The sequence below is a fragment of the Apteryx mantelli genome, chromosome 1 (genome assembly GCF_036417845.1).
Source record: "Apteryx mantelli isolate bAptMan1 chromosome 1, bAptMan1.hap1, whole genome shotgun sequence".
In the NCBI taxonomy this organism is placed as follows: domain Eukaryota; kingdom Metazoa; phylum Chordata; class Aves; order Apterygiformes; family Apterygidae; genus Apteryx; species Apteryx mantelli.
In genome coordinates this window covers 136,339,960-136,482,817 of record NC_089978.1, presented here as the reverse complement: position 1 = coordinate 136,482,817, position 142,858 = coordinate 136,339,960, and the positions used below count along the sequence as shown (strand labels likewise).

Genomic DNA, 142,858 nt, shown 5'->3' with positions numbered 1-142,858 from the left:
AAAATTTGAAGTGCTAAAATATTTCTAGTGCCTTTGGGGGTTTTAAGATTAAAAAAAATTTTTTTTTGAAATACTAAAAAAGATATTCCAGTGAAACTATCAACAGAAGTAGAATTGATATAGTTAATTATATTTTCCAAGTGTCAAGAAGTATTGGTTGGACTTTTGTTTCTAGATTATGTTAAGACAGTGTGTTGGGATACAAGAGGTTATAGTCCAAAGCTACGACTCAGGAAATTTGAACTGGACATAGGAGGAAAGTTTTTGCGATGATAGTGGTGCAGCATTGGAATACATGCCTAAAGAGGCTGTGGAATCTCAGTCCTTGGGAGGTTTGGGAGATTCAACTGGATAGGGCCATGAGAGACCTGATTTAGATATAAAGCTGGCCATGCTTTGAACAGAGCATTGGACTAGAAAGATGTTCCAGCCTAATTTTTTCTGAGGATGATGCATACAGTAATTTATTTTTAGAGGGGGGGAGAAGTTAGAAGAGGTGAAATGACAAAAATTTCTGTCTCCTACTTTTATTCCTCTAGGGTATATTTAGTAATAGCGTGGTATCTCTCCAACCAATAAAATAATACTTTTTGAAAATTCATATTGCTGACTGGCATGATTAGCTGATCTAAGTTAAATGGAAGCTTTATGAAATTCATCTAAACTTTTGTTGCAGTGCATCGTAAATGCTGTTTATTTTTAAATCCCTCTTAGCAGTAGGATGTTTTACCAGATAATTTGTAAAACTGCTAAACTGCCTTTTTTTTGGGGGGGGGGGCAAACAAAGGCCTTGGGTCATTTAGACACTTGCTGAGGTATATAAATTTGCATGTGAGTAATACTGCTGACTTTCTGAAATATAAATGTAGTTTAAGCACATGTATGTTTACATGACATATGGTCTTAGCTTCCAGTCATTTCTTCTTTGTAGGTAGCAATAATTGATGTCCCCATATCAAATTGTTAGATTATATAGCCTGGATATGCCACATAAGGTCTCTTTTTAATTTGCTCACAAGGAGTTTTAAAATGCATTTTTCTGTACATTCCCTATATATAGATTTTTATGCAATACTTACTTCCTGGAATTGCTTTGCAGCTGTAAGTTTAAAAGCTGTTGCTTTTGTTCCCGTGATTGTATTCTACTCAGAAGAAGAGGAAATTCATAGCTGGAAAAAAAAAAATCTGTAAAAAGCTTAAAAAACCCCTTTTCTAATACTACTGCAGTTTTAAATTCAGTGCAATTTTAAGCCCTTATGGCCTCAACACTAAAAGACACATTTAATATAGGTGTAACTTAGATGGAATCCCAGAGTTTAGAACTAACAGAGGAATCTGCAGAAATCCTACCTAACATCTGAGATTTTCAAGCATCTTGTGTTGAGCATCTTGGTATCTTTCTTAATAGGACTAGAGCATGATATTTGCAAGCCGGGATCCCTCATGTACCCCAACAACACTAAATTTGGCACTAAGTGTGGTGGCCATAGCCTCTCATTTGAAAATTGCTTGGTGGTAGAGAAAGTCGTGCTACCTCCTTTCAAAGTGCTGAGAGCCTTCATCTTTGCGTCTTATACAAAGAATGCCTACACCATCAGGATACAGGCAAATAGGGTAGGGAAGACACTCAAGTTTTTCTGTTAAATCTACAAATGTATAGACAGAAGAAATGTAAGACACTGAGCAAGAGAGGGAGCAAATACGAGGGGGTCTGACTCTATGGCCCAGGATGAAGATACTTGCTCAGTGTCAGTGGTGAAGGCCCTTTTTTTTTTTTTCCCAAGTACTTTTAGAAGAATGTCCTGATTAATAGGTTAGAGAGTCAAGCTCTCCCTTTGGTGGAACAAATCTTGCATTCTTTGCTGCATGCTTGCTAAATATCTCCATGCAGATAGGGTCTTTGAGTTAATAGCTAAACTACTTTGATGGGAGATTCCTTTTGCCTTCTTGTCAGAAGATGTTCTCCAAGCCATCTATTGCTAGTTGACATAAAAGAAAAGATGGCCATAGAAAGTATTCTGAATTAAGAACAGGGACATAGTCAGATATTAAAAATGCTACATGTTTCTTGGATTAACCAGATTACTTGGATGAGCAATCTCTATGTGGCTTTTCTTGTCACCTGCACTCTAGGGAGTTCTCTATAGTCCCTTCAAGAGCTTGGGGTCTTATATTTCAGAATTTTAAGGACCCTTTATCTCTCTGTCATCTACAAGATTTCAGATAACAGGACTGGCAGACTGATCCAGGTTCATCAAAAATGAAAACGTCAGTTCTTTGGAATATCCAGCAGCTTGCATATTTGTGACAGTTTGCTTGATCATACTTTAGGCTGTTTCAGATGTCAGTGAAGTCAGAACATTCACAATGCCAGTCCACTAGTGAGAATCTGGAAGTCTTCCTTATCCTTTCTATACTGGAAAGAACAGAAAAATGTTTACCTACACGGAACGTTAGAGCCTACTAATCCCCCAGTCATCAGTGCTTCCATCAGTATCATTATCTGATACATGGGGTATAGTCACAAGTAGATTCCAGACTTCACATAGGTGTTCAAGAATGAAAGCTATTATGGCTGCTGTGTGAATCTCTCCTTGGACTTGAAAAGAAACACTGTGGATCAGATCCAAGGCTATCTTAACAGCCTTAAACAAGAAATGGGAATCAAACCATTTATGTTTGAAAGCTAACCTGCTTTAAAAAATGAACATCATAAATCAAGTAAACTCACTGGCTATGCATCTCTGAAGAGAGCTTTTGTTTTCCACAGATGATCTCTGCAGGTGTATTTTCATCATCAGGTTAAGGTTCTCTAAAATCATGGTCTGTTGAAAGGCTTGATTCCATTCATTTCAGCAATACTACAGTCTGAGATTGGTTTAAGATGCTTGTTAAGGTGTATCCTGAAACAATTGATTCTGTCCCAAATATTCTGGAGATACTGATCTCTAAGGTGGACCTACTTGTGACCAAAGACAATGCAAATTGTCTTCCTTTTTTTTCTCAAGAGAACAGCCCAATACTGACAGCAAATACTTCTCTGATTCAGGGGTCTCCTTTGCTAATATACACTGTCTCTTACAATTCATGGTGCCCTGGGAAAGAGGAGACAAGTTGGTGCTGAGATAATGTTATTACTTTCAGCCCTACCCCAGTAACTCTATTTTTCTCATATTCTCAGTTCACAAAATCACCAGCTCAGTATTACTACCCCAAAACAATGTTATTTTGCACAATTTGGGGTTATTATTCCATTAGGACAGGTTTTTCTCTGCTCATGGTTGTGGAACATATCTGAAAGACATCTATTGATACAAATTGTTTTACTGAGACATGGCAAACGATACTGCAAAGCTTTTCTCTACAAGAACTTTAGTTGTTAAGTGAAAACATTTTTCAGAGATGAAAAGAAAGTATTTTGAGACAGTCTTCACTTTCAGTTCCTCTGGAGTGTTTGTCATTGTTAGAACAGATGAACCTATTTTAAAGTTGGAGAGATACATTTGACAGCAATGTCTGTCTGTCACTTACAGTATGATTACAGTTTTTCAGATCAAACAGATTTCTCACCTTCATTGTCTAGACAGGAAAACTTCTTCACTATGGGACTTCAATTCTTTCAGTACATATGGAACCACTGTTTGAACTGTTATCTTCCTCCTCTGTTTATCAATGAAGGTGACTCTTCAGTGGCTATTTCAGCTTTCAAAGACAAGCTGTACATCAAACTCTTCAGTCAAAATACTCCCTCCATTCAGAGCAATGAAACCTCATCCTCATCAAAAAAAATGGTGTTAAGACTTTCATTATGATCAAGACTTAGGCATATCTTTGTTTTTTAGGGACTTTTTTCCTAAGAGCCTAATCATCTGGAAATGAAGCAAAATGCTGTCCTCTGAATGTAAAGAGATATTCTAAACCCACAGAACTCAAATAGAATGAGATCCCTTATAAAGTCCCTTGATTATACTTTCTTTTGACATCACAAAAGATTTGGATCAGAGGCTAATGAAATGGTTTGCACATCCAAATGGAGCAGCACATGCTATAAACAAGCTAAATCCTCCGCAGCATGGCCCCCAAAGCAGAAGTTTAAAGAGCTACTACAAACTTTTGCCAACTGGTGTTAGGGAGGGCAATATTCAGGTGAAATCCCAACTCAATCCACCTGCAAGACCATGCTGCTAGCTCATTACTGTACATGGGATCTGCACTTATAGACAGCCATAAAAAGGGGTGTTGTTGACTTTCAAGACCTGTTGACTCTTACTGTTTTTCAGCAAGCAGAAATCATGTGAGTCATGCTCCTTCTCCACAGCCTGTTATTTTATCTTTGGCATTCTAGAGAATGAAGAAACTAGGTGGGGACAGATAGGGTCATTCTACTTTTTATCCCTTGGGAATAGAATACAAGAGCATGTTGGATATATATGTTACCCTTGATGCAGACTGCTGCAGAAATCTTTCCAAGCTGCTATGTGGGGAGATTCATGTGCATCTGCAGATGTTCAAGTAGTAGCTGAGCATTCAATCAGTTCCTCTTGCAAGGGTCAGTTTCCTGTTCCCGCTGTTTTCCAGGCTCAGTGCTCACCCATTTGACCAGGAGATCTGAAGTAGTGGCAGAGGAAAAAGTAGGAGGCAGTACAAAGAAGGCTAAGGGTGAAACAGAGTAGAGAATGAGAAAACTAGGATGAGAGATGAATCAAGGAAAAAGATATGCAAAGAGCTGAGTATATAGATTATACTGTAAGCAGGATTTTCCTATTCACTGCTCTAGGTACCTGGTCTTGGGAAGCTGTCTGTTGTGTGAAATGTACACATTTCTTTGAGTAGAAAACACTTTATTTTTTCCCATGCAAGTCTGTGAGACATTAAATTGACTCAAAGGGCTTAAAAGAACCTCAAGTTAGGGTTAACTTTTCAAAGAGCAAAATGACAGTTCTGTGATGCATTATTCTCCCAATTTGGGGTCTTTCCTTATGATACTTCCTGGGCTCTGCTTAGGCCTGGCATAGGTAGCTATGGCAGTGCTCATGGACTTGCAATCAGGCAAATATGTAAGAAATTCATGTCCAGCTGATCTGTTGCTTTCCTAGCTGCTGATAGGCTGTGTGTTGCATCCAGTGCAGTTCTGGGCATGGAGGTGTCTGCTTTCTATGATCCTAACTATGATCTGTCCTATTGCATACTGCAGTGAGCTGAGCCCTGACTAAATAATTCCCTATCCTGCTAAGGTAAAGTACCTTTAATGAAATATTGGAAAATGTGGCAAAAACCTTGTAAATACTTTATATAGCTAGTTGTTATGTCTTTGCCTCTTCACCCCTCACTCCTTGTCTTCTCCAGGTTTCTCCAAGGTTTCATCTTGTCCCAACTTTAAAAACCCATTTCTGGATTTTTCTCCTTCTGGAGATAATTTTACTTACCAGTACTGCTAAGCAGTCTTATTGTTAACTAGGATTTCCTGGTATTCGGCTTGAAATTTGCCACCATCCCTCAGCTTTACCTACTCTACCTATCCAGCTTTCCTCTAAACCATTTTTCTGCTGCCTTGACCTTAACAACTTTCATATAGTTTGTAGGTTGTGATCCTGTTTCCCTTTCTTGAAATCCATGCTCTTTATAGGAAGGTAAAATTTTGTCAAGGCAAATTAAAGCCGAGTGTGTTGTAAATAGGTCATATGCATAATCAGATATCCCCCACTCCTCCTCTCTGGCCTTTTGGAACTTCCAGTCCTGAGTTTCTTTACCAATGTTCCTTACTGTCCTGCCCCACCTAAATCCAGGAATTCTCAAGCAGATCTGCCAGAGCAGATCACATTGTTTACATAGGTTACATTGTGGAATAGACTTCTCACCCGAGATGCTGTTACTTAAATTATGTAAACCAAGACTGAATGTAGTTCTAGAGAGCAGAGAACAAACTCTCAGTGGTCCTGTAGGATGGAAAGGATGTGACTTCATAGCAGTTCTAATGCCCTAGGAATCTGAATGCCATGTCCGTATACACAAGTTGAAGCAAAGGAAATCATTTAAGTTAAACAGACATTCCAGGTATTTTACAACAAAGCCAAGAATGTCAGGAGATGCTACAGAGAGAGTAGTATGAACAATGTGTCAGTAAAGAGCCATCGTGTGAATTTTCAGAGCATCATTTTGTGCTTGTTCCAGAAGAACAGGTGGGGGTGGGTGACAGGGAAAAAAAGGTCTAGCACAGCTGTTTGCAACCTTTTTTTCCCTAAATCTTTAGCTTCCTGCAAGTTTTCCAATAAGGGTGCAGAACTTTATATTGCAAAAGTAAGTGCACTAAGAACAGGCCTGTGTTTTAGTGCCCTTTTGTAATCCCTTCAAGGGAATGGACTTGTCCACAATTCCGTCTTGTAGCCAAGAAGGCCAATGGTATCCTGGGGTGCATCAGGAAGAGTGTTGCCAGCAGGTCGAGGGAGGTGATCCTCCCCCTCTCCTCAGTCCTGGTGAGGCCACATCTGGAGTACTGGGTCCAGTTCTGGGCTCCCCAGTACAAGAGGGATGTGGCACTACTGGAGCAAGTCCAGTGAAGGGCTACAAAGATGATTAGGGGACTGGAGCATCTCTCTTATGAGGAAAGACTGAGAGAGCTGGGCCTGTTTAGCCTGGAAAAAAGAAGGTTGAGAGGAGATCTTATTAACATGTACAAGTGTCTGAAGGGAGGGTGTCAAGAGGATGGAGCCAGATTCTTTTCAGTGGTGCCGAGCGACAGGACGCGAGGCAATGGGCACAAACTGAAACACAGACACTTCCATCTGAACATGAGGAAAAACTTCTTCACTGTGAGGGTGACAGAGTACTGGAACAGGTTGCCCAGAGAGGTTGTGGAGTCTCCTTCTCTGGAGATATTCAAAACCCACCTGGATGTGATCCTGTGCAACGTGCTCTAGGTGACCCTGCTTGAGCAGGGGAGTTGGACTAGATGATCTCCAGAGGTCCCTTCCAACCTCAACCATTCTGTGATTCTGTGAATACACAGACCTCTAAGGGCTAGCAGAGAACAGGCTAAAATTCACTGGTCTGGAGCACAGAAAAACAATTCTGCCATTTTGGGATGCTGGTTTAGAAAGGAAGTTTCCAAGCTCTACTTGGGTACCAGGTTGATTCCACATGGCAATAAATCCTGTTTACTGTATAATTAGATCCTGAACTTTATGGCCATATGTCACAGAATGGAACACCTACAAACTTGTCTTGCAGGCTCAAGGTGTCTTTTCTTTAAGACTTTGATAGAGGAAACTTTTTTCTAACATGCTTCATGCCTGATCAGGCATCATTTGCACTCCCACAGCTCATGGAAACACCCAGCTGCATTCAACAGTTACAACTGTGTGGGTCCACTTCATCTGGATCACATGCAAAACTACAAGCAATCTGGCTGTGCCCCAAACTGATATTAATATCTTATGGAACTATGGTTTTAGCTAAACTTCTTCTTTATAATGTAGCTAAACATCCTCTCAAGAAGGGAAACCTTGGATTTCTAGATCCAAAAAGGAAAGGAAGGAAGAAGAAGCTGGGATGGGAGGAAAGGGATGGGAGGAAGCAGAGTATGGAACATGCGAAGCTGAATGCAGGGCCACCAGAAGAATTATTGCAGTCCTTTAGAACTGTGCTAACAGTAGCAGTACTGTTCACATTATGAATTGGACCTACTTAGCGCCTCAGTGTGTTTTGGAGCCAGAAGCCAGGGGGCTGCACTGGATCCATTATGTAGATGCAATGGATCTGTGCACTTGCAGTGAAATGTGCAGCTTATATGGAAACATAATACAGCAGGGCAATCACTTTTTCATGTGTTTGGCAGCCCTTGCATGAAAATGGTTATTCACTGCCCAGAGGATTAAGGCTGGCAGAACTGACCTGTTATAATCTAGAGCTCTTCAGGCAGCAGGTGTTGCCTGTGTATGCAGGCTGGCAACTTTTGCTTCTTCATCTGGGACGAGCTTTTCAGAAAGAGTGTGCACAGTATGTTACCTCATGAATTAGTATCAGAGCTTAAGCATTTCTCCATAGGCTTGTCTACAAGAAGAAGGAGGAACAGATGATGGTAGGTTAGTGTGTGTTTTCCAACACATGGGAAGGGGGAATAATTGCTTCAAAATGAATGTATTCACGTGATCAGGTGTTACTTCCTTCAAGTGAGTATGCCGATACAACAGCTGAGAGTGACTTTCAGGCATTTGTCTTGCAGTGAGGCTGAGAGCTTTTTTGAACTCTCCTCACAGTGCATAGGATACTTTCCCAAAATCACCCTCCCTATGAGCAAGGACAGGAAAAAGCAGTGCATGCTGGTATGGGCTGACCAAGACTTAGGAGCAGAGCATTATTTCTGAAAGTTTGATTCCTTATTTGGTTCATTATCTGTAGGTAAGTGTGTGTTGAAAGAAGAGCTTCCTGGAGACTAAGTTAAACAACATTCAGACTTCCAACTGTAAATAACTGGAAAACTGCGGAAGCAGCAGTTGTTTGTAGATATAGTATTGTGGAAATGTGCAAAGAGTCCTCAGAAGAAATCATAGATCTAGGCATAAGTGTATATTCAACATGCAAAACAAGACACTTAAACAGAACTTTAGTTGGAATCCTGGAACTTCCAGACTACCTACTGTCATGCAGATGAAGAAGAAACAAGAGAATTAACATGCATGCATTAATAAAACAGCACTTGACTTTTACTCCCTTAATCTCGGCCAACAAAAGATCCTTGTAAATTTAAATCCATAGATAAGCTTCAGAAAAATGTCACTCAGAGCAGTGGAGAACTGTTTCCATTGTTCTTTCTTAACTGCAAGTTCTTTTGCAGTCTCCCCTTTGAACTGCATCATTCCAGTAACTACTTTTCCTTTGGCTATAATAGTTGTTCATCCAGCTGAATTACATATTGCTTACTGTTTTCCTCCTCCATTATATTGCCCTCTTTGTTAAAGTGTTTAGCATCTGGAAAGATTTTACTCCCTTTCACAAGTATCTGCAAGACATACCAGTTACTAGCAAAAAAGCAAACTGTCTCCTAACTTCACCAGGCTCAAACTGATTTACTTGAAAAGTTGCAAATGTGAGTTTAGACCAGCATTGATTTTCCTGTGACAATCTGATTACCCTCAAATTAAAGTATATGGGAAAGACCCCAGCACATACTTCTGTGAGTCTTGTAACCGTGGGGTTATATTTCCTAGGTGAGGCACAGTACTTACAAAATCTCTCATCTTGCAAAATCTCTCATCTTGCATAAACTAGCTAGCAAACCTCATAGTGTGAATCTCTACTAGAACAGGTCCACTGGGAATGGTACTGACAGTACGGAGGCTGTTCGACAGAATTTGGGCTGGTGAATTTTAGACAGAGCTTGGTCCATTGAGAACATCTACAGATAAGATTCAGGAGTTTTTCCTACCTTAACTACATTACTTCTTTGGACAGATACTGGAAGAACTCCCCTGATGGATAGTTTTGTTTATGGAGTATGGGAGCATAACTGTCAATGCAGTGGAATGGTTTGTGGAATGGATCTTTGACAATCCCACTCTTAACCATGTTTATTTTCTCCTGTCTGGTGATTTGTGCCCTGATGAATTTTGTTTCAGTCTGCTATGCTCAGCACTCTTTGGGTAGTGAGTGAAAACCTGACAGCTCTTCTACAAAAAGCAACTCATACTTTTGTTTGGACTTATTTCAGCACAAAGAATATTGCCAGGCTTGGAAAAATGATTTCTTTTTAGATTTCTTTTTGTCTTACTTTTGATTTGGTTCAATCTTGTTTTCTGCAGATTATAAGGTTTTCCAAGCGTACTTGCTTGTATACATATTAGACAAACTGAGGCATGTGGTGCTTGTATATTGTGTGGACATTTGGTCCTGTCCAGATTGCAAGAAGAAAAGTAGCTTTTCCAGCCTTCCAGGGCTTTCCCTGGGCTCTGTTCCAGAGGTCTTCTCAGGTCATATCTGATTTCCTTCTTCCTCACTTCAGGAGATGCCCTGATTGGAGGACTGAATCCCATTGGTAGCTGGGCAAAGGAGTTGTGATGCTGACAGGTTATAAAACTGGTGCTGCAGAATCTGAGACAAAGTAGCCTAGTCTCCTCTCCTCTATCCTTCTCTAGGTCCTTGCAAAGAGGCTTTTTGGCAGCTGTGCCAAGTGCAGCACATGTGGCTTCACCCATGGACATGTGGCTGCTTCTTCTCAGCATGTTGATCCTGCTTCTTCAGTAAACCTCAGCAAGTGTTTCTGTCCTTTGAGTCACTGTGGAACTGGTTGCAGCCCTTTAGGAAAGGGGAGGAAGACAGCATGTGTGTGAGAGGGAGGAGTAGCTTATGAGGTGTCTGGGGGACCTAAAGCACTCTTAGTACTTTACCTTAGTGACTTCAGAGATAAAGAGATGGTATTGTGGAGGACATAGGACTAGGAGAAGGCATCATTGGGGACCAAGGGTTTGAGGGCACTAGACAGAGGCAGAGGGAATGCCACATGAAATAAAATCAGAAAGGAGGCAAACAGATGAATTTGAGTGACTGTGCATTGTCCTTGACAGGGAATGAGGAAGCTGGAGATGGGACAGGTGCCTGGCTGGTGTAGGGAGGTGGTTATACTGCGGTAAGGGAACGTGAAAGACCAATTCTGAGGTTTTCCCATGGAGAGTGGGACAAAAAGGGCTAAGGGAGGGAGAGTCTGGCCATCTTCTGTAATTTAGTATGGCTTTTAGAAGGGGTACAATAAGGGTTTTGGAAAACCAGTAGCAGTGTTGTGCTGAGAACTTCTTGATGAAACTGGTTAAAAAACTACATTTTTTCCAATTTCACCCTCTTTCCTGTTCTTTATACAATAGAAATAGAGGAGAAATATTCATTATCAAAGCCTCGTCCTCTTGTTCCACTTTGCACTGATTTTCCTCTTGAAGGGATAACTAGTAATTGTTACCAAGTTGCAGAAGGCCAAGGACCATAGAGAGAGTGGACAGGTGACATATTAGGAAGCTTCCTGTCTTAGCACATGGCTTCCCATGTGCCTCTTTCTGTCCTATTGCTCAGAGGCCCAGTGATGGTAAAAGATGGTAGCACAAGCAGAAAGATTATACAGATGTGATACATCTGTGAGAAATTTGCTTCTGCAGCATCATTATTGGATACCAGAGAAACAACTCTGATGTCACAGGAGCAACTAAAGGGACTGTTCCAATTGAACTTCAGAGGCAACAGCAAGGCCCCTTTCCTTTGAGAGATGAGGTATTTTGAGTCCCTGTTTCTCTTGTGGAAGGTTGGGTGTACCTCTGTAGGGAAGGTATGCAGGCACTTGTTGCTTCAGTCTCTGTAGTTCTCTGGGCTACTTTCTCTACTTTCCGAAATACTAAGGCTGGAGTCTCTGAACCTCACTGAGTTCCTTTGACATCTGAGAAGTGAAGGCAGGAAGATAAAGGAGAGGTAGTAAACCATGTGTTCCTACTGCCAGGCAGCCTGCATCAGGGAGTAGTGAAGGCCAGCTGCTCCCCAAGGGAGAGGAGCCGGAAGCTGAACCTGATAACATGGCTGGCAGGGTAGGGGCATTGCTGGCCCAGGCCCAGGCTCACAGTACCTGAGTGAGGCAAGCAAGGCAGACCAAGAGATGGTAGTCAGATTCAACCAGGAGTCCAGATCACTAGACAAGTTCATGGTGATGAGGCAGACTCCAGGTCAAGCCAGGTATGCAAGTCAGCAAATCAAAATTGGGTCCAGTGTTGGTGAACATGGTGAGTCATAACCCTGTGATCACCAAGTAAGTCTGTGCTGATGAGGGAGGACTGAGGTCAAACTGGACAACATGGGTTGGGGTTCAGATCAGGCCTGGTGAGGGCAACCAGGACCAGACACAGCCCAATGATAGCCAGGCAGGTCCATGGTGGTGGTGCAGGGCTGAAGCCAGGCTGGGCAGTCAGCCTGCAGGTTGAGTCTGGATCAGGCCTGGTGAGGGTAACTGGGATCAGACACAGCCCCGCAATGGCCGGGTAGGGCCATGGTGACAGGGCTGGGCAGAGACTGGGCCAGGCAGCAGCCTTCGGGACGAGGTCAAGATCAGTGCGGCCTGTGGCCAGGCAGGGCCATAGCTGTGGCAGAGCTGGAGACTGGCATTGCTATGGCGTCGCTGGGGCTGGGACTGACAGTCCGGAGCTCTGCTGAAATGGAGTCCTGGGCCATGGGCAGGGGTGGGGGTAAGCCCCAGAGGAGGCTGGGTAGGGCCAATAAGGCCTATTAGTGCCTCAGGGCCCTGACAGGCTGCTGCAATCACATTGGTATCAGTCTACCAGTTAATCAGAGAACTCAGTTCCCTTCTGAATTTCCTTCTCCTTTTTGAACACAGATGCTTATCTTTTTAAAATCTAGATGTTTTTAAACCTCTCTCCCAGTTTTCTTTTGTCTTCCTAGGACCTATGGGGTGGTGCTGCTGGCATGGCTGAGCTATCCTTCTACAGAGAAGGTCTGTGTGGGCCTAGGGGATTCAAAGGAGCCCCTGCTACTCACCCTTATATTGGAGACTGAAGGCAAGAACCACACACTACTAGATGGCTTTCTCTGGAACAGAAAACTGTTCCAGTGCTTCAACTTCCTGGTGAGGGTGTCAAAGTTGAAGCTAGAGCTACTTCAGTGGTGGGGGCAGACACGAGCTTACAGTATCAGGTCTTCATGGTCAGGGCTTTGTTCCTTGGGGGAGTTTTTAAAGTGTCCTTGCTACCCTGCTCAGCTTGTTCACATCTTTGCTGGCCTGAATGTCTAGTAGGGTGCACTTCAAATGTGTCCCAGAGAAGGATTTTCAGCCATCTCCACTGCAGTCATCTGTTCTGCCAAAAATGGCACATGAGCAGAAGAAAGCTGGTAAATTCTGCTTCCTTGTCAATTTCACTTCTCTGTTGCTGTGATGAGGGGACCAGAGGTGGAGTGCAAGAGGGTGCAGCTGGCAAATGGGAAAGCTGTGCACACAGAAATGTGCTGCTCCTGCAGTCTGATGTATCAGCCTTAGAGACAGATACTGAGGCAGGCAGGGACTGTCCACGAGATAAGGAGACTTCTCTCTGCTTAGCTACAGAACAGTGCATGTTCCTTAGCCAAATGGGTTTGCATAAGGAGAGTTGTACCAGCCTGCCTGCAGATGACTGCTTGAAATGCTTTGGTGCTGACTCTCAGCTCCCATTTGAAAGGTACTCTTCACAAACATACATGCCAGTAGACTGTTGTATTGCCTTTTGGAGGAATAGCAGCTCTGCAGAATAATTATGAGCAGTATCAGAAGCCCACTTACAGTTCTGCATAAAGCCTTGTAATCAATACTATAATGAGCAGAATTATAAGCTCTGACTTCCCTTCCAGAAGGTTGTGGATGAGAGCTGTGGGATCCTTGTTTTGATGGTGACAGTGTGTATGTATATACTCACTTACTTTGTATGTGATTTGATGATCAGACTCTATTACACAGAGTCGTTCATACTAAGGTTTAATATATTATTATTAACGGTTCTATTATTAATAGTTATATTAACAGCTATATTGCTCGTATGTTGTATATGGAGTAATTCATAGTAGTTCATAGTAAGGCTAATGAAGCACCCAACCTTTTTCTGAGGTGGTAGCCAAAATTCCCTTCTGTGCATAGGTTGTGTTGTCAGCGATTCAGCTATATGCCCATGGACCCTTCCTTCTTGTCCTATAAAGAATCTCTTAATCCAGGTGATGAGAAGTGTTGGATTACAGCAATGGAAAGTGAGTACCTGGCCAGTCACACCCAACTGATCTTAAACATGCATAAAGAAATGGAAACGATAGCAGAACACCCATCAAAACGAGAGTGGGTAACAGCAGTGCTTGGCAGTAGTTCAGAACACAGCTCTGTGCAGTATTCTTATTCAGATCTGAAATTTTACTGAGATCTTACGTCTCACAGTTGTTCATTCTCTGATCTCCCGATCAGTAACACATGCTGAAGGCTTAGGGACTCTGGCATTTGCTGACAGTGTGAAAGGCAACTGCTTGAGTATTGTGTTTATTACTAACGCTCAAGAATTCCCTATGTTTATGTTTTTCTGTTTTACTTCCCTCTTGGACAATGTGGCTCCAAGCATTACCAAGGACCTCACAGCACAGCATGAAGGATCTTCAAAATCAGGTGTTTCTTCATTTTGACATTTAGGGAAGCATCTGGAGGCTGGCAGTTCTTTTCTCATTCTGCCCAGAAAATGGTCAGATCCACTTGCTTCTAATTGTTATGACTTGCCAGAGTCCAAATTGGGGTTCTAATTTTGGTAATAAATAATATTCAACCTATTCCAGCATGGTATACAGATCTGGCTTCTACCATTATCTGCTTCTTGATGCTTCCAGTGTCCTTGTACTACAGATACCAGTATAAATTTGTATAAATCCTATAAACATCATGTGCAGTTCTAAGAACTTCTGTCTCTTCCATATCAACTATGAAACAACTTGTTTAGCAGTAAGTAGAGTTCTATGCCCCTTGTTTCCTCTGCAAACTAGCTACTAGTCAGATCACATGTGCTTAACTGGTATGCCCAATTCCCCCCTTGAGAACTGCTCCGGAGTTACCCTGGGGTATTTTCCTGTACTCCACAGATCCCTCCACTGCAAGAGGCAATAAGGAAGCTGTGATCATCCAGCTCTCTGTAGGCAAGGACACAATAGCTGAGAAGAAGGTCTTTGTCCAGAACATTGACAGCAGCACTTTTGTGCAAACTGATACCCATTTACATGCCAGGACCACAAGGTAAGCCTATAAAGGTAAGCTGTGAGGAGGGTTGAGAGAGTGTTCCTGATGGTGTGCAAATCCTCACTACATCAATATAGAGACTTGTGATTTGGATTGCCCAGCTGCTATAATAATTGCCTTGGCCCTGGATTTTAGTGAAGAAATCACGCTTGATTGCCAGTTCATACTTTACTGCTACTGAAGGCTTGTTTCTAAAAAATTGTACCAACCCACTCTACAGTTTCTCCGATGCAGACTTGTTAGGTTTATAAGCACTGATCTTAAGTGGGCTCCAGGAAACATCATCCTGGGTATCCACACAAATTCCATCAAGGAATGGTCAAGAACCTTAATGAACTCACTACCTTTGTTGCCCTAGATTTCAAATGCCATGATGCACTCTCACCTTTTTTAGAAATGCTGGGAACCTACCTGGCAACTGTCTGTCACCTATCAGAAGACCTTCATCTTATATTTGTTAGTTGTATTCAAGCTCCCTAAATCATTTTTGTCAAAGAATATTTTCCTTGTTACATCAAGTCTAGAAAACTCTTCTTTTCTATTTGTAGCTGGTGTATCTTTTTTTTTTTTTTAATACTGTCCAGTACTTCAATAATGTCTGGCCTATCCAAAATTACCTCTTCAGCAGTAAACACTCCAGCTACACTTAATGCGTGCAGTTTACTCTAATTATAATTATTGGAAAACTACACACCCACATTCTCTCCCCTGAAGGTGGCATGATTCTATTATTGAAATAAATATTTGATTAGCATCTTTTTTCAAGACCTTATGTCTTTTATTCATTTTGCAATAAGAACTGTTATCATTATTTGTTGAATCATTACCATGGCTTTGAAAGATAGATAACCTGAAGTAAAAGATATTTCAAATGGTTCCTTTCTGCTTGCACAAGAAGGACCTTTGGAAGATTTGAGCAAGGCCTGTTAGAGTTAACAGTGCCCAGTCAACTTAAAATTTCCTCTTATCAGGACTAATTTTGTGTACAGAACTGTGCCTAATTACAGTTTGTCCATATGTACCTGTGGACTTTTCTGCCTTGTTACGTACATGCAGGTATTTGCAAGCACATGCACATGTATGTGTACAGACCTATGGTAGCTAATCAATATCCGTACATGATTTTGTGAAGACGACTACACAAATAGTTATGGGCTGCATCTTTGGCAGTGTGTGCAAACCTTATTTTGATACCTTGTATTGGCCGTTATATATGATTTATTCAAAGTTTGATTTATTTGCAACAATCTTTTTCCAGCTAACTTTTTGAGAGGTTGCATGGGTTGTAACTGAGTTAGAGCCTGTTCAAAGGAAGTGGTTCTCCTTACGTGGTCCTGGGCAATACACCAGTCTTCATAGCGCTGGTTTAACACCTTTCTTGCAATGCTGCAATCCAATCTCTCAGCTCTTTCAAGTTCATTTTTTAAGGATCACATGCAACAGAGTGGGACATTTCAGCACCTCCCTTTCTCCCTCAGAGTCTCTCTTAGATTCATATTCTCCTTTCTTTACATTTTTTCCCAATTTGTATCCTCAGGAACATGTTATGCCCTCAGATCTTAGGAGAAATAAGGCACGATGCCTAAGGGAATGTCATGAAAAGACACCTCGATTTTGGGGTACGTTCTGGGTGAGGGTGGAAAGGGCTGACTCTGTGCTTGATGGTTATGCTCACATATATCTTATTTGCTTTCTTCCATTGCAGTACAGTTTTGAACTGTCACTCTGAACAGCAATTTTGTCCTGTTGAATGATAAGGTGAGGAATGTAAAGGAGAAAGGGTGGGGAGAATAATAATGAGGAATAACAGGAGACTTAAATTGGGTTTATATAAGATGGCATGTTAGGGATGCAGCTCTCTGCTTTTGATCTTGGGCAGGGCATTTTATTCTTTAGGAACCACAAATCCAGCATTCTTGAGTGGCTGCAGGAATTCATAATCAAACCTGAGTAAAGACTCAGATCTCTTCTGTAAACTTACCCCTGGATATAACCCAACTCAGAACCAATTCTAAACCAGAAGTGGATGGCTTGCAAGAACTGCCAGCCTCTGGCCTTATGCTACTGCACTCCAGCACACCTCCTTCCTTTTTGACCCTAAGAACCACTCCAGGGTATCAAGTGAGTTCCTAGGAAACAGTTTGAGATCTATTTGCATAAAATAACATGGAGTGCCTGCCAGCAAAATGGAAGAAAGCAGTTTGAACTAACCTTTCCAGACAGGCCCTGTGGATGTGAGGCTGGTGGAAGATAAAGGATGATGGTGGGGAATTTTGAGAAAATGGTTCTTAACTGGATGTTTTTCATCCTCCTGAGATAGCTGAATCAGCATGACTGTGAGGGTTTGACTGTTACAGTAACTGCATCTGGGTCTTTATGCCACACTGTATTACATAAAAGGGTTTCAAGGAGCTAATGAGAAACCTGTTTTTTTATTTCTAGTACCTGCTGGTGGAGCTGAGGGTGAGTAACTATGAGATGCCTTTATTTTCCATTATTCCTACTCCAGATTAGAAGATCAGACAGAGCTGTTTTGCATGTCCGCGGTGGGCAGTGGCTCACCTAGCCAGGATGGCAAGCTGTCTGCTGGAAACTAGGATCTTTTGAAGTGTAAAGCAGTAGTCTTCTGGAAGGTCACCCAGAGGTCTCATCCTTCTGCTGTCTTGGAGCAGAATGGGCCAGGGAAAAGAAACCATCTTCCATGCAGCAGACGAGCCTGCAGGGATACTGCTTCTCCAGTTCTCCTCCATCCTGCTGCCCAGAGGAATCACTGTGGTGGGGTTGCTAATGTCCCAAATCTTTTTTTCTGCAGAGAGGAACATTGGCCCTTGTGTTTGGAGAGGAATGAAGCAGAATTCAGTCCTCTCTGATCCTTGGGAAAGGCTAAGGCAGTGACACAGAACTGAATGCAGGTGCCCCATGTAATAGGCACTAGCAGCTTTCGTTCTTCTAGTCCCAGGTCTGAGAAAGGCTGGAAATGTGATGGAAGCCAGCTCTCCCCTCCAGTGGGAAGGCTGAAATCAGCCCTGGACACACTGATGCCTCTGGGACAGTTCTGCTGTAAGAGACAGGTACTGCAGCTTTGGTCAAGTATATGGCATTGTAGAGAACCAGCCTGTAAAGCACCCCCAGCCCTCCTCTCTCTAGGAGTGGGACAGAGGGAGTGAATGGGGAGTGAGGTAGGACTGGAAGGATGGTCACTGAATCTGTCTGTGGAAGCAGGGTCGTGATGGTAACCGGACTGGCCAGTGGCTTAATGTGAAACTGGAGCAAAGCATTGCCCAGCTGTCCTTCCAGCTAGCAGCTGAACTAGCCCTGAGAGTATATATCATCAGCATGGTCAGCAGGGATACCTACAGCACCTTCAGCGTGGCTGAAAACAGCATGGAAGGAAAATTGGTGTAGGTGCAGGACACAGAGGAAACTTGCTTCTTCGTGGCCATCTGACAGAAATCCCAGCATGAGAGAGTCTTTTCCTTGCTGGTGCAGATCCTGTGAGCTAATGCCAGACTCAGGAGATGTCTCCAGCCCTTACTGCATCCTTTTCCACACACAGACATATGTTGGTACTGGGGTGATAGTCACCAAATTACTGCTGTGTGTAACTTCACCTATCATGCCACTTTGTCCAGTGTTGCCTACATTTGAAGTAACTGTTACTGAGCCCAGGCAGGTCTTCATACTGGATCCAACTTTTTCACTGAGGATCTGTGGCAGGTATGTTTTGAATAAGCCTTGGCTATGCTTGGAGTGTCGTAGGAGCGGGAGAGTTTATCAGCAAATGTTTCTCTCTTTAAAGGGGAGGTGGTTTAGGTTGTGGTTTGAGGGAGTCTGAATTCCTGTGGAGGTTTTAGGAGGCTAGTAGAACATTCTTTGGTGCTCAGCTCCTTGTGAACACTGGTCTATTATGCAGCTTCCCAACAATGGTAAGTGCCTTCCTTATTTAGAGTGCATGGTAAAAAATGATGTGTTGTATTGCAGGGCAATTAGCTATGTGGGGACCCCAGGGCCGGGCTAACAGGGCAACTGTGGGACAGAAGTGAAGGGTGTTGGCAGAGCCATGAAAGTGAAATATCAACTTGCATGCATGGCACTCATACCACGGTCTTTTTAGTCTATTGCCTTATTTTCACGTGTCTTATTTTTGTTCTTCCTTCTCTACCAGCTATGTATATGGGAGACCTGTACAGGAGTCCGTGTGTCAGAAAACCAGTGCTTGGTACATAGATGTGATAGGGTTCACAGGCCAGGTGAGAAGGGGACAGGGAACACTTAATGAAGAGGTAGAAGAAGCTGAGAGAAATGAAACAGATGTCAGGGCAGGGCAGGACAAAATGCTGAGATACAGAAACTAACAGGAGTACTTGACACTTTCAGAAATGCCCTGGTATGCAGCACTATCCTGAGGCCTATGGGGGGAAAAATGGCTCCTTCTGAGAAGTGGACCCACTTCCTGCAGTACTTTAGAGACCACACGTCCTGGTCCTGACTGTGCTGTGTTCTAACTGGGCCACAGCCCAGCTGTCACTTTTCCTCCTGATTGCTGGGTATGAGCTCATCTCTCAGCTCAGATCTGCTTTCTGTACTAATAAGACTGGTTGTTTCTCCAGACACATCGCTCTTCAACCTCAACGACTATCAGTATCTCTGTAGCCTAGATGTGGTAGTCACACTGGTGGAAGCTGGCACAGGTAAGTGCTCAGGCCTATGCTGTACCGAATATGTATGTGAATGAAGAGTGTCTGGGGGGGAGATGTTCTGTTGGAGCTGTGAGTGGTTTTGCTGGATGAGGAGTTTTCTTTTGTAATGTCTTTTTCTTGCCACAGGGCAGTCCACTTTGATTTTTCTTCTTAGTGAGGGACGTTCACACATTGTCCTGATGCTCTCCCAACCTCCCACTGCACACACATACATACCTCTCAAGGCAGAGGTTACATATAAGAGGTCATGAGCACCTTCTTATTTCTGGCTAGATCAGATGACATAATGGGATCAGAACAAGGCATGCTCTTCTGTTGGTTCTCTGCCTCACTGTGTATCTTGTCTCTTTTTTGAAGGTGTGGAAGTAAATGCTACCCACATTGCCCTTATGTCTGAGCAAGCTGGTTCAATAAGCTTTGAAGATTCAGGCTATTACTATCATTCAGGGTACCCTTACAGTGGGAAGATAAGCATATTTGGCAGGACCTTTGGTATATTCTGAAGTCCAGAGTTCTTGTTAAATGCTGCTATGAAGGGACAAGGATGTGAGAGACTGCAATAGACTTGAAAAGTCTCCTTTGTCTCGTGGGAGATGCTTTCTGCCTGTTTGGAGCCTTGTCCCAGTTTTCATGTGGGCAGGAAGGACAAATTGCCCAGCTCTGAGTCTGGCTGTCTCCTCTCAGGCTCACCTTAAGAGTAGGTTTTCTTTGTGAAAGTTGTGCATGATCCTCCTATGCTTTTTCCTACAGATCAGAGCCAAAGGCCAAGATGGGATGATAATGAAGAAATAAACAATTACCTTACCCACAGAGACTGAGAACACACAGTCCAAACATATTCTCATCACCAATAGTACTGGCATAGCTATGTTCACTCTGGATACAGCTGTCTGGAACAGTAGTGAGGTTTCTCTGAAGGTGAGCTCTTGTCTTCTGTCACTGTTTAAAGTCAGGATGCCTTTTGCTATACCTCATAGGCTCCATTTTCTTTTTAGGAAGATCTGAAGACTATCCTACTTAGAATGGACCTAGTGCAGTTTTCTTCTCTGTGTACCCTGAAAGAGTTATGGGGAGGGAAGTCTGGCACAGTGTGGTTTCTGTGACTTGTATTTTCGTAGCCCCTGCAGTTAAAAAAATTGTTTGAGACAAATCTGTTTGTTTGTTTGTTTGTTTTTTCTCTTGGTGTGTCTTTACCACTGCATAGTGAGATCTGTGTTTTGTTGTGTGAGTGACCAAGGGTAAACTCAGACCCAAATCACAGATTTTTTTCTGGATTTCTTCAGTCCAGCTGAGTGATTTAGTTTCATCCATGTGCAGAGGCACTGCTGAAGTTTTATCAGATAAGAATTGCCTCTGCGTAGTTGAAAAGGCTGGTCTTGGACTCCAGACAAATCTATCGGTCTGTTTCTCAAGCTGTGAATATTTAGAAAGAAATGGCTTAGCTGAAGACTTCCACTTGTTGGTATTCGTCTAGCTGTTGATATCCATGCTTTATGAATCTTGTAACCCAGCCTGGTGAATTTTCATATTGGCATGCAGCAGAATGCAGAATGTAGGACTTCTCAGGTCTTGCTGGTCTCTAACAGGTGCCTCTGAAAATGGCTAATACCACTGGCTGTGGAAGAAATTGTAAAGAAAATATAAATAAATAAATAAAATATAAATAAATAAATAAAGGATATTGCAGATATTTATTTGTTGCTTATATATAATATTATAATATTATAACATAAAATTATAACATAATTATATAATTAATGTTAGATACTCAGTGAGGGGAGATCTAACATATTTTAGAAGTGTGTAATGTATGAACTTATATCTGGCCTAGTTACTTTGGGTTCCCTTTAGAGTTAATGGTAAAAGATAAGCAGCCGCTCAATATTGTGCATCTGACTAGTTCTAGAGGGTTGTCTTCAGGCATGAGTTATCTCACCCTAGCAGTGCTCTGTGTGTGTCTCTCTCCACTGGTTATAAAGGGAAACTAAAGGATTAACTCAGATAAGATTAAAGGTAGCGGTAGCTGAGATGAGTCTCACCCTTACTGTCAGACTTTTCTTTGGGAACATAGCCTACCTGATCTGCAATCTATATTGCACTAGGGTCCTGTAGAGCTCTGGAATCTTTTGGGTATAACTGATCTAGGTACACCTCAGCACAGGACTTCTGCTTAAACTGACAGGCAACCTCTGCAGCATCAGAGGTTCTGTATTGTGCATGAACCACTGATAACACTCTGCAAAGGGTTGAATGCATGCATATCACATCTGAAACTGTGACACTCTGTGCAAATAGTTGTTTCTGCCTTTATTTCCCTTTCAGGGGAAGCTTGTAAATGAGGAACCTGTGTATAAGTTGGGGGCAAACAGCCTGTTTTATTGGAATGGCTATTTACATCTGCAGCCATACTACAGCAGCACCAAAAGTTACCTCAAAGTCAGGGGACTGCATGGGGTGCTGGCCTGCGCCCAGGAGCAGGAAGTCTGGGTGGATTGCAGTACTGACCCTGTGGACCTGGGAAGGGATGAAGCAATCCTCTTCTCCTTTTTTGTGAGCACCCTGTGGGCATAGTGGGTGGAGTATGTGTGTGTGTGTTGAGTGAGGTAGTGGCGGCTGAAGTCAAGCTGTTGAGGGCAGTAGTAAATCTGGTCTTGATTGTAGCTTTCATGGTCTGTGCTTAACCCAGACAGCCCTGAAGACAATCATTAGATATAGTCAACTGTTCTCTGGTTTTGCAGCATCCCTCTACCCCTCTCCCACTATTGATTCTGCTTTTCTCCTACCCATAGTAACTTGTTGTGACCTTTGAACTAATTTTGTAAATATCCACAGGTGTTTTTCCCTGCTGCTTCAGTTCTTGTTGCCTGATTTCACTGAATCTTGTCCAGCACTAGTAGAGTGTGAAGGGATGTGGAAGAGTTTGAGAGGGGAGGTTTCAACTGAACACTTCTTGTGCTACTTTTCTAGGTGGTGGGGGATGGCAGGTTCATTGTGGATGGTCAAAACCACATTGATATCAAGAAGGACATTGGTAAGTCCTAAAATTCACTTCCAAAGTAAGGTAGGCTGGGCCCTTTGAATGCAGGGAACAACTCAAAATTAGAGGAGATAACTGAGGAAGGCATGTCTCAGTGGGTAGTGGAAAGACTCTGTCTTTAGGAGGGAACAGAGTTAGATCTCACTGATAGACACTCACTTACTCTTCCCTTTTCCCAGGTCTGAAGGGCTCTTTCTCCAGCCATCTCACCTGCTCCTCCCACTCTGCTCCCAACCCCTCACTGATGGTTTACACCATGTTCCTTGATAGAGGAGGTGAGGCTTACACTGAAGCAGGTTGGGGGGTAAGAGGTGCAGAAAGGAGAGGAAAGAATGGGACAGACATTTTATTACTGGCATAGCACAGAGAGCTCAGCTGAAGCACTGGAGGAACTACAGCCAGGCCATTACCTTTCCTCTGACTGTTTTTTCTTTCTAATGCATTCTTTTTTTTTCCATCTGTTTGCTCTCAGGCCACTGTCTTTTTCCCTGTTGGAATCTGCTGCTGTAGGTCACCCTGAGTTGCTCCCAACGGCAAGATCTGCCAGGGACAACAGTGAATTTCCACATGAAGGCAGCTCCGCACTCACTCTGTGCTGTGCATGCTGTGGATCAGCCCATGCTGCTCCCAAGGCCAGAAATGAACTCTCCAACAGCAGTGTGAGTGGCTGGGTGTGAGTGGTGGTGAGACAGCAGGATAGGGAGAAAAGATAGAAAAACTGCATGGAGCTGTAGAGGGAGCTGAGCTAATTAATGAACATCAGGTGTCTGGGCTGGGAAAAGAGACAGGGTTGGAACTGCAATGCCTCTGAGATGAACTGATGCAATTTGAAGTGCTGTAAATCATTCCTTAGAATATATTGAAATGAACAAATAAGAAGCCTTTTTTAAAACTATTTCATATTCTTTTGGGCTAGTAAGCAGTATACGTTGAATAAATATAGTTTACATTGCATTTTGTACTATTTTTGCTATTCAGACGTGTTACGGCTGTGCACATTTCATCAACCCTGTTAGGTTAATATTTTGTTTAGATTCTTCACTTTTATCACTTTGTCATGATGAGAAAATAACAAGGTAAGTGTCAGTTTTTGTTTCTCAATGCATTCCAGTACAGCTTAATGGAGGCTAGAATTCAGTTAATGCACAAATCCCTCAGCACTTACAATTTGTCATTAAATAAAGCTACCTTAGGTGTTTTGCATTACACAGAATCACAGAATGGTTGAGGTTGGAAGGGACCTCAGGAGATCATCTAGTCCAACCCCCCTGCTCAAGCAGGGTCACCTAGAGCATGTTGCATAGGATCGCATCCAGGCGGGTTTTGAAAATCTCCAGAGAAGGAGGCTCCACAGCCTCTCTGGGCAACCTGTTCCAGTGCTCTGTCACCCTCACAGTGAAGAAGTTTTTCCTCATGTTCAGATGGAAGTGTCTGTGTTTCAGTTTGTGCCCGTTGCCTCGCGTCCTGTCGCTGGGCACCACTGAAAAGAGTCTGGCTCCATCCTCTTGACACCCTCCCTTCAGATACTTGTACATGTTAATAAGATCTCCTCTCAGCCTTCTCTTCTCCAGGCTAAACAGGCCCAGCTCTCTCAGTCTTTCAAAAAAAAAAAAAAAAAGTAAAAGCTTGTCTAAACACGTTTGACATTTACATGGATTCAATTTAAACAAAGCAAGATTTATCTCTGAAAAAATAATTAACTGATTTATTTTCTTTTTCTGGTCACTGTGTTCCTCAGTGTTTCAGAAATCATTGAGCTTACCTCCTCACCACTAGTTCCTTTTTCTAGATGTGGAGGGGAAAAGCAGCTTTCCTGCTTTTGCAGTCCCCAAAGCATCTTTCAGTTTGAATAAGCTAGTCACTACTTTGAAGCAGTTAATAAACTGAGAAAAGAAGGAAATATTCTGCGGTGACATGAACAGACTGTTCTTGTCAGAAACTGGCTCTACACCTTTGTAAACTGTTTTCTGGAGTTTTGCTAATGACTTCTACTTGCTTAGTAGTTTGATCTTCAAAACACTGCAGGAAATATGTAGGGCTTTATTCATTTTTAATTTTAACTACTTGACTGTATTCTAAAAGATTATTTAGAATTCAGCATATGTCTGTTATAATTTTAAACAGACTTCTAAAAAGGCTTATTTTTAAACCAACCTGTTCCAAAACTAGCAAAAACTAAGACAGCTTGACTTCTTTGGGATTTGTATCTTACATGTCTACACCTTTCTACTTCATTGTAACCTCCCCTGTCCAAGTATCCTGTTTCCTTACCCTTATAATCTGTTTTCTCTGTCTCTGTACTTCTAGCTAGGGCAAGAAGCAGTGTGTATTCTGACTGGCTGAGAACAGTTTGCTCTCTATTAAACAATACTCATCTACTGACTGACTGGCCATGTAGCAGCCATACAGAGCAGATCACTGCTGATCTTGCACAGCATACTCCTCTTCAGTGGCAGATATGAAGTCTAGTCTCTCTTTTCTTTATAACTGCTGACTTCTTAATCAAATTTTATAGAATTAAAAGATACTTTGTATCTTAGAGACCTCAGTATTTTAGTCAGTAGTTTAAAAAATTTTTACTGGGGACAAGAGGCAAAAACTCTAGATTTCCACAGACTTTGATCCCTTTGGCAAATCTACTGAAATGTGATTAGAAGACACTAAAATTCTGCCCTTTAAAAACTGCTGATCTTGATTAAAGAATGACCCATTCAGGTTTTGAGGTGGCAGTAAATGATGGGGTGCTGGTGTTTGAAAGACTTTAGAATGTAAAGCTGAATTTGTAGAGTGATGGTTGAGAGGCAGTCTATCATGTCTTGCGTCTAGTGTGAGCCTTTTGTTCAGTTTTCTTGACCCTTGTGTGTGATTCTGCAGGTGCATGGTATGTTCTCCTCCCAAAATGGGGGTTATCCCTATGAAGTTGATGAGAACATTGACTGCTCTGTACCAGGAGTGATGTCACTTCCAATACCTATCATTGATCCTCTGCCCGTAGAATGCAGAAGATATCCTATCATGTGGTTTAATCAACCAGCTGACTTTAGCTTTCTCAAGGTAGGTTCCTGCAAGCTGTTCTTCAGCTGAGAAGTTGTGTAGCATGTGCAGTGAGGGAGAGCTGTCTGGAAGAGCTAGGGAAGCTGTTAGTGCTGGAGAGCTTGTTCTTCAGATAATCTCTATTAACATTGCCTAAGTCATTCCATATTCACTATGGATAAATCAAAATTGCACCCAGTTGGCTCATGCTTTGCTGCCAGCAATAAAAGCTGTCAGACACATTTTGTCCTAGACGTCTGGAGCAAATTAATCTCTAAAACAATTCCAGTGAACATAGCGGAGTAGCCCTTAGGATTGAATTTGAGCCTGCAAGTTTGCATACTGAGTCTTGAGTCCTGCAGTTGCAAGAAGAGCTGGGAATTGTTTTGTTTTTTTTTCTTCCAAATTAAAAAAAACCCCACAACTAACACTAATGAGTCATCAAGATCTTGAAGAGTTCAGCTCTCATTTTAGCACCAGAATTGGAACATAACCTTGTGCCTTGTGGCTTGCTCCATGCAGCTAATACAAGGTGCTGCTATGGGCTAGTCAATCAGACTGGTTCTTGGGCTGTCTGCCGCTCACACAGATGACAGCAAGTGGGACAGCCAGCCACACTGTGGAGTCATTGTTCTTGCTCTAGCTTCCGTGACCTGTAGGAAAAGACCTCAGGAAAGACTGGAGGAAGGAGGGAAGAAGAGCTGAAGGCTGACTAAGAAAATGGAGGGAACTGGAATAGCTGTAGTAATGTACAAAGCAGAGATATTATATGGAAATGTAGAATTCTTCCTCTCCTATGTTTTGTTTGTTTTGTTTTTTAAATCTCTGGTGCAATACAGAATATGGGACTGAAAATTCTGTCAAATGGCAAGATAAAGAAGCCAGTGGATTGCGTATTTAATGGTGAGGAGCTCCCTGTTTTCTTTAGGGGAGTTTTTGGAGAACTTTGGATGTTCTCATCTATAAAATTTCTTTCTACTCTATTAACTGTTGTAATCTGCCTAATGGCTATCTCTGACAAAGGGGATGGTCTGCCATGACCTCTTCTTTTCCTCTCCATGTCCTCTCAATGAGGAGCTGCCTAACACTGGATATTACTTGTGTTCAGTTCCAGGAGTACCCATAGCTTTCCTTCTCCTCAGAGAATCCACAGATAAAGCAAGTGAGTCACAAGTCTGTCAGTCTTTCCCTGAAATTGGATCTGGGACCTGTTCCCCACTGAGTGAGTCCAGCTTAAATTGTTATGGGTGTCTTTGGGGCTGCTTCTTTGGACCCACCACCACAGTCTATGAGAGGTTAATACTTCTGGAGGAAACATCTGCTTAACCTTGAGCATGGGGATTGTCTCCTTGGCCCTAGTTCTGAGTCCTGTGCAGCTCCAAATCTCTTCCCTTTCTGTGCCTTAGTTTCCTAGAGGGTTATGTTATTTGTTTGTCTTCTCTTGGGCATTGGAAATCTTACGACCTTGAAAAAGCACCTTTGGTATTCATAGACAGAAGTGCTACAGATAATCTAAGTATTAGTATTTATCCTCGGAGAATATTTTTTATGGGCACCCTCTTCGCTCTGTAGTAGGATTTGGTTTCTTTTCAGGGGCCCAGGAGAGAAGCAAGTTCAGTGGTGCCATCCCTGATCCCATAACAGAATGAAAAGCCAACATGTTCTGTGTCTCAGACAGTGATGGCTTTGGGATGTCCCCCACAGTAGGCTGATTGCCTTCAAAACTTTCTTTGTGGATCCAACCTTATCATGTTCTATGATTCACGGGGAGTCATATATACTGAAAGTCGCATCTTCAACTATTTGAAACAGTGCGTTTGGGTAAGGTATTTCATACCTAGCTCAGGTTTTCCTCTTTCTTCCTGTAAATCATTCCCCAGCCCACAGTAAATCTGGAGCTGGTTTAAAAAAAAATCCAATGATTTTTTACCCCTGCTTGTTTCCCACAGACTAGGAGCAAAGCCCAACAACAGCCAGCAAAGGCTTTGCTCCCCTTTCCATTTATCAAGACACTGCTTAGATCCATAATAGGGCTGAATGGGACATGCAGCTTGCTGCTAATCCAGCATCTGCTAAATTCCCTATTAAAGAATTCCCTATTAAAGAAACAGTACATTAAAATGTCATCCACTTTCTTCCTTGTCCCATAGTGATGTCTGTTCTTAAGTCATTTGTCTTGTGACTGCTCACTCTGTCTTTATATCTGGGGCAGATCCAGGTTATGCTGGCCAAATCCAAGGAGTCCTAGGTGGAATCATGTATGAACTTTGACTACACTTTCTGCTTGTGTGCTGTGGAGACCAAGACTTTTTATTGGGATGTTACAGCCATCAAACTAGGTGTGAACAGAGGAGACAGACAAAAGAAAGTCACCTGGGAATTGCTGTGCTCCTCAGGCTGTAGCTCAAGCTAATCCACTATCCTGCTTTGCTTTTAGACCGAGGTCAAGAGCTTGTATAGTCCAGTTTCCTTCTGCCATGCTAGATAGATTATTGGTCTCTCCGACCCTGTGGAAGTCCCGATTCTTGGCACTCCATTTCCGTAACCCAGTACTCCAGAACATGGCAAGCCTTTAACTCCAATTCTATATTTTGGCTAATGATGTTGAGCCATGCATGCAGGGAGAAGATGAAGATCACTTTTGAGCTTGGGCATCAGCATGCGTTCTCCTTACACTACTAGTTTGTCCTGCATAGAAGTCTCAGTTTCTTTGTGCTGGCTCCTGCTAGGATGGATAGATTGATGGAGACTTTTAAGGAATTGTTTTTTCTTCTCTCAATGCCAGGTAAAGTCGACTTCACTGTCACCACAGAGGCCCTCGATAGCAGAGACCTGTGCAGCAATAAGAAAGTGACTGTGCCAGACAAAGATCACCATGATACACTGATTAAGCATCTGCTTGTCTGAGTGAGTCTGTTATTCTAAGGAGCAGTAAGGGAGATGAGACACCACTATCAATATAGAGCCATCACCCCTACCAGCAGTCTGAACAAATGTCAGACCCAAATTTTGTAGTTCCTCAAACTTCATGGAGAAGGCAGACATGATAGACTGTTTCTTTTCTGCATCTGTATGGCCAGTATAGGGTGTTCCTTACAGTCTCTTCTCCAGAGCATTCCTTGGTCTCAAAATGAAGGATCCCTCAAAACATGGAAATGGCACTCTTTTCTCCCCTTTCTTTCATGGAATTTTCCCATGTGTTTGTGTTTTCCTCATTATGAAATGTATTTTTATTATCCAGCTGGGAATTGAACTCCTTTTGACCTACTTCTGCTTAATTTCTTATACCTTCTTCCATTCCTCCTCCTCAATGAGATTCAGCATCTCAGGCGTTTATGGACAACCAAATGACAACTTGAGAAAGATGTAAATGAAATGGGTGATATTTCATATAACCTTCTAAGTTGGTCTCTATAGGCATCTAACTTTCATTAACTCTCATCTGAACTCTGGGGACAGTTCATCCCTCTTGTTTCTGAGGATTTTTGCAATTGGACTGAACCCATTTGTGGTGTGTGGCTATCTCAGAAATAGACAATGCGCTGGCCACCTCAGGGAACAGCAATACTGAAGTGCCCAGGTATTCCCAATGCAAAACTCACTCTAGTTCCTCTAGGGTGGATAAAGAGGGAATACTGCCCTCTGATCTGTGATATAATGCCTTTGTTCAAGCCCAGTGCCAAAGCCTTGCAAATGTCAACAGTTTTTTGTCTCTATAATACTTCCAATGTGTTTTCCTGTATGTCTTCCACAAGCCAGAAGACATATTGGTGGAAAAGTCTCACAGCTTCCTGCTCTGCCCAGAAGCTAGGTATGAGCTGAACAGTCAGGGAGAGGCCTCAGTAGCTACTGAACTTTGGGCTTGGAGAATGAAAATCTGCTGTGGACAGGCGCTGTTGCTAGAAGACCCTTAGTACATGAGGAAGGCATGTATTTCCATGAAGGGAACATAATTTATATAGACCTGCCAGGATGTCTACATACTTGAATGTTGCTGGTCAGTATGTTACCTGTTCAGACTCACCTTCTTCCTTCCTTCTTTCCCTGATAGCTGAAATATTCATCTCCCTTAAATGTCAGTGCTCAGGAAAACTAGTGTGGACCAAAGTGCCTCACTGTTTCTGGCTGGGTCGTATATGTCTCTTGTGTATTGATTCATTCTTTTCTCTGTAGTCCACTGGCAGGAAATTCCATCTGCAACATGGTCTCTCTGCAGCTCCCTGAGAATGTGGTTCAAGGTGCAGCCAGGGCCCAAGCATCTGTGCTGGGTACCTGATGCAGTCTAGGGCTAGGAAAGGGGTGTTTTAGAGTGAGTTAGAAGAGCGGGCATGTCTCAGAGCCTGCATGGGTATGTGGGAGGGTTGAGATGCTGATGAAGAGGCTTGGGAGTTTGTAGAAGAAGTGGATCTGAGTGCCATGGAATTTGAGGGGTTTGTGGAGGCAGCTTTAGGGAAGAGTGCGAGCAGAAAGGATATCAGGTGAGATGAAGATGTGTATATATTGTGTCTATGTGTTTTATATGTTTATTATTTGAAAAATGAATTTTGTCTACTTTCCAAAAAATAGGTTTGGTCAGTCTGGAATAAATTACAAGCTAGTGTTAAATGAATATCCTTGTGGTCTTCCAGGATTAGGTTAACTCTCAGTTGAAGACAGTGACCTACTCGTTTTTCCAGGTGGTTTTATGAGAGTTATCCAACTTAGTCCTCCTTTTCAACTACGTTGCTTCAATTAAAATTGGAGAAAATACATTTTGTTTTGGGTAAAACCCAGTGGTTTTGACCAAAATCCAATTTTTTAAAATCAAAGGAGTAAAAATTATTTGCTGAAGTTTGGGATGAACAATACTTTCCTCCCAAATCAACTCTTTCTTTTGAGCCACCAAACCAAGATGTGACTGACATGACTGCAATTTGCACATGTGAGAGAATGCCAAAGGGGATGAATGACATGCACAGAAGTTGATGAAGCCAATTGGAGGCCTGCAGAAGACAGTAACAGGGAGAACTTATGTGGCTGAGTAAATGTTGAGAGGATTTGTGAAAGGCAGGCAGAATTATGGGATAAGTAGTGGCATTACAGAAGTAAGCCCTGTTTGCCTGAGTATCTGTTCTTTGCCTGTGTCTTGTTGTCCTTTATCTTTGATGCCCTGGTGACATCATGGGGACAGCACTGCAGAACCTAGACCACCTGGTGCAGATGCCCCATGGCTGTGGGGAGCAGAACATGGTGTTGTTTGCCTCCATTGTCTATGTGCTGCAGTACCTGGAGAAGACAGGGCAGCTGACAGAAGGGCTGAAGATTACAGCTGTGGGGTTCTTGCATACAGGTTTGTCAGATCTGTAATACCATTTCTTTATCCCTAGTACTGAGTGACCTGGCTCCATTATCAAGTGGTTCCTTCTTCAGGAGAACAATACAATTATGGCTGAGGGAGACTGTTGCTTCAGAAAATCTTCCATCTTATTTCTCTCCCACCCAGGCTACCAGAGGGAGCTTCAGTTCAAACACAGGAATGGATCCTACAGTGCATTTGGAGAGGGTCACAGGAAAGGCAACACCTGGTAAGCACTTGCCATTTTCTCCTCAGTACAGTAAAGAAAATCTTTCCTAAACCCTTTGTCTGTCACTCCTTATGTAGCCCTGACTCTGTTAGTAGCTAGTTCTCCTGTCTCATTGACTCTCTCTCACAGGCTAACAGCCTTCGTGACCAAATGTTTCCTGCAAGCCAAGTAGCGCATCTTCGTAGAAAACAAGGCCATCCAAATGGCTGTAAAGTGGATGGCTGGGAACCAGCAAGACAATGGTTGCCATGCAAATGTCAGGCAGTTCTTCCACACAGCAATGAAGGTATGGCAGTGAGGTCTGCCCTTATCACTAATCCCTCTCTATGGGCTGCAGACTGTGAATAATCACAGCTACCTTCTTTCTGATCCTGCTGGGATAGCAAGGAGGCACTCCTTAATTTTAGATACCCTGTGAGCCTAATCCTGTTTTGCTGCAGTGTCCATGAGCCTGGCTCCTCACTTGCACTTGCCATTTTAGCAGGCTGGTTCATATCCATGTCACCCAGTGCTATAAGTGCTCATGTTCCAGCACTACATGAGAGAGCTGATCACTCCCCTTCTCTCTCTCTCCCACCACAATGGGATGGGTTGTTTCATATTCTCCCTGTCCTCTGTCCTGTGTTTGCAAGGGTGGGGAGCACCAGTGGCACACATGGACAAAAGTGGCTTTTTTTATCTCTGCCTCATATTAACAGTGAGAGTCTCCCATTAGATGGTCTGTGGCTTCTGCCATTTGGAAGGCTCTTTCCTGACATCCCTTTCTTTCTTGATCATGGGTTTTGCAGGGTGGCATGGGTGATGATATCTCCCTCACTGCATATATCACCGCAGGTCTGCTGGAGGCAAGGAAACCACTTGAGGTGAGTAGAGCACTTAATGCATACATATCCCCTTCTCTCCTGCTTTGGAAGCCTGAGAGCCTTGTTTCTCCATTGTGCAGTTTTGGCTCCTCTGTTTCTTCTGTGCCACCAGGAGTTGTTCTGGGCAGTGTGAAATTCATTCCAGTTAAAGTACCTCTGTTAATATCTCTGTTAAAGTAGTCCATATTTCTCCTTCTTCCAGGACCTCATGGTGGAGAAAGGCTTGGAATGCCTCAGAAATGCTTCGTCCACTGACATCTACACACAGGCTCTGCTGGCATATGTGTACTCGCTGGCAGGAGACATGGCAGCAAGGCACTCTTTGCTTGCCAAATTGGATGGGCAAGCTATCAAATCAGGTACCATCGACCAAACGGCTGCCTGGTTGTGACATCAAGGCTTTCACATCTGTAATGCAAATTGCATCATCATTTTAGGTCCCTTTCCATAAATTCAAATGCTGCAATAGTAGTAAAGCCTGATGCTAACCCGAATCATGCCTGGGAGTTAGTGGTGATGACTCCCCACAGGGTGCTCTTTAGCTTTTTGCCCATATGAGAGCTTCTACCACTTTCATTGAGAAACTCCTTCACAAGTGAATATTCCCTTTTCTTCACACAATACACTACATTTTCCCTTTCTGATTTTTATTCGATTCCCCTATGATTTTCCCTTTGAACTATTCTAAGTAATTCCCCTTCCTGTTTTTCCCTCTTTTCCCTTGGCCCTTGCTGAACCGCGCAGCCTTGAGGCTTAACACACGATCAAGTTACAATGGTAAAATGCATTCCCAGGCTTTGACTCAAGTATAACAACTACAGTCCATGCTATCTCATTTTGTTTCCTATAAGATCAGTGTTTGGGGTTGTTTCTTCTCATTAGAGTTGTTCTAACTTAGTCTCATTTTTTTGAGTTCTACCTTTTCCATTCATAAGCTGGCTTTATTGATGCTGCCCTAGTCACTTGATATGGTCCCATCATGGCCCCAGGTTTCCAGTGGTCCTGTTGCCCTAGATAAAGCATTGTTACAGGACCTTCCATCATGTTTCCTCTTGATTGCTCAGAACTTCAATACTGTCCTGCTTCCAGGCAGTACCTGCAGTAAGAGAAGCTGAGATGACGTGATATGTGGGTTTCTTTAGATGAGGAGGGATTATTCTGCCTATTCACCTCCAAAGTTCAGGACTTCCAGGATCTTACTTCTCTTTTAGGAGGACAGATCTACTGGAGCAGGAATGATGATGAGCTCTTTCAGCCTTTCCTCATAAGAGAGATGCTCCAGTCCCCTAATCATCTTTGTAGCCCTTCGCTGGACTTGCTCCAGTAGTGCCACATCCCTCTTGTACTGGGGAGCCCAGAACTGGACCCAGTACTCCAGATGTGGCCTCACCAGGACTGAGGAGAGGGGGATGATCACCTCCCTCGACCTGCTGGCAACACTCTTCCTGATGCACCCCAGGATACCATTGGCCTTCTTGGCCACAAGGGCACATTGCTGCCTCATGGTTAACTTGGTGTCCATCAGCACTCCCAGGTCCAGATGTGCTCTGATGCTGGGAGCTTGCCTGTGTCCTTGCAAAAGGACTCAAGCATTCTTGAGTGCTTGGGATGCTAGCCCCTGACTTAGCATCTTTCTGGGAGGATCTGCAGTTAGTAAAGGATGTCTCCCTCTCTCCCTCTCCCTCTCTCTGTCTCCCTCTCCCCTTTCTGAGGACACTGTAGTTGTCCTCCATGCTCTTGCTAGATATGAGGCAGTGACATTCATCAAAACTGAAGTCAGTTCGCTGTCTCTGTGACAGTGAAATCATATAAAAACTTCCAGCAATCCTACCATGTGGATGCTGCCAACAGGTTGTTGCTGCAGAAGCACTCTCTGCCTGATCTGCCTGGAGAGTATGTTATAGACACAGCTGGTGCAGGCTGCGTATATATGCAGGTGAGTGCTGGTTACCTTGGAGTTGACACTGCCTGGCTCAGAGAAGCACGTGTAGAGTTTTTCGGTTTTGCTGCTAGTGTTGATGGATTCAGGAGAAATGGGGGCCAGTGGCAAGGAAAGATATCTGCATTGCCTTGTGTGGCACTGCTTTTTGATGTTCCCATAAGTGTCTTCCTCCAGATGGTCCTGAGATATAGTGTGCCTGCTGCAAAGAGTGCTGAGGCCTTCATCTTGAGCATGAAAGCAGGAAAGGATGGATGTGAGAAACAAATCATTCCTCGCTTCCTTCACATCACCATCAGTGTCAGGTGAGAGTTGGGAGGCAGGAAGCTGATGGGAGGCCAGGGCATGTAGGGAAGGGGGTTGAAAATGAGGTGTCAAGATGGCAGGGGAAGCAGTGGATAGGGTGGGGAAGGCTCACATGTACCATTAATGCAATTCCTTCTCTCCCATCCCTAGTTATGTGGGGAGTCGTGGTACCTCCAACATGGCCATCATCAAAGTGAAGATGCTGTCTGGATTCTGTCCAAGACAAGGCACTGAGTACTCTGTAAGTTCCTGCCTCTTTAGCCCTGCCCTGGAAGTCAGACCCATATCACTGTGGGGAAGGGGAACTCAAGTCAGGCAGTCTAGGCAGTAGTGCCAGTATTGGTTTTCCCCCGAGGACAGTGTGCATTGCACTGCTTCCTGTCCTCCAAGAATTCTTCCCCTTCCCCTGGCCTGTTAGACTGCTTTAGCTCACTGCTATGAATCTGAAATACCCAGGGAGTGCACTACTGCAGTACTGTGGTCAGGTTTGGACTTTGGGTAAGCAATGCACACTCTCTCTTGCAGTCCAACTGAACAGGTCCACCATCAGGCTAGACTCTAACTCCTATTCCCCTTCTCCAGCTCAAGCAGCAGCTTTTTATGAAGAAAGTGGAGGTTGGGGATGAAGATCTCACAATGTACCTGAAGCAGGTTAGTCCTGAGAACAGGTGAATCTGATTTTCACATCAGCTCACTTTCTGCATGTATCATGTATGGAAGACCAGATTGCACACGACATGATTTGGAGTCAGAGCAGGCAATTCAGATGGGGATTCAGACCAGAGTCTGTGACTTGATCTGAGTCAAGATTTCCACCTTCTTTTGCATCTCAGAAACCTGCTCAGCCTGTATTCTCTCAGCTTACTCTGGCTGCCTAGCTCATTGCAGTCCAAGGACTGGCAGTTGCAGGCTGTATAATCGTTCCTCTTGCTCTTCTGACTTCGAAGACCAGCAAGGTTCAGTTGCTCAATCCATGTATGCTAATCTGCAGCCATTCTTATATGTCCTGAAAGTCCCTCCTGCACCTGCTACTGCAGTTTCTTGAATGTGTAGAATTTAACTCTTGTAACCATTCTCTCACATCCAGGAGTTGATCTCAACACTTTGTTTTCCCAGAAAGTCACCACTCCCATTGCATGGTCACACACTGGTTCTGGCCCTCACTTTTAAAGCACACTTTGGAGACAGTGTCCCACTGGAGTCATGCTGTGAGCTGCTCACTGCTGTCTCTCAGACCTTCACAATTTTTTTTCTTCTGCCCATTCCCCATTTCTCCTGCAAAGATAGGCCCAGCATGCCTGGGGCCATCCGTAGAAATGTGCTCTAGGTTTTTGGATTTCCCTTGCAAGAAGCAGTATCCTCCTCAATCACAAGAGGCCAGTTATCTGGTAGAACAGATGATAGCTATCACTTGTGGCACATGGCTGGTGACATCCAGATGCAGTCTGCTGCAACTGCTCTGCCACATCCTGAGAGTTCCTGGGGGTGAGATAAGACTGAGGAAAGGATGCAGCTTGTAGGCTTGCTTCTTGCATTAGACCTGAAAGCAACTGAAGGAGAACATCCATGCTGGTGGTACAGAGGTCTGTGGAGTAAAGAAATCTCTGACTATTCCTTCCCTTCTAGAGTCTTGGCTGAGGAAACTAGCCTAATTTTAAAGGTGTCTTGTAAACATAGACTGCCTCTCCTCTACCTTAGTCTGAACTGTTCTTCAGCATGCTGGTGTACAGGGGTGTGAAGGCCTGCCCTTTTTTACTGAGAGAATGGATTACTGACAGAGGCAGACATGCTTGAGCAGCACATAACCCCTCCCTTCTTTCCCATCACAGCAGGGTTAGTGTCCCTGGCACTAACAGACCAGCAGTAACCTGATCCTGTGTCCTTCCTATCGCAACAGAGCTTACAAGGAATAACTTGGCTGAGAAAGAGTGCTTCACCTATCTTTTCAAAACATGTTGCAATCCTGCCTTTCAAATTGTCACTTGCTGTGCTTAGTTGTAGATTATTATTTCCCAGGGAGGTTACAGCTGGGGCATAATACAACAGGCTACTTCTGACCTGGAGAGAGCTTGGACCTTCAGAATGTGAAAGCTGATCTAGTCTGTTTCTGGTTGATTTATGACAGAGTCCTCCAGCTAAAAATGTCCAAGTACATACACAGAGCAAGAAAGTTTTCTCAAGTCTTTGGAATATCTTCCCAGAGGACCGGGAAGCACCCTATTTCTACTCTCTTAATCTTCACAGTTATGTTAATCTCTTCTGCAAGGCATCACTGAAAGAACAAGAGCAAAAAACCTGTGTGACAAGTCTTTGAACAAAGCAAAAACTAGAACCACAGGAATGATGAAGAGTATACCAGCCAGCTCTCTGCAGAAGCTGTAGAAACAGACACCAGTGTAACTGCTTCCTAAGAAATGCCCATAAATAAATGCTTCTAAAAGCTGGGGTTTGAGTCATGCTGCTTTCTCAACAGTCAAATCTGTCTGCACTTGCAGAACAAACTGAAGCCAAAATTCAGGTGCTCCAGGGATTGCAACAGTAGGGCATGCTGAGACTGTCTCAACAAGTGATAGATCTGTGAAACTGCAGAACCCAGGACTGAAATAACACACAGCGCTGGAAGGCAGAAGTAAGTGAATCTTAAGGTTCTTTCAGAGCCTTGTTCTGTATCTCTGACCCTTACTCTTCCTCCTCCCCAGCTGAACAAGCAGACTCAGATAGATGACTTCACCATAATCCAAGATGTTCCAGTCAAGAACCAGAAGTCAGCAGTGGTCAGAGTCTATGATTACTACCAGCCAATTGAGTTATGGTTCAATATGTGTCAGACAGCAGCTGTTTGAAAAGCCCAGTGCCAGATTTTAGTAGTTTCTTTTCTGGGGACTGTATACCCTTATGAATTTTGCCTCTTGTGTTGGAGAACATAGAGAATTCATCAGCATTCCTCTGGAAGGCCCCATGTTTCAAAGGCCAAATTCATGCAGATCAAACGAAAACTAGCTCAGCAGTAAAAAAAACCCTCTCTTCTGTGTGGTAAACCAGGGGAAAATACAGTGAAACTGAACATGGCTGTCTTTAACCTGGAAGATGAGATGTACTGCCTGGGTTGGGTATCTCTCCCAGCTGATGCTTAGTGCTGGATGTCATGATCTCTTTTTTGTATTATAGGTGAGCAGTTGATGGTTGAATACCCAGATCCCTGCCTGTGAGGTGAGCAGGACATACAGCTTTCCTGAGAGGAGGATATATGCTTTTGTGATTTCTTGTTTTAGCTGTATTTCCCTCAGTGGCAGTGGTCGGTGCCAAGGATGGTGCTGAGATCACAATGCAGAAAGGGATGAAGTAAATAGGTAAGCTAGGGGCAGCCTAGGCTCCTGTGCTGTGGGAGATGTGGCATTTGGGCTGAAATGGAAGGAGGGGAAACTCAGCAGTCTGTGCTACTGAATAGTACTGTGAATCTTGCTCCTGGAATGTGATTTCCCTTCTCCATTTGGTGTGCTGTTTCACTTAAAGAAATGACAACTCTTTCTAGGGGTGACCCCAGCATCCTCTGATGCAGAGCCTCCATCAGAATGAAAGCAGAAGACAGAAATATATGAACTCATTTTTTCCTCTTTCAGGAGATGAAATGAGAAGAAACAGCTTGTCCCTGGTGTAATTCACAAAGAATTCCTAATTTTTCCATTGTATGGACTTCTTAGGTCAAAGCGAAAGAGAGTTATCATATCTGAACTGCTCCTATGTGTCTCTGAATCAGAGGACTAATACTGTTTTGCCTGACAGTTAAGAGGAAGGGGAAGGATTAAAGAGACCCTCTGACCCCTGTATAGAAAAGAGAGAGCCTGTGAGCTGTGGGTGGGAACTTGGGAATTTCGGGTCAGGGTGAGCCCTTTAGATGTTACCCTTTTGAGAGTTGTTGGCATTATGAAGAGAAGAATCAGGAACATGTACCCGGGGAGGAAAAAAACCCCAGATTTTTAGTTCATATACAATCTGCTTGCCGAGGCTGATTTGGGGAATGCCCTTATGCTGAGGGGGTGGGAAGGAGTAGGTGCAGGGGTAGAATTCAACAAGGGGTATGTTGATCAAGTAGCATTCTGCATTGTGTCTAACATTCAATATCTATTTTACAATGCTGCTTGGCGATGTGCCTTTTATTTTTAAACTTCTGGGCTTTTGTTCAGTAATCATAGGCATGTCCCTATTGCTTGCTGCATGGTTACTCCCCAGTCCCTATGCTCAGTCTTATATTAGATGGAAATGGCATAGTAACAAGAATTTTAGGAAATATCTTTACTTTGGGTGTAGCCTCCTGCCCATGTCTGGCAGTATCCAAGGTATTCCACAAATATCAGTTCTACCAAGCTACCGCAATGTCTCAGATTAGTTTACTAGAACTGTTTCTCTACACAATGACCTTTGATTTGTGCTGCCACCAAGAAGGAGCTCCTTGGGTGTAAATGGTCTAAGATGCCACTTAACTGAGAAAGTAGGTGGCTTTCACAAAACAAGGATCTCACATAACACCTGACGAATATATTATAGGTTGTGACCGCAAGGTGGGCAAGAGAGGGTTGGATACCATCATAGAGAGACACTCAGGGTTCATAAGGGGTTAAACAGGATAGATTTAATAAAGGACTTACTTGCACTCCAAGCTGTGTGGGGAGCCCCGGAAACTGTGCGTAGGGGTTGCTGATGGGAGGCTGCTGGACTCACGAGTCAGATGCATGGGTCACATGTCCAGGTGGGACTTGACTCGTATCCTACGGGCACCTTAAATCTACCAGAACTGTTTCCTTATCTCAGCTGTGCTAACCTTGAGTTGCTACTGTCTGGGAAGCAGCTAGACATTGCTGACAAAACAGAATATGCATGCCTGGTCCTGACAGGAATTCAGTCAGTGTGTAGTTTCACACTCTGGGCCTGCTATCATGTACTCTGCCAGTCAGTGACTCCTCACCAGATCTTCTGCAGGTGTTCTCACTACACAGATAGTTGAAGCTCTCCACCACAATTATTCTAACAGAACTTGCTTTATATACAACCCCAAACTTTCCCACTAAGTTCTGGTTTGGATTTTGATTCTTTGTTAGCGCTAGTGATGATTCATAAGCCAGAGTATTCAGATTTGGAGGTCTTTAGTGGTTTCTAAATCTTGTGGTTTTGGTTGATCCAGCTTACCAACTTGGATACAGTTCTCAGCTTCCGTGAGTGTCAGTCATTTGACACCTAGATTTGAATTTACAAGTCAGGAGGTTGTGATTCAAAGAAGTCACCATGCCTGGAGTGCTGGTGAGACTTTCTCGTATTAGTGGGATGAGAGGGAGAGATGAAGCAAGAACCAAAACTTGGTACTGAATCAAGAAGAGTCTGGGGGTAAGGGGCTCTTTCTCTGGGGTGTGTGGGTCTCTAGATTCTTTGGCTAGAACTGAGCTGTGCTAGTTATTTGTGTTCTTTTATGAAAAGTACGTTCCATAGCAAAGCTGAAACCTTCAGGGTTCACACCTGTTCTTTTGGAGAGAGATTCATGGCTTGCCCATGGTTTGGGAGCCTTCTTGTGAAGGTTTCCAAACTCACTTGGAATCTTTACACAGGTTTACTAATTTGGGCATAGTTTCATGATTCTCCAAAGTTCAATTCCAGTTAAAGAATTCCAAGCCTGAAGTCTAAAGGCTTACACTAACTTCCTGGGTAACGTTTTCAGAACATGGGAATAATCCTGATAAAGGCTTCTGGATTTGCCTCCAAAATTTAGCTGTTGTTTGAATGGTCTCAGCATAGGAGCCAAGCATTGGCAGAGGCACAGGACAATTTACGCTATGCTACCTTTAAAATCTCTGACCCAGTCTGTTTCTACTCCTTTTGCTGTGTTTGTCCAGGTGTGTTCTCAATTTCTTGCCTGGCTTTGGGGCAGTGGATGAATTGTGCTGTCAAAACAACAGAAAGTGGGGGCAGTGCTCTACCTCAGGATTAAGGAGAGATGCTTTGAAGGCATTCCATTATGTTATGTATACTGGGTAGGGTGCAGATGCATAATGGCCTCTGCAGGTATTACAAACCCTGAATGGTTCTAACATAGCCTTTCAAGCAGAAGGAGGCCCTAGGCCTGTTAGAAGCAGGTGGTGACTGTCTAAAGGAGAATAAAGACTGTTTCTGTTTCTTTGATGACTTTTTCTGCACTCCAAGCTCTCTAATGGATGCGGTTCTTTAAAGAAAATGATAACTTCTTCCTCTCTGCATAGTCTCCCGTCAAAGCGCTCTGCAGACATCCATGCTTCCCCAGTACTCTTCTCACAGGAAACATTAATATTATTGCCTCTTTATTTTCTTCAAAGAGATTAACACATAGGTGTTGTCTGCTGAGGTGATGTTGCTCCTGGCCCTGATTCTTAACCACAGCACGTCTTCCTTGATCATAGTACTAAGTCTCCTCTTCTTCCATTCTATTTTTGCTTCAACTCCTCTGTGGAGAACAGGAATCTACCTGTTCTTGCTTTGTCAGCATGTACTATTTCCTTTGCTCCAGCTGAACAGTGTCTTTTCATGAGGGATAGATCCCTTCCTTCCCATGGGTCTCTTGGCTGAGGACTTCTATCACAAAGGTATTCTTTTAGTCCATTTACGGAAAGAAACCACAGAGGTAGAAGCTGTGCTCAGCTTTGCTCTACTTTGTCTAGTTCAGAGATGCTGACTGTTCAGATCTGTGACACCTGTGCAGCTGTCAGCCACTGCCTTCAACAGGGATCCTTCAAATCTATGGTGCTGTGACCAAAAGCCAGATTTGCCTGCGTCAAGCAAGGAATGGAGAACGCACCTGGGCAAACAGGGTAGGAGGAGCATGGTGGGGCAGGGTCAGAGAGCTATATCCAGTGCCAGCCTAGGTAGGTGCAGCTCCTGTCACTCACAAGTCTGTCAGCAGCTGGTCCTTTCTGGCTATGGTTTATTGATTTATGGCAAGGTCTGGCTGGTGCTTTCTGTAGGAAAGTCCCAGATTATAGGCAAAGGGGCAGTTTAAAGGATTCCTTGCAGATCTCACTAACATGACCTTCTTTCATGAAGAGACAGGAATGGGAAGAATGTGTCCATTGAAAGAAAAAGTGCCCAATCTTTCTCACCTAATAGCATAGCACTGATTTAGACCAACTCGAAGCTGATTTCTGAAATCAGTTCAGATAATAAACCCAGAGGCCAGAATGAGCAGTGAAGTAGTCACCTGAGACAAAGGCAGTGCTAGCACCAACTACACCCGTTATAGTGTAGAGTGTATACACTATAATGTATAGTCCTTGTGATGCTCTCTTGCTCTAGAGTGGTCCAGTATTAGAAGTAAAATGGAGACCAGTCTATCCAAACCCAGCTGGAAAAGAGTATGGAAAGCTTTGGGAATAGGGATCCCAGGGATATCTGGAAACTCCTAAGCATCTTGGAACATGGTTTTGCTGGACAAAGAAATCCCAACCACCTGCTTGAGAAACACCATGTTAGGAATTTTATAGGGAAAGCTTAAGCTACATCAACACTATTACATTAAATCGTGCTGGGAAATATTTCCAGGCACAGAACCTTAGTTCTCTGTATTATTAGGATGGTTCCTGGTACATTTCAGCCTGGGCTAACTAACACTCTCTCACAAAAATCTTCGGCATGGTTTAGGAGTTAATGCAATTTGTGGACCATGCAGAACAGACAGTTTACACATGGCCATACTGTTTTGGATACCAAGATGGTTTAGCAGTGTGAATGTCTCTCCTTCTGCATAGGTTGTCCTCAGTGCTACAGAACAGTCTTAGTGTTTAATTTATGAATTATAAATAGACCTCCATGTTCAAAAAACCCTAGATCATTCAGACTCAAAAATGAACAAAGAAGAACTGGAACCAGTTCCTGAAACTGCTGAAGAAATGAGACACCTCACCTTGCAGATGTTGCTAATGGGTGTGGCAGGGAGCTGGTGGAGAGCTCTCTTGGCCAGTGAGTGTTTCATTTTTCTTTGTGTGGGTGCAGAAAAGGAAAAGTCAAAGTGGGACCATCACTAACTAATTAGTGGGTGCTGGCTGGAGGCACTGTGCATGAGCAAGGAGCTGCTCCATGTTCTCAAGTTTAACATGATCTCTAAATCCCTAGGGAGATCCATAAACCCATAATCTGACCTTGTGGAGCTGTTGAGCCCTCTGTCCTGAACAACAGCACTACCTTCTGTGCGCTGTTGGCTGCACAGCAACAATCTATTTCCAGCTGAAACAAAGGGACGTGAGTGACAGGTGATCAGGACCTGGCCTGGGTCACTGAGCAGCAAAGTTCTCTCTGTTTTTTTCCATGAAAAGCCCTTGTGGTCAAATGTCTCCATGGGGGCCTTGTAGAAGGGTATGTTCTGAACTACTGGTGGATGGCAGCCAGACAGGCTTCTATTGGCTACGAGGTGTTGCGCACAGAACGCCCATCTCTACTGCTGGTGAGTATAATCTCAGGGGAGAGAAAGAGGTGGGGAGAAGCTGGTTCCTCCCCCATCCCATGTCTCCATTTAGGCTGTCCTAGAAAGAAATTGCCCCCCAAAAAACAGCCTCAGTGATCTAAGAGGAAGAGGACCATTGGAGGTTGGGCAGCAAGACCCCCCAAGGATGTGGATAGTCATCCTCCTGAGCTTTCTGCTCCACCTTGCAGCTGCTTTTCACCAACTGTGAGTGATGCTGAACTTCTGTTTTAGTCTCCTTCATAAAGGCATCAGTCTAGGTAGATAGACCACATTCCATGCAGTCAGCTATCCTGCTTCCTGCCGTATCAGATCAGCCCAAAGAGCAGCTAAGTCTTTTACCTTGCCTCCCATGCCTTAGATCAACTCCTGTGAGTTTAAATAGAAGCCTTTTTGAGAGGAGGAAGGAGGGGAGGCTTCCACATCAGAGCTTAAGCTCAGGTATATTTGTTTCTCCAATTGCCATGCCAGATCATATCACTGGTATCTAGACTGCAAGCTATGAGGCCAACTCTACCTGAAGACTGCAGACACTGAGGGATTATTTTGGGGAGTTCTGGAGATGACTAAAGTAAAGGGGTTGAATAGCACACAGGGCTGTAATCAAGCAGGAACTATTTCTCAAGTAAGCAGTGAAGCAGTCCTCTCAGTGGGATCACTTGCTTTTGAATATTGACTGCAGTCTTGGCACAGTGCTGAGGAATTCTCCAGTGGTGGACTGCTGGGGACTGTGCAGCTGGGAACCTCTTTTGCATCTCTGAGCCCTCACATTAATGTCACTGCTGGTGTCTTCTTCTCCCCCTGCCCCAGACATTACCTGGTGGTGGTCCCTGCAGATCTCCGCTACCCATCCACCCAAGTTGCCTGCCTCCATATCACCTGTTATGAAGCAAAACTTCAAGTGAATCTGGTCCTGGAGCGCTCTGCAGGACGTGATTTGTTAGTGCAAGAAACCACCCAGAAGGAGAAGACCTTCATGTGCACTAAGTTCTGGGTGAGCCATCCTAGGCAAATGCCGTTGTTGATTCTCTCTTCAAGAACTGTAAATACTCTGTAGTTTTCTCCCAGCCAGGCTCCACTTTGCCTTGGAGTGAGACTGCTAGGAGGAGAGTGGGTGGTACCTATGAACAGGTAGCCCAGCACAGCATCCCTTGGTCAACACTGAAGTCCTCTGAATCTAACTTTTAATTTCATTTGTTAAACTCTACCATCCTTCTGGATACACAAGAAGAACCTACCTTTTTCTTCTTCCTCTGTTTCAGACCAGATGAAGTAGCTTTGGCTCTTCTGTGAGGGACTTACATAGCTCCATAGCTAAGCTTGGGGAAATGATGTCTCTCTCTCCAGAGACAGCAACAAGAGCAGTTGGATGGGGATGAATGTGCTTGTTATTTATAAACAGAATCTTAGAGCTGATTCATAGTTGGTGAGAATTTAACTAAGATGTAAGATAAGGCAGGCTTGCCTAAGCAATAACCCTTCTATTACACAATATTTTCTATGCTGAGGCTGCTGGAGTCAGGAAAAAACTGTGGTTTGCTCTGGCCTTGTAATCTGGCTTTCTTACTCATACATGCTGGGTAAGTCCTGAAGGCCTAACATTTGAGGCTATATTACGGACTGATTTCTCTCCTATCACTCTGTGCTACTATCTCCCACCTTTCTGGCACCTGCCCATCTTCCTCGCCCGGTCTGGAGAACCAAAGGTTTCAGTCACCTCCTTGTCCCTAGAAGCAAAATTCCTGAGCCAGTGGGAAGAGGGATGGAGTCCATGACCTGCAGGGTCTGCTGCTATAGTGTAGGGTATAGTGTTGACTGAGTGAGAGCTGGATGTGATCTGGGTCTGGATATTGGAAGGGATATCCTGGGACATGAGAGGAGAGATTGGCTAGCTCTTCCACTTCCACCTTACCCTGAATTTCAGCTCAAGGCCCTCAGAACATTACTTGGGGGCTGCATGCTCTCCTCTGTCTGTATAGGTTGCACCTCCAGTTGATGGCACGGAGGAAATTGCCACTGTAATTCTGACCATCACAGGCCAAGAGGTCAGTATTGAGGAGAAGAAAAAGGTCCTGATCCGCAAGGCAAACCGTGGCACTTTCATTCAGACGGACAAGCCCATCTATCAACCAGGGCAGACAGGTGAGAGCTGTAGATGGGAGCAGGCACAGCCTAGACACTGAGCCCTGATAACACTTCATGGAGAGACTGCTGTAGCTTGAGATTCATGAACAGTCCTTGCAGAAGGCTTTGAAAAGGTGTCTCTTGTGCAGTGATGGTCTCAGTGTTTGTGACATCCAGCTTGTGGTGACTGTGAAGTTGCAGGAGGCTGTAGGTCACTGTCCATGGCATCTTACATGTGTGAATGTCCATGTCAGGTGTTACCACAAACACATGTGTAGAATGGAGATAGAACCAGGGGACAAAGGCAGAGCAGAAGTGTGCAGGGAAGGACTGAGATCTGATATGGTCAGTTCAATATATTCCCTGATTTTCTTGCCTTCAGTGAAATTTCGTATCGTGACTCTGGACCAGGACTTCATTGGACTTAATGACTCGGTAAGCCAGACCTAGGGGGCTATAGAAGAGGCTACCCTAGTCCATGCTTAGATCCTACTCCCTATCTTTCCTGCTCCTCTGCCACAGTTCCAACTTTTCCTTACCCCCCACATCCACCCCTGGGCCAGGCCTGATGACTGTCCAGAGGAAAGTAGCAGCCAGAGTAAGAGGTGATAACTCAGAAAGATGGCAAAGTTGTCTGAAGTGTGTTGCGTGTGTTGCTGGCATATTTTTCTCTCTTCTAATGTTTTTGCCCTTTTTTCTCCCCAGTTTTCCCTGTTTCTCCAGGTGAGTGATGCTGAAATATAGTGTTATTTTGATTGATTGCAGCCATTTTATTGTACTATTCATATTCTAATCCTGGTAGAATTTAGACCTCTGACTGGACTGGTAGAACTTCAAGTTTTCTTAAATTAACATGCTCCCTACAGCTTCTGTGTCTTATGTAAGACTTACATGAAGTTATGTTCTCGGTTGCTTCAATATAAATGTGAGTTTTTCCAGACTTGCAAGACTATAGATATGAGATCAGTTTAGACATTTATGATGAGAGGTTAGAATTGTAAAGGATCATTTCTTGAGATCAGAATTTAGAGAAGTGTAGAAGGAAAACAAAATGCTGGGAGAAGAATCTAGCATTACATTGTCTTCAACATTTCTTGACTAGACTATACTGAAACTTAGCTATAGAACTTGATATTCTGCAGCACTGAAATCCTGAAATGAGGTTTCTATGCGGTCTGGATCATGAAGATGCTGGAGAACAACTGCTTCTTCCTTTCTTTTGTGGGTGTAGGACCCTAAGAACAACCGGATAGGACAGTGGCTGGATGTGATGCCCCAAGATGGCATTGCAGATCTGTCTTTCCAGCTAACTGATGAGCCTCTGCTGGGGACATATGTCATCAATGTAACCAAAGGGAAAGCATACGGCAGCTTCTCCGTTCAGGAGTACGGTATGAGTGGGGGAGAGTATATCCGAACTGCAAAGAAGAACTCATACTTTGATCCAGGAAACAGGATAGTTATCCCAAGATAACCATCCCAGGAGCAGATGGGAAAAGTAATAACATCTGTTACAGAAAAGAGTCTGAACTGAGGTTCAGAAGAGTGACCACTTTTGGACCTTGGGTCAGTGTGTAGGAGGAGTGTTGTGCATGGCCCTAGAGCTTTGATACAACTGACTTCTGCAGATCTCTGTGTCAGACAAGACAAGGCCATAAGAATTGGCTTTTCAAGAAAATCAGAAGTGCAGTACCATCCCACTTCTCTTTCATCCCCTAATTAACTGCACTGGGAGGCTGATTTCTCAGAAGGAAGTGGAGGGTCATGGACATGTTTGGGTTTTAGTTTGGGAAGGGGCAATCAACCAAGGACTGCAGACAAATCTCTAAGAGAACCAATGGCAACCTTCCCTTTCCCCTTCTTATCACCACCTTCCCCCTCCATTTCCTGTCTCTTGTTCCACCACAGTCTGTCTTCATGTTAATTCTCTGGACAGGCTGTCCATGGACATTTTTTCTTACAGTTCTCTGTCTTTTCCTTCCAGGGCTGCCAAAATTTGAAGTGATATTTGAGGGGCCAGTTCAGATTTATGCATTGGATAAAACCTTCCCGCTCCGTGTTTGTGGCAGGTGAGGATTCTGCTTAGAGAGATGGGCCCTGTGTTAATTTCTGCCCTAAGATGAGCATAAGCTAGTCATGTAAAACTGTCAATCTCGGGGGAAATTTACTACAGTTCAGTTACATGAGGCCAGAATCTTCCAAGGCAGGTGTTTCAGCACCCTGATGTAACATGAACATTCTTGAGAGCATCATTCTGTTACTGTAATGTCCCTACTCTAAAAATATCCCAGAAGTCTCTACAGACGAGATGGAGGAACAGCTTAACCTTTGACAAGCAGCCTTATGTGGGGCAGAACATGGCAGATGTTTGGGGTTCATCTCACTGCAGAACAAATTCATGGGAAATGAAGGGTAGCCTTTCCAAATTATGCTCTAGGGGAAACTACAGAGAGGCAAAAAGTAATTGCCCTCGTTACAGTCTAAGGACAGCGCTAGGCTTAACAGCCTTAACAGTAAATGCATGTTCTTAATGAAACACCCATGCTTCTGCTTATAGCATGATGCCTTCAGCATATCCTGGGAGTATCACAGTTGATGCTGACTGAAAGTGTAGCACTCTGCACTAGGTCAGCACCTACAACACTCCTGTTTCTCAGAATAGATTAGTTTGGCACTAATTTTATCACAAAGCTCTTGGATACCATACCATTGACCTAAACAGATAGACAAAGATAATGGGAAAGGGCACTGGGGGAGCTCTGGGAAGTCGAAACATATCATACAGCTGTGATATTTAATTTGAAGTTCTCCCATCATTACAGTTTCCAAGCCTGACCCTGTTTAGTGCTTCAGGGTTCTTGTGCTTGCTATACAGCTGCCACTCTTGTGCTAGATTGTGAATATCCATGAATAAATTGTTTCTGGAGATATGCAAACCAAGCCCCTGTGTTCTCTCACTGTATGTGAATGTCTCTTCCTTCCCCTTCTCTCCCAAACAGATACACCTATGGGAAAGGCATCCAGGGGATGGTTCATGTGAGCCTTTGTCAGAAGATAGCCCCATTCTTGTACAATACTTCAAAACCTGATCTCTGTCAGGAATTCAACAACCAGGTGAGCTACTTAGCAGGAGCTGAGTCCCATTCAGTGACATTTATGCTCAGCCCCAGGGTGAGGCAAGACAATTCGGGAGGCTTCAGCTGAAAAAATAGTGATGTTGCCCCATGGTTTTGGCTGCTTGGCCATGGAGCCTACTGGTGCTGCCTTTTAGTAACTGTCTGACGACTATGACTTGGTGTGTATCATGTGCCTGTTCAACATTCCTGACTGCTATCTGTACCCTCTGTTATTTTCCTACTGAGTTGCAGCTTATTTAATTCAACCTATAATAATATCAGGAAGCCCAGGACCAGAGCAAAAAACCACACTTCTTCAAAGAAGCCTTTCTCTTCTGAGGGCAGCATCCTGGTGGTGCTGATTCCTCTGTTGCACACAAAAGCCAGTGACCCATCCTCACCTCCCAAACCCATGTGACACTCCAGGAGACCTTGTTCTGGCCAAAGACAGAAATGTCATAGATTCTGTACAATCTGCTTAGAGCTTCACTCTTGCTGTTTGCTTTGCGGAGAAGGGTCAGGTCCTGTATCCCCAGACAGCAGCTAACCCCCAAAATAACAACATCACAAGACTATCAGAGTGTGAGATTTGCATCTTTCTTTGGTGCTCAGGCTTCATCCTTCCCCATTCTCTTGTTTCATTTTCTGTTTCACTTCACAGTAGGCCTCTGTTGTGGTTGGCAGTTTGACCACTTACCTGAATCTTTTGGGGGAAGCTGGATCTTGATGTCTTTGGTCTAGTGTTTATTTTCTCAGCAGAGCCCCTTGTCTCAAGGAATAACTGCTGTTTTAAAAAAGGAATGGCTCTGACCTGTATATCTGCTAGTGTAATAAGGTGCACCCTGGAAAGGGTTAAGGAATAAAAATATTTTTGTTTTCTCTGTGCACTGGACTGTGTTTCTTGTGGTGTTTTGGTTCCTTGGAGGGGCCACTTTCCTATGTCTTTTTAAATGGGTACTTCATGCAAGTTCTTCTCACCCGTTGAGGGAGAGAAATAACAGAGTTCTGTGAAACTGCACAAAAAAGGCAAAAAGAATTAGTATGAGGAGTCCTCAGAGGGGAGGAAGAGAGCTCCCCTCCACCCCCACATCTCTCTGAGGCTGTGTCATGTTGTGACCTGGCACAGATGGGTGGCAGAGGCATATCAACCTGTGGGTGCAGCAGTAGTCTCTGAGCCAGATTAGCTCTTACAGGGTCCTTTACAGAGTAGGCAAACCCCTTGTGAGCAGGAATTTTGTGCTACTATTTCTCTCACCTTTGGGTAATTTCTAACATAATTGCCTTGTGCAGACTTTGTTTCCTCTCTCCCTCTGTATTTGCAGACAGACAAGATGGGTTGTTTCTTCACAAGTGTGATTCTGTCCTCCTTTAGCCAAGACTTCTGGTACTATCAGGACAGCATACTTGTAGAGGCCTCACTGGTGGAGAATGGCACAGGTAAGTGGAAATGTTCTAGGGGCTGAGAAAAAGCATGTGAAGATGCACAGATCTTATCAGGAACACCACAGACTTTCAGGCTAGCAAGGGCTCTGGGACTGGCTCTCTAAGCCCATTGAGGCCTGCAATCTAACACAGATATGGACAGAGCCACTGATGCCTGAAGGCATGACCCTCTCACTCTGAGTGCCTGTGGTCCAGTTTCATGCAGTGACACTTAGGGACCTTTCTAAGGGCTAGAAGCAACTGGGAGGAATAGCAGATACCCAGAGTCCTGGGCAAAACATCTCCCTGGTATGAAATGTGTCTGCAGCCAAACGTGCACAGCATTATTACCAATGGGTCATTCTACAGGGTAATGGCTGAGTGTGCTTGGTTTCCTAGCTCCCTCTCTTACGTTTCTGTCTTTTTGCTTTCACTCAGAGATACAGGTCAACGCTTCCCACAAATTACTCATCTCCAAGATTGGTGGGATGGCCTTGTTTGAGGATGTGAATTCTTACTACCACGCTGGAGAGATGTACAGGGGGAAGGTAATTCTCAGCTACAGCCCTTTGGAGAAGAGAGCAAGAGCAATGTGTTCACAGTGACCATTATCTAACAATGTCTTGTTGTGCTCCACCTCCAGTCAAGGCCTTGAGAGGGCATGACTCCCAGAAAAAAATCTTGAATCATCAAAAGTGAGAAAAAAAAAACAAGACTGTCATTTGCCAAATAAACTTTGAGGGAGTAGGTAATAGGAGGACACATATGTGTGGTGTAAATGCCAATCATTTGGAATTTCAGCAGCTGGGAGGCCTTCTGCTGGGGAGGGGTGGGGTTGTCTCATGAGTATGGGAGTTTCATCACACTTAGATCACACAGATGAATTAACAGGGTAACATAAGTTAAATATAGGAGGTGACCAGTAGCAATGTTGATAATACTGTTAGTGCTGGAAAGGTGACCTTGCTGACCTTGGAAATGCTGCTATTGACTTGGGGAAGTAGGATATTCCAGCCACTGATTAGACTCTTCTGGGTTCCTCTCTTTCCCCACGGTGTTCTCAGATTAAAGTCATCGATTACCAAGGCAAGTCACTGAAGTACAAAAAAGTCCTCCTCATAGAAAACTATGGTGAGCAGCAGTTTCAGCAAGAGTACATCACTGGGGACTCTGGGACAGCTTCATTTAGCCTGAACACGACTGCTTGGAACAGTACTTCAGCCTCCCTGGAGGTGGGTGAGGAAGGGTCTGTCTCACTGACTGTGCAAGGCAGGGATAAGCATGCATCTTGGAGCTAGTTACTGCCCTACTGACATCTCCACTTTGCCCTCTTGAAGGACCATAATTCAAACCTGAAACACCTCAGCATGTTCTGGATCTCAACTTCTCCTGAAACCTTATTCTCTGGATCTCAGTTGCTCTCCCCATGAGCTCTTCACACAGAGACCTGTGTGATGGTGTTGCTCAGCCCTGTCCTGAGCTTCCTACCAAGCCACAGCTAGGGTGATCTGCAGCCTGGGAATATCTGATCTTGGTTCTCATTCCCCAGCTGAAATGCTTAACTAGAGCTTAACTGGATTTTTTTTTTGTTTTTTTTTGGTATTTTTTTGGTCTCACCAGGCAAGTGTCCTGCATCAAGATTCTGATATAAAGCCTGGAACAGTTGATTTGAATTACCAGAGAGCCACTCATTTCATACGTCCATTCTACAGCACCAGCAGGAGTTTTCTCACTATTGTCCGTGTGCCAGAAATGATAACCTGTGGTAAAAAGCAGGCTGTCCAGGTGGACTTCAGAATTTACCAGGAAGATCTGGAACATGGGCCTAAGCGTGTCATTTTCTCCTACTTTGTGAGTTTCTGGGGAAGTGCTGGTGGGTCAGCTTAAGACAGAAGAGCAGCATCCCCTACAGATTCAAGCCTAATATTCAATAAATTTGTCTCAGCCCAGGAAAGGTAGCTCATTCTCAGCCATGATGGGGCTGGATTCTGGTTTTGGGCTGCAGTGATAGCAGGAAAGGCAGCATCCTTCTCTTGGGCTCTGCCCAGGTTCAGAGCAGGTATGTGCCTCACCTGTCCTTCCCCAAGTGGTATTTGTTGCTGCTGCAGCAGCAGCTATCTACCCCAGGAGCAGTGATAGACCAGGGATATTCATGGGTGCAAGAGCTTTTAGCTATTTGGGGAACATTCAATGCCTGAGCAGCTGTTCTCCATCTCCCTTTGGGGCTGATGGCAGATGAATAGAAATGTTTCAGGCACTAGCCCTGGTATGCAGGCACCCTACTATGCCTGTGCAGTAGCACTTCATATGCGCTGCTCTCTGCCAGTGGATCCCAGCCCTGTATTTAACAAAGCCCATTCAGTAGCCAAGAGATCTCAAAAGGTGTATTCAATCCCTCTGCACCAAGATGACTGATGTCAAATCCATTTATTATAGGTTTTGCTTCACTCACTATGTGGGCTAGTGTTAATAGGAACTGGACCATGTGAAGAACTTCCCCCAAAGATCATCAGTCATTTCATAGGACTTTTGCATATACCAGAGTTAGTGCCTTTTAAAAGAAGATCTTTATGTCCTAATCCCTTGATCTCCTGAGCTTTCTCTGCTCCCTGAAAGTGAGTTAACCTCCGTATTTCCTCTCTCTTCTCTTCCCTCCATTTAATTTCCAAGTTCAGGGACAGTTTGGTCTGCATAGTGATTTCAAAGACCATGTGACTGGCATTCCCTTCTCTTTCCCTCTTTTTCCCTAGGTCATGGGGAAAGGCGGGATAGTTCATGCAGGTCAGAAGACTGTTTGGGTTGGGCTGCCAAGAAGTAAGTGCACTCCCCTGTTTCGTGTCTAGCAAGCACTCACTGTTCTGTGACATCCCTGCTTACTTGGATACGTGGTATAAGCCTCTTTGCAATGCTGAAATGGCTCCTCCTTTTTCTATTGGATCAGAGCAGTTTGTGTTTCTAGTTTGCATGTTTCCCTTAGCCTTTTGCTTGGCGCTGCTTGGCACTGAGAGGTCAACACTCAGCATTTCCCAACCTATAGGTTCAACCTCTGTTGCCTTTGTTTTCAAAGAAGTCTTCTTTTGTTGCCCCTGCAAGGGACATGAAGCCCCAGACTTACCCTCTTTCAAACCTTCCTCCTTTGATTTGCAGTTGTGTTTCCAAATAACCTTTGAGTAGTTAGGATGCTGCAGCTTATCATCTTGATGGGTGTTGACTCACTGTCTTCTGCTTCTCCATCTCTCCTTTCTTTACCTAAAAGTGCTTTGGGACACCTTTTTATTGGGTGATAGGATGGGAGGTTTTTGGTGATGGGAGGCTCTGAATGATGTCCGAGACTCTCACACTTTGTGGAGCTAAGCTGGAACTCCAAAGAGCTGTTTCATCTCCTTGAGGCAGTGAATAAAATCAGGAAGATTCTTCTGCTGATCTTGAATAGCAGGTCCAGAGACATGCTGATTGTTTCAGTGATCTCCAGAAATCTCCTTGGATCTGAAAGACCTGAGGAAAGGAATTAAAACAGGCACATACAGAATGATGGCAAAAGCTGATCAGAGTCCCTTTCCATTACCAAAACTACTTTCTCTCCTTCCCTCTCCCATCCATCTAGTGCTGAAAGGCTTCTTCTCCATTCCTCTTACCTTTGACTCGAACTATGCTCCAACTCCAACACTTGTGGTTTATGTCATCTTCCCTAATGGAAAAATCATCGCTGATTCTGCTGTCTTCAGTGTCTCCATGTGTTTCAGAAATAAGGTAGGAGTCATGTCTGAGGATATGACTAAATGTGTGAAGGTGCGTGTGTCTGCTGCAATCAATGAAGAGACTGTGAAGAATACTTAATATGTGTAGTTCTGTGTGGCTTATACTGTGTGGTGTGCTGTGTCAGGTAGACTGCACTATGTGAATGGTGAAGAGTGCTGTAATGTAGGGAGCAAGCATGTGCTGAACATTGTGGGGGCTGCTGCAATGTCTGGGAAAGGCAGAGAATTGTTGTGTATATCCATCTCTGTAGGCCTGTATAGCAAGTACAACCCAGCAGGATCACAGTCCGGCATACTCAGTGCACTAGTGTGACTCCTGGGACAGCTCAGGGCTGCTCTACTGCTTCAGCAGGCACTTGGACTTGCTGGTATTTGATGCTGGACAGACAGCTGTGAATGGCTGATGGAAGTAGATTTTACCAGCCATTCAGAAAGGGCTGAACTTTTGTGGTCATTGTGAAATCTCTGGGAATCTGCTTCCTTGGCTGTGCTTTGCATTCCAAAGACTAACTTCTGAGGACTGGAATCAGCCTTGCTTCACAGCTGTATATCTGCCGTGGACAGCCATATTCAAACAAGAACAAGTAGTGCTTCAGGAAACTGAGACCAAACTCGCAAAGAGTCTTGAGATAAAGATTAGGCCTGTTTTTGATCTGGGACTCCAAAAGGAGCAGAAAGAAGGCTGTGGGGGTGGCTGGCTGGTTTGCTGGGTAGAGAAAGTGCTGTGTTCTGACTCAGTAATATCTCCAGTATTGTTAGTTGCATTGCACTGGTGATAGTTGTTTCCCTCTCTGTCTTTCATGTGATGTGTCATCTTTCCTTTTAGAACTCCAACCTATGTTTTCTTAAATACTCCTGAGGATCCTTAGAAGATTCTTTGGGTCCTTGGAAACTCTCTTCATGTAGGACCTCTCCCTGCTCAGGAGGTGGTAGAATGGCCAACAGCAGAGATCTCACTTGTGTTCTGCCTGGCTCACTTGCATTTATATGTTATTCCCTTCCAGGTGGAGCTGGGCTTCTCAAAGGATGAGACCCTTCCTAATTCAGAGGTCAGTCTCCACCTGCTGGCAGCTCCTGGCTCCATGTGTGCTGTCAGGGCTGTGGATCAGAGTGTTCTTCTACTAAAGCCAGAAAAAGAGCTCAGCAACTCCATGGTGAGTGAACCTGCTCTGACTTCTTCTCCTTCCATTATATTAACATGAAGATGGAGAGAGAGGGAGAGAGAGAGAGGGAGAGGCTATTGCATCTGTGCAGTACTTATCTCCCAAAGAACTCAAAGCACTGCCAAGAGGGATCAGTATTGCTCTCACTGTGGCATGAGTGAGGGTTAGGGGACATGTGTTAGGAAAAAGGCTCAAGGTCACTCAGTGACAAATCTATGCTCAGGTTCTGTTGTCTGATCTCATGCTCAGTTCAGCAAGTCATGCTGGCTCTCTCAGAGGAGAACCAGAGAAGAGTGACTGTGAGTCTGTGCTTTCTGGCATGCTTTCATACGTGGCAGCTAGGAACAATTCAGATTTGGATGTACTAGAGAAAGTGAATGCCAGGTTTTATTTTCACTGACTGGTAGTTTGCTCTTTCTTGCTTTCCCAGATCTATGGGCTGTTCCCATCTGTTTATAACTCCAGGTATCCTCGCCAAGTGTCTGAAGATGATCATTTGTGTGGGTTCTCAGATTCTGATCAGCCTGATGTGTTTACAGCATTCAGGGTAATAATGGTTGACTGGTTGGGGTAATCCATGAATTGAGAGAAGTGTGATCCCCTGACTTTACCAATATCCTAGGGATGGCATTACAGATGTTATAGGGAACAGGTCCAGTTTAGACACTTAAAACTCACTTGTTCCTTGAATAAGCTACTTGAAATTGTTGACCAAGAAGAAACTTGTTGTATGGTTACTGCACATTGGTTGGATGATTCAGGATGCCATGTATTATTGGTTACTTTAATTCAGTTTCACATATATTTAATCTCCATAGGATGAGAGATTTGGATTGCCCAGGATTAATTATATAATTAAATATATAAATAAATATTTATATATATATAAAAGTAAATAAATAAATATAAAAAAATAAGTAGGAATTGCACTGTGCAGGCTGATAAGACCTAGTATCTAAATGACTTTGTGTTTGAAAAAGAATAAATTTGTCTGACTCAGGACAGATAAATTAACTCAGGAAGCCTTGTTTGCCCATTGCCGAGGATCTAAATGATTCCTTCTTAACTGAAGCAAGAGCATAACTTATCAAGCCAGAAGGACAGCTGAGTCCCCACTGTGTGAGGGAACAGGAAGCCATAGGGTAAAGGGCGAGGAGGGGAGGACAAGCTTCTGGTGCATCAATTCTTTCTTTTTTTCTGTAGGAAATGGGGTTGAAAATTCTGTCCAACACCAATATCAAGAAACCAAGAGTGTGTCTAACTACTCAATCAACAACTATGCTGAAGGGAACAGGGATGTTTATTTCCAGGCCCATATTAATGTTTGCCCAGCCCTATAAAGCATATAACAGTAAGCACTTGCCAACTGTTCTTTCTTATATATGGGATGCTCAGTCTTTCAGGGGAAAGCAGTCCTGTGTGTGAGACGAGAAGCAATAGTTGCTGTATTTGCAAATGGAGGAGAGAAAATGTTTCCTGTCTCTAAACATGAGGCTCTCTGGGACTAATGGCTTCCAGCTCTGAAATGTTAGTGAGTTGCCCAGAGCCCAAATCTCATCTTTGAGATGAGGGAATATTTGCCCTTCCTGCAGTGCCTACAAACACAAGTAAGTCCCAAAGCACCTGAGTCCTATCAAATGAGGCACGCGATTTTAAACTTTAGACTAGCACCTTAGGTTCCAGTGCAGTGCTTCTCATGAGCTGATTGGATGACCTGCATCCTGAGCAACCTCAGCTGAGCTGGAGCTCATCTGCTCTAAACTAGGACCTGAGGATCTTGTGCTAACTGAGTCTTTGTTATTTTCAGCTGGGCATCTGACAACAACTACCTATCAGCCCACTAAGTATTTGCCTGTTTCTCAAGCTGAAGAGAAAGTTCACAAGTATTTCCCAGAAACGTGGATATGGGATTTGTATTCTGTGGAGTAAGTAAATTGAGCAGAGGGGCTTAGTGTGAGTGGCTTAGTGTTGCCTGGATTGGTTTAGACTATAAGCTGCTGAGAAAAACACCTAAGGACACATGTCATAGGGCTTATTACTATCAGGCTGTTTCTCATTAGAGCTGATATCTGCATCCAGTGCATTTTTCTTTCCTAGATGATCATACAAAAGTAGTATCCATTCATGGGAGCGGGCTGCATGCGTTTATAGGAAAGCAGGTGTGGTGTAGTGAAAAGGTTTGGTTTACTGTCTGTAGTCAGTTTGTAGTAGCCCTGTGGGCCAGCAGTTCTGAAACTGGGCATATGGGATGTATCCTGGGATGTAAGAGAAGCTGATCCATACGGCAGCCTGTCACAGGACTGTGAATTCTGTCCTGACAGAAAGCCTGAAGCCTCAGTGAGTGGACAGGGTCCCCTGAGGGAGGGACCAGTGCAGGAGAGAAGGTGCTTGGGCCTGGAGGGGGTATGAGATGAAACACTGACAGGGCAACATGGGGTGAATTCTAGATGGCTTGTATGTGCTTTTTGTCCCAGAGAAGGAGTTTCTATCCAGCATTTCTGCTGCCCTTCCTCCTTGCTGCTCCCTATACCTCCAAGATTCCCTATGTGAGCAGGAAGCAAACTGTTTTTCAAACAGGTGTTTTCAAAATAGGAAGGGTGTGCAGTGAATCACAGAGGAGAGGGAGCAAAGTGCTGCTGTGGGAGGCCATTTTCCACTGAGCCTCAGGAGAGGGACCTTTGGAGATTTTTCACTTCTGACTTTTTAAGAATTTTTTAAGAATTTCTTGTTTGGCATCTGCTCAGGTGAGACACCCCCCCCCGCACCCCCCCCCCTTACCTCCCTTGTAATTCCATCTACATCCATCTTTTCACCCACTGACTACCGGAAGATATCTCCTACACAATTTGTCCTCCAGCCTGATCAGAGCAACCAAAGATATCACTGATATCACTGATTGCATGTGCCTGGCAAATGGATTCTTTAGGGGAAAGTAAATGCTTCCCATTATTGGAGACAAATATCATTAACTTTAGCGAGGGCTGCTTTAATTTCTGCTGTGGTAGCAGCCATGGAACAGTCTGGTGCTTTCAGAAGCTGTGATCTGGGCACAGGCACTTTAAGCCAAGTCTCTGCCCTGTCTTCATATTGGACTTTAATCTAGTCCCTTCTGCTAAGTTCTGCTGGTCTTGGCAGAGTCCTGTTGCTCTTCTCTTTCCTGGTTCTTTATCCCTGGGCCAAGAAAAATAAAACTGCTGACAGCTGTAAAGCATTTTTAGATGTACAAAGGGCAAGTGCTGTCTGAGGAAAGTGATGAATATGACTGATGGCATCTTCCAGGCTGGTAACACCCTGTCAAATTGTTGCTCTGTTGATATAAGCATCTGAGGCTGGGGTGGAACTGAGCTGCCTAAATTGGACATCTGAAATAGGTGAAATACTGTGAATATTTCTCCCCTCAGCTGCTCATGGGATGGTGTGTATTGGCACATTTAATTCGGCTGAATAATGTGTCTCTGGGAGCTTTTTCTGTGTTCTGAGGGCTACAAGTTCAGTAGAATTCTGAATTAGGTTAGCAAACTGGATGTACTGGGGAGAAGGGTGCAGATCTGCTGCTGCATAGAGTGGGATTCTGTTAAACGTTTCTATTACTATCCACTTCTCCTCAGTCCCAGCGGGAACAAGAATATCACTGTAACTGTGCCTGACACCGTCACAGAATGGAAGGCAGGGATGTTCTGCATAGGGCGTCACGGCTTTGGACTTGCACCAACCTCCAGCCTGCTTGTTTTCAAGCCCTTTCTTGTGGAGCTCACACTGCCATCTTCTGTGATCCAGTGGGAGACCTTCATGTTGAAGGCCGCAGTCTTCAACTACTTGCAGCGGTGCATGAAGGTGAGCCCTACCAGAGGCTCTGCAAGGAAAGCAGGGTATAGGTGGGTAGGAAATGGCTAAGGTCCATGGCCTATTTTAGGAAAGGTGAGATGTGTCTTGTCACCATCTGCCATCCCTGCTGCCCCTTCAGATCCAAGTGACCTTAGAGGAGTCCACACACTTCCAGCTGAAGCCATGCAAAGGCTGTGTCTACAGCAGCTGCTTGTGTGCCAATGAAGCTAAGACATTTCAATGGAGTGTCACAGCTAAGCAACTGGGTGAGGATAACAGGGAATTGGGGTGGTGGAGTTGGGAAGGCATGGGGCCAAGGTGGAGATGCTTTGTAAGAGCTGGCACGAAGTGAAGGAACTGGGGTGTGTGTCTTGTTAACTTGAGGGTACTAGTTTGCATTCATTCTAAAGACTTAAATACTCATAACTCTGTGGTAAGAGGTATAGAACCTCCCATATCTAGGTCTCTGATCCAATTTTTTGCTGCCCACAGGTGACTTCAATTGTATTAATGGAAAACACTTTCTTATAAGATATTTGCTGCACTAAATGTTTCTTTATTTTCAGGGCTAATGAACATCACCCTGAGCACAGAGGCGGTGGCCACCAAAGAGCTCTGTGGCAAAGAGATACCATTTGTCCCAGCCCAAGGACAGAAAGATACAATCATCAAACTACTTCTAGTCCGGGTCAGACAAGCTCTTCTGTTACCTGGATCTACAAGTGGGCTTTGTGCAATCCCCAGATGGTGTGCAGGTTAATTTTGGGAGTTGCCCCTTGCTATTCAAGGCATGTAATTAGAGACTCAAGGCCTGATCTGGGCCCAGATGTGAGGGCTGATGGATGTGGGAGGTATGGGGTTATCCTCTGCTTCATGCCATCCTCCATTCTTCTGCTTGTGGTCAGGCTTCTAAATGGAAAACTTTAAATACATACCCTCTTTCATGTCCTCCCTCCTCAGCTGAGCCTCCTCAGCTCTCCACTGAATCTTAAACCATCTGTTCCACATACATTCAGAATTCAGGTTATTCTGAAAATACATATTGTTTTCTTATCTGGAATTAAAATAATTGTCAATAATTTTAATTTTTATGTGACAGAGACATTACTCCAGCTGGTGATTGAGCCTGAACCAGGGTTTTGTCCATACCTATTTCTAATCCACATGTAATTCTGCTTCTCTCCTGTCTGCTCATTAATGTTACTTTTATATGCTCCAACAGCCAGAGGGAGTGTTGGTAGAGAAGGCTCACAGCTCCATCCTGTGTCCCCAAAAAGGTAGATAATTTTCCCCTTTTAGTGTGCTCATTCCCTTTCTCCCTGGCTAGCTACCTCCTGGGTCTTTCCACTTGTTGGAATATTTCCTCTGTCAAACTGGTCAAACTACAGAGGCATACTCTAATTCCGATGCCACCAGGAGCTTCTCCTGGTTAGAACAAGGGGATCCAATCCTTTAGCATAAACATTCCTGATACTAATGTGACAGCCTGAGGTCTTTCCACCTGTGGAAATGAAGCCAGACTACTGAACATGGCCAGGTTGGAGGATGTGACTTTGGATTTCTGCTGCTGTCTTGAAGTTTATGGTATATGGCAGATTTTGAGAGCACTAGGAGCATGGAGAGGACATATCCCTGCAACTGAAATCTGAAATGAAATGCGGTAACTTATGTACAGAAAAGCAGGAAGGTGCCTTTGGCCACAGAGGTTTTCTAGAAGATCCTCTCACCTTCTTGAGAAGGAAGGCTGATAGGACAGTGCAGTCATGATGAGGTGGACAGAGGAAGCTGAGGGTGAGATGGGACAGAATTTGTGGGGTGATCTGGAACTTCTGTGACAGGAAAATGGGATATTAACACCCAACAGTCACGAACAGAGAGATTCTGGGGATTTTGAAAGCTGTTTTTATCAAAATCTCTTTCTTTCTGTCCTCCCTGCACACCTTGCCCCTTCTGGTATCAGGGAATCCAGCACAGGAGTCTGTGTCCCTGATGTTGCCTCTAAAGGTCGTTGAAGGTTCAGTTAGAGCCACCATCTCGGTCACTGGTAAGGAATTCAGCTTTGATAATACCTTTCCAAATCCTGTATATCTGAGTTTAGCCCTAGGAAAGCCCAAACCCAGAACCCCCCAAACCCTTTCCAAGATTTCTGAGGCTCCACTGCCTTTTGTCTCCCATTTATGTGACTGTGTTTCCTGGTTTCAGATGGGCTAAAACATGTAACAGGGGAGAGGTCATTCTTTTTAACGGCTTCCCCTGGCAGGATGGGAATGTCTACAGCTGATATGTAGGGCACAGCAGAGCTGATAAGCTGACTGGACAGAGCTGTGCCTGCTTTGCTGTGCTGGGGCTGTGTTGCCTGGTGCACTACCAGGAACTGGTCACAGATTGCCAGAGGTGAATAGTCAACTGCCTGGCCCAGCAAGTGATCAGGGTGCCTACTCTCTGTTCCAGGTGACCTCATGGGGACAGCACTGCAGAACCTAGACCACCTGGTACAGATGCCCCATGGCTGTGGGGAGCAGAACATGGTGCTGTTTGCCCCCATTGTCTATGTGCTGCAGTACCTGGAGAAGACAAGGCAGCTGACCCCAGAGATCAAGGAGAGGGCTACAAGATTCCTGAGCAATGGCAAGGATTTCAGGCCTGTCTTCCTCCTCTACCTCCCTCTGTGTTCACCCTACTAATAACCCCTGGTGCATACTCCCCTTCCCCCAGGGTACTCTACCACTTATAATGTTAACACCCCCAATTCCCTGCCCTGTGATCTCCTTGCAAATACCATTCTGAGGTCTGAGTACTAATGTCCTGTTCTACTTCCTAGGGTACCAGATACAGCTGCAGTATCAACACCCTGATGGTTCCTACAGCGAATTTGGTACCAGGGATGAGTATGGTAATACTTGGTAAGCCCTGGGTTCTCTCTCCCCAATACCTGCTGTCTGACAGCGTGCAGGGCGAGCAGCTTCCTGCATTGAATCCTTTTTGTCATATTGGACCCAAAGTGTTTCAAATGCTTTACAGTTGCACTCCAGGGGTGTGCAACTATCCTTGGGATGAAGGGTGACACTGGACAGGCAAATTAGGAATAACACTACAGTAGGAGAGAAGACACCTATCAGTTTGAAACTCACGGTTTTCTTCCTCTTTCTCAATTTCTCTGTAGATTCTTTCTTTCTGCTTATTCTTCCCTCTCTTTCTCATTCATTCTATCTCATTCTGCTTGTGTTCCCTCTCACATGCCTTTTTTTCTGTTCTCTCCCCAACCAGGCTGACTGCATTTGTGGTAAAATGCTTTGACCAAGCCAAACCATACATCTTCCTGGACAACAGGGGCATCCAAGCTGCTCTCACCTGGCTGGAGCTCCATCAGCTTCCCAATGGTTGCTTCAGAAATGTGGGCCAACTTTTCCATACAACCATGAAGGTAGGGATCAGAGCACCTTCAAGGACATACTCAAAGCGGTTCTTGCCAAGTGTACCAGCAATTTTTTTAGTTCAGTTTTGTGTGTTGTTCTTCTCTTTTGCATGCGAATAAGCCAGGGAATGGTGGGACCTTTGCTGAAAAGCTTCAGGCCTTTGTGTATTACCCTTCCCAGCTTTTTGGATATTTATGCATGTTTTGCATATGTTTATATTTATGCAGGGAGGTGTGGATGGAGAAGTTCCCTTGGCTGCCTATATCACTGCTGCATACTTAGAGACAGGAGAGACACCAAAGGTAAATATTGGGATTCTTTCCCATGCTCTTGCCTTCAGATCTGAATCCTGAAGACCTCAATGGGGACACTGAGGCCCACAACAGAGCATCCTGGAGAGGTTCATGAACAAAGTGATGGGGTGGGGGAGGAAGGACTTATCATTTCTCAGGAAAAGGCCTCAACTATCCCTTGGGGAGGGCATTGCTGGCAGGGGAGAGAAGGTAGGGTTAGGCTACTAGGAACTGTTGGAGTTCATGGTTAGACAGCATGCCTGTGTCCCAGACCTTGCTAATTCCTGTTTCCTCCCCACTGTGCCTTGCTCCCCCATGCTCTATACACAGCACTATACACAGATAGCAGTGATTTGTTTGGGAGCAGAAGTGGGCATGGCTGCTCTTGCAGCCAAATAAATAGACATAATAAAATTTTAATGTGGTTTACTTACCAGACAGTGGAAGTCTGGGGAAGGAGGGCTGCAGAGAGGTACATATTATGAACAAAGGGAAATTGGAATTGCATACCCAAATAATAACGAGGGGGACCTCTTACAAGTGCTGAGGATAATAACTAATTACTAGACTCTGTGGTACTGGCAATTAAAAAATATAATCAACTAAAATGCTAAAGACATTGAGAAGCAAAATTTTTTGGAAATATGAAGAGTAAGTGAAAGAGCAGTGCTTTTCATTGTGGTTGCAAGCAATGGGCATAGAAGAAAGGGAGACAGCTAGAAATTAACCTTCTTCCTCACAACAGACATCCTTTAGATCACCTTTTTTCACCATAAGGACAATCAAGTGTTGGAACAGGTCACTTAGAGAGGTTTAGCAATCTCCATCCTTGGAGGTTTTCAAGACCCAACAGGATATCTCTCTGAACAACCTAGTCTGATCTCATAACCGACCCTGCTCTGAGCAAGAGGTTGGATTGGAGACCTCCTGAGGTCCCTCCAGACTTGAATTATTTGATTTAGTGATTCTGTGAAGTGTCTGAGTTTCAGCTGACTTGAATGAAGGAGGCTTTTTATGAAACTGGATCACAGATATTTGACATGTATTATGCTCCATAGCAGAGTGAAACACAAGGACAAGGACTTTCATCCTGGTAGTGCAAAAACAAAACTAAAGAAGAGTTTGTAATAGATCTTTAAAGCTGGTTTTGTAATTTGAGAAGGAAAGCAGAGAGTTCCTGAGAAGAAACCAAATTGTGCTCCAGATCCATGAGAAATATCCCCCAAAGGAAGACAAACAGAACCTCAGAGCAGTTTGCATGATGAATCAGTGGAAGCTGCTGTGTCCAGAGTGAATCCACAGAGGCTGACCAGTGTTCTGATCTTTGTGATGTTAGAAAACCTAAGCTACCACAAGGTAGGAGACATCATGGAATTCCTCATGCTGCAGAAAAGTTGACAAGAGTATTTTTATCTCAGAAAGAATTGTCCATGGAGTGAGGAACACTTTTTTACAGCAGAAGTTAAAGAAATTGTTGGTCTGAAAGTAACCAGACAGTTATTCAGTTGGACACACACGCAAAGACCATTGTTTTCAGATAAAATGTTCATGACAATGAAAAGGCAGTCACAAGTAATGACAGACAAGCAGTTTATTAAAACATGTCTTACAGTGGTCATCTTGGCCCCAGATCTGTGGGTAGATAAAGTGGAAAAGATAAAACCTGTTATAGCACCCAGGAAGTTTCATTGGTTGGATTATAAATGGTTTTACGAAGAATACACAATCTCTGGAGGTCAAAATCCTGAGAAAGAGTTTGAGGATGTCCTCCAGAGGTTAATGTGCTCAGTATGGTTCAGAACAGAACTTACTTTCCCCTACAGCATACTTAGAAGATTCATGAAAGTCATTTAGGTATAGAAATATTGGAAAAAGGCTGGAGATGTTTTATACAGTCCTGAATAAATTTATATTAAGGTATGCTTTGTATGACAAAAATCAAGACAGACTCAAAGAAGCCTCCACCCCCACCCCATGCTGGAAATTGATCCCTTGGAACAAACTATATTGTTTATGTTGGCTGGGAAAAAATAGCATGTTATAGAGAAGCAGTTCCTTAGCTGGCGCATGACTGCTCACAGGGTACAGTTCTGTGCAGTATACAAGTGGGACTGCTACTGTCAACACTACAATGAGTGCAGTAAGTATGAAAACACTTCCACTAGAGTGCCACTGTCAGTTCTTGTGTTAACTTCATGAGAGCCAAAAGGGTAATAATACATATCAGACTGATCCTAGACAAGGTATTAAGATGTATGATAATAGTTGGCACTTCATAGCTGGTAATTCAACTGTTTTCACTAGAATTTTGGTGGTTGTATAAAGACCAGTGCTGTTACCTCCATTTTAACCATCTGGGAAAATGATTTAAGAAATAAAATAATAAGGGAGCCCCTGAACAAATGCCACAGACTTGCTCTAATCCATTCTTAGCTCTAGTTATTTACAGAATACAAACATTGCTGTGCTACTTGTAGATACTACATTTAGCAGCAGAAAACTGGGATTTTTTTAAATGACAGGAGCTTAGTTTAGCTATCCTGCTTTGTTTTACCAGAAGAGAGCAAACAAAAAAGCCACAGTCTGATCCTGGGAACTTCTGGTACTTCATGTGTAGATACAATGAGCATCTCTGGGAATCAGTGGCTGCATCCAGCAGTACTACTCCACTGTCTAGAAAGCACCCAGAAGACAGAGACATTACCTTTTCTCCCTTCTAGAAGGGAAAGAGGTGAGGAGCATGTCACGTGTCAGAATAAATTTTAAATGTAGCCCTTGTTTGATCCTCACTGTACTTGAAAAGAGGCCCCTGGAAGAGGGGGACCACAAAGTGCTGGAGATGCACAAAGATGGGGCAACCACTGTGAGCCTTTGGCTCATGCTCGGAACAGTATAGCTGAATGCTGGAACACAATGCTGCTGAGACCAGTGGATTTACCCCCTCCTGCTAACAATGTACTGATGTTCCAAGGAAACTGGAAAATCCAAGTGACCTTGTAAGGCACTGTAGAAGTAAATTAAACACAGTAATCCTGGTTACCAGGCTAGGTATAAGCATTTGGAATTGTTTGTTGTTGCTTTTGTTATATTCTGACTGGGAAAGTAAGATGTGGTGGTGATGTTTCAGCAGTAAGAGGGTTCATTTCACTGACAGAGCACTGCTGAAGCCTGTGACCAGCTAAGAAGAGGTAGCCAGGGGATCTCTGTCAAGCACTTTCAGCATAGAGCTGGAGACACGTTGCTTAGTGGTGCTGCAGTGAAATAAAGGGAAGAGTGCAGGCTCGACCCCACTGAGACACACGATTAAATGTAGGAGGTGCTTTCTATGTCAACATATGCTAATGCATGCTTTTGCTTGTGTACCTTGAGTTTGCCTGCCACATGTATGTGTATCTGAGTGACCAATGTCAATGTATGTGTTCTCTGTAGAGCAAAGTGGTGCGCAAGGCTCTGGGCTGTATCACTCCTTCTCTTCCCAAAACTACCAGCACTTACACACAGGCCCTGCTGGCCTACACCTTTGCCCTGGCTAAGGACACTCATCGCACGCAAGAACTACTCGCTATACTTGATCAAAAGGCAATCAGAGCAGGTATGGGAGCCTCAGTGCCAGGTGAACATCAGAGAAGGGACAGTTAGCCTTTATGAGGCCTTGGTCACACACAGACTGAAAGGACCATAGCCTTACCCCTTGGTCTTAATTCCTGTCTGGTGTTTCAGAAAACCAGTCTGCAAACTTAAGGTACGTGGTGGCAGTACTGTGGTGTGGGCACTGATTTATTTCAAATCTCTAGCCCTTTTTGGGTTCCTGAAGTGGAGGCTGGGCCCTGAGAAAAGTGGGGTTTCTCATGCAGGATTGCAAAGTGCCAGAGCAGTAGGCAAGCTACCCCACCTCTTGTAGTGCCTGACCCTCAGGACTAGCTAGTGCGTAGCTAGCTAGTAACAGGTAGCTAGCAGGCCTGACAAAGAAGATAGTGGAGGAGTGAGATGTCTGGGAGTTACTGTGTATACAGATTATTGGCATATTAGTTTTTGATCATCACCTCGAAAAATGGGTCTTTAGTATGTAATATGGAGTGCTGGGTATTGCAGAATAGATACTGCATACATGGGATTGGGGTTCACTCAGTGATGTATATAGCCAAGAAGTATTTACTCAATCGTCTGCGTGCACTCTAGCCACTGTGCCTCCTAGGCCTGAGGATTTCTTTTCTGATAGTCCTCAGTGTTATCCACTCTCTTCCTTTTTCAGGTGGGCAGATCCATTGGAGTCAGACCCCATCCAAGGCACCCAGCACTAGCCCTTGGTCACAGCCACTTTCTGTAGATGTGGAGTTGACAGCCTACGTCCTCTTGGCTCTGCTCTCCAAGCCAAATGTCACAGGGGCTGATCTCATCACAGCATCCGGCATTGTGGCCTGGCTCAACAGGCAGCAGAATGCATATGGAGGGTTTGCCTCAACACAGGTAACACAGGGTTGGGTAAGATGGTATGGCTTGAGAAAGAATCTCTGCAGGATCTTTGCAAATGTGATTGTTAACAGTGTGAATGCTTTGAGGAAAAGGTCCTTGTGCACAGAGATCCTCAGAAGGGCGAGTTCAAGTGTCTTTTGGTCTCAGAGCTGCAGATCTGTCCTAAAAAGGCAAATGTGCAAACATGGAATTGTTTCTTCTTCAGGACACAGTAGTCGCTCTGCAGGCCTTGGCCAAGTATGCAGCACTGACATACAGCACGAAAGGGGTTGCAGAAGTGAGGGTGAAGTCCCAAAGAGGCTTTGGGAGGAAGTTCCAAATCTCCCATCAGAACCGGCTATTGGTGCAGGAGGTGGCACTGACAGAAATCCCAGGAAAGTTCTCTGTGCAGGCCCATGGCAGCTGTTGCGTCTTTACCCGGGTAGGTTGCCCCCTTACTGCAGACTGTGCTATGTCAGCCTATTGCTCATTATCTTATCAAATAAGAGTCTCCCTTGCAACTACATACAAGGAAATGTGCTTTAACTAGGCTTCAGTCCCAGCCTGTCCACACTGCAATAAGCCTGCATGGCATGGGAGACTCTGAGATACAGTGTGTCCAAATGTGAGGACACTGATGCTACCATGGCTCCCAGGGTATTGGTGAATGGAAATCTTGCATAGTGGTTCCAGTGCTGTGTGCCTGACTAGTTTCAAGCAGAAGGGAGAGGAGAAGGAACCGCAGCTGGAAGGATCATGGAAGTTTTCCATTCTGAGGGATCTTTATTTCTGGTACTGGAAGGAGTGTTAGTCCTGTTCATTGTGTATGGTTTATCCAGTAACTGTCTGTGGTGCCTAGCTTAAAGGTTAGCATAGTCAGTGAAGAGGTATGATAGGTGATATTGAACTAATTATCCATGTCTTATTCTCTATCTTTATCTCTCCCTGCAGATGGTGCTGAGGTACAACACGCCCTCCCCACAGGCCTCCACATCCTTTGCCTTGAGAGTGGAAACCAAGCCAGTCAATTGCACCAAGGATGATATACACTCTGTTACTGTCTATGTCAATGTCAGGTGACTCCAAAGACACAGCCCCAGTTGGGAAGGAAGACCAGGCATGGCTGGAGAGCTGAGGGGGGGCTTATTGGCTGCAATGGAGGCACCAGACACTTTGGGCAGAAGGTCCAGAGGGTGAATTTGCAGATGGAAGGGGTGGGAAAGAAAGATACAGGCATCTTTGGGGAAGAGTTTCTAAGGGGTTTGATTCTTGCTAGGGAGAGGAGTAGTAGTCAGCTCAGATTGGGGGTGCTCAGAGCAGTGCAGCCATCTTCTGTCCCTTGTGAGAGGGAGTGTGGCTGCTTTGGCCCTGGTCCTAGCTGGGCTGCCTGGCTCAAGGTCCTGCACACATGATATGGTGGTGGAGGGAAGGAGGAGCTGGGAGGGACCCTCTTGACTATTTGATTTTCTTCCCCAGCTACACTGGGAACAGAGCTACTTCCAACATGGTGATTGTGGAGGTCTCCCTTCTGTCTGGGTTCATCCTGGCTGCAGGATCTAGGACATCTGTAAGAAGCCTGGAATCAGGATAATCATGTGGTGTCAGTGGGACCATTCATGCCCCAAGGGAGAGAGGGGTTATGTAGAAAGGAGTTGTCTGGCTCTCTCTTGAGCAATCTCACCATCTCTTCCCCTCTGACACTGAACTAAACACGAACATTTATTGTCAGCTCCTTTCTTGTGCCTTGAGGATGGTAATCCTTCTGGCCCAACTGGCTCAGCAAATTCTTGACAGCTATCTAGGTTATGTTCCTGTCCTTGAGTCCTGCAGGAGCTGAGTGACCCTGCAGGAAACTCAGCCTGGAAGGGGTGAGAGCCCAACATAAGTATGGAAATGAGTGGATGAGAACCTGCCCATTCAGGCTTAGATAAACCTTGCTGGGATGTCTCACACTTGCCTTTCCAAAAGACCCAAGTTAGTTCCTTCCTCTGCTCTCCTGTCCTAGTTGCAGCACTGGCATCTTGTGAGAAGAACTGAGGAAACCCAAGCAGGTGTTGCCATCTACTTGGACAAGGTATGTGTGTGCTGTTAGAGAAGCTGCAGGACAGGAGTGGAGGACATTAGCAGAGCTGTGTGGAGAATCCAGGGCTGGGATAGCAGGGGGGATTGTAGGCTATTCAAGATTCGTCTTGAAGTCCTGTCTTTGACTCCACAGAGTTGTTACTGCCTATGTTTAGGATCAAATTTAGGTGAGGAATAATGGACACAGCTCCTAAGTGAACTGTCATTTGCCCTTCTCCAGCTGAGCCATAAGTCTGAGATATATGTCCTGCATCTGGAACAGGAGATTGGGGTGACCAACCTGAAGCCAGGGCATGTCAGGGTCTATGACTACTACCATCCAGGTGAGTGTGGAACCATGGGGCATTAGGGCTGGCTGGGACTTTGTGCTTGGCTCCATGCAAGGGTAACTTAGGTCTCTCCTGTCCTGTTACAGAGGAGCAGGCCCTGGCTGATTATAATGTTTTCTGCAGCTGAGGTAGGTGTGAGCCCCACCAAGATTTTTGCTGTTCCCTTCCTCAACCCCTGTACAGACCTAGCAGCTTCATGAAGTTTCCTCTACAACCCAGCCATCTCTTCCTGCCTCAGGGGAGCCCTGTGTATCTCTGATTCAGCATGTTCCCTTCATCTAGGACTGCACTGGAATTCCTTAGGCCTCCAGGGACTTTACTCTCTGCCCTCTGTTTTCTGGACTTTGTAGTGTCATCTTTGCTGGATTGCCCGGTAGGCCAGACATGAAGCGATTACCCTGTGTCCTTGCTGTGAAAAGTCATGTGCTCTTTCTGGGATTCTCCACAGGGATATCTGGGCTGGTATAGTGCATGGGTCTGCCTACCAACGGAGTGACAGTGCTTATAGGCAGTTTGTACTGTTCTGGAAGAACTTCCAAGCAGAATTCATGGTCCTAGTTTAAGCTTATGCAATTTGGCTATGGAGAGTTTCACCTCTTCTTGGGGAGAGGCTGAGATATAACAAAGACACTTGATCAAACCAGATAAACACTTTCCTTGAGAGTCCTTAGTGAGGGCCTGGGCTCCCAAGCTGTTCGCATCCCAGAGTTAATCATTTGGGTTACATTATTTTCTCTCTGGGATACTCCCTCTCCCTGCCCTCATTCCTCAAAGCATCTGGTCTGCTCTCTTACTGTTCTCTGTTTCAGCCCACAGGGATCCCAGTAGTGGGAGATGCCCCAGATCAGCAGGGCTGCTGCATTGTTGCTTCTGGGATGATGGGGCATGTGCCTCCTGGAAAGTCATGCCTCAGTGGGCTTGGGATATTGGTGCTGGGGCAGATCTCAAGTTGGATTTCAGGATTAAACCCAGCCCAAGCCTTGTTCCTTATCCTGACGGAATATTTTGTGGTGAATTTATTTGGGTGTCTGATTAATTCTGATTGTTTTAATCCAGAGATTTTCCTGCTTGTAAAAAGAATGAAAACAAAATATAAATCATGAGTCTGGGTACTGTGGTATGTGTTTGGGCTCCATAACAGAGGAGTTACCTTGGAGGAGAGTGCAGAAGCAAACTGTTATAGAGACAGTGTAACTGAACCATGCACCTGGCATTCACTTCTCCCAGCACTGAATTCCACTCCAGCAGCATTGTGCAGTCACCAGTATAGGATGTGGACCCCAGTCCTGCTTGGAGGCTGATCCTACTGAGCATCATCTACTGCCATCTAGCACAGATGTAGCTAAGCAATAAGTATTGGTTGATTCTGTAGTTTGCATTACCATAAGGGTGAATCCACCCTTCTGTATGTCTCACAGTTTAGCTTCTGTCCTCTTAGCACGGAGAGAGAGAGGGGAGTGATTCCAGTTTCTGCAGCTTCTGTGAAGCTGCATCTTTCCAGAAGTTGTCTGAGCAGAGGTAAAAGCCAAAGTGGGGGTGTGGGGTTGCCTTTTTCTCTTTGCTCTTGTTTTAGCTCATCTACCTTCAGAGGACACCTTCTCTGGGATCCTCTTTGTACCAACACCTGCACATAGTAATGCCAGCTACATAGAGAAACCTCATCCCAGCTCCTGGGAAACTGGAAATGACCTCACCTCTCCTCCAGAACTTTCTCTCTGCTCTCCCTGATCTTGCTCTTGGATGCTGAGTGGCAGAGAAACAGTCACCCATTTTGAAGCATCTGTTTGCCTCAGATGCCTTTGAGGTGGCAGCTGGGATTGCCTGTCACCTAGAATAAGCTAAGCCGAGCTGGGATAAGTGGCCTAGGAGAAAGCTACAGTGTGCCTGGGAGCCTGCCACCTTCTGAATTTGTGCTAATCTCAGGGCCATTTCTCAAGGGAAGAGAAGAAAGCATTCAAGTTTGACTCCTTTGCTCCCTCCTTCCCCTTGTTAGTTCAGGTTTCTTGCAGCAGTGCCCCTTGGGTGAAACACAGTGACATGGAGCAAAGCTCAAAAGACTTGAGTTGAAATAAGAGATTTGTAGTTCAGCTGAACCCAACTGGACTTTCAGATAATCACATGGGATATTTGAATCGAAGAGTTACAAAGAACTCCAGCTATAGCAAGAATTCACATGCCAAATGCATAGCGAAGTAGAGAGATCAAAAGGAGGTAAGCGCACAGGTGTGGAAGTGTGTGAAGAATGTGTGAGTGAATGCATTAGGAAAAATAGTGACATACACTGTTATAGAAGAGGAATCATTCATTAGCTTTTGGATTACAGAATCACAGAATCACAGAATGGTTGAGGTTGGAAGGGACCTCTGGAGATCATCTAGTCCAACCCCCCTGCTCAAGCAGGGTCACCTAGAGCACGTTGCATAGGATCACGTCCAGGCGGGTTGTGAAAATCTCCAGAGAAGGAGACTCCACAGCCTCTCTGGGCAACCTGTTCCAGTACTCTGTCACCCTCACAGTGAAAAAGTTTTTCCTCATGTTCAGATGGAACTTCCTGTGTTTCAGTTTGTGCCCGTTGCCTCGTGTCCTGTCACTGGGCACCACTGGAAAGAGTCTGGCTCCATCCTCTTGACACCCTCCCTTCAGATACTTGTACACGTTAATAAGATCTCCTCTCAGCCTTCTTTTTTCCAGGCTAAACAGGCCCAGCTCTCTCAGCCTTTCCTCATAAGAGAGATGCTCCAGTCCCCTAATCATCTTTGTAGCCCTTCGCTGGACTTGCTCCAGTAGTGCCACATCCCTCTTGTACTGGGGAGCCCAGAACTGGACCCAGTACTCCAGATGTGGCCTCACCAGGACTGAGGAGAGGGGGAGGATCACCTCCCTCGACCTGCTGGCAACACTCTTCCTGATGCAGCCCAGGATACCATTGGCCTTCTTGGCCACAAGGGCACCTTGCTGCCTCATGGTTAACTTGGTGTCCATCAGCACTCCCAGGTCCTTCTCTGCAGAGCTGCTTTCTAGCACGTCAGCCCCCACCCTGTACTGGTGCATGGGGTTATTCCTCCCCAGGTGCAGGACTCTGCACTTGCCTTTGTTGAACTTCATGAGGTTCCTCTCTGCCCAGCTCTCCAGCCTGTCCAGGTCTCTCTGAATGGCAGCACAGCCCTCTGGGGTATTGGCCACTCCTTCCAGGTTTGTATCATCAGCAAACTTGCTGAGGGTGCACTCTGTCCCTTCAGCCAGGTCACTGATGAATAAGTTGAATAATACTGGACCCAGTACTGACCCCTGGGGGACACCGCTAGCTACAGGCCTCCAACTAGACTCTGCACCACTGATCACAACCCTCTGAGCTCTGCCATTCAGCCAGTTCTCAAGCCACCTTGCTGTCCACTCATCTAATGCACACTTCCTAAGCTTGCCTATGAGGATGTTATGGGAGACAGTGTCAAAAGCCTTGCTGAAGTCAAGGTAGACAACATCCACTGCTCTCCCCTCATCTACCCAGGCAGTCATTCCAGCATAGAAGGCTATCAGATTGGTTAAGCATGATTTTGCTTTGGTGAAGCCACGCTGACCACTCCTGATCTCCTTCTTTTCCTCCACATGCTTAGAGATGGCCCCAGGATGAGCTGCTCCATCACCTTTCGAGGGATGGAGGTGAGCCTAACTGGCCTGTAGTTCCCTGTGTCCTCCCTCTTGCCCTTTTTGAAGACTGGGGTGACACTGGCTTTCTTCCGGTCCTCAGGCACCTCTCCTGTTCTCCAGGACCTTGCAAAGATGATGGAGAGTAGCCTAGCAATAACATCCGCCAGCTCCCTCAGCACTCGTGGGTGCATCCCATCGGGGCCCATGGATTTGTGGGTGTCAGGTTTCACTAAATGATCTCTAACCCCATCCTCCTCAACCAAGGGAAAGTCTTCCTTTCTCCAGATTTTCTCAGTGGTCTCTAGGATCTGGGATTCCTGAGAGCTGGTCTGAGCAGTAAAGACTGAAACAAAGAAGGCATTCAGTATCTCTGCCTTCTCTGTATCCTTTGTTACCAGGGCCCCTCCCCATTCAGCAGTGGGCCCACATTTTCCCTAGTCTTCCTTTTGTAGCCAATCTATTTAAAGAAGTCCTTCTTGCTGTCCTTGACATCCCTTGCCAGATTTAATTCCAAATGGGCCTTGGCCTTCCTCGTCACATCCCTGCATACTCTGACAACGTGCCTATAGTCCTCCCAAGTGGCCTGTCCCCCTTTCCACATTCTGTATACTTCCTTCTTCTGGTTGAGTTTTGCCAGGAGCTCCTTGCTCAGCCATGCAGGGCTCCTGCCTCCTTACTCATAGCGATGCTCTGATCTTGAGCTTGCAGGAAGTGATGCTTGAATATTAACCAGCTCTCTTGGACCCCCCTTCCTTCTAGGGCCCTAACCCATGGGATTCCTCCAAGTAGGTCCCTGAAGAGGCCAAAGTTTGCTCTGCTGAAGTCCAGGGTTGTGATCCTACCTATTGCCCTGCTTCCTCCTCGTAGGATCCTGAACTCCACCATCTCATGGTCACTGCCCCCAAGGCTGCCCCCAGCCTTCACATCTCCAACCAGTCCTTCTTTGTTTGTTAATACGAGGTCCAGCAGCACACCTCTCCTTGTTGGCTCCTCCACCACCTGTGTCAAAAAGTTATCACCAATGCTCTGCAGAAACCTCCTGGAGTGTTTGTGCCTAGCTGTGTTGTGTCTCCAGCAGATATCAGGCTGGTTGAAGTCCCCCATGAGAACCAGCACCTGTGATCGTGAGGTTACTTCCAGCTGCCTGTAGAAGGCCTCCGCCACTTCCTCTCCCTGATCAGGTGGCCTGTAGTAAACACCCACCACAGTGTCCCCCATGCTAGCCTGCCCTTTAATCCTTCCCCATAAGCTCTCGACTCGCTCTTCAGCCACCCCTAGGCAGAGCTCGATACATTCCAGTTGCTCTCTCACCTAAAGAGCAACTCCACCACCTCGCTTTCCTGGCCTGTCCTTCCTAAAAAGCAGGTAGCCATCTAGGACAGCACTCCAGTCATGTGAACAATCCCACCACGTCTCTGTAATTGCATGAGCTCATGATCATGGCCCTGCAACCACACACACAGCTCTCTAGTTCTTCCTGTTTATTTCCCATGCTGCGTGCATTGGTGTACAGGCATTTCAGAGCGCTGATTGAGCATGCAGGTTTCCCAGGAGGGATACAAGAGGATCTTCCACAGCCACAGCCCATGCGCACTTCCCTGGCTGCACGCACCCGCTGGAGGCATCCCGACTTGAGCCATGTTTTGCCAACTACCCTGTCACTATAACTCTCCCCTTCCCCCATCTTTCCTAGTTTAAAGCCCTCCTTACCAGGTTGGCCAACCTGTTGGCAAAGACACACGTGCCCCGCTTAGTGAGGTGGATCCCATCTCTCCCCATCAGTTGTTGATCTTCAAACAGGGGCCCATGCTCGTAGAAACCAAAACCCTCTTGCCAACACCAGCGGCGCAGCCAGTTGTTGACTTGGAAAGTCAGTCTCCTCCATCCTCCTCACTGGCGGGATTGAGGAGAAGATGACCTGGGCTCCCAGACCCTTCACCACCACCCCCAGAGCTCTGAAATCCTGTTTGATGGTTTCCAGTTTGCCCTTGGTGTCATTAGTGCCCACATGGCAGAGCAGCAGAGGGTAATAGTCTGATGAGTGGACAAGCCTTGGCGTCTTTCGATGACATCTCGTACGTGAGCCCCTGGCAGGCAACAAACCTCTCTAGACAAGAGGTCAGGTCGGCAGATAGGTGCCTCCGTCCCCTGCAGCAGGGAGTCACCCACAACAATCACCCGACGCTTCTTCCAGGTGTTTCTGCAAGGCACAGGGTCTGTTGTCCCAGTTGCTTCCGTGGCAGCCATGCCCATCTCCTCCTCATCCTGGAGGGCACTAAATCTGTTCTTCAAATGCAAGTCCTCTGGAGGATTGGTAGTTTTGGATTTTTTTAGCCAGCTGTATCCTCCCTTTGCTGTGTGCCCTGATGTCTGAACCAGAGCAATTGGTTGAGGATTAGAGATATCACAATCTGGTGGGAAAAACAACATTTTCTGGGAACAATGGGAGGGTCTGCTCCTTACCCACTTCTCTAATCACATGGGCAAAGATGAGTCAGCTTTGTGCTTCACCCCATCTTGTGTTAGCTTCCATTCCCAGTCTGTTCCATGCAGTCCCATGAGAGAGAGAGAGAGGAGGTGGAAAGACCCAGGAGGAGTAATGAGCCATACTGTGGAGAAAAGGTGGGTTTTTTTGTTTGTTTGTTTGTTTGTTTGTTTGTTTTGTGGGGAAGAGAAGGAAACATAAGCTGTCAGGCAAGGATGGTGTACAAGCACTGACCCCATATACCCTAGTGAGCTGTGGGGGAGTGAGCAGGTTCTTTGTCACGTGTGGTGAATATGTGCAGGGGCAATTCAACAACCAAAGGACAGGTGAAAATTCAGCATCTTTCACTGCTTTTAAAAATAAAACCTCATGATTTGAGGGACTCCAGCTTATGGTCTAGGATCTTTCAAGACTGGCAGAGCTGGGTGTTTGTGTAGACAGGTCTCCACAGAACCTTGCAAGAGCTGGCTGTGAGAGTGTGAAAGCTATGTGTGCAGACTTAGGGGTGGAAGGTCTGGGATGGGGGAAGGGTGAGGGGTCTGGATTTGGCTACAGCCCTGAAAGTTCTTAAGACGAGGCCCTGAGGTGTGGCTGGGATCTGTGGGGGTTTGGGCACAGGGGATTTGGACAGTGGATTTAAATTTCAAGTTCAAGGTTCCAGAGTAATTGAAGTCTCAGCAACTCCCCACTGTGAGGCAAAGCTAGAAGCATTACAAGTTCTTTTGGTTAAGAGTGAACAATCTCCATATGCACTGAGGAGATCTGCTTGCAAGGCAGGCTGCTGAAAGCCTGCTCCATGTTTCATATGCAGGTTAGTAGGACCAGAATGACTGTGTAGATTCAGCTCAGCATCTAGATGTTACTGGTGTCCTGTGCAGTGCCATAAGTGGCTGCAGTGAGGCTGGCTTGACTCCAGGTGTCACTTTCTCCCTGTTTCTGTGCCTTTGTTTAGCCAGGTGTTTTTATTCTGTTTCCTCAGCAGTCCATAAACAATGAAGAGTTCAACTCAGCAGGACAGGATTTTCCTGAGGATACTACTTTCTCTGAAACATTTTTAAAACTGCTTCACAAGTACTGCAGCTTTCCTTGCAAATGCCTTCTCTCCCCCAGCCATTGTCTCTAGCCATGTCTGTGCCCTTGCTGACACTAAAAAACCCTCCAGAAATGGAGCCAATCAGATGTGCACCTGTTATTTGTATTTGTACTTAGAGAGCATCACTAGTAGAGCTTGGGCTTTTATGGAGGGGGAAGAACCCCACTTAGCACTGACAATGCCACAACATTCTGATCATCTGTTTTGCAGAGTTTAGCAAAGTACAGGCAACAGATCTGATAAAAGTTCTTGTGTTCTGAAATAGACGTTTATTGAGAAAGTAATTGCTGTAGTGGTCATGCACACACATGCATTCCACCTGTTCCTTGTTGAACCCAAGAGGGGTTAGCTAATACCTCAGCCCATTATTTCAGGAGGAGTTCATAACCCCCCCCCCCACACACACACACTCATATGTGTTTGTGTACACACACTGTGTAAAAATTGAATGTAGTGACAATTTTGACTCAGTATCCATTGCAATTTCTATCCTCACTTTTTTAACAACTCTTCTGGTTCTTTCAAAATGTTCTTTCTCTGCCTTAAACTGTAGTACCTGTAGTGTCTGGCTACTAGGGAATATTTGGAGGGAAGTGGCTGCGTTCCAGAGAGAAGAATTTAAAGACAGAAAAATAACACTTTGGTGCAAAACCCGCTGATTTCTCTGTGGCCTAAACATCCCCCTCCCTGCCTAAAACAGGAGTAGGTTGATGCTGAACATCAAACTTGTCTTTTTATCGTTCACAAAATTGGGAGGTGAAGGTGATTCATCCTGCAGACTGTAGTGTGCACACTTCCATCTAGCTTGGGATCAAGCTCCAGTACATCAGCGTCAAGGACTGACTCTCTGCCTCCAGAGACACAAATCCAGCCTCAATTGCTTGCAGGCCTCTAGCATGTTCTTTGGCCTAGTTGTCAGTGGTTCCACAGGCTGGGGAAGGATTGCAGCACAAGACAGTAGCCAGGCAGAGTGTGTCTTCCCACAGGTTTTAGTGAGCACAGAACCCTGCTAAGAGGCATTCACTTTCTAGACCTCTCCCTCTGGTTTTCACACTTGAGCAGCTGGCCATCATGATTGTAATGGGAGACAGAGACAAGGCTGAGCTGACTGAATGGGGCACGCAAAGCCTGCAACTTTGTTTTAGCTGCTCCAATGTTTTTTTTATTCTGCTTCATTGTCTGGGCATTGGATGGGCTTGATTGCTCAGGGTGCATGTTTCCAACAACTGCTAAGTCCAGAACTTCAAAGGTGTTTGGGGTCTACTCCTACTAAACAACTATTGGAGTCAGGATTCTAAATGCCTTTGCCATTGTGAGCCTGTGTGTTGTTATAAAAGATCCAGTCTGTACCATGGAACTGTCTGGATCTACTGTGGGCAAACAAATGTCAGCTGGGACTATTCAGCAGGCACTGCCTGTACTTTTTGAGAACCACGGAAAGAAATGAAGGGCAGCTCAGTGCCACAGAGAATGATTCATGTTCCTGCTCCAGGTCCTGCTCATTTGTTTATCCAGGTGCGCTTTCACTTTTTGAGAAAAAGCCATTGGCACCAGAATTTCAGAGCTGAACAGAGTCCAGGGGAAAAAAAAAAGACATACTTCTGCCCACTATGTGAAAAAAGCCCCCTGAAAGCCAATTTCCTTATCATGCATCAGTCTTTCCTAAAGAAAAAGAAAATAATCTCAGGACCTAAATAGTTAAGAGCTCTGTTTTGTACCTGAGGATAAATCAGTGGTGTATTTTGATATGAAATGGCTGTTACACTAAAATATAAGAGCTTCCTTGCTTGAGGAAGAGTTTCAAGGACCAGATTTTCTTGTCAATTATGTCAGCATAAATCAGGGAAAAGTTCAGTGCAAGTGCTAGAGTAATAGGTTTAAAAATAGCATGTGGAAAGTAGCTCCCAAATTAGATAGATGAGTGTGTTGCCATTATCTAGAGCTAGAACCACACCCTCTTGCTAACTGAAGAAGACCCCTTAGAACTCAAGCCATCCAGTTGTTGCCCTGCCTGACTGGTGCTCAACCTCCATTTCCCCCCAGCATGTGTATGTCATTTGTTCCTATAGTGGAACACACAGGGGTGTGTTATATGGCTGGAGTTAATTGTAGTTGTTAGATTTCCTGTTCAAACTAAAATATCTGTAGGGAAGAGATAAGATGAGAATTCTGGCTCTTCCTGATTTCTGTGCTCTCCTTCTGGATGAGGGAACGCTCCATAAAGAGCGGAGCACTTTGCCTTCCTTTGCTTATCTTCCAGAATGACCAAAAATGGAGTTTTGGGCTATTTTGGGATTCAGTAGGCACCTTGTCTATATACACTTATTTTGTACAAAGCCCAATCTCCCACTGAAGACTGAGATCTGCTTAGGGAGCTACAGACTCAAAAACTTGGGGACAGTGTGACCGTAAGACTTCATTGTGAGATCCGGTTGAGTGCACCTGCCAAGAGGCTGTGAGACAATCCATCTCAAGGCAAAACAATGGGATTGAGGCTGCAAGTGGGACAAGGAGCAGGGTCAGCACACTGAACAGGAAACAGGCTGTTGTTCAGCAAAATAAAAAGGCAATTTGTCCGAATGATGCTAGTCGATCCATGGGGGGGAGGAAGGTGCAGGAGAGCAGAGAGGCTGGAGTCCAAAAAAGCTTGGATTGGTTGGGGAACATCCTGAATGGTACAACCCTGTGCCTGGAGCACTATAAACACAGGAACAAAGCAGAAGAAAGGAAACTTTGGGGCTTCTCCTTGTCTGTTCTCTGGGAGAAACAGTAACAACAGCAGGTGGCCTGGCAACCTTGGAAGAAGCAAGCACCCCACCTTCTTCTCTCCTGACTTGCCCTTAAGAGACATCCACCTCCCAGGGGCTCTCCTATGAAAATGTGGACTCCCTTCCTCCTGAGCTGCCTGCTCTACACCCTGGAGATAGTGGCACAACCGTAAGTGATATTTCAAGATCTGGTGATTCATAGTTTTGATGCTGAGAGAGGGGCCAGGATGGCAGGAAGAGACATGGGACCCTGCTAGGCAACTTCTAGAAGGGACAGACATGGGGTGGCTTGCAGCATGCCACAAGCCCTGTTATGAACACAGGCTCCTCCTGAAGGTGGGAACCTGTCCAATGAATATTTCTGCAGTACAAGAACTGGGTAAGGACTGACAATGGGAACAAGAAGAGTGAGGGACTCCTGTTTAAGGCAAGCTGAAGGGAAAAGTGTAGGATAAAGAGAAGGGCAAATGAAAAGGGGTGCAGGGCTGAGGGTGATTAATCAGGAACCAGTCTGCTGCCAAGGTAGTTGAAGAGCCTTCTCAAAGCAAGAGGGTGGATCCTTTTTTACTGGGGAGTTGGAATAAAGCTATAGAGAACCTGTGCTTCTGATGTGGGGTCAAAACAGACCCTGAGCCATAGAGAGCATTGGGATCAGAATCACACAGCTGCAACCTCAGCTCTGAATGAACACAGCCACACAGCAGGTTTGGATTTGGATCCCAGTCTGAACTTTGCAGCCCAGCCCATCTCTCAGTCCAATAGTGCTATTCCCTTTTCCATATGTACTGGGAACCCCTAAAGACAGTTCCCTTCGCAGAGGCAGAGACGGTCTTTACTATGTGTGTTTCCTTGCACAAGTGTAGCATGCTCCAAAACCACGTACACACCAGTGTGACATGAGCTGCAGGCACTGCCATGCCCTGGGCTTTATTGAGAAACCCCAAGCACCTCTGGCAAAGGTTGATGTTTGGGTGACGTGGACTGTGTGGGCAGTGGGACTCCTTCCTGGAACACCTGTGCAGAGTCAGGTCTCAGTATGGAGAAGCTTGTGCTTCCCTGGCTTTTCCAGGGTGCTGGTCTCCAGTAATGCCCAGCTAGCAGTGTCCATTATTTTGGGAGGAGCAACTGGTTGGTTTTGTAGTTAAGATACAGGATATGGAGTGAGAATGAGTGGGTGTTAGTCCAGGCCTGGTGATCTCTTGTGGGGTGTGAGACTAAAGATATTGTTGGCTGCCAGGGGTCTTGATGACAAAATCCCAGGGTACTTAATTGGAGGAAAACACCCAGTAGCTTCAAAACTACTGGTATCTGAGTGCAAAGGCAGTGAGGGACACTGGCAGGTATCTGCTGGAATAGTGGTTCCTGCCCCATAGAAAACAAGGGGCTATACCAGCTTGGGGAGTAGAAGGGATAAGTTCTTTCTCCATGCTCTGTCTCTGGGGGTTTTCAATGCCTGTTAGTCAGGCCTTACAGTGTGGTACTTCAGTAAGTTTGCCATCAAAAGACAGGGGGGGGGCTAAGTGCCAGTTTTCTAGGAAGAGGAGTCTCCAGAGACCCTCTCCTCCTTTCCCAGAGCTTTCAGCAGCCCATGGGAATAAGGTAAGGATGTTGAAGAAAGCATTTGCCTGAGTGTAACTTGACTTGGGAGAGGTCAGAACTGCTCATGCACTTCCCCTCTCACCCTTCCTCCTGCTGGATGGTTGAGGTAATGCAACTTTCCCCTGGAGAGCTGACTTCTGCAGTGTGATTTGTCATGAAGAAAGTGTGTCATCCTGACACACTCTGTCTGATGACATGTATTGATCTCAGTCACTGTTATAAGCACAGCTCCATAGCTGTCTTTAACTTGGGCATGGTGAGCAGTATTTTTGCAGCAGCATGAAGCTCAGCATGGGCTGCAGACCCACCGAAGACCCAGCTGCACTAAAGGCCTCCCCTGTAAATGTTTCTCATGTACGTCCCAAGAGATTCTCCCACATTTACCATATCCCTTCCACCACCCCTGTGACTGGTTCACACTCTCATTGTTAATCTGTTCCTCTCACCCCAGCTGAGCAGTTCTACTTGACCGCAGAGAAGTGGTAAGCCTCCCTGTTTCCTCAGACTTTAGAGAATTTGTCCCAAGAGAGGGTGACACTACTCCTAGGATGTGATGTCTTGTTTCCCTACTACAGGAACTACCTGATCATCCTCCCAGCTGAACTGCCCTTCCCCTCTTCCCAGAGGGTGTGCTTGGACCTCCGTGGTGTAGAGAAGCCTATTCGTGTGTCCTTAACTCTTGTGCAGGCGTCTAGCAGCCTCAGCCTCTTCCACAAGGTTGTCCGGAACAACTGGATCTTTGAGTGCTCCAGATTTCAGGTCGGGTCATTCTTGGCAAGCAGCTGTAGCTGGCAGCTCCCAGTATGCTCTTTCAGCTCATGACTCCTCTCACCAGAGAAATAAAGTAAACAAGGATGATAGGAGGAGAAAGGGCATGGAAAGGAGTGAATATAAATTCAGAAAGCGTGCTTAGTGGGACCCTAGAGTCTCTGCTCCCTACCTTTGTCAGTCTCTATGATGCTGTTCTTGCTGGGCCTTTCACAATCCACCCTGCTGGCACAATTCACTGAGGGAAGGGCTGCCTGCCCAGGCACCCAGGGACTGAGAAAGATGGAGGAGCTTAGAAGAACCCAGATGGCAGCTGTGTAGCTCATTCTCTCCCCTGAGAAGAAAGCACTGTCACAGGGTGCATCTGTGAATCGAACAGCTTGAGTGCTTCACTTGGAGAAGAACCAGGCCTCACATTTCAGATAGCCTCCCCTCACATCTGATTCTCTCCAGGACTCTCTTTAATTACTTTAAAATGTGTTCGAGGCCTAGGAAGGGCATGGGAGTGTGTCCACAAAGGCTCAACACAGGGCTTTTCAATCTGTCAAACCCCTGAACTCTTTTTTCTTGGCTTGTCATGAGGAGTAAGAGTGTGTTTCAGTCTCCATGACCCATACAGTCCTGAAACTGGCCAGAGAACAGATTTCTCATGAGCATAGACCTCTTCTTCCCTTGGTTTGAGTCTTCCCCAGCTCACTCCATGCAGACTGTAACAGTGGCCCTGTGAAGGGGGCAGGCACAATTTCTGTGCCAGAACAGGCTCCCTCTTTCTCTTCTCCAAGGTCTGCCCCTGAGAACAAGCTAATGTCCCCTGCACTCCCATACACACAGCCCTTTAGTCACTGAAGGAATACACTGTGCTGGCAGCAGGCAGCCTTCAGAATAGAGTGGGGAAGGAGATGGCCTCACAGTGCAAGAGGAGCGAGGAGAAGAGCATCTACTTTGATGCCATCTTGTCCTCTGCTATTCCTTGCTTACCTGGTGACTCCTCTTTCCTGTTCTAGGTGCCCCAACCTGCAGGTTCCCAAGAGGTGGTCACTGTACAGCTGCGCATCTCCAATGGCCATTACTTCAGTGCCAAAGAGGAGAAGAAAGCCCTGATCCGCAGGGCTGGCACAGGCACCTTCATCCAGTTGGATAAACCCGCTTATAAGCCAGGACAGACAGGTGAGCACTCTACATGGAGCACACCTGACAGTTCCCCTACCTTGACCTGTCTGGAATTTGTTTCAGTCCTTTCCCCGAGGAAAGTGCTGAGTGCTTTGTGCCACATTATATCTGTGGGAACGGAGGGGGAAGCTATGCATGACTGAGGCCTGTGCTGCCTCCTGGGGTGATGCATCATGTTTTAGGTGAGGGAGGAGGAGGAGACTGGCAGTGTCAGCCTCAAAAGCTGTAGGAGCAGAGCTGGCTCAGAAGAGTGAACAGTCCTGAACTTGCTTTTCTCAAGGATGAAGGGTCCCAGTCAGGGCCAGGTAGGACTGGCCTGCTCGCACTGCAGATGAAGAAACATAAGGGTAGCTCAGGGGGTATCCTATGAGAAAGATCCCAAATGTTAGGTCAGCTGCTGTGCTGCTGTGGGAGGGCTGAAAAGCCAGGGTATTGATTGCTGCTGCTATCAGGAGACACAGCACGAAAAAACACTCTGCACACTCCCATCTTTCTTCTGGCAGGACCCTCTCCAGATTTCCAGGCCTGTGGCACAGGTGAGGAAGCAAGTAGGCCTTTTTTGCTCCCTTTTTTGTCTATGGCTCTAAGCAACTGCCTAAGTTGCTCATAAGTGGAGCCAGTTTTAGGTGGGAAGAGACAATCAAAAAGTGAGACAAGAACATTACATTTTTCTACATATAGGGAGGGAAGAAAGCTGTGTGCAAGGCTAAACAAACAATAAGATGGGGTCTACAGGGCAGGACTGGGGGTACTAGCAGAGCTGGTGGGGTGCTGTGTTTTTCAGGGTGAGGTAAGTACAAGGCAGTTCCATTTCTGAATGTAGTTTGTCTTTAGAATGTGCTCTTTTCTTCGATTTTCTCCTTCAGTGAAATTTCGAATAGTGACATTGACTGAAGATTTTGTTCCTGTTAACAGCAAGGTAAAGCCCATCTGAGTGGACATGAGGAATTTTCCAGATTTCCTCTATAAATTCTGTCTCCTCTGCCAATTCCAAGCTGTGAAAACTGAGAGAGTCTGGGTGTTTGTAATACCCAAGGTAGTAGACGCTCACCTGTTACTGAATTAAATTAAAACAACAGCACCTGTTTGCTGAGTGCAAAAGCCTGGTCATAGTGTCATCCTCACAGATTGGCTGCTGGCTGGTGGGAGGCTTGAAATTGCTGCTTGTATTTGAAGAGTGTGCCAGCACTTGCTGCTAGCTGAGTTAGTTCAGGGTAGTCCGGAAGTTGCATGCACCTCTCCCCACTGCCAGAAAAGGCAGGCAGGGCTTTTGGGGGAATCTTCAGGCTGCTGGCTGTAGACACAATAACTAGACAAATTGCATAGAGACTTAGCCAGGACCAAAGCTGTTTTCCTGCAGCTCTGAAAAGCCCAGCTTTTTGTGCAGTGCATTGTATCAAAGGTTGGCAGGATATTCTGAAGTGATCTTTGAGGCATCTGCAAAATGTCAAGAAAAATTAATTGATATGAGAAAGAATATTCATGAAACTATTTAATTATTAAAAAGAGAAAAGATAGAAAGCAGTATAACCAAATTATACTCGTCTCTTGCTGGCAGCCTCCGATTTTCCCCATGCCAGGGGAGTTAGAAGTGGCTTTAGTTGCCAAAGGCTTGCATATATGCTAGCCAGGAAACTGCAAGAGTAGCATCCTTCTAAGGTAAGCAATTGTACCTGCAGGCAGTAACTATAGCTATTTCAAATTCCTCTGTCCTGAAGCAATTAAAGAACCAACAGGAATTCATGCCATGACTAAGTACCGAAAGGCACACAAGGGCAGGGAGTTAAATCAAATCCCTCTAGGCTGAATTAAACTAATTTCCTTTTTTTGGAGCTCCTAATGAGGATCTAGGATCACGCACTCACTTTCTCCCCCTGATAGAGAAGGCATCTGTCTTACATTAATTAGATATCAGGGTAGTAATCTTGTTATTTGCCAGAGTACGAATGTGTTTAGAGTAAACAATACATTTGCTTCCATGCCCGCAATTGGTAAGATGGTTTATGATATTTGACCATAAATATTTGATATCTGTTTGTGAGTGTAATAAAATTAACATTATAAATGTTAAAAATGCTGTGAGGAAAATTCAAAAAAGGTAATGTTTAATCAAAGCAGTATTTCAGCATTAGAGCCATAATATATAATTTGCAAATTAGATTGGTTGGAGATAAGAGGAATACTATTCACTGGCATGCTTTGTTCTTAGAACTGACGTTGGATTGCAGTTAAGAAAATAGTTAACCTGCACTTTTTTTGGTTTCAATGCAGAGCTGCCTATAACAACTTGTATGAAAGCTTAGAGTGCTGAATAATGTGAATTAAAAATGATCTTCTGTTTACAGACCAGTAACATTCTTCAATTCCCTGCCCCTGCCTCTGTGTGCCTCGCTGTCCCAAATCCCAAGCCCTTCACCACTGTTGCCTCCTGGCTGATAGTTGCGGTGACATCAATACAAACACAAAGTTAGTAAGCCTAGAAAGGCTGATGAAGTATATCCTGCTTTCTGCCTCCCTGTTACTGTCAACCAGAGTCAGCAGTAATTCATATCTCTAAACCTTGTCTTCTAGGCCAGGGGTTTTACAGAAAAGTGTATGGTGTATTCTCCCAGCAGATAAGGTGGTGTTGCTAATTCTTGGGATCTGTATTACAAAACCGATGCCTTTTAATAGTTATTGACTTGGAATGATGGTATTTGTGAGGCTCTCTACTTTCTCCCTTTTTTAAAAAGTAAAATATAACTTTTATGATCATAGAGTAAAGATTGAAAATGTCAACCAAAGCACATCTTAAAAATTCAGGGATCAAAAAGAAAATCCAAAGAATAGCAAAGATTTTTATGTTATTTTTTTCTTTATTTTTTCAAAGCCATTCTCCTGGTTTCTGTAGAATCAAGCTCTTTGTATTGTAGTGTTTGGGACAGGCAGTGTTGTCACAGCACATGGGTTGTGTATGATAAGTTTGTATGTAGGTTGCTATATTATGACAGTTTCTAACATTCCATTCTGTTTGCTTTGCAATACTCAGTGGTGGAAGTCCAGGTGGGTGTATCAAAATCCTCAACTGTTATAAGGAAAGGTGCTTCAAGATGGATACACATGCAGTTTTCTTACTAAGTATAAGTTACTTTTCTTAGGATCTGTGCAAACACATGGATCCAAATATCTATCCAAATATTTCTGGAAACAAACCTTTATCCTTAAATAAGACTAGAGCGCTTAAAAGTCAGGAGCTTTCATAGTTTCTTTTTAGATGGCAGCATAAAACGGAGTGATCCTCGATGTGAAAAGGATCTGCTTGGTTCATCTCTGTATGTGTACAGAGTCACTCAAGTCACTTCAGAACCTTATGAGCAAAACCAGCAGGGGTCTGTGAAATTCTGAAACCTCTGAAACTCTTTGAATCCTGTGAGTTCTGTATACAGATTAGCAGATGTTGCTACTGACTGTCTTATTTCCTTCCCTCTGACTGCAGGACCCAAACCGAAACCGAATTGGCCAATGGCTGGACGTGAAACCAAAACAGGGCATTGCAGATCTCTCTTTCCAGTTAGCTGCCCAACTCTCCTTGGGGACTTACACCATCAATGTCATGAACCCAAAAGTGTCCACTACATTTCAAGTGGAGGAACATGGTAAGATTGAGTATGGAGGACAAAGAATTGGGTGGAAAAAGTTAGCTCTGTCGATATAACAATAGGTGGCCGAACTGTAAGATTACTGTCTGAGAGCTAGGAGTAGTTCACTAGTGGGCAATATCAAAATGCAGGCAAGGGAGATTGTACAGGGGAGTCCTGAAGAAAGTATCTAGTAACAACCAGGCTGGCACAGAGTGAGAATTCACTAAAAACCTCTGTGACACTGTTCATATGGCAGTGAACAAAAGAGGATTCTCTGGTTTCCCTATTTTTAATTAGTCCTAGCTTTTATCTCATTAGCATGTTCTTTCACGGGACTGCAGTCTTGTGTGAATGCACTTGTCCCTTTCTTGATCTCCTGTCTAGGTAGTCTGCTGCCTTTGATGGAGTAACTCTGTGATTTTTGTTCCAGAGCTGCCAAAATTTGATGTTTTCTTCGAGAGACCAGCTCAGATTTATGCTTCAGATAAAACTCTCCCACTGCGTGTGTGTGGCAGGTGAGGAGGCTATTCAGTGGAAAAGGAACAGCTCATCCAAACCTTGTGTGTCTTTCCATGTCTCCTCTCTTGAACACATGAAGAAGGAGAAGTGGCTCAAGAGGTGCCAAATACAAGTGGTTCTTTTGAAGAATCCCAACTGAGGTCAAACTGTTGTGATCTTCCTTGAGAAAGAGGTATATGAGCTGCTCTTGTCAGATACCAGCTAGCTACAGGGAGACATCCTGGGCAAGAGATACCCTGCTCTGGAAGCCGTGTGCTGGCCTTGAATGACCTTAGGTGCGGTAAAATGCATGTCTGATACTGGACTGATCCGCTGAGGTAAAGGAGCAGGAACTTGTGTTTTCTTTGGAAGATTAAGTTGTTCCTTCTCACTTAATGCTGCTGAACTTATTACCTTCTTAGGAGCAGTGGGTGGATTTCTTTAGTTTTGTAATCATTAGCAAAAACTGAGTAGATGAGGGTGTGAAGGAAGATGTCCTCAGAAGGTGTAAGCACCAAAAAACAAAGGAGAATGTTCTGGGAAGCTTTTTCTGAACAGAAAAAGGGTCTGAACTGAGCCCTGTTTGGGGTTGGGTTGGGTTGTCTGGAAACTCAGATCCTATGAAGCTCTAGTAGAAAACAGTATATCACTCCTAATGCCCAGGGTGGGCCATTGGTGTTTTCCTGCCACTGATACTATCAGGGAGCAGTAAAGGCACATTGCTCCATAAGGGAAGGCCAGACAGGAGCCAAGCATGACAGCAAGGCAGGCAGGAGAAACGGCCTCACTGACAATGGTGCAGTCCTACAGTACCTGAGCAAGAAAAGTAGAGCAGGCCTGAACCTGCTTCTTAGGCCTGAGGCCTAAGTTCTCCCAGGGTTAGAGAAGAGTCCAGATCACCAGATGAGTCCATAATGATGAAGCAGGTCTGAGTCAATCCAGGAGGTCAAGTCAGTGAGTCACTGTGAGGATCAGTGAAGCACATGGACTGGCATAGGCTTACCTACAATGCAACTCAAAGTCTGGAGTTTAAATGTAGTGAAGTGGGGGAGGCCCTGATGAGGCTTTTCACAGCTCTTGCTGCAAGGTTACACAGCTCCAGCATATCATCTGGCTTTTAACACAGGCAAACCCCTGCGAATGAGGAAGGAGGCTGCAGATCTGGCTGGTGTACCCAAGACTCCAGCAGCTACTTCTGCAGAGGTTCATAGACTTCTGCAATTAAAAGCACCTGTTAACTGTCACATGGAAAACTGGTGTTCCAATAAGTCACAGCTCCTCAGACCTTAGAGCATGAATTCCACCCTGGCTCTGCCAACTAGCCTCACTGTCTCCTGAATTACAGTGACCAAGAAGTCAGTGTGACAGTGAAATATGGCTTCTGATTTGGGTGATGGATAGGGTGTCTCCACTGTGAGGGCAGAGGCACCTAAGTTGGCTCTGCTAAGGCTAGCACCAGCAGGGAAAATAATGAAGCTCTATCAATGCCATGCACTTGCTATAGATGTCTATAGAGAAACTGTTTTCTTCTGCTTTCACACCTGAGCTAGTATCTCTAGTGGGTGCTGCTATGTGCTATGTGGATACATCAACTCGGGTCAGCTCTCTGCTTCTGCTAGCACTTCCAGGACAGCAGGCACCCAAAACTGGGGGAGCTTTGGAGCATGTGGACCCTTTCCTGTTGGTGCTTTGTTTCTCCCTCTGCTGGATGCAGGACTTTTGAACTCCCCGAGTACAATGTGTTGTAATTTTGTTTGTGACTGCTTACTAACTGTATTGATACTTTTATCAGGAAGGCCACCTGTGAATAGCAATGGACTCAGCACAACACATAACAATTATCTTTCTCCATTTCTCTCTGCTTGGTTGCTCCTCTGGTGTTCTCCTTGCAGGTATCACTATGGGAAAGCAGTGCAAGGGACCATGCAGGTCACATTGTGCCAGAAAGTGAGGAGGCGTCCTCAAAATGCCAGCAAAGATATCTGTAGGGAGTATAGTGGACCGGTGAGTAAGATTCTGGAAGATACAGGGGTAATGGAGGAGCACCACAAAGAAGAATGTGTCAAGGGATTAGAGAAACAGAATAGACTGCAACCCAATTATTCACTGTGGGATATTTAGCCAAGGTTTGCCAACCTCTGTAGTGTATTTGTAGACTAATAATTAATTGATTTATTCAATTAATGCAATTGATGTTGCCCAGATCAGCTGACAAGCTTTACCTATAAAAGTTCTTCTTTTTAAACTTTGTTTACAATGATAGAGAATGGAAAAGAGGAATTCCACAGAAAAACCCTAAAGTTATGTTTTATCTGGAAAGAAGCATAACTAGCCGTGAATTGATACAGTGTAAGAAACAACAATTAGAACTTTCACAGGTGCAAAAATACCCTGTTAAGGTGAATCCATGCTGGAGCTGCACTAGGATGCTAATGTATGGTGGAGACATGATTAATTCCACAACCAGATCACACAGTCATTTTTATATCTTATTTCTGCCTTTCTATCTCTAAAAAAGCATTTCATAGCTGGGTTCTTCACTTCTACAATATGACTGGAAACTTTTTATGCTTTGTCATTATGACCTGTTACGGTGATTGTAATCTTCTACTTCTGGAGCTGATTAGTTATTTTGAATATTCATTTGATTCTGCAGTTCTCATTGCTAGAATTCTTAAAATACAGCTATATTTGCTCTGTGATCCAGTTAGTGAAGTTTCCAATTTTCTATGGAAGCTGGAAAGTTAACAACATTGTGTGATACATGATTTGTTTTATACTTAGCAATATGAATTATATATATATATGTATATAAAAGTGGATAATACATATTTTTTCATTACATATATTGAAAAATATGAACTATAGATATTGAATATATATGTGTGTGTATATACACACATATATATGTGTGCATGTATATATATACACATATACATACATATATATACATGCACACATATAGTATAAAGTTTATATATATATTTGGGAGGGAAGAGAGAAAATGAGTCTTAGGACACATAGGAAAAAAAATTCTCTATACATTGCTAATTTCAGCATCCTAAATCAGGCTAAGACTAGACTCTGGGGCTGCATTATAACTTGTTGCAATCAACAGTTATGACAGAATGACTAATATGGTGTACTTGTAACACATTCTCTTCTCACCAGCTTCAAATAACATCTACCACTTTCCATTACAGACAGCGAGCAAGGGCTGCTTCACCACTTCTGTAAGCATGACAGTCTTTAACCTGGCACACAGTGAGGAAGACAGCAAGCTCTATGTAGAGGCCTCTCTTCTGGAGGCTGGCACAGGTACCTGGGGGGTCAGCTTATAATCACATTGTGCAGAGAAAGTGCAAGGATGAGAGGGACCATCACAGAACACAGTGAATGCTCTTGTCTAGGGAACTTGCTGTGCCCACAGAGAGTAACTCTGCCAACAGCAGGCAGATGAGGTGTGGCTGGGACATGGTGAGTGAGGCCACAAAAGGGCTTGAAAACATGTTAACTGAAGGAAGAGCTGCCACAGGAACAGCCTCTAAACATTTGAAGGATGCTGGCATCAGGAAAGAAATTTGAGTCACTCCAAATAGAGGGTCTGAGGATAACAAAGTGAAATTAAACTAAGGTGGAGTAGTCTGACCTTGCTTCTCTTGTACTCCACATTCCAACAGGGGTGCAAATCAACGTCTCCAGCCAAATCCCTGTCTCCAGGACAACTGCAAGGGCTGTGTTTGAGACACCAAATGATTACTACATCCCTGGAGTACCCTACAGAGGGAAGGTGATTTTTCCATTGCTTCCTCCCTACCCCTTAATTTGCCAATGAATTTAGTGTCTAGTAAATTTTGCTGACCCAAGCCATTTCTGACCATCAGACAGAGTCAGAAGCATGGGGCATGTTTCCCCATCCCAAGACTTTTTTGCAGAACTTTACCTTACAGTGCATCACATTACTTGACAGCACAGTGGAGCAATATGGCTCCAAATGCAGCACTTCAGATTCCCTGAGGTAATTTCATCTCAGGCTTCTGCTGGGAGCAATAAGTGATTTTGTGGGAATCTTTCTGCTGTTGGCTAGGACCTGAATTCCACATGGTCTAGCCACACACACCTTTGGGAGAGGACAGTTTTCAGTCACTCTCAGTTTAGTTTTAGAAATGAGGAAGTTTTACAGGCCTTCTGCCTCCCTGGGGACCAGACTGAAGCTAAGGCCACCTAAACAGGAGGTCCTGTGTTTGTCAGAGGGGGAAGATTTTGGGTAGGATACTGGAAGGGACATCTGACTTTGGCTTTTTTGCCCTTCCTTGTTGTCAGCAGATTAAGCTTCAGGATCACCATGGAAATGGTATGAAAAACAAAAAAGTTTATCTCATGATAAGGTTCATGAGGCGTCAGTTTATCAAAATATATATTACGGATGGCAGTGGAAGAGCATCATTCAACCTGGACACAATTGCCTGGAACAGCTCCTTAGTCTCTTTGGAGGTAAATCCCACCTCTATGTACATGAAAGTGAAGACCTGAGAACCCTGAAGGTCTGCCAGTGCCCCCAGCTCCTGCCCTGTAGCCCCCCTGCCACTTCAGCCCTATGTTCCCCACACAGCTCTGCTAGGGCAGAGCTATGAGAAAGACACCATGCAATAATCTTTCTCAGAGGAAGTTGATGACAACCTAACAAAGCACTGAAGCAGAAAACTCTTCTGTCTTGATGTCTGTATGTTTGTGATCCCCTCTCAGGGAAGATTCACACCGGAGGATCTTACACACACACCTCAGAAAACTGGCATCAATTACACAAATGCTTACCATCACCTGCAGCCCTTCCATGTCACAACGAAGAGCTTCCTGGACATACACCCACTCATGGGAACACTGCCCTGTGGGCTGAAGCAGAGTGTCCAGGTGACATTCACACTCAATCGGGATGACCTGGGAGAAGATACCAGCCGTATACGTTTTGCGTATTATGTGAGTGAGGGTCATGGAGAACATGGGGGAAATGCAGCACAGACGGGACGAGCTCCTAATGAAATGTTGAGGGTGTAATTTAGACCAGCCCTGGAGAGATGTACAAGACAAACCTGTGCTTGGAGAACTTGGTGAACTCTAAATGGACAGTTCAGCCAGATTGATCCTGGTACTGGGGGGCTCTGAGTCAACTCCATGGGTGGGAGGAGCATTCTGTCTCTGCAGCCCGTTGACCCCTTAGCCTTTGCCAGAGCTGCAGTGGGATCTGGTAGCATGCTGTATGTTGTCAGACTCTTTTTCCCTCTGGAAACTGAATGGTGGAACTGCTTTTCACAGTGGTTATCAAACACCTGCTCAGTGGAAAAGGCTTCTGATCTGCTCTGGAAACCTGCCTACTAGAGGTGAAATGCCTTAGATCTCTCTCCCTTTTCTCCAGGGAGCTCACTACCTATCTGTTGTCCTCACTGGAGAGATCAGAATCTGATGTGTTAAATCTTCTCCTCCCACACTGTAGTCTGCAAATCTGCCAGGCCATAGGTGTGGGGCTAGATTGGACCCACAGTTTATTTCTTTGGTTGCTTGAGAGTGCAACATGCTTGCAGGGTGAGCTTTACTGTACTCTGGTGACAATAACAGTTTGCTCATCCAGTGTCCCTCCTCCCTCAGGTCACTGGGAAGGCTGGAATTGTTGTCAGGGGCCAAAGGAATGTCCAGATTGGGAAGCTGAACAGTAAGTCTGCAGTGACCTGGTTCTGTGGCTGACTAAAGGAGAACAGTTGGGGCTGTTGGGTTTCTAGACAGGACAGTGAAGTTACCCAAGTTTCTCTTGAATTGTCTCAAGCTATAGCCCCTGGGCAGTCAAAGAATAGGATAGAAAGAGACTGGGGAAGCAACTGTATCAGTCGGGAGAGGGAGGAAAGATGGAGTGAGGGAAACAATAAAGGAAAGAGAGACGGGGGAAGAATTGTGGAATGATGGAGCACATGGACTTAAAGAGTGGAGGGAGAGAGCAGAGAGAGCAACAGAAAGTGTTTGTTTGATAGTATGGGATTATAAAACAGGAACAAGAAGGAGGCCAGAAGGAGATCTTAGTGGGGCAGTGATAAAAACACTTTGTCTTTTCCTCCTCAGTGTTGAAGGGCTCATTCTCCATCCCTTTGACCTTCACTGCTGACTTCACTCCATCACCTTCCTTAGTGGTGTATTCCATATTCCCCAATGGAGGGGTGACAGCTGACAGCATCCAGTTTAATGTTACCTTGTGCTTTGAAAACCAGGTGAGACTCACACCTATGACTGGGGAAGAGTTGACAAGGAGGAGTCAGCAGGCCTGTGGAAAGGAGAGTCCCACGTACTTTAAAGAGACAAGTGGGGAGAAAAGAAGAGAATGTCTGCAGCATAGTGCCCAGGAGCAGGGAAAATTTCCATTCGGTAGTGACTTCTATTTATAGGAATGGTTGAGCAGGGAAGACTTAACCCTGGTCTCCCTCTTTCTGCCTTGCCACACGTCTGTTCTGCATGTCTCTCATGCCATCTCCCCCTCTTTCTCTCTCATATTTGCTCTCCTGATGTGTTGCTCAAGGTGATGGTGAGTTTCACAGCTAAAGAAACCCACCCAGGGTCAACAGTGCAGCTCCGACTGCAGGCAACCCCTGGCTCCATCTGTGCGGTACAGGCTGTGGATGAAAGCAAGTTTCTCATGAGGCCAGAGAGAGAGCTGACAAGTCAAATGGTGAGTGTCTCTGCAACCAGGCAAAAAACAGGACTGATGTTATGAGCTGGAGAGAGACAGGAGCAGTGGCTATGGCAAAGGGAGCTGGAGGCTAACAGATGAGGGGTGGGTCTCTGTGTGAAGAACAGGTGGATGTATGGAAGTGGGAACTGCCTAGAGAAATAGGTGGGAATAGGTATCTATGCTGGGGGACAGTGAAGGGAAGCAACTGGAGGTATGTGTTCTCTGCCTGATTCTTCCTTGTCTGTGAATTTCCCCTAGGTGTACGGTTTGTTCCCTGCTATTTACCGATATGGATACCCTGCCCAGGTAGAAGAGCGCTCAAATCACTGCATTCAGTCTCAGTCCATGTCACTCTCCTGCAAGTGAAATCACAGCATTCCATTCAGCCCGACATCTTTAACCTCTTCCGGGTAATTATCTCTGACTTTTCCCAGAGCTCTGGAAATTATGAACACTTGAGACATTTTTCTCCCCAAACAGTCTGAGAAAGCCTTGGCTCCCCCAGACAACCCCTCCTCTTTGTCATGACCTGGCTGTGCTGTCTCAAGAGAAGTACAATCCCATTATGAGTATGAGCACCTGTGTGGGCATTCATCTCTCCAATGAGGCAGAAAGCAAGATGATGAGATTCTGGACCAGCAGAACCCAGCATTTTAGGTCAGGGAATGAAGTCCTGTGCACTTATCCCTGATATGTGTGTCTACACTGTTAAAGAAAAGAGATGCAGGGAGTGATCCCCAGCAATAAACCACTGATTGTTCTCATGACTTAGTTGTTAGCATGCTCTCTGGCATGCTGTTTTGGACTGTTCCAATTAGATGTCTTGAAGGCAGATCTCCTCTAGAAAGGGCAAGCCTTAAGCAGTGCAGACACAAGTCAGGCAATGCCCTTTGGCCTTAGGCCCGGGAATCAGACCTAGTCCTCTATTATTTTGCAATGGTGACACAAACTAGGAGGCTCTGCTATCTGGTGGGGCTGGAGAGAGCACACAGTCAGTGCATGGGTGTGGGAGTAAATCAGGGTTCTTATGACTGTCTGCACTCTCCATGCCATCAGCACAGGGACAGCACTTGTGTTTGTGGGCAGGTCAATGTCACAGTCCCAGTAGCAAAAGGAGGGGGTGTGCTTCCCATCGCTCCTTTGTATGACTCCAAAGGGCAGATTTCATCCAGCTATTCCCTCCAGTCTGCATTAGAGATGGGGGAGGGAGGGCACTGACACCTCTCCTCTGTGCGCTTGCTTGAGAAGAGCAAAATATCCAGCTGGCCCCCAGAAGAGAGGCAGTTGTTTAATGCCTTCCTAAGAAAGAGAGGATGAGGGAGGCTGTGCCATACCTCCCTAAACACTGTGTCTGTTTGGGTCAGTGCTGCTCTGGACTGCCCAGGCACCTGGCTGTGCTAGCAGTACTTGTCTTCAGAGCTATTTTGAAAAGCAGTGCCTGCTCTTCCTCACTCACAGCTGCTTTTCTGCTTCCCCTGCCCTCCTTCTTTTTCTAACAGAACATGGGTCTGAAAATCTTCTCAAACCTTGTAATCAAGAAACCGACTAAGTGCTTTCACCGGGCAGATAGGAAGCCCACCATGGGTGAGCCACACTTTCAGTCTGCCCTGCTTCTAGGACCTGAGGTCACCTGGGTGGAAGAGCCCTCTGATCTCTGGGGCTTACCAGTGGTGGATGTTGACACTCTCAAGGGTAATGGATGCTGTTGCCAAAGCGTAGCTTCTAGGTCCATCAGTCCTCAGCAGTCCCTATAAAAAGGCTCTGAAGAATGTCACTACTTAGATGTTCCCTGATGTTAAAGGATGATTTTTCCTTTCCTGACACAGACAAACCCAAGCATAGGCCAAGATCTTGAGGGGAATGTTTCTCAGTGATTATACCACAGGCTGTGCTGAGGCCTGGCTTCTATTTCCACCTGTGTCCTTTACTTTGTGTCTCAGTTTGCACTAGATAATCATACCAAAATGACTCATGTGACTACTGATATTTAAACCACTGTTGTTTACAGAGGGCTGGGATTTTTTTGCAGATAAGCAAATGGGAGTATTGTTATTCCCAGAATCACAGACATGTTGGTTAGAAGGGCCCTCTGGAGGTCTCTACTCTCTCTGGTGCCAACTCTGTATCAGATCAGCAGGGGCTTTGCCTAGCCAAGTCTTGGAAACCTTCTACCAGTGGCCAGCTCACTGCAAGCTGGTTCTCCTGCTACTGCTCTCTGTTTCCTTCCTGTTTTCCTTCTCCCACGAACTCAGACCAATTGCTTGTGTACTCCCATGTCAGATTCTTCCCAGGCCTCTATTCACTGTTTGTTCTGCCACTTGTCCCAGTGCTAGGCTATCTATCATTCACAGGTTTCATCTATCCTACCCTGACGTGAATACCTCTTTCTTTCAGGGGGTCCTTCTACAGAAGAACAAAGAGTCTCTAAGGAACAACTTCAATCCACAGCCCAAGGTAGACTTCACGAGTATTTCCCTGAAACTTGGATCTGGAGTCTGTTCTCTGTTGGGTGAGTGATGCCAGACTGTAAGGAGTACAGAAAGATAAACCCTTTGTTATTAAGTCTTGCCTGACTTGTATTTGAATGAAAGCCACCCATAGGTGTAAAGAGAGGTCTGCATCTGAATGCCTGCATTTATAGTGCATCAGAATGAAGGACTGGTAGACTTTGAAGAGCAGGACTCAAGTTTACGCATGTTTAGAAGAGAGCAATGCTCCTTTGGTTCAAGATCAAACCACCAAATATCCTCTCTTCTTACATTGGAATACATTCTACCAGATTCCCAATTTGGCAAGAATATCAGCTAAATTTGTAGCCTCTGTTGCCACAGTGCTTGGATTGGGACTGATGAAACCCAGGGGAGATGTAGTCCTGCTGATTTCCAGGACATACTGTTGTTGACTGAGTGTAGAGCTGGAGTGCTGGGGCAGTTTCTTGCTCATGGAAACACTGCCACTGAAAGCATTTAAGCAGGATACATGGCTTTAGGGAACAAATTGCTGAAAGCTGCCTTACTCTGAGTCACTGGAGTGGAGGTCAACTGATACAGTAGCTGATCTTCCCTCTACCACACCTTATTACTGGAGTCAGGCCATTGCTGATAGACCAGAGGTTGATCAGAATCTGAGGATCTGCCTAGCTCCCCTCACCTGAGGCCATGAGCCCTTCCTATTGCAGCGGGGTGGACTGAATTCCTTCATGCTAGTGTTTTCTTTCTCTCAGCTCCAATGGCAGCAGGGATACCATAGTCACAGTGCCTGATACTGTTGCTGAGTGGAAAGTCAGGATGTTCTGCTTGGCTGGGAGAGGCTTTGGCCTTGCCCCGATCGCAAGGCTCAGGACTGTCCAGCCCTTCTTTGTGGATGTGACATTTCCATATTCTGTGATCCAGGGAGAGACCTTCACGCTAAAGGCTACTGTGTTCAACTACCTGCAGCAGTGCCTACAGGTGTGTAACTGTGATACAGGTAACAGTGTATGGTACAGTTCTCTCATGCCCTCCAGTTTTACAAGCACATGTGGCACGTTTTCTCTCCTGGGTTGCCCATTTACTCACCTGCATCTGTTACTCCCTCAGATCCATGTGGCCCTTGCTAAATCCCTAAACTTCCAGGTGGAGCAGTGCAAGACCTGCAGAGACAAAAAGTGCTTATGTGTGGAGGAGTCCAAGATCTTCATGTGGAATGTAACAGCAATCCAGCTGGGTATGGCAGCAAAAATGGATGTGGTGGTGGAGAATCCTAAAACTGAAGTGAGAGAGGGAGTGGAAGGTCCACTGAAACTGACAGGAGCTTGTTTCCTCTGGATACCAAAGTTTGTTGTTAGTGGTTCAAGACCCTGGACCATCACATCTGCTTTCATTCTCCGTTCTTGGACAGGCTCATCAGAGAGGGCAGGAACTAAATGTGGAGAACTTCTTGGGGAGAGAGCTGTGGGACCAGGTCGGGGAGGGGATACACTGGTGTGTATGTCTGGTGCTGTGCACCAAGTGTGATGGGAAGGGGACACTGGGGACCCAGGGACTGCTGAACTTTCTGTTGTTACCATCACATATATTGGACCAGAGTCACTGTTGGTGAAGCATTACCCAGTTCCCTCATGCTCAGGGTGTCTGGACAAGCCATCAGCACTGGCTGGTTCACCCTTACCTGTCAGACCACTGAGGCTATGAAGACCAGCCTCCTGAAGCACCTTGGATCACTGTCAGTTAAAGCAAATGTACTACATTTGACCAGAGGCGTAAGAAAAAGGCTGTGTTAATTTATTTGGTAGGGACTCTGAATATCACAGTCAGGATTGAGGTACTGGACACCATGCCACGCTGTGGGGACAAGAAGCCCTTGCCATCGACCATGAGGCGGAGGCACACTGTGGTCAAACGCTTGCTGGTCCGGGTCAGTATGAGAGCAAGCTCGCTTTTCTCCCTGAGTATGACAGGCCATGTGATCCCTATTCCTCCACAAAGAGAGACTGAGCTGGGCTAAATGTTTTTCTCTCTCTCCTCACTTTTTGGCCACCATTAGCATATCAAGGCCTTGACTCAGTTTGCTGTGTTCTCTCCAGGATCTAGCCAAGCCTTTTCTCTTCTTGCAGTACTGTTTCTTGAGCTGTACCCATATGTCATATTTGTACCACTCCCTATACCTTTCCCTGCCCAATCATCCATGTACATAAGCTTTTGTATATGTACACCAACCAGAGAGCAACCTCTAGAAAACAACCCTTAGGCTTGTTCTTGCTTTCTTGAATAGTATGGCAGACAGCTTCCGTGCAGCCCTGTCAAAGCTGATGAGGATGGAATCCCTGACAGCTTGGGCAGTAACCAGTGAATTTAGACCTGAAATTGCTCTGAAATTTTGCTGCTGTTTGGAAATTTTGTGTGTAATCTTGTTTCTCCTGTCCCATATTCATGTTCCTGTGCAGCCAGAAGGCGTGCTAGTGGAGAAGACTTACAGCTCCCTGCTGTGCCCAAGAGGAGGTTTGTGGGCCGCTTGGATGGGTCCTGCAGCCTGAAATCACTAGACATGCGAGTAGGATTGAACTGGGAGGAGTGGGGAAAGCTCATGAATGAATGCTTTCAAATGAGTTTTCACAAAGAAAATTTCACAAAAAAGTATAAAAAAAAATTACTTCTCTACTTGATGTCCTATTGAATTTGCCACTAAGTATAGGTGGAGAACTCCTGCTCTGTAGTCTCCTTTCCACACTGCAGTCCCTGGCACTCCCCTGGGGCTTGGCAGTCACCAGGAAGAGCACCTCCTACCATACCACCCTGACCCTGCAACATTGCAGGTCTCTCTAGGATGTCCCCCTACAGAGTGAAGACCAAATGTGAACCTAGTAGTTTGGTGAGCCCTCAGTCTGGCAACTAGTTCTCATGTCATTTCTAATCTGAAAAGTTCCCAAGCAATGGAGCTTGATGCGATGCTGGGGGCAGACTTTAGGGAGTGGCCTGCATCAAGCAGGATGTAGGCAGCATCCCATTTGCCTGTGCCAGCATTGTCCCTCTGGTTAGATGCATTTGGCTTGTTTTTTCATCCAACTCCTCTCCGCTGTGGTTATCAGGAAACATGGCTGAAGACCCTGTGTCCCTTCGCCTCCCTGCTAATGTAGTAAAGGGATCTGCCAGGGCTTCCATTTCCATCTTAGGTAAGTCATTTCTATTGCGGGCTCACTGACTTCTGTTACAGATGAACATAGCTTGACTTGGTGATGATGTCAGGGATCCATTAGACATGAGACTGGTCGAAAAAGAAGATACTAAGTTTCTATCCTCTGCAAGGTTTGCCAACAGCAGATTTGCAGATTTTTGGATTAGCAATTAGGCTTTAATGGGAAAGAAATCTGCAGGGGAAGATGAATCTTCATCTTCCTGGCTAGGACTTTGGAACAGAGATTCTAAGCCAAGGTTTAACTGGGACTTCAGGAGTTTGGCTAGCTCTGTGTAGATAAAATCAGCAAAGATCTTAACTATTTATCTGCCTGTTAAGTTTCACTGCTATAATAGAAGCTCCTGGAGAGAAGAAATCCTCCTCAGCATTATTAAGTTGCAAAGGGATTCTTTGGAGAAGCTGCTGGGAACAGACATACTTATCATTCAGTCCCCCTCTTTGTACTGGGCCCATTTGTCCCTGTGACAGAATTGATACGAAGCTAGGCCTGGCATAAATGGCCATGGATATTATGCAACAGGGCCCAAAGGAGGGAAGAGATTACAAGGTTTTTCTGGCTGGGTGGGGGACAGCTTCATGCCATCTGACTAGCACCACCACTGTCTTACTGACATTTTGATGCTTGATGTATGGCCACATAGAACAGGCTTCACAGCCTTTCATGCTAAAGACCAGAGACATCTCAGCCTTTTTCTAAGTGCTTCTATGTTCATCTGAACAGCAGCCCCACTCACAGTCATTTACAAATAGTACTTGTTATGGTAGGAGCCCTTTGGAGGACAAAAGCTAATAAGGGAAAGTTCCTCAGGGACTCCATACTATGGCCACCCTGTATCACTTTCCCTAGATTGGAAAGAGGCAGAACAGTCACAGCTCTCTGTCCTGCACTCTGTTGTTTTCTCCTCTTTCTTCTGCTCTCCAGTATATTCCTCCTGTGCAGAAATAAAGCACTATTGTCCAGTGTCTGGCTGAGGAGCAATTCAAATCATGCTTAGACTTGCTTTGTTTCTTACACCCTTGGGTAGGTGACCTCATGGGGATGGCACTGCAGAACCTAAACCACCTGGTGCAAATGCCCCATGGCTGTGGGGAGCAGAACATGGTGCTGTTTGCTCCCATTGTCTATGTGCTGCAGTACCTGGAGAGGACGAGGCAGCTGACCCCAGAGATCAGGGAGAAGGCAGTGGGATTCCTGCACAATGGCAAGTACAACAGACCTGCCTTGCTCCTCTGCCTTCCCCTGTGTCCACCCTACTAATAGCCTCTACACTTACACTCACTCTCTCAGTGTTGGCCCCCTCTGTGTTACTGTGCTACATTAATCACTGTTCCCATCTCCCCAGGGTACCAGATGCAGCTTCTTTATAGGCATAGAGATGGGTCCTACAGCGTTTTTGGGCATCAGGATGGGGAAGGCAACACTTGGTAAGCACTGGGGACATCTCTTGCTCCTGATTTATTCTGTATGGGCCAGGGCAGCTGATGCGTCTGGAAATAGCTCATAGGATATGTGTTTCTTCTTTTGGATGGAGCCCCTCAGGAACTCTGACATGGAGAGAGATTGAGGGATAGCCACTTAGAAAAAGAGTAATGCAGGTCAGAAGAGATTCTGGGAAAATGGAATATAAAGATGTGATCCCATAGAGGTGAAAGGCCCCTTTTCCCTTTGTGGCCATGCTGCTGCCCCACACAGAACACTGAATTCAGCTGTTGGTGTCCTGTTAGCCAAGAGATGTATGTATTGACTGAGGGAAGATCAGGGAAGAGCAATAAAAATCATCTCCCAAGGGAGGGAGTTGCTTGGGAGAGTCTGAAATATCTGCATTGGCCTGACTTGGCCCTGTGATATCTGGGCTGGGAGCAATGAAGAAAGGAAGGAAGAAAATGGGGAATCCTGAAGTAATTCAAGATTGTCTCCAGGTATTTGAGAGAGATGATAAAATGACTGGATAAAGTACTAGTGCATGACTTTGTGGAACCAGGCTGAGGGAGAAGAGCCACTTGGGTCCCAGGGTCCATTTCCACGTTTAGATTACCTTTCTGTCTGAAATTGACTCTTTCTAAGCACCCCGCTATGTCAATGTTAACTTCAGGGACAAGCATGGGGAAAGCATTTAACTTTTTCCTTGTGTGTTTCTCTTTCTCTCACAACTCATCCTTTTCCTAGGCTGACAGCTTTTGTAGTCAAGAGTTTTGGCCAAGCCAGGAAATACATCTACATAGATGACAAGAATGTCCAGGATGCCTTGCATTGGCTAGAGCAAAACCAGCTTCCCAGTGGCTGCTTTGCCACCAAAGGGAGTCTTTTTCATTCCTCCCTGAAGGTAAATGAGAGCCAAGCCAGGCAGCACACCTGGGGACTGGCTGGCTGGATGTTGTGACAACAAAGGATTATGGGGATCACAAAAGATCCTGGAAAGTCATTCCTGCAATCCATGTAACCAGCCCTATAGAAAACAGGGCATGGGGCAGTTCTTATAAGGAGCCACTGCATGAGCACTTGAATCACCACTTAGTGAAATGTGCTTCAGATCCTAGGTTGGTCTGGGAGAATGCACCTGAGAGCCTTAGAGACCCACTTCTAGGAGTCTCCAGGTACTGTGGTGTGTCTGTGTTAGGCTGGAATCCCGCACCTCTGGTGACTGATTCTCTTCACAGGGTGGTGCGAATGATGAAATCTCCTTAGGGGCATATGTTGCTGCAGCACTGCTGGAATTGGGTCAGCCACTTAAGGTGAGCACACTCCCTTCATCACCTGCTCTGCTTTACTCTCCTACACCTGGGCCCTGTGTGGGGAAGAAGTTCATAATGGTGGCATTCCTTGGGTCTAGGTAGGGCATTGCTGTGAGAGAGTAAATGTCTGGCCAAACTGTGAAGTAATTCCTCAAAATGGTACAACACTGTCATGGAGTGATAGGAGTTTATTAAGGAACAGTCGTGGCTATTTCTCACAGTGCACACTGGGGCTGCACTGCCTGTTTTATCAAGTGAATAGTGTTTAATTTAGTGGGTTTCTCTGGAGCTACATCAACAAGATGTAGTTTGGCTCCCTGGAATAAGCTCCATGAAATTAGAGAGCCTGCCCTGTATGAGCTTGGCATATGTGTCTTCTTCCAATGCAGGGCAAGCTGATACAGAATACCTTCAGCTGTCTGCAGCAGGCAGTTCACAACATCACCAACATCTACACAGAAGCTGTCCTGGCCTATGCCTTTGCCTTGTCTGGAGACTATGAGACAACCCAGGAGTTGCTGCACAAGCTGGAGGAACAGGCCATCAAATCAGGTGCTGACTGCTTGTTGGGGTAGGGCCTCTCATTCACCTGCTGGGATCTGGAGTAATGTATTCAAGCAAGATATCCCAACTGCATCTAAGGTGGCCAAACCCGGAATATGTTAATCCATGCAAGAGGCTTGCTGAGGAAAAAACTGCACCTGCTGTCCTTGTATTTGTGCAGTAACTGCACTGTGTGACTGCAGATAAAATATGTTATTGAGCAAGCTGTGAAAGTGACTTGCAACCAAGTTTCTTCAGCCTGGAGGATTTCAGGATCCTCCTGAGGGAGGAGTTAGAAACCTGTGAGCTAGGACTGGGTGAAGCCCTGGAGAATAAACTGAAGAAAGCAACCCTGGCCTGAGTCCAGGGAATAAGCCGAAGGAGCCATGAAAACACTGTATTTCTTCTTTCCTATTTCTAGAATCCCAAATTTCATTCTCTCCACATAGGCTGCATGCTCTGTTTTCTTCCCCAGGAGGACAAATCCACTGGAGCCCCAGACCAAGCTCCCCAGTTTCCACAGACTTCTGGCCTAGGACTCAGTCAGTGGACATAGAACTGACAGCCTATGTGCTCCTGACCTATCTCTCAAAGCCACGAGTGCATGCAGGTGACATGACAATTGCAGCCAGTATTGTGGCATGGCTGACCCACCAGCAGAATGCCTACGGGGGCTTTGCTTCCACCCAGGTAACAAATAGCTCCAGGTGGATTCATATCCTGTTGCACCTGAATTTGGCAGGATGAATTCTTTTAAGGTCTTCCCTTTTAGAGTTGGCTTCACAGAGCTGATCCTCACAGAGAGGTGACTGTCTCTCCATCTCTAGGACACAGTCGTTGCCTTGCAAGCCTTGGCAAAATATGCAGCAAGGACATTCAGCACAGGCCAAGCACTTGTGAGGGTGAAGTCCCAGAGAGGCTTTGGGAAGACATTCCAAGTCACCCGCCAGAAACGGCTGCTGTTGCAGCAGGCAGCACTGACAGAAATCCCGGGGGATTTCTTGGTGCAGGTCCATGGCAGCAGCTGTGTCTTTGCTCAGGTAAGGTGGTGGGATGAGAGAGGAGAGGTGGAGGATTATTCCTCTTCTCCTCGCATCTCATGTCTGGCCTGTCTTTTCCTCTTCTGATGCTCACCCTGCAGACAGTGCTGAGGTATCATGAGCCTCCCCCACGGACCACCACAACCTTCACTCTGCGTGTCAACACACAGCTGACCAACTGTAGCCAGGCCAATATGCATGTCCTCACTGTCCGTATCCTTGTCAGGTGACCCCAAGGATCATGCACTTCTCCAGCAAGCACACAGCTCTACTGCGGGACAGCAGCTGGGAAAACATCAAGGCTGCAATGGAGGGACTGTGCACTTGGGGCAGACAGGCTGGAGGGTGAATTTGGCAGGTGGAGGGGTGGTGAAGAAAGGTGCTGGCTACCTCCTGTGAGAGTGAACAGTCCTGTCTTGGCCCCGGTCCCAGTTGGGCTCAGGGTCCTGCACACACGGTATGATGGTGGAGGGAAGGGGGAACTGGGAGAGACCCTCTGACAGTTTGATCTTCTTCCTCAGCTATGCTGGGAGCAGAGTCACTTCTAACATGGTGATTGTGGAGGTCTCCCTGCTGTCTGGCTTCATCCTGGCTCCAGAATCCAGGATGTTGGTAAGGAGCCTTGAATCAGAAAAGGAGGAACTGTAGTAAATGGGTCACACTGCTTACTGCTGTTGGGAACTGCCCATTTCGGGCTGTGAGGCAACTATTAACATGAACCCTTTTACTGCTGAAATTGAACCAAAGTTTCTCATTTCCCTGCAGGGCCCACCAGGGTGGGCTATGCGGGTTCAGGGTGGTTTGGGTTCTCCCACTGACACTCTTATGCCTTGGGAAAGAAAGAAGATGTGCTCTTCAGTGTGCTAAACACCAGGATTTGTTTATCAGAAATTCTAAGAAAAGAATCATTTTAATTTGAGCCAAGAAGATTTTCTTCAATTCAGCGATGAAACTGAAAGCTGAATTATTTGCACAACCCCCAGGCAGGTCTTTAAGAGCAGTCTGGCAGACAGTGCTATAAGATAATGACAGTCTTTACTGGTGCCTATACCCGTTTGCTGACCAGCGTATCAGTCTATATTTTATCCATATGACCTTCTGTCCCCAGAGCGGGACACTCTTCTTTAACAGAGCAGGGACAGCATAGTTCATCCCTGAGATGAGGCTCATGAGGGATGTTCCAGGAGGGACTACCAAAGATATGACCACTAAAACCTTTGTGCATGAGAAAGACACACTGTCCCTTCAGTCTAACAGGAAGCCCTAAGGAAAGAGCTTACAAATTTCTTTATGTTATTGTTTCCTGTCCCAGCTGCAGCGCAAAACCATCATTAAGAATACAGAAGTAAGACCTGATGTGGTCTACATTTATCTGGAAAAGGTAAATGAGAACAAGAGCATTAGGTCGAGCATGGTGGGAGCAAGAGGCCAGAGGACAGGAGCTGTGTGGGAAGCCCAAGGCTCGGCTAACAGTGGGACAAGGATGCTGGTAGAAATGTGTGTAGAGGAACCTTGCCTAAATTAATTGTTATTTGGTTAGCATTTTCTATTGCTAACATACATCCATTTCTAAAATTTAGAATTTATAATGGATTAGAGAGATTTAGTGCAGGAAAGATGAAGATGCATGTATGATTAACCTTGCTAATTTCTTTCCACCTCCACAAGCTCAGTGATGAATCTCAGACTTTCATTCTGCAACTGGAACAAGTAATTGAGATGAAGAACCTGAAACCAGCCAACATCAAAGTCTACGATTACTACCAGCCAGGTTGGTTGCAGATTCCTCTGCTACTCTGGGGTTAGGAGCTGGGTTCCTAGGTCTCTGGTCTTGGCTGGGAAAAGACATTGTGCACTCTTCTCTGTGCGCATGCATGTGTGTGTAACTGTCTTCCTCATTTCCTTTTGCAGAGGAGAGAGCCTTGGCTGACTACAGTGCTGTCTGCAGTTGAGGTAGGCAGCAGGCCCCTGTGACACACTGTGATAGAAACAGTGGGGTTGGGAAATTATGGGTCTTGAGTGGGAGAAACGGAATGTCTTTCAGCTACATAGGCAGTCAAAGGCAGGAAGAAGGATCGTTGTTATCAGGGAGCATATATCCAGCAAGAATGAGGAACTGTCAGTTACCTGTGGCTGGATGCGTGGAGCTAGGCTCAGGGCTCTTTTGCAGTCAGGGAGTAAGGTGAAAGGCTCTAGTGGATAGCAGAGATAGGCACAGCCTCTGTCTAAATGGAAGTGAAGAAGGAATGGCTGAACCTAGTGACTATCTCATGTGGAGTGAGAAAACAGAGCTACAATGATCTGTGCTAACAAGGGGCCTCAGACCTAGATGGTGCCCCATTTCCCTCCACCCAGTACATTCATTGCAGGGTAGGAGACAAGTGATTCAGGGAGCCAAAGGAGCAAGCTGCACCTGGGAAGATGTAATGTTTTGTCTTGTTGGGGTGACATGCCAGCTGTCAGAAAGGGGGTGGCCTGTTAGTACTAGCCTGAAGCCAGGACAAGTCTGGAGAAGTCCCCTCTGAAAAGATAAAACAGAATCTTGACACAGCAAGTGCTGTGTCCTGTCACATCCCTCAGACAGAGCGTTGCCTGGGGACCTGTCTAGAAAGCCAGCCCCACTACCAGCCAAGACAAGGCTTGCTCCACAGCCTGGTAATAGCCATGGGAGGGGATGAGTCAAGCCCTCCTTGTTTGTCTTAGCTTGTGTTCTCCGCAGTCCCACATGGCTCCTTGGAAAGGGGAGCCCAAGTTCCCACAGTTGTGATAAAGAACAGGAGAGGAACTGCCACCCAGTGACTCCTGCCTTTGCCCAATGTTTCAGGTTGGGCCCTGAATGGAAGGAGATGCCCCAGCTGGTATACTGCCCACATTAAAGTTGAGCACATGTGGTCTTGTGCCTCAGTGGATGGACTTAGGGATCACCACAGTCCAGCAGCTGTGACTGCACTGTGGAGGCCTGGGGGGTGGGGGGAAGGGTTATATATCTGGGATATGCCTGAGAAGAATAATTAAAATAAGCATCATCCCTGACCCTGCTGTCATTGTGCCAGTTGTTGACGAACTACAGACTCAGCCCATGGGGATACCATTTCTACTACTACTAGTGTACAAACCTTGAAGCTCCTCTACTGCTTTTCCTCACACTTCTCATGGTTTCTCCTAGCACTCCCTGCAGTAGGACCTCTGCAGCTTTGGGGAACAAGGTGCAATTGAACATGCTGTGATAGATGCATCTCCTGCACCCTTTCTGTGAGCTCTCTTACCTTCAACCCTGCTTTGAAGCTGTCTCCAAATAGTAATACAATGCTATTGGGACTGTAACCCTTCATCTCTTCTCAGCAATAGCTCCTTGCCAATTACACTTAGTAGATATCTCTAAATGCAGTTGTTGGCCAAAGGAGCTGTTGATCATATCCCAGGATTCCCTTGCCTCATCTCAGGCTGGTGTAATGACCACCTTCTCCCAGTACCAAATCTACCTTGGTGTGTGCTCCACCTCCTCCTGTGCAAGTCCACTATTGGAAGGGCTGAGTTTTACTCTTGTATATGCACACAGAATGGAACTGAAGGAGTTATTTTTCCTGGGTGCTCTTAAACATGATTTTCCTGGTTTTGGAGGAAAACACTAAGTCTGGATAATCATTCAACCAGACAATTCTAGTCTCCTGACTTTTAATAAGATGCCAGGCACAGTCTGAGCCTTTAGGAAACTAACTGCTTAGGAGGCAATTTCAAGCATTTTCTCTCTTCACTTCTCATCTCCACATGGTGGCTGGAGCAGACATGACAAAGGACTGAGGGGTAAAGGCTGCAGTGGATGGGTCTGTCCCTGTTCCTGTGGAGACAACAAAGGACAAAAGTCTGTGTTCCTGAAGTATTAAAACTAGCCACCAGGAAGTTTTTGTGCCTCATGACCAAACAGAACTGCCAAGCCATCAAGGATAGGGTTCTCTCTAACTGGCCCCTTAGCGCATGTTTCAGCCCCATGTGCAAAGTCTAAAGCAGAATCTCCGCTAAGATAGTGGGGCTTGTGGCAGGCATCCTAGAGCAGGGCTGTGCATATCCCACTGAAGGCATCAGTGTTGCATACATGCTTATTACCCACAACCACAGGGTGCCCCCAACAGTGTCTTTTATCTGAGAAACACAGAGACTATTCCACATATTAGATGCCTCATGAAGCAGGTGTTTTTCTGCAGCTCATGGACTGCAGACAAGAAAGAATGTGGATGTATCAAAGTTTAGGACAAGACCAGGCACTCAAAATTCAAGCTTTGACTTTGCCCAGCCTGGAAACAGAATGGGACAGGTGCTCATTTCCTGGCAAGGATCAGAAGCCAGGCTGGGACTCCAAAAGGCCTAGCAATGAAAAGAAGTCAGGCCCTGCAATGAAGATGAACATGGAGTATTGCATGCACAGGGCTGGAAGGCTCTGGAATTGCAGTGAAAGTGACAGGTGTAGGAACTGTATTGACTTGAGGAAAGTATATTCAATCCACAATGGCAGGATTGGTGGTGGGACTTGGGAGAGGCAGCCTTTGTTTTCTGTAGCATACCTCCAACTCTGTCGTGAGCTGGGCACCTCAAACCTTCAAGTGCAGTTCTCCCTTTCCCTTTTTTTAACCACTGGGATACAGGAACTCACCCTTAGTCCCGCTAATCACTTCATACCCTCAACCTGCCATGTGGCAAGTTTCTTGACCAAGGACCCTAGCCTGCATCTTCCTCCCTCTCCATCATCTTCAGGACCATGCCTGTGATGGCAAAAGACATGTTGAGCCCTCACCTTACTTGCAAGGGGCATTGTAGCTCATCACTGTAGTTTCTTCTGTAAGAGGAGAGAAAAAGTGCCAGTGAGATACACTCACCAAAAAATCACTAAAGCAACCCAGCATTGTGCCTGTGCTTCTAGGAGAGGTGTGCCCTCAGTTTACAGGCCATGACTCCTGCCACTGTGACAACTGAAATCACTTGTACGTGTCAAAGTTTCTGCGCTGCAGTTAGCCTGGGTTCACTCAAGGGACTTTTGAAGCCATAAGTCCCAACCAGCACTGCTATGGGATTCCTCACTTTCTAAAGAAACAACAATCCCTGACACATTTTTAGCTTTTCCTCCCATTAGGGACCTTAGAGAACATAGGCCAAATTATTGTCACTGTCATTATCCTAAGCTATCCCCTCACTTTTCTGCCTCCCACAAAATGAATGTCCAAAAGCACAGCTCTGAACTCCTGGCTCTCCTCCTGTTGGAAGAGTTAGACACTAAACAGAGCCACGTGCCAGCTTCAAGCTTGCAAGTTTTGGGGGCAATGGTTTTCCACCATTTTGAAGCCCAAGAAGGTAAGTCACTAGAGAGTTTTTAAGGGGAGGTTAGATGAACGTGTCAGAGATGGTATTGTCTTGGACTTGACAATTTCAGAAAGTTCCTTCCAATGTTACATTTTTGAGATTTCTGAAGTCCAGCATCTGAGCTCACCTGGCATGTAGTAATCATAGACCTTGATATTAGCAGACTTAAGATCCTTCACCTGTGTGTTCTGCTGCACCAGCAAGGTGTAGACCTGAGGCTGCCGAGTCAGCTAAAGCCAAGAGATGCAAAGATTACAGCCAGAACCAAAGTCTTGTAAGACAATCCCTTCAACCTGCCTTCACTTCACTCCCTGAACGTTCCCTTCACACAGACTTCTGCAGAGGCCTCACCACTGTGACAGATCAGTCCCGCCTTTCAGTCCATCTCAGAGATACCTTTTACCTCAAACTCTGTGGTCATACCCCACTTGGGGGCACCAGATTTAACTTAGTTCATGAGAAATATCAAATCCATGGAGTCAATGAGCATTAGGTATCTAAATGCAGTACTAGTGTTCCCAACACATCCCACATTCCCATTCGTTTCTGCTCTGAACTCCTTCATGCAGGGCTTCTTTTCCTGCATCAGGCCTCAGTTGCTACTTGTTCCTATGTAGTCACATTAGATCAGCTCTTATTCTATAATCTCACACAGCCTGTTAGGTTAGACAAATACAAAGTGTGGATGAACATCTGCTGGATGGTGGTAGTTACATGAGCTGCTGTTCAGTGGATTCCATTTTGTGCTACTTGGCAGTCTAAGCTGAAATCTTTCTCCACACGCCTTTCTACTCTGTGCTGTAGATGTAACAAAAAGAGCCCTTCTGCAAGTCTAATGCAGCTACGCTAAAATAACCAGTTCACTATGAGGCTAGCTTAGCTCAGCTGATACACAGGTGGGGATAAAGAGTCACGTGCCAGAGAAATGTTGAAGTGCTCCTTGGAAATTCAGAGGTTTTCAAATTCATGACAGCTCTTGTTTCTGGTATTGTTTAGCTATGAGTGTGGCTAGTGAAAGGCTGGAGTGATTGCTAATCTGTGGACTAATGAGGCTGTGGAGTGAGCATTGCTGCTCACAAAACCATCTGGTTTAATTTTGAGAATCCTGGCAAATTCTGTGAGCAATCTTGGATGCTTCCTACTGCATTTAGGCTGCTTACAGGCAGGCAACAATAGCACTCGCTACTTAAAATAGCCATGGAAACAAGATACATGAGTAACCTAAAAAATATCTGCCAACTCACAGTCCTCTTAATGATTACATTAGGCTAAATTCCACTCACTTCATCCAGATAGAGAATAACACGGTCAGCTTTGCTTTCAACTTTCTTCACTAAAGGCATTTTCTTTAGCTGAAAATAGATAAACAAAACAAAAAAGCCACACTCTGTCAGAAAGATTCTATCAAGGAAGCAGAAGTATTCAGGGGGATTTGTCCTTCTGAAAGCATGGACAAAATTTTCACAGGGCCAAAGAAGTGCTTGGTGTGGAGAAAGGCAAAGTGAAGATCTCCTTGTGGCCTGGAAGAGACACCAAGTGTAAAGACCTCTTGGGAAGAGAAGAACTGTATTTACCTGCCCACAGGAATGTTCATGATCATGCTTACAGTCCTGCATGATTGCTTACAATCCTGCATCATGGACATCTGTCACCATTCCCACCCCAAATGGACACAAACTCACAGTCTCACCTCTTCCGGTGAACCTGCCATGGGGCTGTATCCAGACAGCAGCTCCACTTGGATCAGGACCATGTTGGTGGACACAGAGTTTCCTGTATAGCTGCAGCAGGAACCCAGGGAACAGCACTAATATTACTTTCTGAATCACGATCTCTGCAGATTCTCCAGCCCACCTTTGCCACTCAGGTGGAGGGATCTGCCTTTCCTTCCAGTGCTCCTCCTGTAAGCATACCTCTTTCTGCACTGTAATAAATTCTTGTGCTTCCCCTGATCTCTCTCAGCTGTGCTGAGCCAAGGAGAACAAATTCCTTGGAAGGTTTCTGGAGTTTCCTTCTCTAGGCAGGGCTGGGAATATCATATCCTCCTCCTGTCATGTTGGCAGTTCTGGCACAAATCAGGCAGAGGTAAAGCAGAGGAGGGTGGTGTGACAACCCGCCAGGAGCAGAGAAGGGAAGACTTTGGAATGAGGTCAGCAGTCAGTCCCACAAGACCTTCACAACACTAGTGTTTTGAGATCTCATTGTGTAAGGGGGTGAGACCCACAGGCCTTGGGAAAAATTGTGATGACTGATGCAATGAAGAGACAGGACTACAGCCTAAACCATCCCTCCAGGGCCTGGTACCTTCCACCCAGCTGAGGAGAGCATAGTTAAAAGAACAGGGAAGTCTTAGCACTTGGACCTCATGAGGGAAGGGGAATCCTGATCATCTAGAGGCTGGTACAGGCCAGAAGCCACTCAGCACGGGGGAAGAAAAGGACAGTTGAGTGTCTCCTACTGAGCACGGACAGTGACAGGAAACTGGGTGGCGTTGGGCAAGGTGCACTCTGTCTGCACAGACAAAGCAAAGTTGAGATCGCTTCATTGTGGAGGGATATGGTACCTCAGAATGGCCTGTCAGGAGAGACAGAAAGAAGCTAGTTGGCAGAGAATAGCAGCTGTTTGCTGCCAAATATCCTTGCCTAGGATTTGGCTGCTTTTTGCTGTCTTGCACTGGCATAAGAGAAAATGATGTGTTAGAAGCAGAGGTTGTGCTACTGCACTCTTCCTGGTGGTTGTCACATGGATTCTTAGAGGAGAGGTACAGCTCTGACTAGGTGGAGACAATCCAAACCTCATATGGGAAACTGCTGTTCCTTTTCCATTGAATCCCAGCTACTCCTACCAGCCCTGATGCCCTAGATTTCTGCAAGTCACTACAGTCTGTTTTCAGTCCTGGCTGAACAGCAGAGTGAGAGTTTCCCTGGCTTTGCAGGGCTTTTCCCCAGGCAGATCTTGCTTCCCTGGCTGGGCTTACCTGTAGGAAGAGGCACCCATGGCCCTGCACGCGCACACTGTACTCTCTGGGAATGGCTGCCAGCTCCGCTGTCTGTAGCAGGAGCCGATTGGTGTTGTCTACCTGGATGTTTTGGCTGAAGCCCTCAGAGGAGAGAGAAGCCTGAAGATCAGGGCCCTCCTTGCTAAAGGTCTCGGTTGCATACAGGGCTAGGGCTTCTAGGGCAACAACTGTGTCCTGAGGGAAAAGACACACATTGAACAAAATAGGATTCCTGTGCATGTCTAGTCCTTAGCCTTTCCCTCCCTTGTACTACAGCTACAGTCCAAAGCGGGGGTATACATTCCCCTTGAACTCTTAGCATGGAATTAGCTTAGAAGAATGCAAGTATTAGGATTCACCCTTTCAACCCCAGGAGCACACATGCTCTCTCTCTCTTTTTTCTACGGGCGGTGCTAGAACCTGTTGCTCTCACAAGCCCCAGCTGACAGCAGGTTCTCTGCTGCTGATGGCTCCAGTGGATTACCTGAGTTGAAGCAAAGCCTCCATAGGGGTTTTGCTGCTTGGTGAGCCAAGACACAATCTGGGATGCTTTTCTGATGTCATCTGAAGACAAACTTGACTTCGAAAGGTGAGCCATGAGGATACCAGATGTCAATTCCACATCAACAGATGGCGCCCGATACCAGTATGGGGAGTCCCCTTCCTTTTTGGACTGTTGACTCCAGAACATCTGGTCATCTAGTGGTAGAGTGGGAAGACTTATGGAGTATGTAGCTGTATCTAAAGACCCTGGAGTCCTCCTCAGTCCCTGTGCTTAGGTACCGAGTGAACAAGTACATTGGGACAAGATACAGATGTCTTCCCCTTATCCTCCACACCCTGCTTTTGCTAATAAAAAAACAACTTCAGGCTGGGAAGGAGCTCTAGAATATCCATGAAGCTCCTCTGGTTTGGATGACTGGGAGACCAGTACTGTGAAGTCATCCATAGAGCAAGTCTGTCTCACATTACGGATATAGTCTGTGTCAGCTTGGCAAACAGAGAATATCCAAGCCTTGGGCTCCCCACACAGCTCTGACAGTGTCCCCCACTCCTGCCCTGCAGTCCCATGGCAGTCTAGCCCTGGACTCTCCACACAATTTTGCCAAAGTCCCTCACTCCCACCTCACATACTCTGGTACCTGATTTTATGGTGCCTTATCCAATCTTTTGAGTGTTTTCTGCATCAGTGCCTTATCACCTGCTACTGCAAAGGCATTTGCAGCTAGTGCCAGGCTGTAGAGGTTGGAACTGTCAGTATCTGCATTGACCAAGTCTTTTATACATTTCAGAGCTTTCCACAAAACTGGATCCTAGGATAAAAATGAAAGCACACCGATTGTTGACAAGGTGTCTTGAGGAGGAACTGCAGCTTTGATATGTGCAGAGGAGGTGGGAACAGGGACAAGACACACATGGAAAAAGCTGGTAATGCACTCCTATGTATGTGAACATAGGCATACTTTGAATGTACTTGTCTGCCAAGAGGCTGTGCATACAGCATGTCCCCACTGTTGATACTCACAGAGCGTGGCATCCCTGAGTGTATGAGAGCTGTGATGATTGCAGAGCTCAGCCCCAGTCCTTCCTCCACTGCACCCTGCAGTCCTCACAAAACAGAGAAGAGGAGGGCTGCCATGCGGAGAGAGAGAGAGAAGTTTTCCAGTGCCTTCTGCTTTCCAAGTCAATTCCAAGTCTGCATAGACGACAGCGCTGATCCTTTTCTTCTGCTAGGGAAGTGTCAGGGCTGGTATCTGCTCATGCAACTACCACTGCCAGAGCACTTCTCAATCACAGGACCCAAGTTCGTTTGTGTAACTGATTCCCTCCCTCCATTGGACACTGAGCACATTTCCTCTCTTTCTGCAAAGGATTTTCAGTAGCAGATTTTAGCACCAGAGGTAAGTGATGCTCCCACAGCCCAAGTACCACATTACATCTCACTTGAGGGCTGGGACAGTGGCAAGGTGTGGAGGAGCAAAGAAGAATGTAGCTTTTGTGAGGGAAAGCAAAAAATACCATTCTCTACACTTGGAGGCGTGATTCTCTGAGGACACCTGCCTGTGCAGTGAACTGCTGGTGGCTCTGCTTTGTTGGTATTCTGTGTGTGTCTGTGCATATAGAAGTGTTGTGTTTCTGAGTGTATACGGCACACTCCTGGAAAGCTGAATCTCACGAATAGCTGCTATCATTCTCTATACAGTGGGGGCTCAGAGTGAAGGAAGAAAAGGCAGCTCAGTAGTAGGGAAGGAAACTAAAGCAGTTTACCAAGGAATAATGGAGAGCTTGAAAACCTTTTCCGTTTTAGGGAGCGTGTTTGGATGTGGGTGTGTTGGTGCAGTTCCTATATGGGTATCATCAAACGCAAACCTCCATCATCCACAACCTGAAGAAGCACCACCATGACTAAGCACAACTAAGGCACCCAAATTGGGCCAGACACTGAAGCAGCTCTGAAGTGCCTAATGAGCAGCCAAGGCATATCATACTATTAGGCCATTGCTGAAGAGCTTCCCCACACTCTTGAAGCAGCCAGAAGGAGTCTGACTTTTTATCAGGGCACTGGCAGAATCCTTTATATTTTGCTCGTCTATGTGGATGAAGTCCTGGGCTTGGCTAAAGGTCCTGAGGACAAGGGCAGTCAGCCTAGAGCCAAGGAAGAGAGAAGAAAACCAGACTGAACCAGTCACTGATGCTCATCTCTAGAGGGAGACAGAAGTTTCTGTATCTTCTGCTATCTCATCCCTGCAGAAATACCAGCAGGCCAGGGCCTTTTGAAATCGGGTGAACTGGAAGCAATAGCCATCAGATAGATGCTCTTGAAGTCTGTAGCTCAAGCTCAGATTTTTCCATTTTCAGCAAAAGAATATTTGAGAGAGAGAGAGAAAATTCACTGAGAGTTCAGTGCTTCCCCCAGGTCTCTGTCAGTCCCAACATGATGCCCGTGTGTGATGTAAAGCCAGAAGGGCTGGTATTTGATGACCATAAAGGTTGCTCACTCAACCCCTCTCACACACCTCTCTGGGAACAATGCAGCTTGGAAATCTTGGGAAGAATAAAGCTTTGAAGCTAAGTCTTCAGAAGCAGACTCTCAGTTGGGGTGCCCAAGCACAAACACTCAAACAGGGGTACCTCAAATCAGTTCACTGGTGTGGTTCTCTTCTGAAATGTCTTAGAAGTGGTTTCTGTTTGAAATAACTTCACATCTCCAGACTCACTCAGGTTCCCCAATTGCTAAAATCCAGGCCAGCTTGAGAATGACCAGATCCAGTTGTTGCCCCTCAGCTGTTTCTGGAGATCTGTACTTACCATGTGTTCCCTGGCTCACTTCCTTCCTCAAAGGCACTGTATGAGCCATCTGTGTGCTTATATAAGAGCTGCTGCTGATATCCTGTGAAAAGAGGCAGGAGACAGTGAAGATGTTCTGTGTCTGCCACATTCTCAAGGTGGCAGCCTCTCCCTCCAATAATTATAGTGATAGTTATAGAGAGCATTGTCTCTGGGGAGCTTAACAAAGGGCTTTCAGAGGGGTATCTTTTACCGCTTGTTTACCTGAGACACAAGAGCCTGATTACACCACTGTCATTCCCAAGATATCAGGCAAGTGACACTGGATAAATCCTGCTCAGCACCAAGGTCTCTGCTGAGATCTCCATCAAACAACCCAGTTTAGTGAACATCACCATTTAATAATCCAACATGAACAGAAATCAGCTTACCACTTTCCAGATAGCCAATTGCTTTCTGTTTGATTTCTGGAGTTAGTTGTCTTGTCTCCTCAAGGTATTGTGTGATGAAGACATTGGGAGCAAAATGAACCATGTTCTGCTCTCCACAGCCACTGGACATTTGGAGGAGCTCGTCTATGTTGTCCAGTGCTGTTCCCAAAATGTCTCCTGTGGGACAGAACCACAGCTTAGATAGCTTTACATATTCTTGCATACAAAAAACTTCTGTGCTCACTGATTCTCCAAGTAACCCACTAACAAGGGGTTCAGTTCACCTCTGCTCACACTGGGGAGACATTAACTTCAGCAGACCTGTGGCAGTGTAGAACTAAGTGGTCAAAGGAGCAGGCTGGTAGGAACATTGATACAGTACTCCTCCTATCTTGCCCTTGGCTGGGTGAAGTTACGAGTCCATCTGGCCCAGTGTCACTTGTATAAGAGAGGCCAGAATGGGATGCTTTCCTGGAAGACCTAGGGGCCCTGCATTACACCTCACTGTATACATTTCTTTTTGTTACTTGCTTTACTACAGATGATATGGTGGTGGCAATAGAAGAAAAGCCTCCTGCAGGGAAGAAAATCTTAATTTCCAAGAACCCCTAGAGCTCACCTAAGAAAGAGATGTGGGCTCTCGCTGACCCAAGGACCGTGTTCTCTGGCATAGTGAAGGTGATTTTCTCTGAAACAGAAGTTCCTGCAAATGGTAAAAGCATCAGTACAACAACAGGCAAGAGGGAGATGGCAGACCCACAGACATTCTCTGGAAATAGCATAAACAAGGTTGGGATCACCTGGTCATGGAACTGAAGTCAGAATTCAAATGACAGGATGATACAGTGATCAGGCCATCCACAGATGTGTGACTCTGTGATGTGGTTACACAGCGGCTTGATGCTGCCTGAAGGCTGCGATACTGGGGTGAGTTGAATGGCTTTGCCTCTTCATAAACTTCCTGAGAATGCTCCAAAGTCCCCAATTTTCCCCTCTCCATGCCCCTCCAGACAGTACTGGAGATATTCAAAGATGACGCTGCTTCTGTTTGGTCTTCTTGATCCATGCACATATACAGGCCCAGTGATCCCTGTCTCCTGGGTACCCTCACCTACCTTTTGGGCACAGAAGGGATGTGTGGGTCTTTTCCTCCAACAGCCCCTCTGCCTGGTGGGAAGAAGGCTATTCAGCTTACAAGGGAGAGCAGTAAAATGAGATGTCAGCTGGGCACCCCACCACCTTTGTCAGAGCACATTCTGCAAAGGGGCTCACACGGACAACAGGGATATGTGCGTTACTGGTAAATTTTTGTTGAGAAGCAGGCTTCTAAGTTTTTATACTGACACCACTGCCAAGGCCCTGATAGCAAGCAATTCTGATAGCTGTGACTCACAGAGCATGTTCTGAGCTGCTGTCCTCAGCACATGCCCCTATTCAACCTTACTTGCAGAATCACTCCTCTACTAGCCTCCCTGAGAAATGCGTTTACCCTACTGGTGAACTCCCTAAGAGCCACTCCATTGGGCTGCTTTGAGTCTGAGAAAGTGCTGATCCCTCCAGGAACCTGGAGCAGACTCTGACCTTCACCAGCAGATGTTTAACCACTGTGTCCTTCCCTCCAGTCTCTGGCACAAAAGCTGTACTCTCAGTGCAAACATCTTCCTGCTCAATCACCTCAGCAGTGACAGTGAAATTCACCTGCCCTAAAGAACAAAACATAAAAAGACCCGATTGCACACCTGCGCCAACATTTCAGTTTGCTCAGCCTAAGGCCATTCATTCATACTTTGCATAGTAGGCCACCTTCCCTTCCACCCCAGCTCTGGACTCCTCAGACAGCTCTGCCACTGCCTCCCACTCCTGTCTTAGACCCTACGCCTCCTTCGTCCCTCTTACCTAGTTTTGTTGCCTTCACATCCCAGAAAAATGTTTTTGCTGAATCAGGGCACAGACAAATAGTGAACCTGACATTTGCGTGCACAAATTCAAAATCCCCAGAGTCCATTAGGCTAAGCTGGAGCTAGAGGTGAAACAAAAGGGAGTTGGGGGTCAGTCAAGCCCAGAGGCCCATGATAAGCAAGACTCTTGCTATAGCTGTGGGCCACCAATAGCCTATGGCCCCCACAATTCTGTGGGGGTTGTGTCACAGCACAGTTGAGACTATGGGGAAGGATAACCTGGAGAGAGATGGCTCTGCATGGAGATTTTGTGAAGAGCTTCCTTGGTGTCTTTTACCCCGTTTCTGAGGGGACAGCCCCTTGTCTGGGCCTTCATCAGTGAAGTAAGTAATGTTACCATACACCCCTCTGCCCAACACCCATCCTGGAAGGAGCCACTTACCACCATGCACTGCTTCAGGTAGCCGAAGAGTTTGGTTGTGAGGGGGAATGACTCTCCCTGGAAGATGGAGTAGGGCAAGGTGAGTTCCACAAAGAAGGGCTTGAAGCTCTGCAGGCTGATGGTCTCTGAGATTCCCAACCCATGGCTCTCTGAGGTGCAGAAAGTCAGGGCCTTCCAGTCTGTGATAGTGTCAGGTACTGTGACAGGTAGCTTAGCAGACCCTGAATCACTGAGGAGAAAACAGAGAGGAAGAGGTTGTCCCCATTTCTGTGAAGATTTCTCTTGAGGTGTTTGGGAGGATATCTGGGTAATTCGTAGGAGGAGAAGGGCTGGAGAGATGCATTTTAAAGTGACAGTGTTTCCAAAAAAAGGATTCATGTTGCTGATTTTGAATCACAGCCTTAACTTTTATGTGTTCACTCTATTTAAAAAATGATCAGGCGTACAGTTGCCCCATTTGGTTACCATATTAAGAGGAGGTACATTTTAATATTAGTTGGGCTGTTGGGGTCAGGGGGTTTGGAGAGGAAATTACAGAAATATAAAATACTTATACAAATAGCTGGTGCCAGGCGAAGGTGACTGGGGGAAAAGGCAGTACTACAGATATATTTCAGATATATTCTTGAGTTAGAGAGGGACTCACATGAGCAGGGAAATAGAGAAATGACCCAGGACGAATGGGCATGGGAGAGTCCCATCCCTGTTTTCCCAGGACTGCCAAGCATGAACTGTGATCGGACCCAGCTGTATTCTTACAAAAATGATTTTTCTTGGTCTTTTTCGGAAGCACTGTACTCTCAACTGTGCAAGCGTTTATGGTAGTGCTACTACTTTTCCTGGGATGAGCCAGAGGTGAATTTGTGAGCAGAGGAATGGAGATGGAAAAATGAAGAAGGAGTGTGAACTGGGAATGTGTATGAAGGGTTCTTAGGCAGTGGGACAGAAGTATGGAAAAGATAGCAAGTGGGTGGGCAAGGAATGACTGAGAGACCTTTGAAAATCAAAATTTGTTTCTGGACAGTGTTGCACCTCAAATTCCTGTTTTGTGTGGGCATACTGGGCCCCCAGGAAACCATGTTATACACCCAGTCTGAGCCATGGAGTACTGTGTCACATTTCTGCCACACTAACACCCAAACCCTCAACCACAGCTAGGCAGTCATTATGAGAGTCACTTATTGATCTGTATGCACACAACAGAAGACATCCCATGCTCTGAAATATGCACATTCCAGCCAGATAAGATGAAGAGGTAGAAATCCCATTTTACAGAAGAACATTGACATATGGGAGAATGAAGAAGGTTGAGATAATTGGCTGTGTAAATAAGGGGAGAGCTGTGGATGTTGCATACCTTGATTATAGCATGATCTTTGACACAGTCTCCAATAGTATCCTTGTAGCCAAGTTAGTGAAGATAAGGAGGATGGAAAATTGGCTAGACCATTGAGCTCAGAGGGTGGTGCTCAGTGAAACAAAGTCCAATTGGTGGCTGCTTACCTGTGGCATCCCTCAGGGATCTATAATCGGGCTGATACTGCTTAATAGCTTTATTGATGACCTGGAAGAAGTGTTAGAGTGCATCCCCACCAAGTTATCAGACTATACCTAATTGAGGGGGACAAGGGTGGCTGTTACAACATGCAGCAATACAGGCTGGGCACCAAATGCCTAGAAAACAACTTTGCAGGAAAAGGGTCCTGGTGGATAACAAGTTGAGTATGAATCAGCTGTGTGCCCTTGCAACAGGGAAGACATCTCCTCAGGGTTGTATAAGGAAGATTGCAGCCAGCAGGTTTAGGGAACTGATTTTTCCCTTCTCTTTCTCCCTTGTGGGACCGCATTTGGAGAACTGTGTCCCATTTTGGTCCCTCAGTACAAGAAAGACACTGACACACTGGAATGAGTCCAGTGGAGGGCTACTGAGATAGCTGGGGAGCTGGAGCATATGATGTACAAGGAGAGGCTGAAAGAACTGGGTTTTTTCAGCTGTGAGAGGAGAAGGCTAAGGGTAGAGCTTATTGTTGTTTAGAGCTACCTAACAGGAAGGTGTAGAGATGATGGAGTCAGACTCTTCTTGGAGGTGCATAGTGATAGGATGAGAGGTAACAGACACAAGTCTGAACATGGGAAATTCTGACTCAATATAAGAAAAAAAAAATTACGGTGAGGATGGTCAAACACTGGAACAGGTGCCCAGAGAGTCTGTGGAATCTCCATCCCTAGAGATATTCAGAATTTGACTACAGCAGTGTGATCTAATTGCCTTGTGCAGGATGTTGAGCTAGAGACCTCTGGAGGTCCCTTCCATCCTACAGGATGTGTTTTTGAGCTGTCCAAGATCATCTGGAAAATCTCAAACAGAGCCAGGAACTGAACCAAATCTCCATTGTCCTTATCTATTTCTTCAGACCTTCCTTGTCTCTGTGGACACAGAGGCAATAATGCCCTGGCTCTGCTCCTGCCCATTCCCTCTCAGATCCAGCTGGCAGGAGGTTGAGATCCATGTGGGGTTATAACCCATGATTATTCACTTGATGGCAACCAGACTCCAGATGAATGTCTCTGGAAACCAGGTACATACTGGCCCTGCCTTGCTGCCCAGCTCAACACGCTCTGACTCAGCACCTTCAATAGCAGCATCTATCTGTGTATCCAAGTTGTCTGAGTTTGCCAGCTCATCATAAGCTATTGGGAATATAAGCATTCATTCAAACACAGAGTATCTCTGAGATTAGGATAGAGTTCAGGTGGGTAGAGTTCAGGCAGGTAGAGTTCAGCTCAACTCCCCATCCTTCCCACACCCACTTTGATCCCACATGCATTACTTGTCCTCTTCAAGATGCCCTCAACCTCCTTCAACATTAGTCTCCCACAGTAAGACACCCTAGGTGAACATGTGGATCCCAGCCACATGCATGGGCTCCTCCAGGAGGAACTCAGCCTGCTCATAGACACTTCTTGCTCTTTCAGACCCTGCAGAAAGGCCTAGATACTCCCATGTGTCAATATTGGCTGATTCGCCTGTTTTCAGCAAAACCTTTCCCAGTATTACAAACAGATCCTCCTTGTTGTGACAGCTGTCTCATTTTTCCCCCTTGACCAAATTATCTTCCTATCTGCCAGCAGAATCTTCCAAGTAGGTTCTTCCTGTGCAGCCAACCCTCCACCCCTCCACTGCCAGGGAGTGGCACCCCTCCATACATTTACACTCTCAGGACCTTTCCTCTCTTCCTGTGCGCATCTCCTGTGTAACCTCTCACTCATCTCTGGAAGCCATCCCCAGTTCCTCAGTACATTGTATGTGCAGCTGCCCTTGTGCAGCCTGTATGTTACCCATGATTTTCAAAGAAACAGATGATAAATCAAGATGTACACATGTAGTCATAGTAGAAAGTGGTCTGGGTGTGGCACTCAATCAGAGACTTGATTTTAAGGCTGGTTAAAAATGTTAGACCTGAATTCTGGTGGAAAGAAGGGGAAGAAAAGAAGGCAGAACTTAGTGGAGGGGGCAGCATGTCTGAGGGGCCATCTCTGCCCCAGGCTCCCAGCATATCAGCATGTTGTTGCACCTCTGACTCATTTAAGAGCTTCACAGGGAGAGAATGCAGAATCACCCTGCTCCCAGAGCCCAGATCCTGGCCCCTCACATTAAAGGTGAATCTCTACTGTCAGGGTTGTGGGGACGACTACTCACACATGCATGCACACACACAAAGTCATTATTGTGGTATCATAGTTTGCTCCCCACCCCAGCATAGACTTGTTCTCATTTCACCCCTCTTTTGACCTCTTTACTCATCCCTGTTTTTTCCCTCCTTTCTCCCATCTCTCTCTCCCCCCCCCCCCCAGATGCTTTGCTTTTTCAGTCTCCAATTTTCTCTGACTCAGGCTGACACTCTCCTCTCCCTCCAACCCCTAGAAAGTCTGGGGGTCTAGAGTTTGGCAAAAGTGGGGAGCTGTGCTTTAGTGGGGAGCTGTGCCTGATCAATGGGAATTTAGCAAGCTGAGAGCATGGTGTGTCAGAGATCTCTTAGATCAGAAGCTCAGCAAATTCAGAACCTAAAGTTGTTAGCGTTCCCAAAAAAAGATGATTTGTGAAGCTGCTCTGGGGTACAAAAGGGCTCAGAAGCTGATCTGGGGTACAAAAGGGCTTAGCTCTGATATTTCAAGGTTTATAGAAATTAGATTTACCCTCAGAAGTTCATAAACATCTGGTTGGGAAACTGCATAAGAATAGCTGTTGTACATGAAGGGTGACATTGTTCCTAATGGAAGAGTACTCTGAGGGGAACTGATGGTTCCCAGACTCTTGTGGATAGTGCAGTAGTCACTGTAAGAGTCTGTGATGACACTGGGGTACTCTTGAGGATAGCTGAACATACTGTACACCTGTAGACAGAGAATGAAAACAATACAGGTTAGTGTGAGAGGGAGAAAGTTTTACATTTCTATCCAGAGATTCTCTGTGACTGCAGAAGCACAGCTCAGATCCTGCCTGCAACAAAAGCCCAGCTCCAAAGGTTTTTGAGCTTCATGGATAGCCTCCACAGGTTTCAGCTGCATAGCACCAGAGATGAACATGAACCCCTTTAGGGCACAAGTACCTGGCTGTGGCCACATCTAGTTCACAGATTTAAGCTGAGTGCTTAATGCAAACTGAGAGGAGACACTCCCTGTAAGAGTCCTTAGGGGAGCATCTTGTATGACTGACGGTACATCCTGGATCCACCAAGATAGTGCCAAGAGGCATTTCAAGGGTCCTCGGACCCAATCAATCATAGGTCTGGAGGAGAGATGGCTTTCCACTGCGAAGGCTCCATTTCTTGTTCAGTCTGTGAATGGAAGGACTGGCTGGTTCATGTGTGTTGAGACAAAGATATGGAGCCTATCACACATTGGGCATTTCTTCTAACACAGCTCTTATTTCAGAGCGCTGTGATGGATTGGTTCAGGAGATGGAAGTCTCTTGCCATTTGGTTGCCATTGTGGCAAAGTGCTCTAAGTTTAACAAGGATGGGCTTTGGGCTGTACTGGGGGTAATGGTGGGTTACTCTATTAGATCCCTCAATATAGACTGAGAATTTGGGCTGAGAGTTGATACTGGCCTTCATTTCTTTCTCATGAAGCCATGTCCTGTCCCCATGCAAATGTTTGTTAACATATCCACTGTGCCTGCTTACCCAGTGCCTGCAACTAGATTCTCAAAAAACATATATGTAATGCTAGCAGGGCTCAGCACTGGAGTGACTCACACTAGCCCTGGATAGCTCAGCTGCTGACCTCAGGAGAAGGACGCTCTGGTCTACAGCATGGATGCTACACAGGGAGCCTGGTGCAGCCTGTAAATGGAGATGGACAGCTGATCCTGGGAGAGCCACCGTGTCCGAGAAGCCAAGCTTCACCTGAAACAGCACAAAAAGGAGGGACTCAAGACATTGAGAGAGGAAGGAGATGGGGGACTGTGGTTACTGGATTCTGCTGGACACTTATTGCCAATTTACAGTTAATGAGCTACCCTCCAGCCCATCTACCTCTTACATTTTGTGCACTACTTACATGGTTCCTGAAGCACTTGGAGACTTTCAGACTGAAGCTGTCAGCTGCCACTTGGCCCTCAGGGAAGGCAGTGTAAACAAAGAGGGCAGCCATGGGTGAAATTATGTCAATGGGCAGAGTGACATTGAAAGCCCCACTATAATGAGCTGGGAAGAGAAGGAGAAATAGAAGAAGTATAGGAGGATGCAAGGAAGTCTATCTCCAAGGATTTTGCCAGGAACATGCTCATTTTCTACACAGTTACTTGGATAAAAACTATTTTGTCTTGCTCCTGGGGAGGCCACAGCCAGACCAGAGTGTGAGTTAGGGCCATTTGGTAACAGGAACCTTATATTACAAGGGGTTTTGGTGACAGTGTGCCCTTGAAGGAGAAAGTGACTTCCCTTCTGAGTCTTCCAAACAGATGCTGAGTGTTTTCTTGGAGGTCTCTGATAACTTCCACTTGGCAGATAAACTCTGACAGTTCCATCATTTGATCAGAAAAATAACAGGCAAAATAAAAGACAGAGGAAAGGCAGCATATTTGCCATTTCCTCTTGAATTTTTGAGCCAACTCTGTTTTCTGTTGGTCTCAGATCTCTGTTCACTCCTTCCCCATTTAGGCTGGAAGGGCTTTCCTATTGGGTCTTTAATCTGCTCCTGGGCATTTAGCCGTTCTTACCCAATGGCGGATCAAGAAGTACAGTTGTTTGGCCATGATGTACAAGGGATCCTCCAGCCAAAACCTGAAGGGGAACAAACAGAGTGATGGGTTGATATGCTCTATGTCTCTGCTAGCAAAAGACACTGTGCTGACACAGACTTGTCAGAAAGCTGACCTGGTTGCTTGTGCCATCCTGCACTCACCAGGTGATAGAACTCTGCTTTGGCAGCCCCATTCCCCAGCTCTGTGGCCAGGATACGATAATGCACAGTGACCCGCTGCACATCCCCACAGGGCAGCATTGCCTGCACCGGTTGGATCTTCACAGAGCTGTGGCTGGAGGAGTAGAAAGCTTTCAGTGTGAGGGATGCAGTACCATAAGACACCCTCACATTTCGATCACTCAAGTCCTCAGAATGGGTCTTTGCCTGTGGTATAGAAAAGGTGACTCAGTGTCTGAAGGTGTCTTACCATTCTCCCCGGGGCAAAACCGTCAGCTGAAACCAGCTGCACAGCATACTCTGAACTCTCTCAGGGTAGGCAAAGCTTTCAGCATAGGCAAAGTTCAGTCAGCTCCTTTCTGTGGAGCCTAATATTGTCCACCCAGCCCTGGCAGGCTCTGGGGTAACTAGAACCTAAGTGGAAGGGAGCTGTGTACCACTATGGCTTGGGCTTAAAGTCTGAACTTCTGCAATGCTGCTGCTACCCCAAAAGCAGGCCAGATCATCAGCTTGTGTAGAGTGGCTTCTTAGTCCCTGGATCAAACCACTGAACCTTTTATTTTTGTCTGGTGCAGATGGGGAAAGTCTGAGCAGGGGTCTGCCCTGATAATGTATTTCACTGTTCGGTGTTATTCCACTCAGACACTATATTTCTCTCAACGTTTTCCCTGATCCATGGTAGGGGTGGCAGAGGACAATTGAAGCTCAATAGCCCTGCTCATTTTTAACTTATAACTTATCTGCACAGAGACTTGTGTAATTGCAGCAAGATCAGGATCCATCGTATAAAATACTGTATGTACCCTGATAAAGATACAAGGCTCGGCTTGAAGTGCTACTTGACTTGAAGTGAAATTTAAATAGGATGGGTAGTTATTAGACGCCTACCCTTAAAAGCAGGAAAGTGAGCCTTTTTCATGGTTACATGGGAAAGCAAAGGTAGAACTTGTCTCAGTCAGTTTCCTGTAGGTGGCATCCATAGTAAGGCGCACTCTGCTCCTTCCATCCTGATTACCTGCTTTGTTCCAGATTGGCTTGCAGCAACTGTTTTCCTATTAGACTTCATTCTTTCTCTCCTAAGTTTTCTGTTTCACATATCGCTGGCTACTTCTAGTTCTTATGTCATGATGATGATATAATGCAAACTGTTTACTGATCTTTTCTTCTCCGTGTGTATTTTCAGATGCTCCTCTCCTGGCTCCTTTCCTGTCTTCCCATTCCATGCAGAGTGGGAGTCCTTTCTCTGCTCTCTGTCCCTGCCCAGCCTGATAGAAGGTGGAGAGGTCCACCTCAGACAAGGTCCTACGTAAGTAGACCTCAGTCCCAATTTCATGGAGCCCTTGTCCACTACCCCATCTTTCATGATATCTCTTGACAGCTCAGGGACAGTGTGTGGTGCCATGGGCTGTTCCTCTTCTCTTAGATCTGTTATTTCATTTCTCCTTGCCTCTGTCTCTGTCTCTGTCTCTCTCTGTCATTGTACTGAGACAATGACAGACTATGGGACTCAGGGGTATACTAGCTAGTGCTAGTCAAACCCAATGTAATTGTTGGCTTAACCTGTAGAAAAACTCTACTGCTGTTGTCCCATGCTGAAGTCTCCATTGTGAAAGAGGATATCCCACTGTTGTCTGTGAAGTAGGTCTTGGTCTGCTTCCTGTTACCATAGGACATTGTGAAAATCACTCTCTTGTTCTTCAGGGGGGTCCCATTGGCACTTTTGAGTTCCAGCTTTAACAAGGTGGAAAACAGATTTTGAGGCCTCAGAATTGAAAATCTACCTCCCAATAGCAGTTTCAGTTTCTCTCTCCAAAAGGACTCTCTGGGTGACCCCCTAACTCCTCCAGCCCCTCCCCATTTATGCAGCAGCCATGCCATCTGGCAAAGTCATGGGTCTACTCTGTGGTCACACCTTTGGATTATTTTGTAGTAGAGACATCAAAGGAGAGACTGGGACAGAGGACTGTGCTAGCAGCTTTGAGCAGCTCAGAACAAGGGGACTCCTTAGTATTTCTGTCCCTGCCAACCCCTTTGGCCCAGCTGCTGGACTTCTCATGTTTCTGCTTGTTCACTTACTTACATTTCCATAGTAGGGAGCTCCTTGCTGATAGTAATAGCTTGTCCCCCAAAACTGGAGAGTTGTGATATCAAAAGTCACCTTGCAGTTTTCAGTGTTGTTAAACTCCACACCTGGGAAAGAAAGGAGGAGACAGTATATACAGATGAGAATCATGTGTCTGATCAAAGGCAGCAGGATTGGATAGACTGAGATAAGGGATGGCCTATCGCTCATAGGGAATGTGGCTTCTCTGTGTAACTTCAAGAGTCATTTAGCCTACACATTTGGCAACAGTGCCTCCTACCTTCAGAACCGCCAGAATGACAGAAGTCTACCAGGAGATCTCTGCCAGACAGTTCCCAAATGCTCTGACTTGGTTGAAGATGTTTCCACTCAAAATTGTCCGCTTCCATTCTCCTACCATTCTCACTGCGAAGTCACTAAAAGGCAATATTTTCCTTTGCTTCAGCCACTTTAGCTTATGGTCTGCTGTTTTTGCATGTGGTACCCAGCTGAAACCGCTGCAGCTGTTTGCTAAGTGAATGTGTGTCACTGCTTTCAGCAAAGGGCCGGAAAACATTTTCTTGCAAGGAAAGGCTTGCAAATTTTTGGAAAAGGGGAAACCTCACAAGATGGGATATCTAACAGTAGCTCTGGACAAGTAGCCTTGTTTCCATGTCTGGAATGTGGAGATAAATCTGGCAAGATGCTATTTATTAAATGGTGCACAGCCAGGGCCTGGGTTTTCTGTGGTTGCTCTGAGTGTCTCCTCATTCTGAGGGACTTTCCCAAAGCATGGTTTAAGAACAGAAGAATCTGTACACATTTCTACTGTGGCCAAAAGAGGAGAAACAGCAGCTCTAATCCATCTCTGCCAAAGCAAGGTGACTGTCAGAGCTGGACTGGTCAGAACACATTGTGGAAGAGCAAGCATATTGATAAAGCCCATTCTGTAACTGGAAGAGCTCATGTTGCTTATGTGAGTCAGACCTTGATGGTAGGGTAGATCAGAATGTCTGTGCTGCCATGGTGCTCCCAGGGAAGACACTGAGCACTTGCCCCTGAAGCCAATGCAGAAATTCTGCTGGTTTGATGGGAAGCCCCTAGGATCCCCAAGGAGTCTTACAGCAGAAAACCCAAAGGAAGATATGATGTATGAGTGTAAAGAAAAAGTTCTTCCACTAAGTGTGGAGAAAGTTGTTGCTACCTGTTCCACTTTCTTTTAGAAAAGCCACAGCTTCCTGATTGAAATCATAATTGTCATCATGCTTCTGGTGGTAGACCTTATTATTCACCTCAGTGACAAAGCAGCCATCCTCGTTTGTCTGGGAATGTGAAATTGTATCTGTTAACCAATCACAGATGCACTAATCCCTTCTGCAATGCATATTAAACCCAAAGCCCAGAAGTCTAAAAGTAGGGGACTAAGACATCTGAGTTAAAGAAGCAACTCCTATACTGCCATGACACATAGATCTTCTCTGTGGAGCAGTCACTAATAGGAGATGCTATTTCATAAGCATGTGTCTCATCTTTACACAGTCATTCATGTGCCAGTAGCAGAAAGGAGTCGTCATTTCTCCCTGAGACCAGGATTCCTTCTGATAGGGCAGAATTTATCTTTAAGCTGTGTGCTAGATTATTTAAAAAGATGTAAACAAATATAGATGCATTTATTCAACCCCAAAGAAGAATGACTAAAGTTTGCACTGAGCTGCAATTGCATGCTTAGGAGCAAGAGGTAATTTCTGTCTCTCCAGAATTTCTGGGAATCAGCACATAGGTATTTACACCAGATGAAAAGCTGGTGCAAAAAAGCATTCAGTGGAAGCCAGTTACATGGACAGTGTCTGTATTTTGTATTGCTCTGTCACAATATCTGTTTTGTAGGCAAATCTCCAGGAGTTAGCTTGCCTTCTCATGCTCCTACCTTTGAGTACTTGAGTGCAAAAACTTGGCAAAATTCCTGAGCTGGGCTAAGACTGCTACACTGGGGTGGTAAGGACGTATTGGTAAATGGTCTCTGAGCTGAGAGAACCCTGATTCTATAGCTGATGCATATCCCACTTCTTCTATCACTGTTTTTCTCTCTTTGGCCTTGTTCCTCTCTTTTGCAGGAGGAGTGGATGTCCCATGTGCTCACCTGGCCTGTGTAATCCTTACAAATATCGTGCTTGGCTTTGGAAAATTTCCGATTATACCGAACATCTTTACGGCACACCACAGCCTTCACACTACCTTGGACTGGTTTCCCATACGTGTACCTGGCAAACATGGTAGAGAGACTTAAACACACAGAAACACTGACTCAAAGGTAAACAACATCAGCCTTAGACTGTGGTTTGCAGCCATGAATCCCAGCAGCCTACAGTATCCTCATAGATCATGACCTCAGCAGAGGCCAAGAAGTTACAGTAACTTAATAAGAAGAGGCAGAAGGCAGTGGTGGGTCCTCTCCAACTCAACCCCTGTTCCAGCATGCACTGCTAGGGAACACTGTGCTGGCTATAAGTTGGAGTGGCTATTTCCTCCACACTGGCACTACTCTCAATGCAGCAGAGGTACAATGCTGTAGGGCACATGCCCCATTGAGGGGTTCCACTGTTACACTTTCAGGCTCACAAAGAAGTAGAGAGAGAGAAGACAGAGAAAGGTGGGAATCCAGGAGAATTCCTTAGTGGTGGATACTAGGGTACCAAATTTTAAGGAGGGGGAGGCTTAGCGGAGACCATTTTGAGCTCAATTATTAATAACTGTTCAGTTTCCTTACCAGTAAGAATGCAGCTTCTGCTAAGTCAGCTCACATGCCACAGACTTGGAGACGGAAGTTATCCTCCAAGATGGTGACCACTTGAGGCATTTGGATGGAGACACTGAACTTGGGTAGCACTGTGAGAAAGCAAGAGAAATAAAATGCAGTGGGGAGAGAGAACTCATTTGTCCCAGTCTTCCCCAGATGGATGTTCACAGAAAAGAAATCTCTCCCTTCATTCCGTCATTCTGAGATGACCAGAACAGGGCCTGGTAGGAATGCACTGCTAGCCCAGCCAGGAGGGTGTGGTGGGAGTAGAGAGCCTTAGTTTCCTTCACAGATCACAGCTGTGGAACAGTGCCCCAATCCCTCCTCAGGACATGTGACAGGAGAAAGCTATAGGGCCAGAGTGAAAGTCAGTGATTACACCTATGGCAGGTAGTTGGACACCTCAGACACGAGAACAGCTAGCACAGCTGTTCACAGTTGCAAGGCCCATTTACCCCTGTGGGGGGGGGGGAGGAGTTTGGAGGGAACACATCTTTCTCTGCTGCTGTAGCTCACTGAGACCCTTACCATATTCCTCTACCCTGAAGGTATGAATGCGGTCAGGAGTTTTGATGATGTACTCTCCAACTGGTGCTTCTGCAGCCAGAGGGAAGGACAGATCCACAATGCCTCCCACAGGAGTAGCGTTCAGCCACTGTGCAATTTGGTTTCCTTTGGGGTCCTGCACGGGCAGTAGTAGAGAATGGTTATTTCCCAGGGCTCTAAGAGATTTTTTTGCAGGATATCTGAACTATGACAGCATGGTCTAAGCCCATATCCTCTTGTCCTGAGAGCCCAGGTCTATGACACAGCTACAGGTGGGTCCCAGCTTTCTCCTTTCTTTGTGATCCACAAAGTCAGTCTATCATATTATTGCTCTCTGGCTGATACCATCATCTCACTGATTGCTGCAAAGCTATGGTTTACTGCCTGTCTGTCTCACTAAGATGCACCAACTGCTGGTAGTCCAGGTGGTCCCTCTCAAAGATGCCTTGTGGTGATTTGAGCTGGCCTAGCCTCCTGGGTCACTGTGGAGAGGGTCAATCCTGGCAGCATGTACTACCTAAGGCATGAGCAACTTAGGAGCAATTACAGTGGCGTCTGGTATCTTGAATCCATGGGAAAGTCTGTGGAAATGAGTTTAGGAGCTCATGCAGGGGACTGAGGCCTCTCTGTGTAATGCAGGATGTAAAGCCTGGCGATGCTGAACAAGGGCTGTGGGACTGCAGGGGCATTTGGAGGCATTATTGATTGTGATGGTCAGTTCATGGTGGACAGCATTCTCCTACTGCTGTTTCTTGGAAATAAAAGATTCAGAACTCTGGCTACAGTGGCACTGTCCAGCCAGGAAGGACTTAGTGACGAGTTGATGGGCACTTTATAAACATATGAAATGTGAGAGCTGTTGTCTGAAATGGTGAAGCTGGATCATAGCACTACATTTGTATAAACTGGCATAAAGCATTTCAGTAGGTGTCTGAGAAACTATGTTTCATATTGATTGCTTGGTGGGTGTGGTGTGCAAATATGCATTAGCTACTGTCCATTGCTAGTTTGAACTGGGACCTTCCTGTGTGGGTTATTACAAACCCTTCACTGCTTTCAGGCATCCTTCCTCGGCTCGGGTGAGTGAAGTCTATATTTTACCTATAATATTAAAACTAAAGTAAAAGATTATAAGGAAAAAAAACCCTGAGAGCTGTTTTGGGAAGTTTCCCTAGCTTTGTGGCCACAACATTAACTGCTCAAACTTTTATTTTCTGTATGTTTACTATAAAAATGCTCTTAAAGAATTGTTTAAGGTATTCACAAATCTTCAGTTTGCAGCCTGGAGGGACTAAAAGTCCTGTGCCACTCCAGAGAAGTTGGTGGAGAGGTAACTGCTGCTCAGTGACACCCACCATTTATTGCAGGAACCCCTATTTGATAGATATCATGACACTGCACTGCAAAACTTGTGTGGACATTAATGGAAAGAAGGGCAAGAGGTCAAGGGCTGTTCCCATTCATTCTGAGATAAATGGCTTTCTGCATCCGTTTCTCCCCACCATCATCTCCAACCCTTTGCTTTCCCCAAGGCAAGAAGAGATCACCACTTTCTATAAAGTAGGTGTTTTACCTTCAGTTCCACCAGGCGGTGCTGTGGGAAGGGAATAACAGAGCTATTGGTGGGATGATTTCATGTAAGTTACCATTCACCTCCCGAGTTTTTTGTCTCCCAGCCATCCATGAGTCTTCCCTAAACAATTCACAGGTGCTGTCTCAGCATCATGAGCAGTATCTGTGTAGCAGGTCTTGCCCAATGTTGTTTATAAGCACCCAAAACAAGACTGAGATTAGATGTCCACAGATGATCTCCTGGCTGTGCCAAGAATTGATCCAGAAATCTTGGAGGCAGCCCCATACCATTTTCAGACTTATTAAGGTTTCTTCCTTCTTGACTTACCAGTTCACTGCTGGCAATAAAGTTCTGATCCAAGGTTATGATTCGCAACTTGACTACAGAGCAAAAGAAAAACAGGCCTGGCTGAAATTAAATCAAGTCAATTGATAATAATAGGGATGGATTCCTAAGAAAGATGTGCCAATGTGCTTCAGAAGGTGTGGGCAGAATTCAGAGCCAGCCACTCTTGGCCCTTGTGTTCAAAGATCTGCTATGAGATCTCAGCCCTGCCAGAAAAGAGGGCCTGGGGTGGTAATGTGGGGTTTCTGGGAAGGCTGACTGTGCTGGTGAGAAATAGCACTTTTTCTAGACATTGGACCTGCAATGGGGCAGTCAGTTTTGCTTACAGTGAGAGTCATGCCAGCAGAGATGATGGAGAGACATGGGGAAACGGTTGTGCCCTGTGGCGATCTGAACTGTGTTAGAGTGGTGATGAGGCCTGCATGACCCTCTGAGGCAAACAGTCTGTGGGAGAGGGAAGGATTTAGGGCAGTCACACACTCCGGAGCTACAGGAGCACTCAGGAATACAACATATCATTGTGTAAATCTTTTCTCATAGATCAGCCAAAGCACACAAGCCCTGTCCACACTGGCAGGCTCTCTGAGCATGGCTAGTACTGGAGAAAACATGTGCCATGCTGGCATGGGTGGGAAGTATCCCCAAATCCTTCAAAACAGGCACAGCCTGGAATGGCGGAGAGAGATGAAGGCTGTGGCCTGTCTTCCTTGCAGAGCAGGCACCACTCAGCTGCCTGCTCCAAGAGCTAGTGGCTACCCCATATGTTGTTGTCCGAGCATCTTTCGTTCTCTCATAAGACATGGAATTCTATCCATACCAATCTGTCCAGGTTTGTACACAGGTTTGTCTGTCTGGATAAAAGTTTTCTTGTCTATATGCTTGATTACGACTTTCTGTTTCTTCTGAAACTCTGAGCTGGCTTCTAGGAACGTGATGACAATAAAAGCCACTTCATCTGGGTTTCCAACAGGAGCAGGCATAGTTGTAAATTAACCATCATTCAGGATCCCGGATCCATAGGCTTTTGAAATAATGATTTTGATACTGATTTTATATTGCTCCCCTTCTACTTGCCCTGAAAGATCTCAGAGCACTTTTTAGAATCTTTTCTAAGGAAAAATTAAAAAAAAAACTCAAGAAGAGTAAAATATCAGTGAGGCTCCAGAGCAGGAAGGGCATTGTCAGCCCTACATATATGCTGAAACAGAAGATTCAGTGCCTGATCAAAAGGTGCCCAAGGGAAGGCACAATCCTTGGCCTTCCTGTCCAGCAACAGCAGAACTCATATGGTATCCACCCTACTGACAACCCTTGAGAATCTCCTCCTTACCTGGAAGCTTGTGCAATGAAAGAAGGTGAGCTGAGAGATAGATTGAATGATCAGAGTCTGATTCTCAGCTTTGCTTTGCAAAGTTACTGTCACACGGATTGGGACTGCTTCTTTTCTGCTGAGCTGGAGGCACACTTTCTCTGAGAAGGGGTAGTAGAGCTGAGATGGTATTGCCACAGCATAATTCCTACAAAAAGAAAAAGATTCCAGGTGAAGCTGACTTCTTAGGAGGATTGCTTTTGACCATGAGATTTGGATACTTCCTAATAAAACTCCTGGTCTCTCCATTCCAGTGTCACAATGCTGTGAGACCAGATTACACTGCTCTTCCCATCTGTCAGTACTGCAGCATGACCAGTCAGTCTGTGCTACATGCTGCACGCATATACAGTAAGAGACAGCCACTGAATCCAAGACTGAAAGTCAAGATTAAGTGGAGGAAATTAAATAAGCTTGACCTAAGGTGAAAAGGCTTCCTCATGTCACACAAGGGGTCAGCAGCAGGGCTTGGACTACACTGCAAGTTTCCTGAAACTTTGGCCTCTTCACTGGACCACGCTATGTCTCATCAGCAGCTCACTTGGCTGGTTATCTGCTTTCTGTCTTTTGAGCTATTCTTGGGCTCAGAGCCAATGCCACACACATTGTATGGGTCCCACTGTCATAACTTCATGTCCTAGACACAAAGTCTCAGGAGCACCTGCTCTTCAGCTCCTGACACACTTGTTCTCCTTGCTCTCTCAATCCACATCTCACATGTCTGTGGCTACTAGCATAGCTGTGCACATGGATAACACCAAGAAGCTGTTTGTACTGTTTCATATCACCTTATAAAGTACTGCAGCAGCTAGGACCAAAGAAGACCCAATATTCAAGAAGCAGCTGGCTTCTGCAGATCATCAAAATGTGTTCTCCAGATCAGACTTTAGGATCCTCTCTTTGATCCATGTCTTGTAACCCTCCATGTTCTTCAGCCAGATGTAACTGCTGGCTCTTACCTCCCAGAGGTTTATCCATGGCAATTTCCACTTCCTGGCACATCAGGAGAAAACATACAACACAGCAGTCTTGGCAATGGGAACAGTACTGGGTAGCAGAAAAAATTCATTTTTGCCCTTGGCTTTTGGTGAAAACAGAGGTTTGATTACCCTGAAAAGTCTTATCACTGACTCTTCCTGCTTAATGCTGCTAGACAGGGTCCGCCAGTGGCACCTTTTGTGGCATCAGGAGGGCAGGACCTGGAATGATCAGAACAGCTGGAGGCAGGGACATGAACTGTTGGCAGTTCTTTGCTGGGGCTCAACACCCTGGCAGAAGGGAGTCAAAGTCTGGTTGGGCAGGAGCCTTGAGGGTTGTCACACTTGAAGGCTGTCAAGCTGCCTTGAGCAGCTTGTCTGCTGCTAATATCAGGGCAGTTGATAACAGATGTCAACTGTGTCTTGATTTTTCTTTTTCGGATGTCTCATGGCACCTCCTCCCTGCCATTGGACCATAAGGATTGGAGGTGCACTAAAGACTCACTGATTGAACTTCCCAGATCTCCCTTGCTCCTCATGATCCCTGGGTGTACTCTCTACTCTGGAAAAATTTCTTACACATTCCCCCCTTTTTCCAATTCACCCTTTGCTTTTGTCTTATGAGCTATAAAAGTATGAGATGTCATCTCCAAGGTTATCTTTCAGGGATTCCAAGAGCCAGGCTGGTTTACTTTATAAGGAAGCTACAGAAAGCATTGGCACACAGGCAGGACAGCAGATATTGAAGCAAGTGGTATTACCACAAAGCAAAGCTCTGTGCTAAAGGAAATGGTAGGAAACAGACAGCAGTAAAACCTTATCTGAGAGTGAGCTGTATCAGCCTGTGCAACATGTCCAAGGGGAAGACTGTACTCCCCCTTGAAGAGGCTTTTAAAACTAGACTAGACTAGACAAGTTTTTAAAACTAGACTTAAAACTAGACCTTCCTGCAGATGTTGGCAGGTCAGAATTAAACACATGCAGAAACTTGGCAGGGCTTATCTTACCTGAATCCTTGCAGAAATACATGGTCTACACCAAAGGCACTAGAAGAAGAGCCAAGGAACCTTGCAGGGTGGGCAGGCAGGGGCACATGGGAATGAAGTGAAACCTAGGGCATATGAGCAATGATGCCCCTCTAGAAAAACTTGCCTTGTCTCAGGACTTTTGACATGTTTCTGTCACGCCCTACCCTGAGGATTCCCCACAGACCAGCGCGCAGATGTGAAGCAACTGAGGTTCTTACAGCATTGCAGGTGTTCCAGCCACTCTAGGCAGGAGAAGGATGCTGCCCCAAAGGAGAGTGTGGCTCCACATAGCTGACTGCAGGTCAAATCCCTCCACAGAAAGGTTAGCCTCTCTTTTGTCCTCCCTTCACCCCTGCTTCTGCTGCTTTCTTTCTTCCCTCTGTTCCTCTTCCAGAGCTGAAGGACTATGCAGCTCCTGCCCTGATAGGGTGTCTGTCTCTCTCTTTGCTTCAAAACCAAAAAGATGGAAGTCAAACTGCATGGCTGGGGCTGGGATGTGGGCGGGTGGAAGGGGTGGAGACAATTTTTATTTTCCCAGACTCCAGAGCCACTTGCCTCAAGGCTTCATAATGCTTGTTACTACTTCCCTGAGAGATGTCTGCTCTGCCTTTTTCTCTTATGCAGCACAGCTGATGGCAGCAGGAGTGCTGAGTTATTATATTTGGTATGGGGCACAATTTTCAATCATCATCAGGAGCTTCTTTACTGGGATTTCATTGGAAACATCCTAGGGCAAATTCATTCTTTGTGATGTCACTGGGTTGAATTTTACTATTATGTATTATTTACTTCTTATTAAAACTTCACTCCTGCCTTGCAGCCTCCTGCCAGACAAACCCGGGCCTCCCCGCACAGCCCTGCCAGTGCCCCCACTCCTGCCTGGAAGAAGGGAAGAAGTTTAGCATGTTACTATATTTTTGTTGTCTTTCTGTTTGCACTTAACTTTAGAGGTAGCCAACTTGACCATTCAGAGATGCAAAGCCTAGGTAATGTTTCTGAAATCAGACAGAAGTCTGATTGTTTTTTTTCTCCCACTAGTTTAGGCTTGTACTCAAAAGCCTGTTGATTTCAGAGAATCAAATATGCTCACAGATCAGTGACATACAGTGCTTTAAACTTGCACATTATCTGCTTGTCAGTGCTAGGTTAAAGGCTAGTGTGTTCCTGTTACATCACACTGTGCGTTAAGAGAGTGGATGCTGAACACATACAGAGGCTGTGCCAAAGTAAATACAGAGGATTGCTTCAGCTGGGAGCAAAGGGGGCAGACAGCAAATCCCTTCTATGTTGTGTACCTTTGGTTATGCTCTGCAAAACACAGCTGGGGCCAGGGCAGGGTGAAGACACCCACCTTCAAACAAGGTCATAGGTAGAAGGCAAATATGTCCAAACCATGTTCCCATCAGCTGCAGTTGCTGCCACCCAGGAAAACAAAATGCAAGGTTGCAGTGCCTGGGAGGATTCTGGAAGAGATGGGTGGTCATGGTGAGGTAGAAATACCTTATGGCTGGATGAAGCTGGCAGAAGATTGGACAAGTGGTGTGGGGGGCTGTAAGGTAGAGATTAGCTGAAGTGTATAGGGGTCTTGGACCTTAAAATGTCTTGGTTTATGTGGAAAGGCCTTGCAGTGGAGCAGTGAGGGGAATCTGATGCTGGATATGCAGGAGCAGCCCTAGAGAAGGTTCTGTACCCAGGAGGATCAGACATGGTTGGGTTGGATGGGTGAACAGAGAAAGTGATGCAGGGAATGGAGGTGGATTGAAAGGTTTTGTCTCCAAGCTCTAATTAAAAACTGGATGAGGGAAGGATCACTAATGATGCAGAGACAGAGTACTGAAGATGCCTTCTTCAAACTGAGGATAAGAGCTTGTGCACAGCTTTGGTGGTCATGCAATGCCACAGCTAGGATCCAGACCAGCCACAACTGAGGTGGGTTTCTCTCATGAATCCACTTCAACCTGGTTTAGAGCTTACCCACCCCACATCTTCCCCTTAGTGCTTTGACACTCCATGGCCTGGAAAACCATGGGCATCTGAGTTTGGATGTGGGTGGAGGACTGTGCTGAGTGGCCTTTACTCCGTTGTTATTGGAAGTAAGTAAATATTAGTTAATGTCATTAGCCTGGGAGAGACGCAGTCTCCATACTGCAACTCTCCCACTCTTTGGACTCAGGAGTATCTGAACGGGGGTATTTAGGACTGCACCAGCCCATCAGTACAGGCTGGTCTCTGCTCCTGTGTGGATCTTGTCAGCTGTCTGTCCCAGCCCAAGCAATGGGAGCACAAGTGCTCCTCTTAGCTCTGACCCTATTCCCAGCCACAGCTGCAGCAAGCTTGGAACCGTGAGATTATCTCCTTTTGATTTTGGTGGGCTTGATGGAAGGGGCTGTCATTGAAGAGTGTGGTGGTGAAATGCTGCATCATGTAGCACTGAAGAGATGAGTGGCCTTGTTCTCAAGGCAGGCTGAGCAGAAGCAGCTCCTACTGAGTTCAGTTATAGCTGTGGATGTTCAGCACCACTGCAGATGAGGACCCCAGTGTTTGCTAGTGCAGGACTAACACTGAAAAGCTACAGAAGCAACAATTTTTGTGTTTTTTCATCTCATGTCTTGCTAGTGATGCGGTGAAATTTGGTGCGGGGCCTGAAGCCGTATGCTTCAGTCATTTAATCTTTGTCTTCATTCCTCAAACAGCCTCACTGCTCTTGTTGTACTTGCAATCCTGCACTGGGCAGCCTGGTCCTAGCTGGTGTCAGGGTGGTGGCAAGCATATGACAGGAGCCCTCTGGTTTTACATGGAGCATGATGCCTCTTCCTGGTGTGGGAAAGGAGCTGTCCTCCACTGCAGCCCTCCAGACCTCTCTAATCCATGGTCTACATCTTCATGAGTGCAGCAGAGATGTATTCTGACCTGTCTACCTCAGCTTCTGAATTATCTTGGAATGTCTCCTGCTTTCTTCTAGTCACTATGTGGTGGTGTTCCCTGCTGTCATTCACCATTCCCAAGAGGAGAAGCTCTGTGTCCACCTCAGGTCTCTCCTTGAGACTGTCCACCTGGCTGTCACCTTGGAGGTGGAAGCCCAGAATCACACACTAGTGGAACAGAATGTGGAGAAGCCAGGCACTTCTGAATGCATCAGCTTCGAGGTGAGTGTAGCTGTGATTGCTGATTTGGCAGAGGATGCTCTCTCCTTCAGACAGAAGTCCAGCACCATTCTGGGCACACTATCCTTCTCTGCCTTGTCATGCATGGCATCAGTAAGGGTCTGTGCAAACAGATTAAGTGTAATCCCCTATCAGTGCAAGACAAAATACAGTAGCGTCCTGTAACCTAGCAAAGTAAGGAATCCTTCCCTGTGCAGATGATAGCCTGGTCTTTTCATCTATATTAGTCCATTTTATCCTACTTAAAACCTGCTGGAAAAAACTGCCTTTCTGTTCCCTTATCAGTGTTTAGTTCATGCAAATGTTTGTATATCATAGTGCAAGCCAATGCCTAGGGAATTCTTTTTATCCTTGCTTCCTCAGAGGTCTGACCCTTCAGCTCTGAGAGTGGTTCTACTCTAAAGCTTTATCTGTACTGCAAGATGTGGTTGCAACCTGCACAGACATTGACCTAGCTGTGTTGGATGGTGATGGTGCTGAACCCATAATGAACTGGATTTCACCTAGGCAGTCTGGATATTTCCTGGGTGTCTTGAGCATCTTTCCTGCTGTAGTTAGTTGAGCTAGCCATACTGAGACTACTACATGAGACTACATGACTACAGAAACTTCAGTTACATCTTTGGAGAGCCATGGAGATGTGTCTGACACTGAGACTCTCCAAACTGCCATTGTCTTCCTCAGTACTATACTAAGTCCCTGTGTCATTCTTGCAGACTTTTCACACGTATCTATGCCCCGCTTGCCCTTCAGATTCAGAACAACTCAAGAAGGGGCTGTAGTCGCTTCTGGTTCTTGCATCAACAAGACAATGATTAACTAAGTTTTCAGTGCCAAGCCTTAGGAGAGAGCCAGTCCTGGCTCCGGAAACTCAGGGAAGCCTGCAGTTAGCAAAAAAGAACCTTTCTTCTGGTGAGCTGAGTGCCTGAGATGGCTGGTCTCTGTGTGATGGAGTTCATTACACTATTTGGCAGAATTGTTTTCTGAAGTAGAGCTATGCTTCAGCTGTTCGCAGTGATCTTCCCTACATATATGTAGAATCTCTTAAGGTCTTTCTGATACTGAGATGTCCAAAGTTTTCATCTGACCAGTATCTCATTTCCCTTTGCTATCTTGGTTAGCTCCAGGTCTGACTTTCTTACTGCTTTCCTTGGTTTGACCAAAATCTTTCATTTCTGTGAAGTGAAAGAATCACATGTCAGATGGATCACTCTTACGTTCATGAATCAGAGACAGGAGGTAATGGCTTCTTCTCCTTGTAATGTCAAGTGGATAAGAGACAGAATCATACAGTGGAGTTTGGACTCTGAAGTTTGGGGGTTGTTTAACAGTAAGGCTGTCTCTCACATTTAGGATAAGATTCAAACTCCCTGATAAATTTGTTTTCTATTTCCTTATCCCAACCAATCCAGGTGCCAGAATTCATTACCAAGAAAATGGACGATTTCACTTCACACGTAAGACTCACCTTTCTCAGCTGCCTTTCTCACAAACCAGAGGGCTTCAGCCTCTCCTGTGTCCGAGCCATGTTAAAGGGAGGAGATACAGGATGGAGAAGATAGCAAAGGGGAGAGGGAAGTGTGGAAAAAGGCAAACATGACAAGGAGAAAGAGAGAGAAGGAGAAAGAGGAATCTGGGGAGCATAGAGAAGACTGTGACTAGGGAAAGGAGTGAAATAAATCGAAGGAGGGGAATGGAGAAGAGGGAAATTGGAGGGGATGATAAAGGGGATTTTATTTCTGAATGCTGTTTTGGGAATATAGCAACAAACACTGGAGCAAAAGAAGGCCCAACCTCCAGCATTGTCCCAGTTTGGCAGGAGAGGTGCCTCCGTTTCCCCGTCAAGCTGCTTACAGCCTTAGGCACTTTTAAATTTTTCGTCTGACAGCCAGAGGAGGTGGTTTTTATGCATGCTGTGATCCACAGCAGGGACAGTGTGCTCTTTGAAGGTCGCAAGAAAGTGCTGGTAAAGCCACAGAAGAATGTAATTCTGGTAGAGACAGACAAGGCCTTCTACAAACCTGGAGAAACAGGTAAGGCAAACAGGTGGCATGTAGAAATGTAGAGGTAAGGGTCAGGGTAGCAGCCACATCTGGGGTGAATATTTCATCAAGTGCAGCAAGCTAAGCCTGTTGCAGCTGGAAGAAAGCAGGTCTTTGTTATCAGGCATTTCAAGGAATGGTGTGAGTCAGGATGCTCTCCTCTGAGCCATGCTGCACCAAATGCCCAGCGTGCTGCTCTTGGGTGTTTTGTTTTGGTGATGTATCTCAAATGAGGCCTAGAAGGAAAGCCAGGACTCTCCAGGACACTGGGCAATTTTTTGAAGACTGTTGCTTGTATTTGAGGAACACCTAGAATCATTTCATAAATAATGGCTTGAGTGTGCTCGGAGCTGAACAAATACAGAGAGATAAAGTCCTTACTCCACAGATCTCACCATACGAATAGTCTGCACACAGACCACACCTGCTGTTTTACCCATCAGAACAACCTTTTCAGGTAAAGGCAATGAATTTCTACAACCTTCAGCTGCATATAAACCTCCCACACAAGGTCAATTTTTGTTTGAAGGGGGCTGTTTGAGGCAAGAACTGAATACCTCTGAGCTAAACAAAGAGAGAAAAAGATACTGGAGCACAAAAAGGGAGAAGCAGAGTTATGCAAGGGTGTGTTGCAGCCAGAACATTTTACTGTTCTCTTCTTTTCCTCTGCAGTGAAGTTTCGAATTGTGAACCTTGATGAAGACCTTAAGGTCATTAAAAATAGGGTGAGTATCACCCTGTGCTTTTCAACAAGAAGCCTCAACATGACACACATTGAAAAGGCCCTTGAAAGGGACAGCTCCCTTCTCCCTGCATGCCTGTTAAACCACAAGAACAAGTGATTTCTGAAAGGAAACCACTCATCTTTTGGCCCCTTGGAGAAAGACTGCAGTATAAGCTAGCACAGAGGGAGGAGACCTAGTATGGGGTTTGGATAGGGCAGAATTTTCTGACCAAGGGCCCATGCCAGATAGTGTTATTAATACTGGGTCACATGGATGCTGTTTTACCCTGTACAACACTGAGGTTGTGTGTCTCTCTCTCTCCTTTTTTTTTTTTTTTTTTTTTTACAGTATCCCCAGATATGGCTGGAGGTGAGTGACAAAGACCTGACTACAGGGAGATCTTTGTCTCTTCTCCTATGTCCTTTCAATCCTGGACTGAGCTGTGCCACAAATATAACCTCAGAAATAAGACAGATAAAGTGTTTTCTCCTTGGCCAGCCAGGGCTCTTTTATCAAACTAGCGCCTCAGCAATGCACACAGTTGAGCTAGAGGCAGGGCCAACATCTTGCCTGCACAGATCACAAAGCACAAGGCAAAGTGCTCTGCAGATGAAACAGATGCTTCTCCTTCCAACATTACCACTTCCCTGGTAGCTTTAATGTCATTGGCAGGCTTCACAACTCATACATTCCCTAGAAGAATAATGGGGGGAGGAAAAGGAACCTCTCCTGGTGCTCTGGCATCCTTTCTACAGGGGCAAGGGTGAGCCCTGGTAGAGCCTGCTGCACTCACTTTGTGAGTGAATGTGGCTGGACCTGTCAGGTACCCCCATTAACTGTGTGACTTGGTGGCTCTGCATGTTCTTTCCCAAACAAGATCCTGAACATAATTGTATTGCTGAGTGGCTGAATGTAAATTCAAGACACGGCATGGTGGATTTGTCCTTCCTCCTGGCCTCTGGAGCAGCCCTTGGGGTGTATACCATCTCAATGCAACGAGGCAGGGTTGAAAAAAACTTCAGAGTTGATGAATATGGTGAGACTTGGGAGACAGAGACAAGGGAGAAGCAGCTTGAGTAGCTGGAGAAGAGAGCAGGGTGATTTGGCCATGTTCATCAGACCTTTTGTCCCAGAAAAACAGCAGTCTGGGACAGAGGGGTCTGTGTGCACATCTCATGCTGGGCTGATTTTTCTGCAGGTGTGTAGGGTGCAAGGGTGAGGTTGTGGCCTGATATCTTGTTCTAGCTGTAGCTGGGTTCTGTGATGAGCACTTTCTGCTGCTCATTGTCACCCTCTTCTAGACTAAATTTACTGTCCTCTCCAGTCACCTCCCATAATGGGAACTGACATCATGCCTTAGCCCAGTTCAGTTGCGGTAATGTGGGTTAGGAGAAAATCCTGTGCTGTTTAAAATGATTATGCTTGACTGAGTGGCAGTAGGAAGCAGCTCCATGAGGAATTGTAGCAGCAAATAGAAGGAGGTGGGGACAAAGGGAGTAACCTCTATTACACCATGGTGATGGGCAACTGGGGCCATTATTGTCTTCTTTCCGTCTGAACTGCAGCTATAACAGAACTTCCAGTCACTGCCCATGCTCACTGTGGCCTTTTTTTATTCCTCCATATCCTTCCCCCTTCCATGCCTCTATATGCAGAGCTGATGAAATTTGAAATGAAGCTTGAGCACCCTCCGTTCATTACTACAGTGGATGAGGAATTTCAGGTGAAGGTCTGTGGCAAGTGAGTACATGATACTATTGTGATCTCTGTCCTTCGGCTCCACAATCACTTCTAGATTGCCGATAGCAGAGAAGTGGCATTCCAGTATCATGTTCTCTCATTATACAATGGCTGGGGAAGCCAAACATGTGGAACTGGCTCCTTTTTGCACCTGGTCATTTACTGTGTGTCTGAAGGACACTAAGGATTCTGGGTAGAGGGGACAGTCGGGATGATGGCTTGAGAAGGTGAAGTGATGTCAAGGGACAAGCTGAAATTCCTGAGCTGACAAGGTACAGAGTTTTCCCAGTCTCCACCTCCTCCGTGATGGGGAGGTGGCCTGGTCTCATTGTTTACTCTTTCTGCTGAAGTGGCTCATCTTCAGGTGGATGTTTCTCCCCTTCAACACGGGTACACCTATGGAAAGCCCATTCAGGGGAAAATAGACGTTTCTTTTATTCTGAGCTCACATTCTTCTGAAGAAGAAACTTCAAATTCTACTGAGATGAAGGAGCACAAAAGCTGGGTAGGTGAGCAAATAGAAGGGTGGAAAATATCACCTGCGGGAAACATGTCTGTCCACTTAATCTGCCTGGATGCACCTCTGGTGTGCATCAGTCTGTTTAGTCCAGTGTCTTCCCACTCGATAGACCTGATC

The 142,858-nt window shown here is 45.6% G+C and overlaps 3 protein-coding genes and 1 pseudogene across 3 annotated transcripts; 3 read left to right on the top strand and 1 right to left on the bottom strand.

Annotated features, from left to right (window-relative positions):
• The first annotated feature begins 27,803 nt into the window (after positions 1-27,803).
• Positions 27,804-34,398, top strand: LOC106495700 (alpha-2-macroglobulin-like protein 1). Its single transcript, XM_013956214.2, is given in 11 exon segments — positions 27,804-27,882; positions 28,329-28,450; positions 29,299-29,356; positions 29,722-29,809; positions 30,694-30,872; positions 31,026-31,107; positions 31,237-31,393; positions 31,896-31,970; positions 32,173-32,329; positions 34,087-34,214; positions 34,366-34,398. Coding segments are annotated over 10 exon segments (1,014 nt in total). The 3' UTR covers positions 34,104-34,214; positions 34,366-34,398.
• An 8,267-nt stretch (positions 34,399-42,665) lies between these two features.
• Positions 42,666-69,771, top strand: LOC106495725 (alpha-2-macroglobulin-like protein 1). Its single transcript, XM_067303892.1, has 37 exons — positions 42,666-42,670; positions 42,744-42,895; positions 43,499-43,682; positions 44,668-44,830; positions 45,195-45,247; positions 45,518-45,535; positions 46,044-46,203; positions 46,797-46,881; positions 47,812-47,926; positions 49,251-49,365; positions 49,789-49,898; positions 50,415-50,582; positions 50,971-51,201; positions 52,101-52,164; positions 52,955-53,100; positions 54,113-54,262; positions 54,702-54,818; positions 55,475-55,622; positions 56,079-56,196; positions 57,880-58,105; positions 58,236-58,362; positions 58,663-58,784; positions 59,319-59,373; positions 60,057-60,140; positions 60,548-60,724; positions 60,918-60,999; positions 61,364-61,520; positions 61,740-61,814; positions 65,235-65,397; positions 66,058-66,272; positions 66,484-66,699; positions 67,209-67,333; positions 67,734-67,824; positions 68,263-68,331; positions 68,560-68,662; positions 68,755-68,796; positions 69,478-69,771. The coding sequence occupies exons 2-36, from the start codon at positions 42,837-42,839 to the stop codon at positions 68,793-68,795; spliced, it is 4,332 nt and encodes a 1,443-aa protein (XP_067159993.1). The 5' UTR covers positions 42,666-42,670; positions 42,744-42,836; the 3' UTR covers position 68,796; positions 69,478-69,771.
• Positions 69,772-78,772: 9,001 nt separating this feature from the next.
• LOC106495724 (alpha-2-macroglobulin-like protein 1) lies at positions 78,773-115,639 on the top strand. Its single transcript, XM_013956248.2, is given in 38 exon segments — positions 78,773-78,831; positions 80,837-81,020; positions 82,034-82,196; positions 83,066-83,118; positions 84,141-84,147; positions 85,228-85,241; positions 85,675-85,834; positions 86,250-86,334; positions 88,210-88,321; positions 89,521-89,635; positions 89,998-90,107; positions 90,644-90,811; positions 91,064-91,294; positions 91,961-92,024; positions 92,426-92,571; positions 92,877-93,026; positions 93,288-93,378; positions 93,381-93,439; positions 94,529-94,613; positions 95,424-95,538; positions 96,253-96,478; positions 96,608-96,734; positions 97,303-97,424; positions 97,954-98,008; positions 98,596-98,679; positions 99,728-99,904; positions 100,046-100,127; positions 100,870-101,026; positions 101,361-101,435; positions 101,825-101,987; positions 102,454-102,668; positions 102,806-103,018; positions 103,120-103,244; positions 103,540-103,630; positions 104,331-104,399; positions 104,687-104,789; positions 104,930-104,971; positions 115,629-115,639. Coding segments are annotated over 37 exon segments (4,296 nt in total). The 3' UTR covers position 104,971; positions 115,629-115,639.
• LOC106495701 (alpha-2-macroglobulin-like protein 1) lies at positions 107,809-134,839 on the bottom strand (annotated as a pseudogene).
• Positions 134,840-142,858: the final 8,019 nt, after the last annotated feature.

Coding starts and splice junctions, on each gene's coding strand:
- LOC106495725 (XM_067303892.1), top strand. CDS start 42,837: ATGTGGATAGTCATCCTCCTGAGCTTTCTGCTCCACCTTGCAGCTGCT. Junction 50,583..50,970: donor GTACTTCAGCCTCCCTGGAG/GTGGGTGAGGAA, acceptor TGGTCTCACCAG/GCAAGTGTCCTGCATCAAGA. Junction 61,521..61,739: donor TTTTCCATACAACCATGAAG/GTAGGGATCAGA, acceptor ATATTTATGCAG/GGAGGTGTGGATGGAGAAGT.